This window comes from Diceros bicornis, chromosome 26 (assembly GCF_020826845.1).
Source record: "Diceros bicornis minor isolate mBicDic1 chromosome 26, mDicBic1.mat.cur, whole genome shotgun sequence".
NCBI classification, from domain to species: Eukaryota; Metazoa; Chordata; class Mammalia; order Perissodactyla; family Rhinocerotidae; genus Diceros; species Diceros bicornis.
Window position 1 is genome coordinate 22,331,126 of NC_080765.1, and position 121,896 is coordinate 22,453,021.

General features: G+C 42.6%; 1 protein-coding gene across 9 annotated transcripts; it reads left to right on the forward strand.

Annotated features, from left to right (window-relative positions):
* Nucleotides 1–8,736: 8,736 nt before the first annotated feature.
* XPO6 (exportin 6) lies at nucleotides 8,737–121,446 on the forward strand. Of its 9 annotated transcripts, none has more exons than XM_058569786.1 (27): nucleotides 8,737–9,298; nucleotides 41,124–41,214; nucleotides 44,358–44,470; nucleotides 45,390–45,587; nucleotides 51,504–51,663; nucleotides 53,856–53,933; nucleotides 62,578–63,031; nucleotides 63,336–63,405; nucleotides 64,985–65,009; nucleotides 66,615–66,648; nucleotides 66,798–66,924; nucleotides 71,982–72,091; nucleotides 82,079–82,187; nucleotides 83,632–83,724; nucleotides 85,161–85,230; nucleotides 91,977–92,136; nucleotides 95,312–95,404; nucleotides 98,746–98,890; nucleotides 100,516–100,662; nucleotides 101,581–101,770; nucleotides 111,646–111,801; nucleotides 112,905–113,019; nucleotides 113,194–113,365; nucleotides 114,759–114,920; nucleotides 117,621–117,719; nucleotides 117,870–118,100; nucleotides 120,725–121,446. In XM_058569786.1, exons 1-27 carry the CDS (start codon nucleotides 9,296–9,298, stop codon nucleotides 120,824–120,826), a joined length of 3,507 nt encoding a protein of 1,168 aa, XP_058425769.1. In that variant the 5' UTR covers nucleotides 8,737–9,295; the 3' UTR covers nucleotides 120,827–121,446. The 9 variants fall into 9 exon arrangements, with proteins under 9 accessions (XP_058425769.1, XP_058425770.1, XP_058425775.1 ...); XM_058569787.1 differs by having other exon boundaries at nucleotides 83,635–83,724; XM_058569793.1 differs by lacking the exon at nucleotides 8,737–9,298 and adding an exon at nucleotides 43,458–43,553 and having other exon boundaries at nucleotides 41,162–41,214.
* Nucleotides 121,447–121,896: the final 450 nt, after the last annotated feature.

A 121,896-nucleotide genomic window follows, 5' to 3' on the forward strand; every position in this document is an offset into this window, starting at 1 on the left:
AGGTAATGATGACCGTGATGCTTGGGAAGCCTGGAGCCACAGGATTTCCCAGAGGTCAGGCCACGGGCACGCTTTGTCTGGAGTGCAGAAGCAGCTTTCCAGACCCTTCTCCTGGTTCTCCTTGTCCCTGTGGTGGCTGAGACCTTGGGCTTGCCATCTGATTCTGCATCTTGCCATCACCCTACTGGGACATGATGTTGGCTTCAGCTGTCCTATAGTCTAAACTTGGCCAGTTCTGGACACTTCTTTTACTAATTCATTCATTCATTCATTCATTCATTCATTCATTTAGTTACTTTATTGAGGTCATATTGGCTTTCAACATTGTGTAAATTTCAGGTGTACATTATTATATGTCGGTTTCTGTACAGATTGCATCATGTTCACCACCAATAGTCTAGCTTTTATCTGTCACCATACACATTCTGGGCACCTCTTTTGTTCCATGCATCAGGTCCTGGCAACTGGCCTGGCTTCTTTCTGAGAACTAAGTCACCTTAGTCTGTGCCTGGTTTGGGTTTGGCTTTTCCTCTCTCAAACAACAGCTTGGGTTCATACCTCACACCGTACAACAAAATAAACTCTAAGTAGATCAAAGATTTACCTGTTATTGTTTTTTTTAGAGCTATAAAAGTACTTGAAGAAAGCATGGGCAAATTCCTTTGAACATTGGCATAGGCGCATCCTTCTTAAGTATGACTCAAAATCCAGAAACCATAAAAGAATGATTAATTCAACTGTAAAAAATAAATTAAAAACTTCTTCATGGGAAAGTAAAACCATAAGCAAAGTCAAAAGACAAATGACAATCTGGAAAAAATATTTGCTAGACAACACACAAATAGTTAATCTCTCTATTACATAAAGAACTCCTAGAAATAGACAAGAGAGCCCAACAACTCAATAGCAAGGAGGAGAAAAGTATATAAACAGATATGTCACAAAAAAATTCTTATGTCATCTCTCAGATTGGTAAAAATCCAGAAGTTTGACAATATCTCCTGTTGGCCAGTCTGTGTGGAAATTGATCCTCTCTCTCTGTGTAGCTGGTAGGATGCACAGCTCCTATGGAGGGCGATTTGGCACAATCCATCAAAAACACAAAGGCATTATCCTTTAACCCAGAAAGTCTACTTTTGTGAATTTATCCTATAGACACTCCTGCACACTTATGTACGTATATGCATGTGATTATTTTTTACAGCATTGGTTTTGTTAGTAAAAGAATGGAAAACATATTAGCTTGGGTTGCACGCTGACCCCAGACACTGAGGAGTGGGGTCAGCCCACCCAAACGTTAAGCACTGAGTGTGGAGGAGAGATGACCCTTCATAGCAAAATTGGGGTTATCAGAAGAAGGGATAGGAAAAAAGAAATAGGTGTCCCCTACATCATCTATATTCTTCCTGTGTAACAAGATGGAGGCAACTTCATTCATCAGAATGCTCCAGAGCAAACAGGTGATGCGGCACTCGGGGTGAGATTTCAAGGTATGTTCAGGTAACCAGCGACAGTGGCTAAATTACCTTCTAAGGATGGCAGGTTCTGTCAACGTGAGGGCCCTTTGCTTTGCTGAGCACTCGTGATGAGTGTGGATATGCAAATATGGGGTAGCATCTAGGCCGACGTCGTGGTGCCTCTCTGCATAACAGCGTAAAGAGAGACTTGAATTTGGAATGAAATTTCGGAGGGAGAAGAGATGAACTAGACAGCCAGGCACTATGAGAGATGAGGGGCTAAGGAAAGAATGATCCAGTAGCAGTCCAGCTGATGAAGGATTGTGGAAAAAAGCAGAAAGTATGAATGAAGGGTTTAGGTTGTTTGCTATGGGATGTGTGACGTAAGTCTCCTCTTCTGTGTTCCTATGAAATCCCTAAGTAAAGATGAGTCCCTATTGTTTGGTGCAGCGTTTCTCCATTGAAGGTGGTACAGCCCCAGCAGCATGGGAAACATGTAGACTGGTTTCACTTGTCACAGTGACTACTGGGGGTGGGGGCATGGTCATTACCAGGATCACTCCAGTGGGGGAGATGTCTCTCCCACAAAGCCAGTAGCACCCCCGTTGGCAACACTGCTTTGGTGTGGGTGGATTGTTTTGAGAAAATTAAAGACGTTCTGAGTTTTGCATCCAGGTTGATATTGGGCAAAAAACAGAGCACACAGGAACCAGAGGACAAAGGAACAGCTGACACCTGGGTCCCGCCTGTATTTAAGATTCTGATTATATTGCAGCTACACCACTTAATGAGCCTTTTGTTATCTTCCTTCATTACAGCCCTAGGCTTATTTCCTCATTTGTCATCTGCTTCATAATAAGTGGTCCTTTTAATTTCCTGCATTTTACACTTCTTTATTAATTCTAATCTGCACATAAAACAGAGGTATTTCGCACTCGATTTGTATTCGTTTGTCCAAGGACCAGGATCATCTTCTCTTTTGTCAGCACTACATTTTTGGATCTATTTGTGATCTTTTATTATTCTCCTCCTTTTTGTTTGCCATTAAAAAAGTAATTATTGTTCAATAACACACTGGATTGCCTAAATTTAGATGTTGTTTGGGAAATAATTCAGATAAAAATAACTATTACACACACTGTTCAGAATTGAGGTTTTGCAATTTCGCAGTGAAGTTTCACAGCTAACTTCCCTAGCTAACAGTGAAGGTTGGGGGTTGGGCTTGAGCTGGAGGGTCTCTAATCTGAAGGTTGCCTGGGGCTAACTGAGGCCGGGAGACCGGGGTGTGTCTTGGGGTTGGATGGGGAGTGCTCTCACATAATGCGAGCCTCAGGCATTTCCTGTCTTTTAAGGACACAGTCAACAGATGACAGGCCAGGTCTCAATGTCAGGTGGTTGCCCAGTGGTTGATTGGGATTATGCACAACTGGTTTTTCATAGTCCTACAAGAAGGGAGCTGTGATGGCTCCTTATTAGTTTCCTTAAGGGACAGACCCTCACTATAATGTTCTGGTATGTATTGTTGCATGACCAACCACCCCAAAACGCAATGACTTAAAACAACAACTTATTATTCTCTCTCACACTTCTGCAGATTGACTGCGCCTAGCTGGGTGGTTCTCATTTGGGGTCTCTCATGGGGTTGCAGTCTTGCAGTCAGAGGGGTGTTGGGGCTGGAGTCTTCACAAGTCATCACTGGGCTCAACCGTCCAAGATGGTTGGAGCTCTTCACTCACATGGCTGGGGCCTCAGCTGCGCTGGCTGTGACGGAAGCTGGCCAGGCAACACTCTGCTCCTTCACATGGTCTTTCCATGTGGCTAGCTAGAACATCCTCACAGCATAGCATTCTCAGGTAATTGGAGTTCTTAACACGGTGGCTGGCTTGTCCCACAGAGTATATTTCAAAAAACCCAGGCTAAAACTGTGAAGATTTTTAAGATCTAACTTTGGAAGTCATGCTCCATTCCATTCTATTTCATTGGTGAGAAGTGAATTCGCAGGGCCAGCAAGATTCAAGGGCAGGGAACCCCACAAGGCTGTGAATACTAACAGACATGATTCAGTGGGGGCCATCTTTGTATACTCGCTACCACATATGGTCACGTATACGGGTCAGGATAGGCCAGGTTATGCTGCAGTAACAGACCACCCACAAATCCCAGTGCCTCAAAACACGCAAGTTTGTTTATTGCTCATTCTGCTGGTCTGGTGTGGGTCAGGGAGGGGTTCCGTCCCACACAGTCACGCCATCTCATGATGCCACCATCTCAACATGATGCCTCGGGGTTCACTATGGCAGGAGAGAAGAGAATTGGAGAGACTTGTACAGGCAAGGAAATGCTCTGGCCCAGAAGCAACATGGGTCAGTTCTACCCAGCCGGCATCATCCTGCCCAGCTGCAAGGAGTGGGGAAGTGCAATCCTCCCTTGAACTTGGAACAGAGCAGAGGCAGATATGGCTGAGCATTAGAGGTCACTTCCCCCTTGTGCTGTACTCATGGATAATTTCTGTTGGCTGTTTCCAGTAGATGTCACAACTAGGTAAGTCTTCGGGCAAAATTTCTCCATAATCATATTAATGGATGTTTGTAAACAGCCATTTATTCCATAGGAGGAGGTCACTCATAAGAGACATTTGAGTTGGGTCTTTGGGATGAGTACGAATTTGAAAAGAAGGGAAAGGGATGAGGAAAAGGACATTCCAAATGGTGGAACCACATAAGCATAGGCTCAAAGACATGAAAGAGCCTGCTGTTTTCCAGAAGCCATGAGGAGTCTAGCTTGGTGGGCCTGTAGGGGGAGAGGAGATGGGCTGGAACTATGATGAAAATAGTAAATAATAATTAATAACTTACATCTATTGGAAATCTTTTTAACGTGCCAGACAGTTCTAAACACTTCACGTGCTTTCCCACAGTAATGGTGCTTTGCTGGACGTCTTCCATTTGCACCCCTGAAGTCACGGTCCCCTTCTCTAGCCAGCTCTGGCCCAGGAGCTCGGCCTCCATGAACTACATCACCGTGCTCCCTTGCTCTCTGGCTTCCAGTTGGATTTGTCCAATGGGGAGCCCCGGTAGTAGAGAGAGGGAGGGAGGAGAGTAGGGTCAGGGTATTTATTCCACTGGCTTCCTCCTTCAGGATGACCTGGGCTGGCTCCTCCCCTCAGCTACTCTTACTCGATTCTCCTTTGCCTGATTCTTTTTTTTTTGTGAGGAAGATCAGCCCTGTGCTAACACCTGATGCCAATCCTCCTCTTTTTGCTGAGGAAGACCGGCCCTGGGCTAACATCCGTGCCTGTCTTCCTCTGCTTTATATGTGACGCCACCACAGCCTGGCTTGACAAGTGGTGTGTTGGTGCGCGCCCAGGATCCGAACCTGTGAACCCTGGGCCGCCGAAGCGGAGCACGCGCACTTAGCCGCTGCACCACCGGGCCGGCCTCACCCTTGTCTGATTCTGATAACTGTTCCTCCTCTTGCCCCCTTAGGCCTAGGAATACTAACAGTCCTTTTACTAGAGCTGGGGTACTGTCTTATCCTTTGTAGGATTGCTTTACACTCTGCCTTTTAAAAATATCCTCCTTGTCAATTCTTCAAACTCTAATTAGAGTTTCCTGATAGAACTTGACTGATACAGGTACGTACCTGACCAGGTAGTTACTAGTATTGTTCCCATTTAATGGATGAGGAAACCAAGGTACAGAGAGTTTAAGTGACTTGCTCAAGGCCACACAGCTATGTAAGAGGCAGAGTAAAGACTCAACCCAGAGAGTCTGGTTACAGAATTTCAAACACCTTCAAAGGCCTTGAATGCCAGATTAAACAGAGTAAGCTCCCATCACCTATAGAGGGTGCCAGATGCTCACCCTTTCTTCCTTCTTTCATTAAATTCATATTGAGTGATACTGTTACTCCTATGCCTGTTGAGAAACCAACATGTTTACTCATCTGCAAAATGGGAGAATTCTCCAGGCTCTGATAGCCTTGCAGAGCTGTGGTGGGGCTCCAAGAGACCCTGGCCATTGAAAGAGCTATACTTGAGCTTGGAGTGGAGCATGTGACCGAGGTCCAGCCAATCAGAGCATCACATACCCCCTGGTCATGGTGATTGTTTCACGAGCGATCCAATGGAAGCCAAAGGGATTATTTTCCCCAGAATATGTGTAGGGAGGCATTCTGTCTTCTCTACCAGGCTTCAACCTGGGAGAAGCTAAAGCCTGGATATGCCAGGGGCAACTGTGTGGATAAAAGATCCCCAATCAAGGAAGCAGAACTAAGAAATGGAGAGAAACTGAGTTCTGTGATATCATTTCAGACCCTGAATCCAGCCATATCTGAAATCCACGAAACCCTTTGGATGATTCTCTTACATGACAATATAGTTTCTTTTTTCATTGTGATAGCTAGAGTCCTAACTCTAGAGTCCCAACCTCATCACTTGCAATGGAAAGTCTTGACACAGTGGAGCGAGAAGGGGAGTGGGGACTCTGCAATGGTCAGGTGAACTTCTATTCATCTATCAAGACTCAACTGAGGGGCCAGCCTAGTGGTGTAGTGGTTAAGTTTGGTGCACTCCACTTTGGTGGCCTGGGGTGTGTGGGTTTGGATCCTGGGTGTGGACCTACACCACTCATCAAGACATGCTGTGGTGGCGACCCACATACAAAATAGAGGAAGATTGCCACAGATGTTAGATCAGGGCCAGTCTTCCTCACCAAAAAAAAAAAAAAAAAGAAAGATTTAACTGAAGTGTTACCATCTTTGTTCAGCCTTCCAACTACCCCCCTCCATAGCTAGTTGCTCCCTCTCCACTTCCTTCCGTGCTGAGGTTTGCACACACCTCTATTACAGCATCTCTCACACTGTGCTATAATTGTTTGGGTGACTGTTTCTGCCATGAGGCAGTGAACAATTTTCCTGAATCTTATTCATTTTGGAATTCTTAATTTTTAGCAAAAGGCTGGCACAAAGTTGATACTAACTCACTGAATGTTTGCTGAACGAATAACTGAATGAACAAGACCAAGGCAGTATCAAGGAATGGGCAAGAGAAGATGGATGGGGGCCATTCCTGCAGTGCCAACAAAAAGTAATAGCAGCCTTAAATCTTTTTTTGGAATAGACAGGCTTGAGATTAATATTAATAACAAAATGTTATTTAGTTGGACAAAAATCCCTGGGGTAAAATTAATAATAGCTGTGCTTTATTGCAGGCCTTATGTGCCAGGTGTTTTGTGTACATTAAATTTAATCTTCACTTCAGCCTGGCAATGGAGGTATGGTGAATATGCGGTGACTCCATCACATCTACTTTATTCTAGGAATTGAAATCAGCTCCAGGGTAGGATTCTCTAAACCAGTCATAGCAATTCCATCCTCCTCCACAATGGCAAGGTTAGGGATGGGCAGGCCTAGGCCAATGAGGACCAGTAGGATAAAGCTTACTGCCCTGAGATAGCATGTGAGAAAAGATGCTCTCTCGCTGGATGTGAACAGGGAAGTTTGTGCTCTGGCTGTTCCTGGCAGCCATCTTGAGGACACGGAGGAGAGCAGGGCCAAGAAAATCCTAGAGGAATAGATCCAGGGCTCCCATCACTCCCAGCCTGAAGCTGACCTAACTCTGGATGTCCAGTTATGGGAGTTAACGTGAGCCAAAGGCACACCTTTAATTGAGTGTGAGCTGAGTTTCTGCTATTTCATCCAGTTACACAGTGAGGAAGCCAAGACTTCAACAGTCACTCGCTCAATGCACCTCAGCCAGTGGAAGAGCCAGGATCCCACTCCAAATCTGTCTCATCCCAGAGCCTTTGCTCATCCCACGGAACGGAGTCAAGAAGGGACAGGGCACTTGGTCTCAGTCCTGCTTCATCAGTTCAGCTTCTGAGATGCCTTCTCTTGTACATGCAGCTTCTACTGCCTAGACTATTCTATGCCTCCTCTCTTTGCCTAGCCAACAACAACATGTCTTTCAGGCCACAGTTTAAATAAATGTCACTTCCTGACCTCTTCCCCATTCCAATCCCCAAGATTAATTTAGATCCCTTGGTTACTAACTCTCATGGGGGGTCTGTATTTTTCTTTCATGCTCTTATTACCATTATAACTGATTACTTATGGTACATACTTTAAAATTAATTTGTCTATTTCATAAGGGCACAAGTGTGTCTGGGAACAGTGGTTGTCACTGAGGGGGCAACAATAAATATTTAATGGAAGAATAAACCAAAGCTGTTGCTTCCTGTGGTCCTGAGTTAGATCAGCGGTTCTCCAAGTGTGGTCCCTGGACCTGCAGTATTAGCATCACATGAAACTTGTTAGAAACGTAAATTATTAGACCCCACCCCAGATTTACTGAATTAGGAACTGTGGCAGCAGTTCGCGCAATCCGTGTTTTCACAAGCCCTCCAGGTGGTCCTGGTTCACGCTGGAGTTTGGAAGCCTATTAACTAGGTTATACAGATTTGCTCTAGTCTATGCAGTGCACCCTAGAAGCATCTCTGCTGCTTGGGACTGTTTCCCGCTTCTATTTCTTAAAATCAGCACTTTCAGAAGGAAAGCGGGTTGAAGGATAGGAACAAGAACCCACCACATTCTCTGCCCTCTCAGAACCTCTGCAGTTGCTCTGGCTTCAGCTTTGATCATGCTTCCCACTACTGACTTGACCCTAAAAGTCTCAGCTTCCATTTCCATCCCTCCCTTCCATTTTCTATCTCAGCTCCCTGCTGTTTGTTGCGTTCGTAACACTCACAGCACTCCTCATTTCCTACAATTAATTTATTCATTTGCCCTTTCCGGTTGCTTACCTGCCTCCTCGAGGGCAGGGACTACAACAGTCTGCTTGACTGCACTAGTCCTAGCGGGCACAGCAGGGCTAAAATGCGCGCGGACCGAATGAATGGAAGCTCCACGAGGGCAGAGGCTGCGTGCCGCTGACTGCTAGCCCGGGGCTCGGCATGTAGACGGCGCTCCTTCAAGATCTGCGGAATGAATGAGCGAAGCAAGCGAAAGAGAAACCGCACCTTTACCAAGATGGCGGGCTGGGCGCCCTTTACCAACATGGCCGCCAGCCCGCGTGGACGGGCGGCGGGCGCGGGGCGGGGCCGGAGGGGGCGGGGCCAGCGGCAGCCGTCAGGTACGGCCCCGCCCCGCGCCCCCCTCCCCCGCCCGCTCGATTCCGGATTGGTCCGGTTCCAGCGCCGCAGCCCGGCGGCCGCGCCGTGGGGCCGCGCCGGGCGCTCGCCACTTCCGGCGCGTTGGGGCTGTTGGTCCGGGGCGGCCGCGCGGCGCGAGCGAGCGGGCGGCTTCGGGGCGGGCTCGCGCAGGGATGCTCTGGGGGGCGGCGGCGGCCGTGCGGCCTGAGGCGGCGAGGACAGCGCGGGTCCCCGGGCCTCTCCCCTGAGCCGGCCGCCCGGGCCGCGCCGCCGAGGCCCCGTCAGCCTCCGCCCCTTCAGCCTCGGGGCCGGGCCCGCCGTCGCTTCTGAGCGCGGAGGCCGGGGAGCCCCTGCCTGGGCCCGGAGCCTCCCCTCGGGGGTCGGGCCCGGGCGGGGGACCCCGAGCCGCTGCCCTCCTCGCCGGCCTCCGAGCCCCATTTCCTGCTTCTGCAGTTTCCTTGGGGAGGGGCGGGTGGGTCTGGATGAATTGTTCCGGGGGTCCCCGATGAAGCGGGCCGGGGGGCCGCGCTCCTTTTAGAGGGTCCCCGCGGGCCCGGGTGGGGAAGCGGTCGTCTTTGCATGGGCGGGGGACTTCCCGAGCCTGCCGGGACCATGACCTGAACTGTGCGAGCGGGACGCGTCCGAAGGCCGAGAGCCAGCTCACCTGAGCCGCCCCCGCCCCCTGCCAGCATGGTAAGTGGGGTCCAAGCCCCTTCTCTCCCGGGGCCGCCTGAGGGGTGGGAGCGGGCCGGGACTGCTGAGCCATCGCTTCTCCCCGGGGCGGGGAGAGGCGCGTGCCGAGGCGGCAGTGACACATGCGTGCAGGGTTTGCAGCCCCGGCGCTGAGCTCCCATCCCCCCAGGGATGTCTCAGGGCTGGGAGGGACCTGGAAGCGCAGCGGGCACAGCCCTGCATCTGGTGTTGGCCTCTCTTGCACCGTAGCTCAACGTGACAGCAGCGATCATGTAGTTATTGAGGGCTTACTATGTGCCCGGCTCTGTGCTCAGTGATCGACAGGTATTGTTTAATTAGCACTCCAGCCCTCTGTTCTGAAGTGGGGAGGCTGAGGCACAAAGCGACTAAGTACTCAGCTCATGGTCACCCTTAAGTGACAGTGGCAAGGTTTGAACCTAGGCAGGCTGACTTCAGAGCTCCTATTAGATATAACACGCAGAGCGGGACGGGGTCTTGCTGTAGATTTAGATCTGGAGAAACAGAGAGGGTTTGTGATTTGCAGAGCTCACTTACCTAGGTAGTAGCAAAGTCAGTATCAGTTGTATTTGGATATCCAGTCTGCTTATCTCTCTGTTACATGCTCTGGGCTTTTCCCTGGTAGTGCCTGGAAAACTATTCATCCTTCCAGATCTAAGTCAGAAGCAACCTCTTCTGAAGATGCTTTCCATATTTTCCAGACCCGTAGGCTCTCAGTACTTCTTTAGATTTGTGTACTCATATCTATTTGTTAAAAGTTTGTCTTTTTGTTATTGTAATTGTTTCTGAGGCTTATCTGTCTACTGCAGTAGACTCAGTTCCCTCAAAGATGAAATTGTCTGAACCTTTATCTGTCCCAGCTCTTGGCACCTAGGAAGCCCACAGGGAGTGGTTGATTGCCCAGCCTGTGTCTGAGCACCTCCAGTGACAGAAGTGTTCCTAAGGCTGCCCATTTTACCCCTGCCAAGTTAGGGCTTTAGTGGAGAAAGGGATGCAATGACATTTTCTGTGATACAGATGTTCAGGCCAGTGGGATTTTCAAAACATTCAAGGGGCCTTTGGGTGGTGTGTTAGGTTCTGGGCATAGAAAGAAGACCTATGGCATAGCCTTGTTCTTCACGGGGCTTACAACCAGTCGGATAAAACACACCATTAATACCGAGCAGCACTGTATAGTGGGTAATATATGTAGGATAGTGGCAGACCAGTGAAGCTCTCTGAGTCCCAATTTCCTCATCTATAAAATGGAGAGATAGGAATTCTCTAATGAATAATCCAGAGGTATGAGATATAACATTTAGTGAGTGATGAAAATAGTACTCCTTCCTTCATTTATTCTTTCAATGAATTTTTTTTTGTTTTTATTTTTAAGTCATGGTAAAATATACCTAAATTTTACCATTTTAACCGTTTTTAAGTGTACAGTTCAGTAGCATTAAGTACATTCACACTATTTTGCATCCATCCCCAGAACTTTTTTCATCTTGCAAAACTGAAGCTGTATCCATTAAACAATAACACCATGCCCTCCTCCCTCTATACCCTGGCGACCACTATTCTGCTTTTTCTCTCTATGAATTTGACTCCTCTGGGTACCTCATATAAGTGGGATCATACAATATTTGTCTTTTTGTGACTGGCTTATTTCACTAGCATAACGACCTTGAGGTTTATCCATGTTGTAGCATGGGTCAGAATTTTCTTCTTTTTTAGGACTAAATAATATTCCATTGTGTGTCTATACCACATTTTGTTTATTCATTCATTTGTTGATGGACACCTGGGTTACTTTTACCTATTGGCTATTGTGAGTAATGTTGCCGTGAACATGGGTGTACAAATCTTTCAGTGAATTTTAAGTAGCCACCGTATGCCAGGCTCTAGGGAATGTCAGTTGAACAAGACAGACATGTACCTCAGGGAGCTTACAGCATTGCTTCAGAATCCCTGGACAGAATTTTGTGAGTTATCGACTCAGCTAGCCAAGCACCCTTGTATTCAGGTTTCATTTTAATTGGCAATCAGGAGAGCATTATGAAAATGACTACCTTTGAGCAATTAATTATAAAGTAGTTGACTTCATGATCACCATCTACATTTTTTTCTGAGAGAAGTTTCAAGTCAAGGTTTTTGTAACCTAGACCTCACTTGTTTAAGCACACAGAGGGTGGCCACAGCAGATGTGAGGTGAATAGGACCGTCTAGTCATATCCTTTTTGCATCACTGACACCGGGAGCTCACCTCTTGGAGATGTTCTAGGGTCAGGGGTGTGGGTGGGGCAGGCGTTATCCCCAAAATGCAAGGAAGCTGTTGCCTGGTTTGTGCCTTACAGGAGGAGGGTCTTTTCCTGGGATCACAGCTCTTTTTATTCCAGGAACTTTTTTCCTCTCCATTTCTTACTGATACAACATTTTTACTTTAAAGAGTATTAGTTGGCATATAATTTTGGGCCTTTTTCATATCTTCTTTTTAACACTTCAACTTTCATACGATGAAAATGGTGTAATATGATAAAACTACCATTTATTAGGTATCTGCTATAAGCTAGCTTATATTCATTTATTCATTTTTCTTTTAGTTGTTCAGTATTGGTTAAGCACACCAACCCTGCTAGGTTACATCATTGCCATTACTACAGAGGGGGAGGTGGACGGACCTGCGGTGGGGTACCTGTTGAACAAGCGGTGGAGCCAGCATCTGGACCCCAGGTGCTCTTCTCCAGAGCCTGTGCTCTGCAGTACAGGTGCCGCCTCACGTGGAAGATGACCGGGAATGTCATCCAACTATATTTTGTTTGGTTCTGAGATTGACAGTGATGGGCACTGGGAGGTATGGGAATTTCCTTTAAACTGTCTCCCTAGGAGGAGGGATCTTGACCTGCGAATTTAGAACTAGTTTAAAAAGATTTGTAGTGGCAGTGCAGAATTACTAGAACAGCTATACTGAAACTACATTTGATTAAATCATCATTTTGGGTTGAATTCCCATGAGTTCTTAAGTGATGTAACATCTTAGAGGTTCCTACTACTTCTTTGAAAAGTTGTTACTTAATATTGAACTAGCTGTTGCTTATTATGGAAATTTTGTGCAAAATTGAGTCCTTGCTTAAATTAATGTCTTTTTAGTTGCTTAGAAAATTGCTTTGGTTACAGACTTCTCGTTTTTGAATGTCACCTTCCCTGAGTGGTCCCTGTAATAGAGGCAAAGCAGACCTTAAATTTGGCCATGCAGAGAGTGTGTCATCCACTTGTTCATCAACAGTGTTGTATCGTGCAGTGGGGAGTAGGAAGGAGCCATGCTGGTGTAGGGAGGTGGCGGGGAAAGGTTCAACAGTACTCAGAGGTTCTGCATGTCAGTCACGTAATTAGAAGTAGTCTGGGAGACAGGTTAAATATCAAGAAATGACTGAAAAACAGCTTTTGAAAAAATTGGTACATGGCATGGTTCAAATGATGAAATTACCTGGTAAACAAAAAGAAAAAACTCTGTTAGCGTGGTATAGAGAAGTAATTCTCAGTGCCTCACTGACTTCTTGCATCAAGTTGAAAATCCTAGGTACTGTGCTTACAATATAATAATACAATAGTTAATATTTGTAGGGCTTAGCATATGCCAGGCACTTTACGTATATTAACTCATGTACTCTTCGAAACAATGCCAGGAGGTAGAGGCTATTTTTATTTCCCATTTTATAGATGAGAACTTTCAAGGCCAAGAATGGTTAGGAAACTTCTAAAGGTCACACTGCAACCAAGTGGTGGAACTAGGATTTAAACCCAGGCAGTCTGGCTCAAGAATCAGGGCTCTTAACTGTTACACTTGCACCCCAAGAAGGGTAATATTGCCCCTACCCTCTAAGAGTCAGTTTAGTGAGGAAGAAGGGACATATATTCTGATAATTACAAGAGACTGATAAGGGCGATAAGAGAAGAATGCCTTGGTACAAAGGTAGCATATCTGAGGAGAATAACTGAGGAGAGAGGCCAGGGAAGGTTTCCCAGGAGGAATATTTGAGTCTTGAAGAATTAGGAAGAGTTTGACAGTTGGACAAGGAAAAAAAAGGGCCTTCCAAGTAAAAGTTGTTTGCAGATAGTTATGAAGATCAGATATGTATCAGTAAAGATAATAGAAAATAATTGGTGTCAAGGGAGAGTGAAGGAAGGAATCAACATTTGTTGAGTGTGTAGGCCTTTTTAGGGCTTTGTGTGCATACATACATGCAGGACACAGTGGTATTTTTTCTCATGGTAGATACCTTTACTCCTACTTGACTGGCCAGCCACTGCCCCATTTCTTTGTTCCCCTTTGTAAAACTCCAGGAAAGAGTGGACTCTTAATTCCACACCTTCCATTCTCTTCTTAAGCTCACTTGTCAAGGTCCCTCCCCCCACCATCGTTAAATGGAACGGCTAGTTTTCAGTCCTCACTTTACTCATCTATCAGTAGCTTTGGATAAGTTGAACACTCCCTCTTTTGCTAAATTTTTCTTCACTTGGCCTCCAGGACACTTAAGACGTGCTTTTGGTTTTCCCCCTTTCTCACTGGTCGTTTCTTCCTCATCTCACTGCTCTTTGAACAGCTCACTAGGAGCTCACTAGGCCACAGACCTAGTGACCTCCCAGTTCAGACCTCTCTCCTCAGCTGCAGTTCTCGTATATCTAACTGCCTGCTTGATGTGCAGGCTTATTTGTCAGGCATGTCAAGTGTAATGTCTAAAACTCAACTTCTGATCTTCTGCTCTAAGTCTCTGTCTCATTTTGAGGGCAGCTCCGTCCTTCCAGTTGCTTGTGTCAAAAACTTGGAAGTCATCTTTGACCTTTTTTTCTCTCATACCCCGCATTTGGTCCTTGTTAGAAAAGCTGATTGTTTTCTACCTTTGAAATGTAGCCGGGATTTTATCACTTCTTATTCCCTCTGCTGCTCCGCTCTAGTTTAGGCCTCATCATCTCTTGCCTGGATTATTGCAGTGGCCTCCTAACTGTTCTAGCTTCTGACCATGCCCCTTTATAGACTCTTCAACACAGTAACCTCAATGATCCTTTGAAAAGTCTAAGGCAGGTCATGTCTTTGCTCTGTTCCCATGGCTCCTCATCTCACTTAGACTGAAGCTAATAGCGGCCCACACGCTCCTCCGTGACCTACTGTGCCCTCCATATTCTGGGCCGTGGTTACACGGTGAACCCATCTCCTGTTACCCTCCCCTTGGCTCACTCCATTCAGCTGCCCTGGCCTCCTTGCTGATCTTCAAACACTCCAGGTGTGTGCCTCCCCCAGGGCTTTTGCCTGGCTATTGCCTGTGCTTCGACTGCACTGTCCCCTAGATACCTGCATGACTAAGGACCTTCTTCAAGCCTTCTCAAGAGTCATCTTCTCAATGAGGCCTATCCTTTACCATCCTGTTTGAAATTGTAATCCTGCTCCAGAACTCCCAGTCCTTCATATCCTGCTTTTGTAGCATTTACAATTTTTTTTATATACTTAACATTATTTATGAGGTCTATTTTTTGTTACCTCCTTCTGCTAAAATATTAACTCGATGAAGCTAGGGATTTTTTTGCTTTGTTCACTGATGTATCCCGATAGTCTAGGGCAATTCCTGGCATAGTTGACAGTTTAATTGTGGTAGGAATGCTGTAGAGGTCTTGGGTATTCAAAGGGGGCTTTGATGAGAGGGAGTAAGCTAGGTTCCCTACTGTGAATTGAACTCGCAGAGGATATTTCAGAAGAGAAGGGTGTAACTAAATGTGTGATGGTAAGAAAAGCATCAAATAGACTGGTCTGGCCATGGTGGAGGCTTTTGTGAAGTAGTAGTTGGAGAGAAAGCTATAAAGGTAGTTTTTGGCAAGATTACAGAGGGCCTCCAGTACTCCTCTAGGGAGTTTGGCTTTGTTTTTTTGGCTGTTTTTTCCCTTAAAGGAACGTTAATCCACTTGCCATGTGTAGGTTAGATTGGTGTGGGAAACCAGACGTGACACCATGCCTTTATGGATGTGACAAAGACCTGTTCTTGGATGTGGAATTAGGAGTGGAGAGGAAGACTTGAGCTAGAGAGTTGTCACTTAAAACTCTGACTGATTCCAGATGCAAGGGAGGGAGAAAAGGGACAAGCTCGAGCTGATTTTGGAAGCCTAGAGGCAATCTCACCAGGTGGTTGGGAATAGTGGGGAATTTTAATGGTGATTTGGATTTGGTGGGAATGGAAGAGATAACAGAGATAAAGAAACTGACGGGAAGATGACAGGGGACCTCTAGGTGCTGATGAAATAAGGCATGTGGCTCTGTCTGTAGATAGGTGGGCAGTGGCTGCTGTGTTGAGGTGAAGATAATTGGCATTGGGCAGGACAAGGATCTGGACGATTTTAGGTAGTTGGATTGTTGACATACATGTCTAAGTCAAGGAAGATGTGACAGCAAGGCTGGAGTGAAGAGGGAGGGAATTCCTGACCCTGTAGCTGCTATCCTCTGCCTCTGTTTTTTTCAAACCTGCCCCCCCTGTCGTGGTTCATTCTCCAACCCATCGCAGACTGCCTTTTTGTCTTCACCACCTTTCAAGATCACATAAGCTTTCTGTGCTGAATCTAATATAAATAGCCTCTTTTCAGTCTTTATACCAACTAACTTTTCCTTCTATTGTTTGGCAACCACTGATCTCCTTTTCTTTTCCTGAAACAGTTTTTTTCTTGGCTCCCTTGGCTTCTATGATATCACTTTCTTGGTTCAGTCTCCCTGATCTTCTTTCTTGTGGCTTCAGCTATGACCTGTGTACCATTGAGAACTCAGCCTTCCTCTCTACCTTGGATACCCACCTGAGTGTCCTATAGACATCAAATTAAATGTGTCTAAACCAAATCCATCATCTTCCCCTCAGGTTAGTGCCTCTTCCCCTGTGCCCTAGTTCTGTTAATGACCTTATTCACTGGACACTCAAATGATAAACATGAGTCATCTTTCACTTCCTCTTTGCCTTCAGTCCCCCGCTTGTAGACCTGTTGATGCTGCTGCTAACTTGCTTGTGTCCTGACCCTGGCCTTTCCCTTCATTCCCTCCACGTACACCAGGCTGTTGTTGGTCAGGCTGTCGTCGTCTCTTGCTTTCAGTGTCAGTGTCTTGACAGCTTCCAGGTTCTTCCTCCACTAGTTCATCTTATGTATTCTGCCAGAGCTACCTCGTGGAACTCAGATGTGATCATGTCACTTGACCCCAAATCATTCAGAGCAGAGAGTCCCATTGTTATCAGAGACTAAGTTTTTGTGACGGCAGAGTAGTGGAAAGCACATAGGCCCTGGATTTTCACAATTTCTCTTACTTTTAGTCCTCTCAGTAAGGATGAAGATGATTTATTAAATTCTTAAAGTGATTTATTTGGAATATCTTTTAAAGACTTCTCAAATTATACCTTGTTCTTTAGCCCCAACAAACCACTTGTCATGCCCAGAACACTGAGTACGCTTTCATACTTCTCTGCCTTTGCTCAGTGCTGTCCCTCTACTGGAATGTCCTCTCTTCATTTTTGCAGGTGAGATGTTACCTACCATTTCAAGGTCACTGTAAACATAACCTCTTTGCGGCTTTCCAGCCACTAGTTTAACATTTATCATCTTTGATTATAGTTAGGGGTTTTTTTTGCTTTTTAAATTTTGATTTATTTGTTTTTATTATATGAGAATTACAAGTCTACATTCTTGTAGTAAGTGTCAAACAATTCAGAAGTTTAAAGAGCAAAATGTGAACCACTTCCATCCTTTCCTTCGCTCTGCTCCCTCCCTCTCACTTCCCCCTCTAAGTCTGGGGGCGGGGAGGATTAATTCTTTCTCATTATGAGTCCATATCAGGATGAGTCTTACTCTTCTTTGCATTTCCATTGTCCAGTAAGCATTCAACAGATATTTAGGTAATTGAAAGAGTCAGGTGTGGAAATAAATCCAAGGTCAAGGTGGGCCCTTGAGCTTAGTAAATGATAGTAGCAGTATTTGGAGAGTGTGGTAAGGTAAGATTGAAGTAGAGTATGAATATAGTAAACACCCTGTTTTTCCAAACCCACGCAGCCAGCAAGCTCAGGTAACCGTATGTTTCCCCTGGGAAGTAGCTGGGCGGGTGGTGATGGGGAGCAGGTGAGCAAGGGGAGTTGTTAGAACAAATGCTGTGTAGATGGGGTGCTTCCTGGTAGGCTCCACAAGCTAATTGCTGCTGGGAGAGCTGCTGGGGAACACTTGGGAGTAGGGGTGGGGTGAGGTGAGGGAGTTGTGGATACTGACTGGGGAAACCCGCAAGGCAGAGAAGTGAGGGAGGTGAAAGAGGCTGATGGGAAGGGAAGGAAGCTGGGGTTTAGGGGGAGAAGAAAGGTCTGTGCGTGTTTCATAATCATATTCAGTGCTAGCCATTGTTTTGGGGCCCTCGTGTGTACTGCATACAGTGCCTCATTTAATCTCTTACAGCCACTCTGCAAAGTAGGTATTATTATCTGTTCCTGTTTTACAGTTGAGAAAGAGGAGGACACTGAGGCTCAGGAAGGGTAATGTAAGGAGCTTGTCCAAAACTACATAACAAGTTGACAGAGATGGGATTCAGACCCAAGGTTCTCACTCAACAGCCCATGTTTTTTCTAAATCACTAGAAAGTCAGTGTACATTTACATGGGCATATTTACTTGAAATACAGCCCAACTGGGTATATTGTCCCAGGAAAAATGGTACATCTAGTCATCTAACCTTAAAACTTGCAAAATTTACCTCGTAATAAAAAGGGCAAGATGGTAAAAGTTTGCTGATAAAAGAGAAAATAGACATCTCTGCATATCCTCTAATGTGGAAGGCTAGAAAAAGTATGACTGTTGAGGGCACAGTGGTAGCTGGACCACATTATAGAACCCCAGTGGAAAGGAAGATCGCTTCATTTCTTGATGCCTTTCAGTTCAGTGAAGTCCATTAGGCCTAGGATATGCAGTAGTTCATTTACATTAGAGCAGTCTGCTGCTCTTTTATATGAAAGTTCTAATGAAAAAGATCTCTGGTCTCGGACTCCCTGAAAAGGTAAAGGTATTTTATGAGCTAAATGCAGCTAGGAAAAAAAATAAGAAACAACAACATTTGTTTCTAAATTGGCTAATAATCAGACCAGGGAAAGTTTTTTTTTTTTTTAGGAGTAACAACTGGATAATTTTTATGAAAATGACATGTGCTCATTAAAAATCAAGCAGTATCAGGGGCCAGCCTGGTGGCGTGGTTAAGTTTGTGTGCTCTGCTTCAGCAGCCCGGGGTTTGCAGGTTCGAATCCCGGGCGCGGACAGACACACTGCTCATCAAGCCATGCTTTGGCGGCGTACCACATACAAAGTAGAGGAAGATGGGCACAGATGTTAGCTCAGAGCCAATCTCCCTCAGCAAAAAGAAGATGATTGGCAATGGATGTTAGCTCAGGGCCAATCTTCCTCACACACACAAAAAATGAAGCAGTATCAAAAGGTAGAAAGAACATGGCAAAAAAAATAAGTCACCTTTAATTCTGCTACCCTAAACTATGATTAACATTATATAAACATTTCATATATCTTTGTATCTATCTCTCTGTCTATCTGGATAAGGGGGATGGATACCTAAAATAAGTACTTTTATTAAAAATGATTATGCTGATTTTTTGGATCATGCTAGTTTTAAAATAAAAGAAAAATCAATTTACTATACTTGCAGTTTTTTTAAAAAAACTGTACTTTTTGAAATAACTATATACTAACAGAAAGTTGCAAAACAAGTACAAAGAGGCCCATGTATCCTTCACCCAGATTCTCCCAGTGGTGACATGTAGCCGTGTGCAATATCAAAACCAGAAATTGACATTGGTACATGTCAATTATTGACTAGACTACAGACCTTATTCAACTTTCACCATTTTTTTTTTTTTTTTTTTTGTGAGGGAGATTAGCCTTGAGCTAACATCCGTTGCCAATCCTCCTTTTTGCTGAGGAGGATTGGCCCTGGGCTAACATCTGTGCCCATCTTCCTCTACTTTATATGGGATGCCGCCACAGCATGGCTTGACAAGCGGTGAGTCAGTGGGTGCCCGGGATCGGAACCTGTGAACCCTGGGCCACTGCAGCAGAAGCACGTGTGCTTAACTGCTGCACCACCGGGCTGGCCCCAAGTTTTTACCATTTTTTGACCTGCGTTCATTTGTGTGTGTATAGTTCTATGCAATTTATTCTGTGTATTGATTCATGTAATGACCACCACAATCAAGGTATAGAGCTGTCCCATCACTGCGAAAAGACTCCCTCATGCCTCATGCTTTTTGTATTTGTAGCCCCCTCCCTGTCTCCTAGCAACCAGTAATCCATTCTCCATCTCTATAGTTTGGTCAGTTTTTTTACCTTTTTTTTTCTTTTTTGGTGAGGAGGCCCTGAGCTAACATCTATTGCCAATCTTCCTCTTTTTGCTTGAGGCAGGTGGGTCACTGAGCTTATATTTGTGCCAGTCTTCTTCTACTTTGTATATAGGATGCTGCCACAGCATGGCTTGGTGAGCGGTGTGTAGGTCTGTGACCAGGATCTGAACCCGTGAACCTGGGGCTGCCGAAGCTGAGTGCGCAAACTTAAGTGCTACACCACTGGGCCGGCCCCTAGTTTTGTCACTTTGAGATTGGTATGTGAATGTAATTTGCAATGTGTAAGCTTTTGAGATTGACTTTTTTCGGTGAGCATATTGCCTTTGAGGTCTGTCCATCTTGCTTGAATTTAATAGCAGAAAAAGAAACTGGAAAGGGAATTGTGAAATTTCAGATAAATCTTTGCTTCAATAATTATTAGCTCTTGATAAGTCCCTGTAGGTTAAGGAAAAAGATTATGAAAAACGTTAAGAAGTTGGCATCATTTTTTAATAAATATATTCCGTGTTTTGGTTCTAGGCAGAATCAGTGAACTTCATAATAGGAAAAATAAGAAAATTTGCACTCCTTCCACTTACCCCTTCTCACTCTTGATTGTTATTTTACTTTGTCAGTGTCTTTAGAGCATTTATAAGCTGTTATATAACCATAATTCCCTCATTATTTAGTCTTAGTTTTATATTTTAAAGGATTCAGTGTTTCTCACTGGTTCTTTTAACTATGGTCTTTCCATATCTGAATTCTTTGATTCATCTCCCTTTTAGCTTGGTTTTATTGTCATTTTTAAAAATCATGCCTTATTTGTTGAGTTAAGAATGTCTAGGGCTGGCCGGGTGGTATAGAGGTTAAATTCATGTGCTCTGCTGCAGTGGCCTGGGGTTCATCGAGAGGAAGATGGGCATGGATGTTAGCCCAGGGCCAATCTTCTTCAGCAAAAAGAGGAAGATTGGCACAGATGTTAGCTTAGGGCTAATCTTCCTCACACACACACAAAAAATCTACTTGCTTTTATATGTGAAGGACATCTTGGCTAGGTATAAGATTCTTGGGTTGCGCTCTTTCCATCAGATCTTATAGATGCTGTTCCACCATCTGGGATTGAGTATTTTCTTGACCTTTTAATCCATTTAACATTGATTAGCTGATAGTTTTCTTTCAAAGGAGTCCATGGTTGCTATATTTCCTGAATTATTTCGCATTTGAAAATGTCTGTCTACTGTCCTTGTCCATAAATGGTAACCTGGTGGAATATAATACTCATGGATTATACATTCTTTTCCTGGGAATTCTGTAGCTATTTCTCCATTGTTTTCTGCTATTGAATGATGTTGTGTGGAAAAGCCAGGTTAGCCTAATTCATATAATGCTCTCCCTTTACCTCAGATGAGGATAACTTGCCTTTTTGCGTAGTTGCTGGAAGAAATCTATGTTGCTGACGTTCAGTAACTCAGTTAGGATATCTTTTAGTGGGGATCGTTCTTCTATCATTTTGCCCCGGAACATGGTATGCCTGCCTGAATGTGCTTACCTAGTTCCCTGATGTTGGTTATTTTCCAGTGTGTGCAACTAATACCATCAGTACTGCAGTAAACACATTGAATCTGTCTTTGCCCACTTTGTGAGATTGTAGGATAAATTTTTAGAAGTGGAATTGTGGGGCAAAGAACACATTTAAAAATTCTGGTAGATAGTGGTATTCCTACAAAAAGATTGTACCAGTTTATACTCTTACTAATGGGATAGTTCTGTTTCCCCACCTTCTGGCTAACACCATGTAAACTTTTTAATGTGAAGGGTGAAAATGGCACCTCAGGAATTACCCGTGTAGTCCTCTAGTTATGAGTGAAGTGGAACATGTTTTGATATTTTATTGCCGTATGTATTTTTTCCTATGTCAGCTGACCATTCCTGATCTTTGTATTTTGTTTTGTTTTTGAGGAAGATTGGCCCTGAGCTGACATCTGTTGCCAATCTTCCTCCTTTTTTCCTTTTTTCTCCCCAAAGCCCCAGTAGATAGTTGTATGCCATAGTTGTACATCCTTCTAGTTGCTCTATGTGGGATGCCGCGTCACCATGGCCTGATGAGCAGTAGTACATAGGTCCGCGCCTAGGATCCGAACTGGTGAATCCTGGGCTGCCGAAGCCGAGCGCCTGAACTTAACCTCTACGCCACCAGGCTGGCCCCAGATCTTTGTACAATTTTTGTTGAGTCAGCCGGCAATTAAAAAAAAAAAAAGTAATTTGGCTGAATAATTTTAGAAGGTTGATAAAATTAGTCAGGTTTGGAATACCTTGCACATTTGGTTGATGAATCTCATGCCACTGATTTAGTCAGAATAAGAACACTAACGTTTCATGTGTACTAATATTGTGGACTTGAATGAAATGATTGTCTTAGTGATGGGACTATATAATCTGATAGTTTTCTAAACCATTGTACATTTACCTTTCATCTGTGATCCATGTAGTTAAGATGTATATTCCTCCCCACTTGGCTTCATGTTCATTTGTCATAATGTAAAAACAGGTTTAAGTGTAGGAAAGCAATTCCATTGCCAGAAAGTTTTGGAGCTCACCTTGGTGAAGTGATGTTTCTGGTAATCATTTGTTGCTGGTTCTGTTAATTGGGTTTATGAACAGACTATGAATTAAGAATGTTCAAGATATACGAAGTAGCTTCATAGGAGAGTTTACCAGTCATGCTTAGGGTTTCTCTAGTTTTCTACTGAAATTCTCCTAATGGCAGAGAGTCTACACCTAGTTAAAGGAAGTCACCTCTCCTGGGGCTGTAGGTCATAGCAGCTCTCTGTACACCTGAAATTTCTTGAAAATCTTAGGTTTGTGTCTTTAACATTTATTGTTTGAAAATCAGTCTGTATTCTTTCTTCCTCCCTTTCCTCCTCTCCTGTCTTCCTTCCCTCTCCAATCTTCACAAGCAAATTAAAGATCCAGGCACATACCTTATCTTGAAGGAGCACCATGTGGCCTTCATCTCATTTTGCTGTGGGGGAGACTGGTCCATGTCTCCAAAGCTCTGAGGACAGACATACTTTACTGAGAAGTGCTGAAAAATCACATCCTGCTGTATGTGTAGAGGAGACTTCTTACAAAGAGAAAAAACTTGAAGGGTTTTGAAAAGACCTCAAAGAAATATATGAAAACATTTTGAGAAAAAGACTCCCCCTTTATACCTTAGTAGTGAACAGATTGAAAATGAAAGACAGCTTTGAGTTGAGGGGTTTTTTTGGTGAGGAAGATTGGTGCTGAGCTAACGTCTATGCCAGTCTTCCTCCACTTTGTATATGGGATGCCGCCACAACATGGCTTGTAGGTCGGCACCTGGGATCTGAACCTGCGAACCCCAGGCCGCTGAGTTGGAGCGCACGAGCTTAACGACTGCGCCACCGCGCCAGCCCCATTGAGTTGACAGTTTTTATTGGCATACTCGGTAGAGTCTTGATGTTTAACACTTGTGTTTTTGAACCTTCCAAGCCTTTGATAAATCATGGGCTATTTTAAAAAGGTATGACTTGCAGTGCCTTCAGGTGTCAGGAGCAAGTCACTCCGCCGGCTAGTGAGTGGGCCCAGCTGACCTCCTAGCTCAGCGCACCCTGGGGTTCTTTACTCTTCAGGTTTATGACTTGGGTGTTATAAAAGTCTTCATTACTTTATGGAACATAATCTCCCAAAGAAATTCAACTAAGAGAACTGGTGATACAAGTGAAAGGATAATGAGGAAGTTAAAATTCCTAGTTAGCAAATAGAAGTTATAGATAAAGAGTAGAATGTTAAAATTTGGTGCCTTGGATCCACCATACTCGAGGTGTAGAAAGAAAGCAATTCCTAATACTGGGCGAGTGGTGGCCATTGCAAACACTGCTGATCATTTAGGGAAAGTTGAGAAGACACTTGTGGTGTGAGTCTGTGCACTGGGATGTGTATAATTTCTAATTCTTTACTGAAATGGAAAGTCAGGAGCTGGAGGAAGCATTGTTGGTCAAATTGGGGGCTTGCTTTCAACTGAGTTGTAAAATAATTGGAAATCCGTCTGGTCTACAGCTATTGAATGTAAGCAAGGAAAAGGGTGAACAGAAGTTCCAGAAGTTTATAAGCCTGAATGGGCAGATGTGCATGTCAGCAAGTGATTGCAGTGCTGGGGGATATAGAACCTTGTACGAGGTACAACTGTACTTGAAAAAACAGCGCGGCCAAATTGGGGATGGGAGGGTTTTATCAGAGAAGGCTTCCCAAAGGAGGTGACAGCTGCGCTGGGTTTCAGAGCAGAGGTAGGTAGTAAGTCACTAGGCAAAGAATTTGAGGCATGAGTCATGGTGGGGAAGCAGGAGCTACAGATGTACGTGGAAGAATGAGAAAGCTCAGTGTGTTTAGGTCAGATCGTGAAGATGAAAGCTTTGAAATGTTGAAGAACGAGGCTTTTATCAGGCAGCACAGGTGGTTTCTGTGCAGGCAGCTACTCCAGGAAAGACTTATTTAATTCATGAGGAAAGGAACCATGTACTTTATTATTGCCTAGGAAATTATTCATCTACCTTCTGCATTCTATTTTTAGAGAAAGATAAGTGATCTATCAAGGATTTATTTGTTTAATTTAAACGTCTTATTTTGAGATAATTTTAGACTTGCAGAGGAGTTGCAGAGATAGTACAGAGAGTTCCTGTGTACTCTTCTCCCATAGGGATTTCTTCAACAAACAACCCCCCCCCCCGCCCCTCCAAACTACAGTAGCCAAGCCTTCCAAGCTTTGTAGCCAGTAATTTAGCTCAATTTCTGCACCTTCTTTGTTCTAGTACTGTTTGGCAATTACAGTAGATACTGATGCTGTCATAAAGTCTTCTCTGCCACCTCTTGATTTTGCTTAGTTATTATTTTCCTGATTGTAAAAAGTATTTTGAACTCCGTAGAATATTGGTAAGTATAAAAAAGACAAGAAATTACCACCATCTGATTCAGCCTGTAATAACATTTTGATTTGTTTCCTTCTAGTCTTTATTTACTTTTGAAATACGAAAGAGATCACACTATAAATGCACTTTCTTCTGCCTTTTCCACTCAACGTTATGTAAATGGTTTTCCAAATCATTAAATACTTCATAAATATTTACAATGGCTGTATAATACTGCATTGCATGGATTCTTGGGTAGTAGGATTGTTCCATTTTTTGGCCATTGTAAATAATATGTGATTAATATTTTTGCAAAAAGCTTTTTCTCTATTTTGGAAAATTGCCTTAGGCTAGATTCCCAGAAGGGCCCAAGGGTATGAAGATTTTTTTTCTTTTTTTTTATAAACCTTTTATTTTAGAATAGTTTCAGATTCAGTATGAACATTTTTAAGGAGCATCATCAGCTATTTTCCAGAAAAGTTTTACCAGTTTATTCTTCCAACTGTAGATAAATATAGTCATCAGGATTGTAAGAAAATTGTAGCAAATTTAACAGGTTAAAAAATGGCTTTTCATTGTTACTCAATATCTTTTTTTTTTGGTAGGAAAAGTTATCACCAAGTTAGATTTTATTTTTGTCTGTTTATAGGAGACAGATCCCTTATGCTTACTTTACTTACCTAAGCATCCTTTATACTTTAATTTATTAAAAATGGTGCTTTAACATATTTTTTTTCACGGTCTTAACTTGGTTACTTTTTTTTTTTTTTTTTAATTTTTTATTTATGTATTTTTTCCCCCAAAGCCCCAGTAGATAGTTGGATGTCATAGCTGCACATCCCTCTAGTTGCTGTATGTGGGACGCGGCCTCAGCATGGCCGGAGAAGTGGTGCGTCGGTGTGCGCCCGGGATCCGAACCCGGGCCGCCAGCAGCGGAGCGCGCGCACCCAACCGCCCAGCCACGGGGCCGGCCCTACTTGGTTACTTTTTTTTATTGCAGTAAAACACACATAATATAAAATTTACCATTTTAAGGCATACACTTAAGTCACATTAAAGTACATTCACCGTGTTGTGCAGCTATCACCACTCTCTAGTTCCAGAGCTTTTCATTACCCCAAAGGAAACCCTGTACCCATTGGCAGTCACTACCCATTTCCTTCTCCCCTTAGCTCCTGGGAACCACAAATTGCTTTTCGTCTCTATGGATATACTTATTCTGGGTATTTCATATAAATGGAATCATACAATATATGGCCTCTCATATTTTAAAGCAGAAAAAAAAGATGGGTTAGATTAAGTAAAGTTTGAATTGAATCTGCATACTATAGTTTGAAAATTGACTATGGCAGCAGTCTTGAATTCAGCATATTTAGTTGGTCAAGACTCGCCATTCCTGGTTTACAGTTGTTGTCAGTGGACAGAGGGCTACAGGCCTTGGGGTAGGAGGGAAGCTAAAGTAGAGACAAAGATAGGAAAAGTATGGTTCTTGCAGAGTGAAAGCAAATTAAATGACAGCACAGTCCATGGTTGGGAATATACAGGAAATTTCTGGAGGTTAACCTTTACAGCAGTGTGATTTGGAGAACTTTTAGGTAAGGTGCTTCCCTCTGTGTCATCAAAAAATAGCAACAACAACAACAAGATAGCCAGCTTAAAAACTAATGAATAAGTTTGTGACCGTATCTAATACATAAGACCTCAGGAAATGTGTGAATTTTTGGTTAAGAGTGGTGTTGAGGACGACAAGGATAAGCAGAGAGGGTTCAGGGGCAGCTGTTTCTCAGGGTTTGACATCTTCACTGAGTCCTGGCTGGTGGGAAAGTGTTGTGTTTCTAGGTGAGTGGTTTTCATTTTTCAGGTAGAATTCCAAATGGGAATTCTCATTATTATAATGGGAATTAATAATTCCCATTATTCCAAAATGAAGTGAGGCCTTCAGAGTTTGATCAGGCACCCACAGAGATGGAATGCTTGTTGTAGATAGAGGATTTTATTTATTGAATCAAATATAGCTTCCATGGTAAATTCATAAGTGGACAACTCAATGTCTTGTTTTGATTGATCTGTTAATTGTTTCCCCAGAGCCTGATCCTCTTGCGGTGCGGTGGAGTGGGGTGGATGTGAATCCACGAAGCCAAAATCAGAGCTTGGATCAGGGATACTTCAGTCCCCAAGTAGGCGGTGGTCTAACTCATTTATTTCAACACTGTTTATGATTAAGCAGTTAAGGACAGGAGATTTTTGCAGCAAGTATTTAGAAGGTGTACACTTCAGTGTTGAGTGATTTTACTTTCCTAGGTGTCTAAAGAACACTGTAAGCCCATGATTAAGAGCATGGCTTTGGGGCTTGGATTTGAATCCTGGCTCTGCCACTTACCCGAGTGTTGTGATCTGGGACAAGTTACTTAATCTCTCTGGGCCTCAATTTCCTCATCTATGCAATGGGATTGTTACGATGATTAAAGAAGTTATGATGTCAAGTCCTTAGGACAGTGCCTGGTATGTACTAAGTAAATGTTAGCTTTTTAAGTTATCACCATTGACTAACTAGTTTACAGCCTCTAATATAAGACACAGAGTTAAAATAATTTCTACAACAAACATTTATTAAGTGCCTACTGTGTGCTAGACCCTGGGAGCGTAGAGATGAATAGGAAGTAGTCTCTGCCTCTGTACTCCCAGGCTACTGGAGAGGCCTGTGCATTAGTAGGTAATTTCTTTTTTTGCTAGTTGTTCTCTCTGTTTTGTTTTGTTTTTTTAAACAAATGAACATTGTACAAAATTTAAATGATAACAAGAGAGTGTACAGAGAAAAGAAGCCTCTTTCCTTTCTCCTGTCCCCAGAACCCCATTCCCTTCTCTAGAGGCAACCACCATTACCAGTTAAAAAAAAAAGTGTGTATATGCATGTATGTGTATACATATTTTTTCATATTCCCCACTCTGCCTCCACTCATGGGTAGCATACACACTGTTACACTGTTTTGTGCCTTTTAAAAAAATTTAATGTATATTGGACATAGTTCCATATACACATATGTATAGAGCTTTCTCACTGTTTTTTACAGTTGCATAATATTCTATGGTATGGGTGTACTTTATTTAACCAATCTTGTTTCGATGGAAATTTAGGTTCCCAATCTTTTGTTTTACAAAGAGTGATGACATGAAGATCCTTTTACGCATAAACTTTTGGAGGAAGAAATCTCTAAAAGTATACTTGCTGGGTGAAGTTCTATGCATTTAAAATTTTATAAATATTGCTAAATCGTCTTCCATTGAGGTGGTACTAGTTTATGTACTTGGCAGCGTTGAATGAGAGCGAAAGAGATAATTTCAGTTCACTGTATTCAGTGTAACGTTAGGAAGCCCTGAAAGAATGACCGGCCTTGCTAAGGGGAACTACAGTAGGCTTCGCAGAGGTGGTGACATTTTCCAGGAGACTTAATGGATAGGTTGGAGTTTTCTAGGTAGAGAAGAGCATTCTAGGTAGAGGAGAATGGCATAAGTGAAGACATGAAACTGTATATAACAGAGGGAAAGTGAGAAGTTGGGTCTGGCTGAGGCGCAGGATGGGTGAGGAGTCTGGATAAGGGGGTGTGAGGTGAAGCTTAAGTGAAGCTCAAGGGGCAGGTTAGGGCCAGGTGATGGCAGTGATTTGATCACCCCCACTGGTCAGGTGGCAAAGACACTGGATGATGGCGAGGGGTTTGCAGTCGAAAGATACTTGAGAGAGAATTTACAAACCAGTTTTTTAGCAATCATTTATTACTTGAAGGAAACTTTCTAGACTTGATAAAACCTGAATCATAAAGCTGGAAGTGCTTTAATGCAGAAGTGTTTTTAGCGTGTGGGATTTTCTGTGCCCTGTAGGCCCATAGGGTTTCTTGCAGGTGTCTCAAGTGCTGGATTTGGGAGTATATAGGGGTTTGAGTTCCCCTCCCCTACTCCCATTAATGAAGCAGAGTCTCTGACTGACTGAGTCTATTTTTTATATTGAGATTCTATGCAATATTTCTTTCTTAAAAAAAACAAAAGAAACTCCCACAACTTTTGCTGCGAGAATCATGGATCTAATCCCAAACCCACGTGGTCTCAAACACAAATAGAAGCCTGGAGGATGTGTGGTGCATCTTTTATTCTTTGTTTGCAGCAGTGGTAAGTGATCTGTATAAAAATGAAAGTGAAGACAGTTGGCATTCTTGGGATTTTTTTGAGCGTTTAGTTGTCTTGTTATCTGGGATTTTTGTTTATTCGGTTTCTTCCTTGTTTTAAAGCTTATTGACTCACCAGTGAAATATACAGTGAAATAATGTTGCTCATTTCTGGTTAAGGATGCCAAGGGATTTAGATACATTATGTCATTTACTTCTCACAGCTATCTGGCGAGGAGTATTGTGGTAAGTCCATTTTGCAAGTGAAGAACCTGAGGCTCAGAGAGCTTAAGTCATTTGCTCAAGGTCATGCATAAAGTAAGTGGTAAAGTTAGAAATCAGGATGCAGATCTGGGGCTGACTACAGAGCCCACACCCTTCACAGTTACACTGAACAAACGATTCATTTTATGGCATGCCCAGGGTAGGGAGTACCTGGCCACCTGTACAGTGGAAGGGCACAGGTGGAATGGTGTGGAATTTCTAGTCCTTGGCTTTGCACTGTTGCCCATACTGAAGGAGCAGAGCAGCTGGGGTAGGACTGAATCAAAAGCAGCACTTTATCTTTACTTCCCTGCCACTCCTTTTCCCCATGTTCTAGCAGGTCGGTTGAGAACTGTGGGAAGGGTGATACATGCTCCCCTCTCAAGCTAATCGTGCTTGTTGTGTGTGGATTGGAGGCTGATGGAAAACTGCATGTAGAGTCATCCCTTCATTATCCAGGGATGTGAGCAAGGCCAAGGTTCCTGGCAGGGTTGGGTAGTTGGACAGGAGCTAAGTACCCATTTCCTTTCTCCTGTGTACCCCCCATCTGCCAAAAAAAAAAAAAACAACCTGTTGCCATTCTGCCTCTCTAACCCAGTGAATCTCCAGTGGGATGGAGGAAGGAATCATGTATTATTCCACTATTACAGTATAGTTTTCTATATTGTAAAAGTTATAGCTTTTTAAAATCATAGTTTTGATTACCAAACATACTACTGAAAGTAAAACTTAACAAAACTGCATCGACTAGTAGTGCTGTGCAGACCCTGGAACACAGGAGAGTCCCTGGCTGGGGAGAGATGCTCTCACGAGAGCATGCGCTGTCTATTCCCTGTGTGGCTAGTAGTCGTCTATGATGATGGGAGGAGCAGTCAGAACCTCCCAGCCAGGAAGAGTCACTTCCTACTGAACACAGATCTCTGCTTGTGCAGCACCATCACACTTCCTGCATAATGTGGCCCTGTCAGAGGTCCCCCAGCAGCTGATTTCATGGGCGTCGTTGTGTATGTTGTGTGGGATTCGTAAGCACCCTTTGGCAATTGGTAACGATACTTGGAGAGCCTTCTAGTAATGTGACTGATCATGGATTAAGAATTAAAGTATTACATGGCACTGGGTGTCTTGAGAGGGACAAGCTAGTGATAACTTAGGGGACTTTGCCTTTATAAAAGCAAATCCAAACATGGAGTTTGGGCAAGAGAAACTTATAGTGAGGGAGGGGTGACTATATTAGCAAATATTTGCATAGTGCTTTATAATCAACGCGCAGTATACACACCTGATTGCATTTAATACTAAGGATGCTCCAAGAGCTTGCAGGATTTGCCCGGAGTTACACAGGCTGTGCTCTGGAGCTGGGACTGGCTCTAACCTGGTATTTTCTCTGCCTGCCATGCTGTGGCCGAGTACTTCTCAGTGTTAGCACAGGTTCCCATGAAGCCCGTTTGTTCTCTCATTGCTCGTGTAGAGGGCACCCTTTCTGTGTTCCCTTATTCCTACCTTGGTGCATGTTCAGGAGGTTGTCATCTGTACCCCAGGTGGGGGCTGTATTGGAGCACATTCTTCTGGGCTCTGTATCTGTCCTCTCATTTGTTCCTTCCCACAGGAGTGATTTATCTCCTGGTTTATTTATGATGGTTCACTGGGGAGAGCCTAACACCATTGGCCCACATCTGCCAGGTGCGAGGTCACTGCATCAGAACACTGCCTGTCTTGGTGCTTTACTCTCTCACCTGCTTACCCTCAAGAGAAGCTTGTCTTCCTCTGTGTCCTGCCTTCCTGTTGTAGCTGGGCCTGAGTGGGCAAGGTCAATTCAGGATGGGAAGGAGGCGGCATTGCAGCTTTGCCAGTCGTGAAAAGGACATTGGCCTTTGATCTGCACTTGGTTTCTTGAGACTATATAGCAACTCTCTAGAACCTGGAGGAGAGAAAGGAACTGGTTATACTCCCAAATCCCAACAGTTTGTAGTATAGTCTGGAGATTTTTGCCAAAATTTCAAACAAATGTTATTTTAACTGTTATTTGAAATGCCAATTCTGTCTGGGAATAATTCAGGATGAAGGTGGTATGGGTTTTACAAGAGACTTGCTCTTAAACAGTGCAAGTGGTAACAGCAGCTGAAATGAAATTATTTACATATGAGCTGTCGTGTTAATTGTGATTTCAGATTTGCAGCGTGCTTTTATCAGACTCATTCATTACCTGATTTCCTGCGATGCAGGGTATGCCAGCTCATTCATCATCCTTACAGTGCTCGAAGCAGAACTCCTCAGTACTTCTTTAAGGGGTAGAGGAGCTGTCAGTGGGAAAGGGCTCTGGTGGCACTCCTCCATGACTAGACTTGACCAATAACTGGTTGACTTTGGGCAAAATTCTCTCTCTGAGCTTTATTTTCCTCATCTGTAAAATGAGGTTGGACTTGCTGTTCTCTGGGGTTTGTTTATTTTTCTCTTAAGATTCCATGATCCTTTTTTAGGATTTCTTGGTAGCATGACTTGAGTTAATGTGCTCAGTAAGTATCTTTTGAGTTTCATTGACTAGGCATGCAGGCGCAAACATTCATCCTCCTGGGATATGTACCTGGGAGAGAGAAGCAGATGGGATTGTGAAGAGGGAGCCTATTCTTGGCTATATATTACTCATTTATTTTAGGCAGTTTCTTGCAGAATAACTATTTTTATCATTTGCTTTTTTGGCTGTCTAATTAAAGCCTTCTGACTGGAATATAAATAAGTATATAAAATATCTGTATTTTAGTTTCTTGGGGGGTATGGTGGTTGCCCAACCAGCAGATACACAGGTTTAATGTTTAGGTTATGTAATATCTTTTTTCAGAAACAATGTGTAATGGTGAACCTCGCATCTGAGAGAATAAGGTGCTCTCCTCCTTCCTGTTGTACCGTTTTCTCACTTTCGCTTCCTTCTGTGCCCGGCTAGCTTGGAGCAGTGAGCAGCAACGTGGAGGGGACCAACCCAACAGATGAGATTTTAAAAAAACTTTTTATTTGGAAATAATTTCAAACTGACAGATTGCAAGGAATGAGTAGTACAAAGAACACTCTTATAGACTTTACCCGAACTCACCTGTTGTTAATATTTGCCCTGCTTGCTTTATTATTTGCATTTTCTCTGTCTCTGTATATATATGCGTATATATATATACACACAGTATTTTTTTTCTGAACTGTTTGAGAGTAAGTTGCCTACATCATGGCCCATTACCCCTATAGTGTATTTCCTAATAGGGGTATTCTCTTACATAACCGCAGTGTGGTTAGCAACTTCAGTTAATTTAACATTGATTCAGTACTTTTATCTGATCTACCATCTATATTCCATTTTTGTCAGTTGGCCCAATTATGCCCTTTATAGCACTTTTTCCCTCCAGTTGAGGATCTGGTCTAGAATCAGGTGTAGCATTTACTTGTCATGACTCTTTCGTCTTCTTTAGATTTGTTGTAAATTTTTGAAACCAGTACACCTGTTCACTGGTGGCTAATTGTTGCCTCTTGTTTTTATGTATCGTCTAGTAGTGCAGGGATAGGTTTTCCCAGCATAAAACATACTGTCCTCTGTGTACAAGATGTTTCCTCTAATTGGGCCCCATGGGGACAGAATATGCCACCTTGACCTTATCACTACCACAGTGGGACTAGTTGGGCTTTCTGGCCCCGACGCCTGGCAGTCATCCTGCTCCTAACTCAAGGTCCTCAGCAGTTCACAGATCCCTTTTGTTCATGAGAGAGACAGAGAATCTGGGCACTTGGTGCAAACCCAAGAAACACTGGGGAGACTGTCTTGCCATTGGTCAAGTTTATGGTAGTTTTAGACTATAGCAGAAAAGTACCTTTTAATGACTAGAATTATGTTCAGATGCAGCCACAGCATATGTTTTAATCAAATACTAAGTATCTGCGTGATCATAGTGTACAAAGGTAAGACAACAAGGAGCCCTTCTGAGGCAAATGCAGACTTCAGTAGTTAGTTCCAGACAGGTATTCATAGATTTGTGGGAAGTGCATCTACCTGGCCTTGCTTTCCCAGAACACGGTGTGGCTCTTTTGTTTCTTTCCTTCAGTAGGAGACATTTTTTTTTCCTGCAACTTTTGTATATAATTTTCTGAGTTAATTACTTGAATGTATATCTCTACCACTAGAGTCTCCTTCCTTTAGCCTGGCCTCTACCTCTCTTTCACAAACAGGTGAAGGGAAACCACCTCGATGTGGGTGAGGATGGGACTGAGAGCCAGGAGACCTGGCTTGCCACTCACTAGCTGTGCCTTTGAGCAGGGCATTCAGCACCCCAGGGGTTCAGCACCTTCACCTCTGAGTGCTAGACTTCAGAGGTTCAACTGGTTTCCCCAGTTTGCTTTTAGAGAAATAAAGTGAGATTTCTGTTTCATCATGATGTGTTTAGTTTGTTTTGCTGAGCAAGACTTGCCTTGAGCTAACATCTGTTGCCAGTCTTCCTCTATTTTGTATGTGAGTCGCTGTCGCAGTGTGGCCACTGATAGATGAGTGGTATAGGTCTGTGCCTGGGAACCGAACCTGGGCCGCCGAAGCGGAGCACGTCTGACTTAACCACTAGGCCACTGGGACTGGCCCTAGTTTGTTTTCTGAAAAGAACAGCATCAGCAGGTTGAGGCACAAAAGAATAGTGACAGGAAAGGTGGGAAGATGACTTGTTCTGAATACCGTTTTCCTGCCTTTGTTTCTCTGGTGTACTTTCTTGCTTTCTAGTGTTTTGAGCTGTCTTCAGGAGTGGTTAGAGAGATGTCACATTGATTCTCATCAGGCCTTATGTTAAGCTTAGTGTTTTGTCTCATACTTATATGCAGGCCTAAAGGTCAAAGAGGTTTTTTTCCTTGTGTGTTTTCTTTGCAGTGATGAAGAGTGTAGGGAAGAATGAGAGTGTTCTTTTGAGAGTTGAGACATCCATGATAATCCTGTTAGCTTCTGGAGAAAGTTTATATGAGATTGAATTTCTTTGCTAATGGCATCTGTTGTAACACACCAGGTATGTTTTGTGTACTTTCTAAGCTTGGTCAGCAGCTAGTCTAGAATCTCTTTTCTCAGAAACTTTCTTTATATACAAGCAAATAGACTAATAAAATTATTCTAGATATGCCACAGGAAAATTTGAGTGGGACTCTGGGATGCTAGCCCTCGTTTTTTTAGGTTTGGTCTCGAGGAGGCCATGAACCTGAATATAGGAAGCCCATATGATTCACCTCCTTGTAGGATATACAAAATGTGGCTCCTGGAAAAGGTGGCAAAAAGCTCCTTTAAAAAAGAGTCATTTTTTCCCCGATACCAATTTTGTAAAAGGTTATGCTTTCGAGGAGGGTGTTTTAGAGGCAGGGAAAACATTACAGATTTAATCAGGGTTTGAGAAAACTGTCATCTAGGTTCCTTGTCTTAAGGGACAAAGCACCATATTATCCACCTTCAGTCTCAGTGTTTTTTAAGATAAATTAAGAGCAGTCTCCTGTTTTTCAAAACATATTCCTTGAGTGCTTATGAGCGAAGGTCATTATGAACAGCCCTTAAGGGGGGAATTTAAACAGAGTCATAGGTATCTTGAATTTGGAGGAATTACCAGCTTTCCTGAGAAGTTGAAAGTGATATTAACAGTGTACTTGTTCCTTTTACTCTCCTGAATTTGGTCTATTTGAGCACCAGTCCATGCTGGATGTGATAGAAAATACGAACGTACTAGGCAGAGTCTCTTTCCAGACGGTTTATGTTCTGGTTAGGGAGAGAGGCCTAGTATCTATGACATGTGAACAGTTACAGATATGACTTTCAGGCCTTACTTTATTCCTGGCATTGTATTTACTATGTGCTTTACCTAGATTATTTGTTTTACTCTTCAGAACAACCCCATGTGTTAGATTCTCTTATCATCCCCAGTTGTGAAGAGGAAGAAGAGTGACAGATTAAATAACTAGGCCAGGGTTCAGGTGCATTCTGATTTGAACCCAAGGAACCCAACACCAGAGCCTGTGCTCTTTAATTGTGTCATTCTGAAATGACCAGAGAACAGTGCCATGGGCGGAACTCTGTGGTACTGATTACAGACAAAGATAAAAGACGAAAACAAGGAATCCGTACTATAAACTTTGTAAGAAATTTCATGAAGGTTGAACTATGAATTGCAGACCGAGGAGCAAATGCAGGATGGGAACACACATCTGCTTATGAGGCCACGAGTGTTCAGACTGAAGTGATGGCTTCCTGTGGTGGGTAATGGTGAATCAGGCATGCTTTCCTTCTTTCCTCCTAGGAAACTTCTCTGCGTTCTTCAAAACCCAAAATACCTTATCACCTCTGTGGAGCTTTCCCTGTCTCCTTCAGCCAGAGTTCTCTTTGGGCTCCTGTAGCCGTTTATACATATGTCACTGCTATAGGATGTAAACTGTCATGTTCTACTTTTTTATCCATAGGTTCTACGCTCTCCCGCAGGCCACCTCCAATTCTTTGAAGTCAAGGACAGTCTTACTCATCTTTGTAGCTCAGGGGCTTAATGCAGTATAAGTTACTTAGTGAGTATTGAGCTTATTCGTTGGTTGAATGAATAGTTGGGTTTCTCAGTCAGTCCAGATTTAAAGGCTCTTTTAAGCTAGATTTAGAATAATTGGGGCAGAAAGTCTATATTTAGGAGAATTTATGTGGTAGTGAAGTACAAGTTGGATTGGAATTGGGAAAACTGACATCAAGGCAGCCAGGTAAAAGAAATTATGGTAATCAAGGCAGGAGGTGATTAGGCCCTGGTAGAAGTGGTAGTGAGGGAAAAGGTACAAATCTAAGAACTCGTGTAAAGCAGGAATCAGCAGACCTGATGACTTCATTGTGGGCATAGAGGATACGGGGAAGAGTCAAAGAAGATTTCAAATTATGTGACCCTTCCCCTTTCAAGTTTTTCTCATAATTTATTAGGTGATTATGAGTGTTGGTTGACTTAGTAGTTCCTTAATAAAGGAGTCAGTAATATAGGTCTCTGGACTGCTGAACCATGAGCAGTGTAATCAAAGGAGCAGATCAAGTCAAGGCAGGCACAGTTGAAAGCTCCTCTGCTTTGTGGATTTTAACTCTTTCTGGAACAGAACGCTTTGGCTTATTTTAGATACATACATAGCTCTCGAAGAGTATATATTCTGAGCCCAGTTTGATTCTTCATCTTGCCTAAGGATTTTAATTTGCTAATGAGGTAAGCCGAGTCACTCTTGGGGAAGCATATGGGATTGCTTACTTTCTGCAACAATACTTTCTGTTGCCGCCTGGCAGCTCTGAAGACAAACGGTTGATGGTTCCCTGGAATCAAGGAGTCTCACGCTCAGACTTCACCTGCAGGCCAGTCACGAGTCCCCAGATTGCTCTTAATAGTTGTGCTGAGAAAGGAAAAACATAATTTCTAAATTCAAAGTCTGAAAATACCAACCTGAATGTTAAAAATAAGTATAACTGGGGCCGGCCTGGTGGCATAGTGGTTGAGTTCGCGTGCTCTGCTTTGGCGGCCCAGGTTTCGTGGGTTCAGATCCCAGGCATGGACCTACACGTCGTTCGTCAAGCCATGCTGTCGTGGTGTCCTGTGTCCAAAATAGAGGAAGATTGGCCACAGATGTTAGCTCAAGGCCAATCTTCCTCACCCCCCCCGCCCCCCAAAAATATATATATATAACATTGTTTTAAAAATTGAATATGTATACTTACAGAAAAGTGCACAAGTCATAATGTAAAGTGACCATCCTTGTGTAACTAACACCCAGATCAAGAAAATAGAGGGGCTGGCTCAGTGCCATAGTGGTTAAGTTCACACATTCCGCTTTGGTGGCCTGGGGTCTCCCGTTTGGATCCTGGGTACGGACCTACTCACGGCTCTTCAAGCCATGCTGAGGCGGCGTCCCATATAGAAGAGCTACAACTCTACAACTATGATACACTACTATGTACTGGGGCTTTGGGGAGAAAAAGGAAAAAAAAGAGGAAGATTGGCAATAGATGTTATCGCAGGGCCAATCTTCCTCAAAAAAAAAAAAAAAGAGAGAGAAATTGAAAATAGAATATTACCAGCATCCCAGAATCCCTCTTCCCCAAAGGTAGCCGCTATTCTGATGATAACACCACAGATTTGTTTTGCTTGTTTTTAAAGATTAACCTAAAATGAATAACGAAGGATGTGTTTTGGCTTCTTTCACTCAACATTGTGTTTGAAATTCATCCATGTTGCGTGTAGCAATATTCATTTGTTCTTGTTGTCTTAGAATATTGTTGTGATGAATAAACCACAGTTTATTTTTCCATTCCACTGGTAATGGACATTTGGGTTCTTTTGAAGTTTTTGGATGTTATGAATAATAGTGCTGTGAATATTTTTTTTGATATACATGCACAAACTTCTGTTGGATATATTATCGAGGAATAGAATTGCAGGGACATAAAGTGCATATGTTCAGCTGCCAAGTGGTTTTCCAAAGTGGTTATATCAGTATATACTCCCATCAGCAGCAGTATATGCATGTTCTGGTTGCTCAGTATCCTGCCAACACTTGTTACTGTCTTTTCAATTTTAGCCATTCTGGTGGATTTGTAGCACCATCTTGTTGTTTTTAATTTGCTTTTCCCTGATTACTAATGAGGTTGAGCACTTATTTTACATATAGGCTTTTTGAATAACCTCTTTTATGACTAGCTGTTTGCCTGTCAAAGAACTGAGTTGTCTTTTCCTTATTGATTTATAGAAGTTATTTTATACTCTAATATGAGTTCTCTGTTAGTTATCTATATTGGAAATATCTTCTCCCATTTTGTGGCTTTCTTTTACACTCTCTTCATTGTGCCATTTGATGTACATTTCGATTTATCAATTTTTCCTTTATGTTTAGTCCTTTTATGTGTCCTGTTCAAGAAATTTTTCCCTAGCCTAAGGTCATGAAGGTGTTCTATATTATTTCATAGAAGCTTTATTGTTTTACCTCTCACATTTTATGTATGTCTGCAGTCCAGCTGGAACTTTTTTTGTGTAAATGTTTCTCACTTGGTTTTAAGCTAATCTTATCTTTTGTACTTCAAGATCTGGTCTTAAATCCCAATCAAGCACAAGATGGGAAGCAGTTGGATGTATCTGAATCCTGAGTGTTCTTCATAAATTAGTCAGTGCGGTGCTTGAATAGCCTCTGGGAACTGAAGCCTTCTCTCCCTACCGCACCATGGTTTTTGTTTAATGTTCTTTGTCCCTTTATTACTTGAAAGTGTAGTCTGCGCAGCATATTACCACATCCTTACTTGCCATTAATTCCTTAACCCACTGCAGTCTGGATTCTGGCTTTACCTCCTGCTTGAAATAGCTGGCAAAGGTCCTAGTGGCCTTCTTGCCGAGTGGGAGTTCTCCAGCATCTGTCAACCATTTGCAGGTCTTGAACGTATCCTTTATGTCTTTCCATCTCTGTTCTGATTGTATGACCTTGGCAGAGTCTCAGCCTTCTTTCTCACTCCTATAAACTTAAATAGTTTCATTCTAAAATCCAGTTGGAAAAGCCTCTCTAGATATGTTTGGGACGAAGCCCTTAGGTCTGAGGGCATGAATCTCCAGTTTCTAATTAGGCCTGTCCACTTGTATTGTTTCGCTTGGTCTGTTTTCATTTGGTATCTAAGACCAATTAAAAATGATAGCAGCCATAACTACGAATTAGATAATTCCTTAGAGTTTATGTAGCAGCTTTACATGGATCACTTCATTTAATCCTTATAACACCCTCTGAGATAAATATTAGTATTGCAGTTATAGAAGTGATTGAAAATGCGAACAGCACATTATTTGTTATTGTTGAGAGACACCTGGTGATGCCACCGGATTAGGTTTTGGAGTTTCCTCTTTCATGTAACCATCACTTGGTGAGATCATCCATCCTGTGATTTTTGTGGATACTTGTGTCTTTCCACTTTCTGTGGAAATGTTAGCTTCTTGGGTTGGAGCAGGGCGGGTGGGGTGGATGAGACTAGGAATGGAGATTGAGTTGGATTCTTTGGGGAGATTGTCAGGAACTTACCCCAGCAGCCTTTAATACATGGCTGATAATTGTCAAGTTCACAAACTTTTGCCTCAAGAACCAATAGGAAATAAACCTTAGTGGTTGATTGCCTGAATGTGATGAGCTCAGGTTTTTTCCAGGGTCTGCTCTAAAGTGATTACTACAAGAAAAAACTGGGGAGCAGGTATGACTTGAAGATGTGTCCTTTGTTTTCAGGAACTCATTTTGGCTCCAGAAGAACTATTGATTTATCTTAACTAAATAGCTGACTTTAGTTCAACAAATATCTGTTAATTTGTGTTTATTTTTACTTGTGGCCGGTAAGTTGCTTTAATGTGTGAGATTTCCCTTTGATTCTTTTAAAGCTTCCCACAAATCTTTTTTTTTGAATAGCAAATCCTTTTTTCAAATGAAATGGTACACCAAGTCGATTTATGAAACAGACCAAAGCATTCTTTTATTTATGTAAATTCATTTTAGAAATTTTAATTTACAGCATTTGCTTAGAAATTCTGTCATTGAGAATAATGAGGCTGTTTTGATGAACACAAAAACTTGAAACAGGTTAAAGATGCAGTCTTCTTTTAGTCCCTTATTCCAGTTATTTCTGCATTTGAAAAAATTGTTCCGTTTTTAATAAAACAGCTTAATTTGCAATTCAAGGATATTTTTCAGTTGAACTGATAATATTGGTTTGAAAAAGGAGTAGAGGGCTAATCTTTATCATAAATATAAAATTCAGACAAGAAAGTCCCTCAAACTCACAAGTGCTAAAACTCTTGTACAATAATTCATCACACAATGTGTGAGAGTTCAGTTGTCATTGCACAGCCATCATACCATGACTGCAGCGTGGGAGGGACAGCTGTGCCTGGCACTGCTTGAATGTGGCCCTCGTGTGCTCGCACGTGCTATTCGATGTAGATGGGCTGGTGCAAGCCTGATTCAGCCTCTAATTAGTACTAGCCCTAAGAAATGCTGGTTTATCCACAGAGGTGGCCCAAGTTCCTCAGTCTCCTCAAAAGTTAATTACCAAGTGCAGCCTCTGGTAATATTACAGTGTGATACATAACACATTTGAGTGTGGACTTGTTTTAAAATGCAGTTTTTATAGTCAGCTCTCACTCTGGGGGCATTAGAGAGGATCTGGAAAATGGAGGAGTGGGGAAGGTGGTTGGGAAGAAAGAAATTAAGAGATAATTAAGAAATAACAACTGCTCTTGATTATCTTTAGGTAGATTAATGCCAGTGAGGGTTCAGAAATGGTCTGGGAATGCTCACCTTTTGCAGACAGGTTGTGTGAAGGAGTGTTTACTCAAACTCATTGCTACAGCTGACGTCCCTTACTTCAGTGAGAGAAGAGGAAGTGGGTTTGGGGCTCCAAATGGAAGAGGGAGAGGAGGAGCATTGGGGGCCTTGGACCCCTCTCCTCTTGTTCTCCCTGAGCATTTCTGCTGAGAGTCTTCCTCTCTGGGTCTGTGGTAGGAGGTGCTGTCTAATTTTGAGTCCCTGATTAGCTTGGCTCTTAGCTGTACCTTAATCTTGGTTGGCTGCTCATGCGAGATTGAGAGAATGTCTCCTGAAGCGCCTTCAGAATACCCCAAGAATCCATACAGCAAGTTTGACTATAATTGCTTTGACTACAATTGCTCTGAATCAAAATATGGCTAATTATTCAGACATGGGGCAAATGTATTGTTGACACACAGTGTTTAGGGAGCCCTAACTTTCTTTCTCCCTGATTCTCTTCACTCTGCCTGTTCTTTCGGTGCCAGGGGCTGTTAATTTGCTCTCAATATGTTTCCAGAATTAAATTTTGAATTATTTGCTCCTTTTTCCTTAGCATAAGTAATTGAAAATCCATTGCACAGTAGCATGAATTTATACAGTACACTGAAACTTTGAGTTTTGAGCAAGCTGGGAAATTCTCTTCAGTTTTCCTGAAGAATGTTGAACCAAGATGCTTTGAAGAAGTAAATTACTATTGCTGTTGAATGTGACCTGGAAGGAACTGAGGAACAGTAGAACTGGAGATACAGGGTATTGAATTTTTTTTCAAATTCTTTTGTTAGGCATCTGAAGAAGCCTCCCTGAGGGCATTGGAAAGTCTGATGACAGAGTTCTTCCACGACTGTACAACCAATGAAAGAAAACGTGAGATAGGTAAGTGAAGTGTTAAGTTGTAAAGAGTCATCCATCATCTATAACAAAAGGCCCCAGTGGAGAGGAAGGAGTTGGTAGCCTTGGCTGGTCAAGCCTGCACGTTTGCCCTGGTTCTGCTGGTTGGTGCTGGTGAGGTCTGCAAATCTAGCTGCAAGGGCTGTAGTCCATGGAGCCCACTGTAATCCTTTGGTAATTTTCTTTCCTTTGGTAAGTGTGGAAAACTCCTCCCTCTGCTTTGTTCTTAATTTTAGCAGTGTTGAACTTTGTGAGACGTCTGTGACTATTAATTTAAAAAAGTTTTGATGAATCAAGGCTTCAAACAACAGAGAGATATAAGTATAATCACTTCAGGTCTTCTGGGAACCTCAGCACCTTCTAGAACCTCTTTTTGAATTTTATATTCATTGATATGGACAATATTCATTAAAGCGTACTGTAAACTAGGAAATGTATTCCGGGGTCAGATCTCTGTCTCGGGGATATGCTGCACTGTGGTCCTAGAGTGATCTTTTTTTCCTCTCACTCCTCATTTGTCCCCTGGACTTGAAAATGAAAAATGTTTTTCTCTATCCAAACCTAAAGGCTTTTTCCTTGGATGTCTGTACTGATCTTACATTCGTTGCTTTCACCTCCTTGGAGGTCTTTTTCGGTGTCTCCAGGACTCTGGAGCCCCGTTTCTCTGCCATACTTGGCTCCTCTAAGTGTTGCCCAGTTAAGTTGTATGACCTTTGGTCCAAAACTTGATTGGGGTTCGGATTTCCAGGTGGCTGGTAGACCTTTGGCTACAGCCCATTTTCCCGTGCATCCTCTGAACATCACATCATCTTCTGGCAGATGCTAACTTCTTATTGCTTTTAATTTTAAACTTGGTGGTCTCTTTTGGGCCTGCCCCGGACATGCCTTTTTTTCCTGAGGGAGTGTGCTGTAGAGGACCAGAGCATTTATAAACAAGGAATTGCTGACAGAAGCTGAGCTCAGTAGATGATCAGGCAGCTGGCTTAGAGGATCCGCTCTGCTTGCTTCCCTAGGTTCTCTCTTATTACTCAGTTGGGCTGACCCTCTTCCTGCCCCCAGAGTGATCCCCCTGTCACTTTTATGCTACCAAAGTACCTTATACTTATAGTGAAAGTATCACTGGTGATTCTTAGCAAAGGAGGTGAAAGACCTTTCCTTTATATCAATTTACTATATTCCAACACTAGATTCTCTAAGTCCTGTTTGTAGCTTATAATTGAGATGCTTTTGGTTTTTCTCTCAATTTTGTGTTTGCAAAGGAAATATTGCTCACCTTCAGCATTCATAAATTAAAAGTGGAACCTTCTGAGCATGTTCGTATTCTAATCTGACTTTGGAATAGCTTTAAATAACCAGATGGTACAAATGTCTAATTTAAATGCAGGCGAAGGGGAATCCGGGGGTTTGGTTCTATACAGTGGGTACGTCTTAGTTCAGTTCTCTTTGTACCTAGACTTAATAGGTTTATTCCAGTATGTGGGCTGCAGCCACTTCTTGCTTCTTTTTTGGTGTCTTAGGGTAAACTAAAGGCTTTCCTAGCTGGGTGACAAGAGAGCAGGGAGACCTTTTATTATAGTGGCTCCACCCACCCTCCACCAAAGGTATATTATTAGTGCTCTAGAGCTGAAGCTGTTAGGGAACCTCAGGAGACAGTTGGTCGTTTTAACGGTGGAGGTAGCTGAAGCATCAGAGAGGAGAAATGGTTCACTTGGGATCAGACTCAGTGAGTTAGTGGCAAACTCTAAAACAGACCCCAAAGTTTGTCATTTCCAGCCAGAGCTCATTCTCTCCTGTTTGACTTCACCTCTGGGATTCATAGATACTTTTACTTAATTATAAGAATAGGACACGTGCTTCATTTTATGGAATTTTTAATGAAACTGCCTTGGTGCGTTTAGCCTAAGTTGTAGGGTGCTAGCAGAGTAGTGACTTTAGGATTAGAATGGCCTGCTGTGCTTCCTGCTTTTCCAAGGGCTTCCTAGAATCTCTCAGGGTTGTTGCCTTTGTATTTTTACCCTTTTTGTGTTATATTTCATAACCAGTGCAGCAGGTCAGGGTGACCGAGGGACAGCATGTCCAGAACCATGGTGACAGACTCTGAGAGCTTGCTTTCTATGGTTCTGGCTGATGCTACCAGCCGCCTAAGGAGGAGGAAAAGCATTTCTAACTGATTTGATGTGGACAGGGTTGCTCTTGGCAACTCCCGTGATTGCTATTCTTATTTACAGACTTTTTTGGATGGTATTTTAAAATAAAACCAACCCAAATGAAGAGAATTAGCCATCTTGAATTCTCTTGCGTTTTTCCTATCCTCTATTTGTAAGGTTAGTCCTAATCTTTTCTTTGCCTACTTCTCTAGCCATCATTTTGTGTGTGTGTTAACAATGTGAATGAGTGGTGAGAAGATCTGTATAGCTGGTACCCCAGAGGAAACAAATTAACAATTAGCCATCATTTATAAGGTGAGATGATACTCTTATAACTGTCTCTCCACACATTAGGTTAAGTAAGGTTAAGTAAGAACTTCACCTTCTCTACCTAAAAGAGTGTCCATACAAGCTTACTGGTTTTTAGATGGCTGAATACACTGCCAGTGTTCATGGTCACCTCAGAGTCAGAAAAATGTTGTATGCTCTGTCCTTTCTATCTTTTTTTTTTTTTTTTTTTGTGAGGACGATCCAGCCTTGAGCTAACATCCATGCCAATCCTTCTCTTTTTGCTGAGGAAGACTGGCCCTGAGCTAACATCTATTGCCAATCTTCCCCCTTTTTTTTTTGCCCCCAAAGCCCCAGTAGATAGTTGTATGTCATAGTTGTCATAGTTGCACATCCTTCTAGTTGCTGTATGTGGGATGCTGCCTCAGCGTGGCTTGACAAGCGGTACGTCGGTGCGCGCCCGGGATCCGAACCCAGGCCGCCGGTAGCGGAGCCCATGCATTCAACTGCTAAGCCACAGGGCTGGCTCCTGTCCTTTCTATCTTGAAGAATCAGCTGGATTTTATGGTTGGTTTTGACATCATTTACATTATATAGAGAGAGGCGTGTTTAAAAAAATAATAAGACAGCTCTGCCTTGTATTAATTTCATGTATTTTCATATTCTTCTTTTGTTGCTATTTAACTTTTCCAGAGGAGCTTCTTAATAACTTTGCCCAGCAAATAGGAGCCTGGAGATTTTGCCTGTATTTTCTCTCCAGCACTAGGAATGACTATGTAATGATGTACAGTTTAACGGTTTTTGAGGTAAGTTGTCAGATAATTTTATACTGTTTTGAAAAGTATTTTGTAGTCACATTGCCGTGTCATTGGCACTAGACTTTAGCTTTGATATACGGATGGCTGGGAAGCGGTGGTTACTCAGCTCAGGGACTTCTGCCCACATACTGCCTTTTATCAAAATATCTGATGTTCTGGGGCACCTTTCCGTCTTTGACACCAGAAAGGTAAGATGGGGTTAGGTAGATAGGTCGTTTGTGGTAACATGTGAACTTTTCCTTCCATGTTATCATTTAAGAGAGAAAGGATTAAAGAAAAATAGTTTGGGAGGAGGGATGATACTCAAATACCATCATCTCAGCCACAAAAATTTTCATTTATGTCAACTCTCTTCCAATCTTTGTCTTCCTATGCACATCTTTTTTTTTTTTAACCTAATTATAATCATGTTGCTTATGCCCTTTTGTATTCTGCTTTTCCCCCATTTACCTTTCTGTTATATTCCTGTGAGTGGTTTTACCACTGTTCACCAAGCCATTCTACTATTTATTTGTTTGTTTGTTTATTTATTTATTTATTTATTTTTCCCCCAAAGCCCCAGTGGATAGTTGTATGTCATAGCTGCACATCCTTCTAGTTGCTGTATGTGGGACGCGGCCTCAGCATGGCCGGAGAAGCGGTGTGTCGGTGCGCGCCTGGGATCCGAACCCGGGCCGCCAGCAGCGGAGCACACACACTTAACCGCTAAGCCACGGGGCCGGCCCAGAATGAGATTTTTGTATCAAAGGATTTGAATATTTTTATTGCTCTTATTGCCAAATTGCCCTAAACCTTTGTTTAAAAGCAGGGTTTCTTGTTTATTGAGGTGATATAGCCAACCACTGGATGAAAACCAGTGATTTTTGTGTATGGATTGTTAACTTAAAGATGTATATTTGTTTTTTAGAATCTGATCAATAAAATGTGGCTTGGGGTCCCATCTCAGGATAAGATGGAAATCCGTAGCTGCCTGCCCAAACTCCTTTTGGCTCACCACAAAACCTTACCGTACTTTATCCGGAACAAGCTCTGCAAAGTTATTGTTGATATTGGCCGTCAAGATTGGCCCATGTTCTACCATGACTTTTTTACTAACATTTTACAGGTAAGGATATACCTAAGGAAACTTTATCTTGTAAATTGTTTGTTTGTAGAAGTGATTATTTTCTCGTCTTGAAAAGGAGTTTTAAGATTAGCATTTTGGCACTGTAGTAGTGAGGTCGCTGTAGGATAGATGATCTCATTCACTTAACTTTGTGTTCTTGATCCATGTTGTGCCTTTGTGCAGTGGAGAAGCAGGGGAAACCCAATCGCTGTTTGACCTCTAGTGAAATCTTGTTCAGCAAATATTTGAAAGCCAGTCAGGTACTGCGCTAGGTGTTGGGGTACAAGGATGAGGCCTTCAATAGTTATAATTTAGTGGGGAGGTAGCTATGCAAACAATAATTATCCAACAATGTGGTAATTACTGTAGTGGAAGTGTATGCAGAGTGCAGTGGTGGCATAGCAATTAGACTCAAGGAGCTGAGGTATTTTCACCTGGTTGATGGATGAGACGTGAGGTGGTGGAGTGATAGAGTAAGAGGCTAGATTGATGGGCAGGGGCCAGACCAGGAAGGGCCTTGCTCTTGCAGAGGGGCTTCAGTGTTTAATTCATAGTCCTTCCTTGGGAGCTAATGAAAAGTTTGGAGAAGAGAGAAAAGATGGCCACAATTTTATGTTGGAATGACAACTCTAGCAACAGTGGAGTCTGGATTGCATAGGGGCAAGGCTAGGGTACAGGAGGCCAGTAAGGTTGCTGTTGGAGAAGTCTGAGCGAGATGAGGAGGACCTGAGCCAAGTAGAGGCCTGTGGTGGGTGGAGACGAGGCACTTACAAGGCGGAGTCCAGAGGCTGTGGTCAGTGACTGGGTGGAAGGGGTGAGGGAAAGGAATCAGAATGCCTTCTAGGTTTCTGACTCAAATAGCAGATTTTCCAGGCCAGGGAAAAAGGAAGAGGGAATTAATTTGGGTAGAAGATGGTGAATTCAGTTTGGCAGAAAATGCATTTAAGATTTATGTGTTCCTTCTGTGTCTATCTAGTGAGACATTAGGAAATGTGGATCTTGGATTCAGGATTTGGAAGTCGTCAGGGAATAGGTGGGACCTAAAAGCAAAGAGGGAGATGCTGTTGTTCATTTGAATCCTATGATAAAGTTGGAAACATTTTCATATTATTGAGATAGTCTTGGGTATGCAGGAGATAAGTATTATGCATGGTTTAGAGAACTAAAATTCTTTGAAAACTGCTTATAGTCTCAGTGACTGTAGGTTCAGGATTTTCCAGAACAATACCATTTTCTAACGTTCTGCCTGTTGTCCCTACAAACCATTTGAATGATGTGGCAATTAAAAATTCAGCATCCATATTGCTTCTCTCAGATCGCCTCTCAAAGTTGCACCAAAATTCTTCATTCAATTTTCTTTTGTATAGTGATTCATTTATATGGAGATTTATTGGATTGATATTATAAAGGAGCTGCATGCATTTATTCAGTAAACTGTTGAATACCAGCCGTGTGCTAAGTGAACATGTGGTGAGGCAATAGTAATGAACAAACACAACGTCCCTACCTTCATGGAGCTTATGATCTCAACGGGAGGCATCGGTCAACAATAAGCGAATAAATACTTTCAGGTCGTTATAAGTATTATGAAGAAAACTAAATCAGGGTAAGGAGGAGGAGACTATATCAAGGGGTATTATAGATGGGATGATCATGGAAGGGTTTTTTGAGGAGCAGACATTTGAGCTGAAACCTGAGCGGACGTGATGGAATGAATCACGTGGGTATCTGTGGGAACAGTGTTTTAGGCAGAGGAAATAGCAAGCGCAAAGAACCTGAGGAATGACAAGGAGGCCAGTGAGCCTGGAGTGGTAGGATGTGAGGCGAGAGGTTTTCCTGGCTCTCTTTGATATGCTTGCCTTCACTCCAAGTTGAGGACAGTCGTGGTTCCTTGGTGTGGCTCTCTAAGAGGGAGCCAGGAAGCCCGTTGGAGATGGAAAAGACCAGGAAGGTTGGGGGTCTAAGTGAATTCATTCTTGGGTTGGTTAGTGGCATGACCTGTGGGAAGGAGCAGTGAATGTGAGCCAGAGAGCCACAGTCCTGCCGGTAGCAGGTGAGGAGGAGCCGTGCTTTCACACAGCTGGGATCAGTTCCTGTGATGAAGACAACATTTCCTGTCTACCCTTGAAGTACAATTAATGATAACAAATGAGAATATGGAAGAGCGTTTTTAAGAGACGTGCTCATGGAGATTTAAAAAGCGTACTTGTTTTCCTCTGTTCTCCACCACTTCCCTCTTTCCCTCCCTTTAAAAATCACTCCTTTGTCCACATGCAGTCTTCGTGGCTTTGAAACACCCCATAGTAGAAAGACCGCTGGACTAGGAGGCAGCGGGTTTGGGGTTTGCGTCCATTTTTTTTTTTTTTTGTGAGGAAGATCGGCCCTGAGCTAACGTCTGCCAATCCTCCTCTTTTTTTATTTTTTTTGCTGAGGAAAACTGGCCCTGGGCTAACATCCGTGCCCATCTTCCTACACTTTATATGGGACGCCACCACAACATGGCTTGACAAGTGGTGCATCAGTGGGCGCCTGGGATCCGAACTGGCGAACTCCGGGCCGCCGCAGCGGAGCGCGTGCACTTAACTGCTTGCGCCACCAGGCTGGCCCCTCTGCGTCCATTTTTGTCACAAATCATCTTTGATTTTAGCAACTCCTGTCCCTTATCTGAGCCTCCATTTCCTTCTTTGTAAAATGAGAGGATTGGACTAAGAGATCTTTAAGATCCTTTCCAATTGTATTATTCTCTGCTTCTTATTTATCCGTGAGAACCAGTCAGTGGCATGAAAGCCATGTCAAGAATGGTTGGTGCTCAACTCCTGACATTTCTCATAATGATAAAGTAATCCTTTTTCTTCAGGTGTTGGTAAACAAGACCAGACCGGTTCTGGAATCAACTTCACCATCATATGATCCTTTGATTAAACTATCTAAAGGTTTTTTTTGGCTCAGTTCCATCATGGTCTGCTTGCAGTCTGAGGTGCATAGTTTTTTTTTTTTTTTTTTTTTAACTCTGTGACAGTTGGCTGAGGCATTTATGCAATTTATGCCATAATTGTGGCAACCACCATACCAGGCGGAGAGGAGTTGATTCAGGGTAGTTATGTATGTTGGTTATACCCTTTCTGGGCCACTAGAGAAGGAAGTAGTTGAAGTCGAAACTGACCCCTCTTCTCCCTACCTCCCCCCACACATGCATTAGCACACACATCACACCTGTCGAGAGTCTCTTCTTCAGGTTCCTGATATCTGCTGAGCTCGACCTGGGGTCACATTGTTCTGGGGCCAGATAATTAAGGGACAAGCAGCATAGGAAAGAATTGCTGTTTCTTCTCTGATTGGGTGGTGTAATAAAAATTGTTAAGCCTTTTTAGAAGTTGACACTAGGAACCTGAACTTGATCTTCAACCTAAAGGTGCTTATTCTGTTAAAATAAATTGCAGAGATTGCCTAAGTTATGAGCTTAAATTATATATGTGAAGATGGTAAAGGGAAACACTATTTTAATAAAAAAGCTTTCTGGATACAAAGCTAGTAAGAAAAATTACACGTTTTATCAGGCTGTTCCTTCAAGTAAAGAATAACTTTGATTTTCAGCTGGCTTCTTGCCCAACCTTCTCCCCTTCTTCCAAATGATGAGAGAAAAGAGGGCTTTAAGATACGTTGTCTATGTTGTAGGAATTTTTTATTTCCGGGGAGCACAGAAGTATTTCATATCTACAGGAAAGTGTATTGCCAAATGAAATATTTGGTAATATGAGTCATTCCTAGCTGAGAGAGTAAGAATGAGGGCTTCAGGGGAAAATAGAGACAAAAGAGGTAGACGAGAAAGACGTGAAAGGGGGGAAGTAATGGATATTTTAAAAAATACAGATTGATAACCCAAAGCTCTCCAGATGGAAAGAGATGCTTATGAAGGGTCAGTTCTACTTTATTATATAAAAGAAAAATTGTTAGAGGAAGGATTTCCTGTTTTTCACCTACTGTATGATCAGAATTTAAGTCGGTGTTAGAAATAGTCCAAACTTACAGAAAATGAAGAGAAAAATTATGGAGGATATACTTGAAGTTTTAGCACTCAAGAGAACTGATTTAATAGCATTTTTAACACGCCATTACTTGCTGCTGGTTTTCCATATGCTGCTTCTGAGGGCAGTTGAATTTATTGGAAGTTCCCATTATCAAGTACTTTTCTACTCTTTGGGGATGAGCCTTTCCTTGGTGTGCAATGAGAAAGTGCCCTGTATTTCTTGAAGTAGAGAATATATGTTCTATCTGGGTGCAGTTCCTGGTGTCATCCTCTTCCTTAAGGCTTATATTTTGTAGATTGAGTAAATAAAAAACTTATTTGTATCAGGGAATGAACTACATTTTTTTTTTTTTTTTTTTTTTTTTGGTGAGTACGATTGGCCCTGAGCTAACATCTGTTGCCAATATTCCTCTTTTTTTTGCTTAAGGAAGCTTGTTGCTGAGCTAACATCTGTGCCCGTCCTCCTCTATTTTTTTGTACTGGGGACGCCGCCACAGCATGGGTTGATGCGTGGTGTGTAGGTCTGCACCCAGGATCCAAACCTGTGAATCCTGGGACGCCAAAGCTGAGCTTGTGAACTTAACCACTACACCACTGGGCCGGCCACTGGGAATGAACTACATTTAAAGTTAATTATGATTAAAGAAAATGATCAAGTGTTCCTTAACTTGTTTGCTCTTTTATAGATGGTAGCATGTAACTCAACAGAGAATTTTAGTGGCAACTTGCTTACTTTTACCATTTCTGGAAACTAAAAAATAAATGTAATAATAATGCTTTTAATTTTGTGAAATTGATTAGAAAGTTATAGGTAGTGTTATGCTGTTGAAAGTGTACCTTTTTTCCTGTCTCTTGTTTAAGGAAACTTTCCTGTGGTATAGTGGATATTGCAGGTGATAGAAAAAGTAACTTAATTTGCCACATGTTTAATCTTGAACTTTTATGAAGCAGGCAAAGCTTAGAACTGTAAAGTTAATTTAACACCTGAATGTTGAAAAGATACCACAAATTAGTTTACACATATCTTTTTATTTTTTATTTTATTTTTTTGTGAGGAAGATCAGCCCTGAGCTAACATCTGCCAGTCCTCCTCTTTTTGCTGAGAAAGACTGGCCCTGAGCTAACATCCGTGCCGATCTTCCTCCACTTTATGTGGGACACTGCCACAGCGTGGCCTGACAAGTGGTGCGTCGGCGCACGCCCGGGATCCGAATCCGGGCCGCCAGCAGTGGAGTGCACGCACTTAACCGCTACGCCACATGGCCGGCCCCAGTTTACACATATTTTAATCACTAATATATTAACCTGGGCAAAGTAACCAAGGCTCTGTTGGTAATCTGTAATGTATAAAAATTGTCATGTTAGGTGTAAAAGAGCATTGTTTTCTTCTTGTTTTTAAGTTGATGGTATTAGGGTTTTGTCTTTTTTTTGAGGAATATTGGCCCTGTGCTAATATCTGTTGCCCATCTTCCTCCTTTTTTTTCTTTTTTCTCTCCAAAGTCCCAGGACATAGTTGTGTATCATAGTTGTAGAGTTGTATCTCTTCTGTATGGTATGCCGCCTCAGCATGGCCTGGTGAGCAGGAGTAGGTCCATGCCCAGGATCTGAACCGACGAATCCTGGCCCGCCAAAGCGGAATGTGTGGACTTAACTGCTGTGCCATCGAGCCAGTCCCTAGAGTTTTGTCTTTAAAATAAGATGAGAATATATTTTGAATGGTTAAAAAAGGTACACAGATATACCCTGTCATTTTTCTAAAGCATTGATTTATGTAGCCTGTTGATGTAAGATTAAATACACAGAGGTACTTTGTGGGTTCAATGTTACTTAGTCCTCTTTGTACCTTAATTAGCCAGACGCTCTGCTCAGAACTTACTTTTTTCTGGCAGTTGATCCAGTCCCCTGTGACAACCCCCCTCGGGCTGATCATGTTGAAGACAACTTCAGAAGAACTGGCTTGTCCCCGCGAGGACCTCAGTGTGGCTCGGAAGGAGGAGTTGCGGAAGCTGCTGCTGGACCAGGTGCAGACAGTGCTTGGGTTACTGACAGGTGAGCAGTTGGGTGGTGCTGAAAGACAGGGGCCTGCCTGCCAACGCCCAGAGCTCGGGCCCTGGCACTCAAAATTTTTGAGTAGTTGTTTTAGCTTTTAGTGAGACTGAGCATAAAAACAGAAGAATGTGTGCTGTATTCCCAGCACCTAGCCCATTGTCTAGCACGTGGTTCGACCTCAAAAAATGTTTGTAATTTATTTTCCTGGTAGTATTTCGTTAGTTGGTCCTCACCATAACTGTGATTAATGAGGTACAGACCAGGTCATAGGAATGTGATCGAAATGCTGATTATTGCACTCGAAGTAAGGTGGGTGGCAAGCACCTTATTTAAAATAATTTGAATTTAAGATCAGGAGAAGTTGGAGGAGTAGGAAGATGTGAAAATTTCAAATTCTGCCTAGGAAAGTGACACAGGTGTGGAATCAGCGCCCTGTGCGCCAGGTTTTAGTTGTATGTAGCACTTTCTTCGTCATCTTGTCTGTTTTATTAGAGCCTCATGACAAAGTGAAGAGTAAGAATAAGCAGAAAGCAAGCCGCAGACGGAGACAGGAAGGGAGGAAGCGAGTGGAGCACCATGAGTCGTGAGAGCCGTTGATTGCTGCTTCCAGGGAGCCTGCTTGTTACGGGGCGCAGGTGCAGCGTCTGGCCACGAGGCCCTTGAGGACTGGGAGCCTAGGCCTGCTGCTTGAAGGAGTGCTGTAGCGCAAAGAAGTGTTTTTATCTCCGGCTTCTCTACTTAGATTTCTTCTTGGATGTCTAGGCACTTTTTGCTTTGTGTGTTACAGAAGCGTTTGGCAGGTAGTGGGCACTTAAAATTGGTTGTAAAAGGCTTGATCACAAGTAAGCTTGTCATTTGCCTCCCATCCTTCCCCAGATCCCTAGGGGGAAACTCAAACCTCAGAGCATTTGTTCATTCAAAGCACATTTATTGACACTCCCAACTAGATGTTAAATTTCTAGAGTTAGGGGTTGTATCTGATACCTCTATGTCCTGAGTGGACATCAAAAATTTTTAAATTGGGTTATAATTCATGTATCATAAGATCCACCGTTTTAAAGTGTAATAACTCAGTGGTTTTTTTTTTTTTTTTTTTTTAAAGATTTTATTTATTTATTTTTTCCCCCCAAAGCCCCAGTAGATAGTTGTGTGTCATAGCCGCACATCCCTCCAGTTGCTACATGTGGGACGCGGCCTCAGCATGGCCAGAGAAGCAGCGCGTCGGTGCGAGCCCGGGATCCGAACCCAGGTCGCCAGCAGTGGAGCGCACTCACTTAACCACTAAGCCACGGGGCCGGCCCCTCAGTGGTTTTTAATGTATTCACAAGGTTGTACATCTATCACACTATCTAATTCCAGAACATATTCATCACCCCTGGCAACCACTAGTGTACTCTCTGTCTCTGTGGATTTTCCTATTTGGACTTTTCATAAAAATGAAATCAGATAATATGTGACCTTTTGTGTCTGCCTTCTTTTACTTAGCATGCTGTTTTCAAGGTTTATCCATGTTGTAATATTAAAGATTTTGAGAACAAAATATTTTCAGAAGCTTTTATGATCACCTTACATGCCACGTTCTGTAAGGGGATGCAAAGAGGAATAAAACACAGTCCCTGCCCTCTAGTAATGTATACTCTAGCAGGAGAGAAAGACAAACAGACAGTTAAAAAGCAGAGTGTTAAGAGTTATAGTAGAGGTATGTTTTATGTGCAGGCAGAACTGAGCAGGCAAGAAGGTGACAGCTGAGTGGAATTCTGAGGGACAGACAGGTAGCATTTAGTCTGGTGGAAAGGTCAACTTGGGATTGGAAGAGGAGAGCAGATCAGAGGTTGAGAAAGAGAAGGACACGTGTGGAAGGAACAGCAAGCAGTTCAGCATGATGAAGCCTTGTGTGTGGGGTGGGGGTGAGGCCAGATGGGGAGAACAGAGGCCAGATGCTGAGATTGTGTGGGAGGGTGCTGTTTCCTGGGTGAGGAATAGGAGGATCAGTGGCAGGTTTCTGAGAGAAGACAAATTGAGTTTGGAATATTCAAGTGGTATTGTCCAGGAAGCCGTTGGACGTACAGTTGAGAGGGATGTTCAGATACTGATGTTTGACCAAAAATATCAATAAATCATTTTTCTACATCTGATTTTCGTATGTTGGACTTTATTTCTCTCTTAAACTCAGTTTTCTCCTTTCTTGGTAGGCATCTTGGAGACTGTCTGGGACAAGCACAGTGTTACTGCTGCCACCCCACCACCATCCCCGACCTCAGGAGAAAGTGGTATGGTCTGCCCACCACACATGGTGTTCCTCATTTTGAATGCAGTTGGGGGTCTCAGCAGGGTAGCAATTGCTTTTCTATGCCCTATACTGATGCTGATTCTTCCTTAATCTATTTTCGGCCTTTCTGAGTAGCTAGCTTTCTTAGTTCCTCGTAAGTACTTGCACTTTCTAATATAATATTTTGAACAACATATTTTGTTTCTTTCTTGCCCATCAGGAAGATGGCACCTTTGATCTTCTGTCACCTACTTCCATCCCCTTCAGCTTATAACTGCTGTCCCTCCTGGTTTGTTTTTCCCTTTTTCTCAAATTTCATGGCTGTATTGCTCATGCTGAGGTTGGTATGAGCCTGTAGGCTTGATAGGTCTGCTTTGCAGTTATGCAGGGGTTGGGGTTGCAGGAGGTGGGTGGCAGCCTGAAGGAGGGGACGTGGGACTGTGGAGTGCTTTTTTCCCCACTGGGCTCAGGGAAAAGTCATGCTGCCCTGGACAGATTGGGAACCAGTGTGCAGCAATCAACGTTGACTTTACTTCAGTTCAGAATAATTTGATAAAGCATGGGCATACTTACAGTGGCCATTAAATAGTTTACTGGTGGCTAGTTATTTTCCACAGTTACATTAATATCTGTTTCAAAAGTGCAGACACCTAAAAATGGTTTCTTTCAAGGATGGATGGAAAGAGGAAATTGTGTCTGAGCAGGAACTTTTAGTTTCTGAATGCTTCTGTTTACACTAAATGATCACAAATGCTTTTCAAGTAGAGTACATCCTGTGAATTGGCACATATTTCTTCCCCTTTGTAAAGGTTGATGTGGCTAGTGAGAACTATTTCCACATCTTTCTCCTTTACCCCAAGGAAATGAGCTGTTGAAATCAGACATCTCTAAGCCCTAGCTTTTTCATGCAGCCTGTTAATATGTGGAAGTTGAAATTCTTGCAGAGTTACTGTAGAATTGAAAGTATATCATGGAGTTTTGAGGACTGCTCACAGTATACTAATTTATTCCAAATACATTTATCATACTTGGATTAAAAACTGTTAGAGAGTCACTTGTCATACTTCTTAGATTAAAACTATTACAGAGTTCTAGAATATATTAAAAGCCCACAGGAAATGGAACTTTATTTGTGCTTGGTGGCAAACCGTCATTTTGAAGGTGGATATTTGAAGTGACTTAGCAGATTTATGTTTTGTAATATTTGAATGATTAAAGAAGAAATTACAAATGATGCAGAGATTTGATTTTATGAGTGTACACCTTGGAGTCTCCTACAGTTTGGCTGATCTTAAAATTTGTCGTTTTATTTAAATAATAGTTTGCAAAGATTAGTTTTTTGAATTAGTTTTGTTTTTAGATAGTTGGATGCTAGCTTAGCATCCAGTTTAGGTTAGCAGCAGCAGTTTACTCCAGTAAAACTTGTTTTTCTGAGATCATTTTCCAGTACCAAAAGCTGTGTGTTTTAGTTGGCTTCGTTCAGGTACGTGTTCTGAGCTAACTCAATTTATGCTTTAATAGACTTATTTTCCTGGAGGCCAGGTTGGGGAATATCAGATAATACAGATCAAAAATATATGCTTGCTTCTTTTGTGTGTTGCCTAGGTTTTGTTTATGAGGTTAGGTGAAATAAAATATGAATTAACCTGACATTTCTGTATAAACAAAACCTAAAAATATGATGTGTACTTCTTGAGAATTACCTCTTAGACACTATTAAAATTTTTCGAAGTCTTGAATTTTAGTATTTGAGAAAAAGCAAAATAAATTGAGACTTTGAGGGGGCCTTGGGAGTTAAGTAAGTTTTTAAGCTGGTATACTTCCCCTTAAAAAAAAATTAGAATTGCGCATTCATTTGTTACACTTTTTTTGTCTTTATGACAGTTGCAGGTGAAGTCATCAGATCTTGCTCCATTATTTGGACAATGCCGATGATTTAATCAACATTTATTTTGATGCTTTTGCTCAACTGCCTTTGTGCACTTAAGACACCAACTTAAGCAGTAAAACTAAAAAGTTGTTTGGCTTTCTTGGCCATAAGCTTTTATGGAGTTTTATGGAGGAAATTCATTCTGACAAACCTTACGGCCTAGTGAGTAAACCACATAATTCCTGGACACAGGACGTCAGAGTCCCTGCCCAGCTCACCCTGCCCAGCCTGAGTCCCCGTGCAGCTCCCTGTCAGACTTAGCCCTGTGGGCTTTTGGCCTCTCTTTTCATACGCTTTCTTGTAACCTTGTTTTCTGTCTGATCACTTTCAAAGAGCAAAGCCCAAGGCCTAGTCCCTGCAACAACTACTCAGTCTGGATAGAGAAAAAGGTTTGAAGGGTGTGTGCGGTTTATTTCTCAGAATAGTTCCCCAAATTGTTGCCTTATCTCCTAAACTCACCTCACTAGACCAGAATCCTGTGAAGTAGATGATGGTTTTATCTCTGGTTTACAAACAAGGAAATGGGCTCATGGGGACTTGCCAGAGGTCACAGTGCCAGTTAGTGGTAGAACAGGATGTGAACCCATCATTCCAAGTCCGGGTGCACCGTCTTCGTCCTAAGTTTGCTTTCTTGGTCACTCTCACCTCACCACTTCTGCCTGCCTTCTGCTTCCCTTGGTTTAGAGTCCTGGCTCTGCCACTTATCTGTATTCCATCTCTGACTGTTGATGTCCTCGGCTGTAAGAGGAGAATAGCTGTCCTCTGAGGATTAAATGAGGGAAGATGTGGATGTGCCCTCTGCAGGCTGTGGCTGTTGCTTCCTTCTGCACTTGTGCAGCCTCAGCCCTCTTCCTGAGTTAGTTTCCTCTCATCCTCACTTCTTTTTGCTTGGACAAATGGGAACAAAAAGTTAACAAAATGGAATGATGGAAATATTGCAATTCTGAATTAGCTTTGATTGTTCTGCAATAAAAATTAAGGGACTATATTGTCCACATGGTATGCAGTTTCAAATATAGAGCTCTACGTTTACTGGTGAGGGAAAGTTTTTCAGAGTGAAAATATGTTAGAGAGCTCAAATTGATTGAGACCAATTTATACCTTCCTATTTTCCAAACTTTGCAAATTGCATATCTTTATGCACTTGCAAATCTTTTCATGCATTCTCTTATAAGCTACTCATAGAAAGGTGTGACTTGGGAGGGTCACTCACAGGTCCTCTGATCTCATTTTTTCCTCTTAAGGGCTCCTTGAATAGAGTTTCTCCCCATTTTACTGGACTGAGGCTAGAGTTAGATCAGTGCTTCTCAATTGGGGCAATTTTGCCCTGCAGGGGATATTTGGCAATGTGGAGAAACTTTTTGGTTAACATAACTGGAGGAGAAAGTACTATTGGCATCTGGCGAGTAGAGGCCAGGGATGCTGCTAAATATCCTATAATGCACAGAACAACAAAGAATTTTCCAGCCCCAAGTTTTGTCAATAGTGCTGAGGTTGTAAATGTAAAACTCAATAGAAAACATATGAAATTTCAATAATTAAAAAAAAAACGTGGAGGGAGTCTTCTCATGAAAGCCTGTTACAAGTGTTCTAGCTATGTCTGGGTTGCTTCCAAGTCAGTAGATGTACTGGAGTCATCTACACACCTCTTTGGGCATGGGTGCGTGTTGTTGCGAGAGCCTGGCCCAACTCAGGGAAGATGAAGTTGCTCACAGGTTTTATAATCAAGGTACCCTCTTACAGAAGTAGCTTGTTAAAGCTCTCTCAAGTTTGCACTGGAAATGCTGCGGCATGAAACAGAGTCTGTTCTGTAATGATTCCTTCCACTTGGATTAAAATACAATTTTTGAAAAACCTACTGAATAACCTACTAAAATACCTCAAAACATTTAAAGTTGAGTAAAAGCATTTTTATTGAGAAACAATGTTAAAAGATTCTTGTTTTGAGGGGAAAAACATCATAGATTAGGGGCCGGCCTGGTGACGTAGTGGTTAAGTTTGCACGCTCTGCTTCAGCGGCCTGGGGTTTGCAGGTGCGAATCCTGGGTGTGGACCTATGCACTGCTCATCAAGCCATGCTGAGGCAGCATCCCACATACAAAATAGAGGAAGGTGGGCATAGATGTTAGCTCAGGGGCAATATTCCACAGCAAAAAAAAAGGAAGATTGGCAACAGATGTTAGCTAAGAGCTAATCTTCCTCACCAAAAACAAACAAACAAACATAATAGATTATCCTTATCCACCTACACAGTTTTTGCCTTTGCATAGTCCTGTTCAGTCTTTGTCCTTGTGCTTGTATCTTTTTATAGTTGCGGTCATGGTGCGCACACACTATTCTACATACAACTTTACATCATACGTATTTTTCTATATTTGTACATTAGCTTTCTTGAAAACTGATCATTTTTCTTGGGTGTATAATCTTCCCAGTTGACCTGCCTTCTGGGAAGGAGCATAGGCTTTGGGGCCAGATCTGGGTTTCAGTTTCAAATCTACCTTTTACTAGCTGAGGAACATGGGGAAATGTCTAATCTATCTGCGTCTTAGTTATTCTAACAGTCTGTAAATGCAGATAATAATAATACCTACCTCAGAGCTTTGAGCATTAAATGAGAATATGTATGTAAAGTGCTTAGTGCAGCGCCAAGCAAATAATAATAGCACATCAAATGGTAGTTGTTCTTAACATCATTATTATTATTGAGATTTTGCTTTTTTCCCCCTTAGAAATCCCATTCTGGAAAAATTCTTCTAAGCTGAAGAATAGGGACAACTTTTTTTGTTATGTTTTTAAAGCCAAAATTTATTTCTATTTAAAAGTGTTCAAGAGACTTTAAAAAGGCCCAAGGGCCCAAAGATGTCCGGGTTTAATATAAGATCATACTGAGGTGGTATCTGTTCGTTCCTCCATTGCTAGAGCCTCAATTTGATCCTGGTTAATTGTACTCCCTGATAATTCTTCTAGTTGGGTAGGGATGATTTCCTCTGACTCCAGCATCTTTCATAAATGGCCCTCAGTCCATGAATAATGGAAAAGCAATACCAGAAACAATCACCATCATTGAAAGAGAGAAAGTTGTACAACTCTAGTGAAAAGCCACCACAGCAATTCCAAAAATCAAAATTATTAATCCAGTAACAACAAAATGAAATGTTTGCATTTCATCTTTGCATTTCTTTCATACTTCAACATCCTTCCTGCATTATTCTTTGAAACCATCTTCTCTGATTATCAGCTTGGGTAGCTGAGATCATGGTGAGCCTCATCTGATATCAAATGCAGCTCTTTCAGAACAGAAGCCAGCAAACACTCTTGAAGATAAGATGCAAGGGGACAACTTTTTAATCTTTTAACAATGGAAATTAAAGCCCTTATAATGAATCACAAAATCCTCATTGTAGTGGCTGAGGAGATTGAGGCTGAGAAAGGTTAACTAATTTGTTCATATTCATCCAACATTAGTATAAGGCAGCAGCTCTCAGTAGGTCTGGGGACCCCTGGGGGTCCCCCAAACCCTTTCGGGGCCCCAGAGGTCAAATATGTGTTCATAAAAATACTAAGACATTGTCATTTTTATTCTCATTCTCTCATGAGTATACTAAATAAAAAAGCTCATTCAGATTCCATATTGCAATTAACCTTTAAGAAATTACTACTCATCAAATTTTAATATGGAACTGAAGAATAGCTACAGTTATCTGAAAATGCCACTAAAATACTTCTTTCTTTTTTGATTGCATGTCTGTGTGAAGCTGAGTTTTCTTCATGTACTTCAACGAAAACGTATTGCAACAGGTTGAATGCAGAAGCAGATGAGAGAATCTAGCTATCTTTGAAGGCAGACATTAAAGAGATTTCCAAAAATGTAAAAATAGTGCTGCTCCTTTCTCTGGTTTTTAGGGGGCAAAATATAGTTTTTTCATTTAAAAAGACGTTCTTTATGCCAACATGTAATGGGTTTATTATTATTTTTAGATGAATTAAATATTTGAAAACTTCTCAGTTTTAATTTTTAATATGACAAATATCTATAGAAATAACCTGCATAAACAAAAGCTCTTTGGGCGCCCTCAATACAGGCATACCTTGTTTTATTGCGCTTCGCTTTATTGCACATCGCAGTTACTGGGTTTTTTTACACAACCCTCCACCAGCAAAAAGAGTACGACTTGCTGCAGGCTCAGGTGATGGTTAGCATTTTTTAGCAATAAAGTGTTTTTGAATTAAGGTATGTACATTGTTTTTTTAGACATAATGCTATTGCGTACTTAATAGACTACAGTATGGTGTAAACATAACTCTAATATGCACCGGGAAACCAAAAAATTCGTGTGACTCGCTTTATTTTAGTGGTCAGAGAACTTGCAGTATCTCTGAAGTATGCCTGTAATTTTTAAGAGTGTACAGGGGTTCAGAGTCCAAAACGTGTGAGAACTGCCACTGTAGGGTACAAAATAAAATGTAACATTTACCCAGTACTTCACCATACAGAAATAACATCATTCCAGACATCTCTTCATACATAGGTAAAGATAAGATAGATTTAACTTAGTAAAAAGAGAAAATGGCATCGTATTATATATTCTTATTTTTAATAAAAACAAATTTATTTTTACCTGAATTTAACGGAAGGTGTTAGATGGAAGGAATTGCTGACTTTGAGATGCTTTTTCTACAAGGAATATTAGTTTGTAAAAGATACCTCTAAGGTTAAGAAAAAAAGATTATGAAAACCAATTTCTTACTACATGTTTTAGACCATGTATTTTGAGACTTCTTGCTTGTGAAAGATGAGAAAGTTAGCTAGCACTTCCTTCTATAATTCCTACATCTGTTTAGTCTTAATTCTATATTTAATTCATTACTTGCATTAGTCCCTTTGCCACAGCTTCTCCGTTCCTTAATTCTTCAATTTTATTTATCGCTTTATTTGTATGGTTTCATTGTTTAGTATCTTCCTTAAGAAGAGTTTGTGGGCAATATATTATCTGAGTTTTTGCATGTTTTAGAAAATGTCACCTTCTTTTATGCTCAGAGGAGAGATTTGGATTAAGTCATTCTTTGCCCCAGAACTTATAGACACTCACACCACTGTTTTCTGGCTTTGAATGTGTCTGTGGAGAAGTCGGAATTCGGTGTTTTTTCCTTTGTATATGTGCTTTTTTCTGCTTACGTGCCTTCCTTATTCCTAAAGTTTTTGGTGGTGTTTACTCTTTATCATCTTTTCTTTAGGCAGAATAAGCCTTTTTTATTTTGGATACTCATACCTTTATTTCAGGAAAGTTTTCTTCTTATAGTTTTGAATATTTTTCTTTTGTCTTCATTAAAATCATTTTATAGCCCCCCCCATTTCATTTTGCATGATTTCTTTTAGTCTATTACTTCTCAAAGATTAAGCAAGCATAAGAATCACCTGGAGAGCTTGTAAAAACAGATTCTTGGTCCCCACCCCTCCAGGTTCTGCTTCAGTCCGTGGGTGGGGACTGATAATTTGTGTTTCTGACAAGCTCCCAGGTTATGCTGATGGTGCAGTCCACAGACCTCACCTTGACTAGCCCAGTAGTTAGTTTTCAAATTTTTGGTCTCTGGACCCTTTTACTCTTTTTTTTTAAATAGAGATATAATTGACTTATGACACTGTGTTAGTTTTAGGTGTACAACATAGTGATTTCATATGTGTATATATTGCGAAATGATCACCACAATAAGTTTGGTCAACATCCGTCACAGCACATAGTTAGAATTTTTTTTCTTGTGATGAGAACTTTTAAGATTTACTCTCAGCAACATTCAAATATATAATACAGTCTTGTAAACTATTGTCTCCGTGCTGTACATTACATCTGTACATCCTGCTGTACTTATCTTAAGATAACTGAAAGTTCGTACTTTTTTTTTTTTTTTTTTGGTGAGGAAGATTAGCCCTGAGCTAACATCTGTTGCCTGTCCTCCACTTTTTGCTTTATATGTGGGATGCCTGCCACAGCATGACTTGATAAGTGTTGTGTAGGTCTGTGCCCGGGATTTGAACCCATAAATCCCAGGCTGTCGGAGCAGAGCACGTGAATTTAACCACTACGCCACCAGGCTGGCCCGTGAAATTTTGTACCTTTTGACCACCTTCACCCGTTTCGCTCCCCACCTCACCTCCCCCACCACCAGGATCCCTTTATTCTTAAAAATTATTGAGATCCTCAGAGAGCTTTGTGGATAATATCTATTGATATTAAAACTGAGAAAATTTACAAATATTTATTAATTAATTTAAAAATAACAGATGAACTCATTACATATAAACAAATAATATATTTTAATGAAAAGTAACTATATTTTCCAAAGCAAACAATTTACTGAGAAGAGTAGCATTATTTTACATTTTTGCCAATCTCGTTAGTAATGTAGCTTAATGGAAAATAGCTTTTGCTTTCTCTCTGTTGCATATCATATGTAATGTAGCCTCTAGAAAGCTCTTGTGTACCCTTGTGAGATAATAAAAGTGAGAAAAGAAAATAACATCTTAGTATTCATTGAAAAACAGTTTTGAATTTTTGATCCCCGAAAGGGTCTTGAGGACCCTCGAGGGTCTCTGGTCCAAAGTTTGAGAACCGTTGCTTTATAGTAATGCTTGGAATTTTTTTTTAAAGGAGAATTACTTAAATTGGTTTGTAAGAGATTTGATAGTGTATATCTTAAAAGCCTTCTGTATTTTCAGGTGACTTACTGAGTAACCTGTTGCAGAGTCCTAGTTCAGCCAAACTGTTGAATCAGCCAATCCCCATCCTTGATGCGGAGAGTGAGTATATCTGTTCCCTGGCCTTGGAGTGCCTGGCCCATCTCTTCAGTTGGATTCCTCTGTCTGCCAGCATCACCCCGTCCCTCCTTACTACCATCTTCCACTTTGCGCGCTTTGGCTGTGACATCCGGGCCAGAAAGATGGCGTCAGTTAACGGCAGCAGCCAGAACTGTGTGTTGGGTCAGGAGCGCGGCCGGCTTGGGGTCCTGGCCATGTCCTGCATCAATGAACTCATGTCCAAGAACTGTGTGCCTATGGAATTCGAGGAGTACTTACTGCGTATGTTCCAGCAGACTTTCTACCTCCTGCAGAAAATCACCAAGGATAACAATGCCCACACGGTGAAAAGCAGGCTAGAAGAACTCGATGAGAGGTAATGAAAACAGGTGTAGAGTCAGCTGTGCCCTGAGAAAGGGCCTTGACTGTTGATCACGTTGTACTGCGTAGTGTCTGTAATCCTCTTTGGTTTCAGAATTTGGGGCTTCTGGTGAGGAATGGAAAGGTAGGTGTGTACCAGTAAGTCTAAACTTAGCTGGAAGGGCTAGGGTGGTTAAGGGAGATGAGTTGAGCTTGAAAAGTGATTGTGAATTGTGTAGGTTTGTTGTCTTTTTTTCCCCATCCGTCTCCTGTCCTCCCTTCTACCCCTTTCCCCCGTCTTGCTCACTATTTGCCTGCAGGTCTGAGGTGGTGCAGGAACTGAGACTGCTGCTCATGCGTAGCCAGGAACAGGAGAGGAGGTCCGTGGAGGTACAGGAGTTACAATCACCCTTTCTCACTTGATGTTGCTTGTCAGTTTTTACTATTTGACTTTTCCCAAGTGAATGTTGTGCAGTGTATAGGAATGTTGCTGTTATTGTGAGTTTTACACAGATGGCAAGTGTTCGTCAAAAGAAAGGAGAGATGTTAATGTGGGCACATGTTAATGTGACACACACCTGTGATTCTTTGTTGTCTTTTTTTTTTTTTTTTTTTTTTTTTTTTTTTTGTGAGGAGATCGGCCCTGTGCTAACATCCGCCAATCCTCCTCTTTTTTTTTGCTGAGGAAGACGGCCCTGGGCTAACATCCGTGCCCATCTTCCTCCACTTTATATGGGACGCCGCCACAGCATGGCTTGCCAAGCAGTGCGTCGGTGCGCGCCCAGGATCCGAACCAGCGAACCCCGGGCCGCCGCAGCGGAGCGCGCGCACTTAACCGCTTGCGCCACCGGGCCGGCCCCTCTTTGTTGTCTTTTTGAAGGGAGCCTAAAATTATGTAGCTCTTCTTTCTTAAGTACTCTAAAAGATGGCTCCCTCACAGTCTCTGAGGCTTGGTCTCATTATGTATTTCCCTTGCAGAGGATGTCATTTATCTGTCTTACAACGTTCATTAATATGATGCTACTGCTGTGTAAAAACGAGGGAAAATTGAAAACTAATATTAGGAACATCATGTTGGCTGTTCAGAAACTTCTAAGCAGATAAATTTTATTGAATTAGTACATATTTATAGATTGGCAGCAAAAGTTGTTAATATTTTAATCAGTTTTCCTTGGCTCATTTTTTGTTATTAAGCTATACAGAGTTAAGCCATTTCCTTTTCCTTAGAGTAAGTAGCAGAATGTGAAGTCACGTGACTAAAGTTAAGACAGTATTAGTGCTTTTAAAAATTTAGCAATTTATTAAGTTTTTCTAGAGTTAAAATTGGTACATAAGGGCCGGCCCTGTGGCTTAGCGGTTAAGTGCGCACACTCCGCTGCTGGCGGCCCGGGTTCGGATCCTGGGCGCGCACCGACGCCCCGCTTCTCCGGCCATGCTGAGGCTGTGTCCCACATACAGCAACTAGAAGGATGTGCAACTATGACGTGCAACTATCTGCTGGGGCTTTGGGGGAAAAAAATAAATAAATAAAATTATTTAAAAAAAAAATTGGTACATAAGATTTTTTTGGTTTGGCTCATTGTAAACAAGCTTTGTCTGAATTTCCTGTGTATAATCACAGAAGAACTCATAATCTGGTATGGTAATATGTTCTATTTTTTCGTTATTTGGTAATAGCTTTCTGTATGAATTCAAAGGCTTCAATATTCAAACACACAATTTTATATCCTTTCTAGCTTTGGTTAAGAAAGGCTGTATTTTCATATGTTAAAAAAAATCTAGCTGCTTGTACCAACTATCAAATACCAGTTGTTTTGACTTTTACTTATAGCATAATGTTTGTTATGGCTTACGTTTGGGTGGTATAGAAATGTCATCATGGATTATCTGTGTACTGATTTTGTTACGTGTAACTTTTGTGCTTTTGGTTTTATATTTTAATCCTATGCTTCCTATTGCCCTGTGAAAGCTGAGAGGTGCCTGGAAGCAGAAAGGTGACATAAACAGTGCTGTGTGCTTGCTTCCCGGCTCTTGGGTCCCTTAGCTCTAATTCTAAACAGCTAAGTCCATTCTCAGTTGTTTAGGAGCTACTTAACCAGGTCCTTTGCCTCTCTTCTCCTCTACTGCCCTTTGTCTAACTTTCTGCTGCTCATTAGCACCTGTACCAGAAGGTGGGCAAGGAAAAGAAAATGAGGTGAAATAAAATCTGTAGTTAGCTACCAAATAGCCTTGTTTGTGTTCTTTAAAAAAATTGGGTTGAAGATTAAAATAAAATTGAGATTGTGTGATATTTTACCCCTGACTTCTCTTTATTCTTTTATGGGTGGTAGGGAATTGAGTGCATCTTTCTAAAGAGCAATAAACTGTTGACAGCTTTCAGTATTTGTGTAAAAGTAAAATGTAATAAGCTGAGCGTGGAATGAGGAGTTCCTGCTCTTGAGTATTAGTGATTGAAGGCATCAGAGAGAAGTTTCTCTGTACTTTGCTCTCTCTAAAAACAGTTGATTTTAGTGCTTTACTATTTTTCAAGTATTTGACCTCATGATTCTTATCAAATAAATTAATATATATGTATTTTTAAAGCTGCAAATAAGTTTGCATATGTGTGGAGGTCAGACAGACAGGGTGGCCACTCTCAGGGTGACAGGTCCCAGGAACAATATGGGACATGTTATTTATAGGCCAATTTTGCTTTTCTGGTAGTAGTCTTCTTCTCCCCCTTTATTATTTCACGTATCTTTGCTTGAAAAATAGCTTTTTGCAGTTACGAGTTTCAGGATTGCTTCGAGCCATTTAATTTTTGGCAAAGGCCTAGTATGTCTGTCTTTTTTTTATCAGCCTCTGAAATGTGATTTATGGAAGTATGTCCATCTCATTTTCTAATCACCTTTTGGTAATTAGGGGCATAAAATGACAGTTTCTGAAATGTGAGAGTGATGATGTGCTGTGTAATTAATAACAAAAATCTCTTATCCTTGCAGCTCTGACCCACACTCTTCTGTGAAATGATTTTGTGAATACAAATGAATTGGGGATTCACTGTGATGTGAAAAGAAAGAGCACTGGATTGGGAGTGGCTGGTAGTCCCATTCTGCCATGAGCTGGCTGAGTGACCTTGGGCCAGTCACTTTATCACTCTTGGCCTCGTCTGTAGAATGAAGCATCAGACTAAATTGTTCCTAAGGCTTATCCAGCTCTAACAGCCTTCCTCCCTTATATTTGAAATCACTTTTAGCATGGATTGGGATGTGCTATGTTTAATTAGCACCAGGAGCCAGAGGGCGGGAAGAAAATGAACACTAGGTTGCAAGCCAGATTATCTTACCTGGATGCCATGCCTTTTGTATAGCCTTGTTTTGTTTTTGTGTTTTTAGTGCATTCATCTTAATATTTTGGCTTTCTAGCAAAGAAAACCAATCTTTCTAGACTTGTGACATTAAAATGACACACATAATCTGCCATCAACTTTTTAGTACCATTTCCTTTCTCTCTAATTGGGTCATAACACTAATGAATTAGAAAATATGAGAACACTAGCTTGTAAGATGCCTTGGTAGGTAGTGTCTGAGGATTAAAGTTGCTTTTCTGCTATGTTTCAGGTGGTAATGGAATGAAGGGTTGCCTGACCTGTAGGTAATTGTTGCAGGCCTTTATATTTTTAACTGAAAATATATTATAAATCTGTATAGTTCTGTACTGAAAGAAATTTGGATTGAATTTGAGTTCTCTTCTAAGGAAGTGGCTAGGTTTCTTATTGTCACCTTTTATCTTGTCTTGTTTAGCTACATCGAAAAGTTTACTGACTTTCTGCGGCTCTTTGTGAGCGTTCACCTAAGAAGAATCGAGTCCTACTCCCAGTTCCCCGTGGTGGAGTTTTTGACGCTTTTGTTCAAGTACACATTTCATCAGGTAAAGCCCCAGAACTGCCCATCCCTTTCCCCCTCAAAAGTCTACTTTGTTACTTTCAGGAGAAAGAACTTCTTTATTTTATTTCCCAAACACATATAGTGCTTTGTATGTGAAGATGAACACATTTATCCTTCATAACAACCCTATGAGGTAGATATTATTATTATCATCGTCATCTCCATTTTACAGATGAAGAAACTGAGGCACAAAGAGTAACTTGCTCAGGGTCATACAGTTAGTAAGAGGTAGGAGCCAGGATTTGAACCCATAGAGTCTGTGCTCTTAACCACTATTGTGTTGGAGAAGCAAAATATAGAAAAAGCCTGAAATTGGGACCTTTAGTTCTTTTCTGTAACTGTCACCAAAACTTCCCACAGGGAGATTATAAATAATGACGCTCTCAAGAGTTAAGTTTTGGTGGATCCAATTTTTCCCCCTATTCAAAAATATTTTTTGAGCTCCTCTTGTATTTCAGGAGCTAGGCATATAACCCTCACAAGCAAAATCCTTCCCTTCATTGAGTTTACATTTTAGTGACCCAATACCTTTTATTTGTGTGTATATTTTAACAGCTTTATGGAGGTAAAATTTACATACTATGAGATTCACCCATTGTAATTGTACAATTCAGTGGTGTTCAGTAAATTTATAGACTTGTGCAGCCATCATCCCAGTTCAGTTTTAAACTGAATTTCTCTGACACCCTATCCCTTGTGCCCATTTGTATGTGTTTTAAGATAAGCTTTTTATTGAAGTATCCTACACATACAGAAAAGTGCATAAATCATACATGTACAGCTTGATGAGTTTCCCCAAATGAACAACCATGTAACCACCACCTAAGTCAAGAAATAAAATGTTACCAATAGCCCCCAAATCTTCTCGTGTCCCTTCCCGATCACTTCCCCCCAGAAGTGACCCTAGTCCTGACTTTAACATCCCAGATTAGTTTTGCTTGTTCTAGAACTTCTCTAAATGGAAGCATAAGTGTGTATTTGTTTTGTCTGGCTTTTTTCATTCAACGTTATGTTTGTGAGATTCATCTATGTTGTATGTGGCAGTAGCTTTTTCATTTTCATTGCTTTATAATAAATCATTATCTGAAAATCCATTCCACTGCTGATTGGGGCTGCTTCCAGTTCTTGGTGATCACGAATCATGTTGCAGTGGACATTCTTGTACATGCTCTTTCTGTTGGTATATATGAGGGATGAAACTGCTGGGTCAGTGAGGGCATCTCATTTTCTAAGTTGACTTTTTTGCTTGTTTAAACCACTAATGTTATAGCTTAATGAGGCTAGAGGAGAGGCAAGGGTCTAGGCTGGGAGGGGTGTCTGTGTGGGATAGGGGATTTGGAGCAAGGGTCTGGTGTGAGAGCTAGCCTTTCTCAAAGAGGTACCTGGCACAAAGTAGGAGTAGCCAGTGGTAAGGGTGAACCTTTCCTGGGAGCGGGGGGGTTGGGGAGGGGTGCAGGTGGAGGAGGAGGACTAAAAGATTGAAGAAGTATCAAGATGTCTGATAGAGGGGCCAGTGAGTGCAGAGTAAGAAGGAAAACACGCTGAGTTCACCAGGCCTAACATGGAATAGAATAGATGATGAGATGTGGGAGAGTGAGGATGTAGGAGAGAAGCATCAGAGGTGGGAAAGTTTTGAGATGGATCTGGAGATATCTTAAGGAGGATCAGGAAAAAAAGAAGGATTTGAAAGATACCTTAGAATAAATGTAGCAGAAATGAAGGAGAGAAAAGGAGCTGGTGCTGAGGTCAGAAAGAACGGGTTTATTTGGGAAACGAAATGAAAATGTCTTGCAACTTTACTTCCTCTGTAAAATGGGATCTTTTAGTGTATGTGGTATAGAAGAAAGCTAAAAAGAGGTTTGAAAGTATGCATGTCTTATGCCTTCTTCTTTGGACTTAGACCCAAAAGTTCTGTGTTTGAGCTCTGGTTATTTCTATTAGCTCTGTGTCCTTGGACAAGTCTTTTTAATTTCCTTAGATTTGTTTCCTCACCTGAGGAGATAGACTGCACTGGGCATCTTCAGGGTCTTTCCAAGTGTTCATCTTCTGATTCTTTTACTAGCACCCTCCATGTTAGTTTTCCATTGAACTGAAAGTGGTGGTTTTATGTATTTATATATATTATGTACTGGGGAAAGAAACGATCATGAAGCAAACAACCAGCTTCTCTCTTCCTCCTTTACCTGCAGGTTGCTGTCAGCCGAGCTCCCCTGTGTTCTTTTGGCCTCCTGTGCGAGAACCTTCCTTTCTGGGTGCAGGTTCTTGGACTGTGGGAGGTGGTATCCTTGAGGTCGAGGCAGAAGCAGGTTCTGAGCTTCGGGCAAAGGGCCAGGGACCCAGAAGGTGCTCTGTGCAGTTTACTGGAGGATAGACAGCCTTTTGCTGGAGAGGCAGAGCAGAAAAAAGAAGGCAAGGCGTGCTCTAGAATCAGGAGCTGGTAATAGAGGAGTTCTTTGGGATAAATCAGATTTAAGAATAAGAAATTAAATGCCCTCGAGAGAGCTTTAAGTTCTCATATATTCATTAACAGTATGTTCTTACTTTATCATGGTTTAATTATATGTGAAGTGGGAAAATGTCTTTCCTCTTATCTAGAGAGTTACTGTGAGTGTACTCAATATTTTTGCCTTTTGTTTCTAAAATTGATAGAAATTTTAGTACTGGTCAACATATTTTGAAGGAATAGTAATAAGACAAAGATGGTGTTAGTATCTTTCTTTAACCATTTCCTCTCTTCTGTTTCTTTCTCGACATTTTTTCTTTCACCTAGGTATCCTGCTGCAGTCCCTCCAGCCACTAGTGCTCACCAGGTGTTTGCCTCCACCATTACTTCCTTGCTTCCTGAGCCCCTGAGGTGTCTGTATAAGCATATGATTTCTGTCTGCTTGCTCCTTCTTTTAGTGAATTGTCACCAGTTCCTTCTTGGTCTTGCATTTTTCATTTTGCCTCTTCTTCCTAAAACAGTGCCTGAGATAGGATAGTAAAGGGGAAAGGGCACTGGACCGGACATCTTAAGATCCCCATTCTAGTTCTGCTTCTGTTCTTTACCTTGTCACCTTGGGCAGATGACTTTACTTCTGAGCCTTGGTTTCTTTATCTGTAAAATGGGAGGAAGAAAAGAATATGTCCACTTCCAGGACTATCGTGAAGATCAAATAGACCAATGCAAATGAAAACTAACCACTGTAAACCACTTGGAGATAGGAGTGGTATCTTTAGTTTTTTAGAGAAACTTGTCAGGATTTTCATTGATTAATCAGCCCTGGAATCTGTGAAGTGAATCTGAGTACAGGTGAATTTCAAAAATGCATCTGTGAGGGTTCTGAAAAGTTAGATGACTCCAAAAGTGCAGTCAGCCTGTCATCTTGTGACCTTAACAATCTATGCCCACAGCAGTTGGCAAAGGCCAAGTTGTGGGTGCAGCACACAAGGGCTCGTGGTGGGGCCTGCAGAAATGGATGTTCATGGTGGTGTTTCAGGTCCTACAGAGGGTATATCTGCCCACCTCTTTTTCCAGCCTTGAGCCACACAGTAAATCCTTAATTCAAAGGCATGGGGAAGATGTGTGTAATTGTAAAGTACTTGGACATAGCCATAAAATCTGGATTTATGTGGTGGCTTTTCTCTAAAGTACATCCACATGCATCTGATCAGTTATGTTCTTTGGAGGGTCCTGGTGGGTATTTTCAGACCAAGGAAGGACGACTGGGTGACTTATTTAAGGGAAGCCTAGCAAGCTGAAGCCAGGGCAGGACCACATCTCCTGGCCGTGCAAGTCGAGTGCCTGTCCAACAGCTACCCGTATTATTTCCACATGGCTTGTTAGTTCTTTTTCCTGCTTACTCTTCTGGTTCATTTCATGTCATGGACATCCTGAGTTTTATGAAGTAGGGACAGGGAATGGTCATTTTGTTTGCTGAGGGTGGCCCTGGCACTGGTCCTGGTTGAACTGTAGCAGTCTAGTTCCCGGGCTACACTGTAGGTTGTGAGGTCGGAGTCTGCTCTGCTTTTTAAGTTATAGTTTTCCTGTCTCGGATGCAGCCTGGGTACAGAACTCCCACTGCATGCTCCCACCCAGTGTTCATTATTCCTTGGGCAAATTCCATATATGCCCTTGTAAACTTCTGGATTTCCTTGTGGATCAGGAATGGAAGGAAACTGATCCAAGAAGATGAAGGTATTATTCTCTCCGTATCTGATCTTGCCACCAGTTATACAGTTCAGTGAAGCAATCACAAATAAAAGCAAAGAGCTCTTGTAGGTAGCGAGAATTTGAGTGCGTATATAAGGGGTTAGGGCACCACAAGTTGAAACTGAATATGTATGAGAAGAACTAGATGTTGGAGAGTACAGTGCCTGGATTTTGCATGAAGTAGAATCTCAAGCCTCTCGAGGAAGTTAGCACATTGGTCCAGGCACTAGGACCCACAAAGACTTGCACTTCTCTCCTCGCTTTGTCCTTATCAACACCTGGTTAGAGGTGGTTATTAGCCTGTTTGACACTCCTACTTCTGCAGATGAGATAGTGCCCGAGGGTCAGACTTAACAAGCTCTGTTTCAATCTGTTATATAGAAAGTCTGCAAATGGTTCTAGCCACTGAAACTTATTTTTGGTTTTGTAATGGTATGTAGTGGCTGGGAGTGAAGGGACCTGCTCCTACCCCTGACTTTGAATAGGTCATACCTCTGGGTCTCAATTTCTTTCTAAAACAGGTTTGAATTGGGTGATCTGTAAGAGCCCTCCCCACCATAGTCTCAGATTTTAAGATAGGTGTTTACTTGCTTTATTTTGTAACTCACTTTGTCCTGCATAGTAAGTATCTCCCTGATGATGTGTTCCTTGGTACCCTTGTCTTGTTAGGTTCAACAGGGCCCAATTCTGAAGACTGACTAAAAGACACCAGTTGTGGTTACCGGGAAGTTGAGGGAATCCAGGCTTATGGTTGTACCATTTTGGTGGAAGTAAAACACTGGTGGGTGTGTTTCTGAGGAGTAGTTGCATTAAGTAATTTTACTGTCTGGATTTCTTTTGTACCATAGCCTACTCATGAAGGTTACTTCTCTTGTTTGGATATCTGGACGCTCTTTTTGGACTATCTGACAAGTAAAATCAAAAGTCGTCTGGGAGACAAGGAAGCAGTTCTAAACAGGTAAACCCCAGAAACATTGATAACGAGAAATAGACATTTTTGCCACTTTTTCTTGTGGCCTAAAAGGGCAACCATGCACCCAGAACTCTTCAGTGAAACCAAGTCACTTAAGCTGTTTAGATAGTAATGCCACTGAGCATTTTCTTGTTTTTTTCCCCTTAAATATCCTATTTCTTTCTGATTAAAAAAGTAATATGTATTGTTAATTTTTTAGGTGTGATAATGCTTTTGTGGTGGTTGTTTGTTTTAATGGCCTCCTTTTTTTCTTTGGTGAGGAAGATCGACCCTGAGCTAACATCTGCCAATCCTCCTCTTTTTTTTTTTTTTTTTTTTCTGAAAAAGACTGGCCCTGGGCTAACATCCATGCCCATCTTCCTCTACTTTATATGGGACGCTGCCACAGCATGGCTTGATAAGCGGTGCGTTGATGCGCGCCCGGGATCCGAACCGACGAACCCCCGGCCGCAGCAGCGGAGCTCGCGCACTTAACCGCTTGCGCCATCGGGTTGGACCCATTAATGGCCCTTTTTTACAGATACAAACTGAAGTATTTATTGGATGAAATGATACGACATCTGGGATTTGCTTTAAAATAATCCACTGGCAGTAGAGGGGGAGGTGGGTTGTTTTATAGAAGAAACAGGGTTTGCCGTGTGTTGATAACTGATGTTAAGCTTAGTTGATAAGAACTTGGGGTGCGTTATATTCTTACTTCTTTTGTTTGTGTTTGAAAATTTCCTAAATAAAGTAATAAATACTTGTCATGAAAAAAAGTATTTATTTTAAAAACTAGGAAGAGATATAGAAAAATATAAAGGAGATAAGTTATCCATAATCTCACAATCCAGAGATAATTACTTTTGAACTTTTTGTTGTATTTTTTTTTTTTTTCCTGTCATCACTTTTTGTGGGGAAGACCAGCCCTGAGCTAACATCTGTTGCCAATCCTCCTCTTTTTGCTGAGGAAGACCTGCCCTGGGGTAACGTCCATGCCCGTCTTCCTCTACTTTATATGGGATGCCGCCACAGCATGGCTTGAAAAGTGGTGCGTCAGTGTGTGCCCGAGATCCGACCCTGCGAACCCCAGGCCGCCGCAGCGGCGCGCGTGCACTTAACCGCTGCGCCGCTGGGCCAGTCCCTTTGTTGTATTTTTTTAAAAACAGAAATTGGGGAAATGTTTTTTCCCCATATGTTTCTCAAGCCTATTTTTCTTGCTTGCAGGCAGCAAGTATGTTTCCTGTACACCGTGGTCATTATTTCATTTCAGAAATGAGATAATGGGCTAATGTGTCTAGAACGCTTGGCACATTAGAAATGCTTGGTAATGAAATCGGTGGTTGGTGGTGGAGATAGTGAACACCCTTCCCCAGAAATGAAAGTAGTGAGGAGAATCCCCGCTTGGGAAGAAGTTGAACTGAACCTCTAAAACCCTTTCCATTGCTGAGGTTTTATGAGTTTTTAAAATTCAAAACAGAATATTTGCATTCCAAGTTTAAAAATTTGCACTTCTGTTCCCAAACATTCTTTTTGTGATTGCAAAAGAGCTTCCAAGTTGCTATGGTGTCAGGTCACGTGGTTATGAGTAGTATATTCATGTATCAGAAGGCTTATTACACAACAGTAGATCCTGTTTTTGATGAATTTGTCAACTTAAGTAACTGTTTTTGAATGAGATTCTTCAAAGAAAAGGTACTTCTGCCAAATTCTTTTTCTTATATGCCAACCACTCGGCATCCTTTGGTTCTAGGACTATGCCTGATTTTGCTATATTTAGTGGTAGCTATTCCTTCACATCTCTCGGGCTTGTGGGAAGAATAAACTGAGGAAATGATTAATATGAAAATGCCTTTTAAAGCACAGTACAAATGTGCTTTAGGTTTGGAGAATATGGTTCCACAGAGAAAATATACACTAGCAGTTTATTAGTATTAAATATACACTTGTGCAGATTATTGTACCAGTAGAAGAAGCAGTGGTGTAGAGAGTTTAAATTTCTTTTCTGCTTCGTTGTAGCAGTGTTACTTTTGGTCAAGTTACATGCTGATCACATTTCCTCTTGCAAGATGAGCATACTGATACCTCTTTTGCAGGATGGTTAGGATTCAAGGAAATCGTGTATGTGAAATACCTGGCACAGCATCTAGCATGTGTTATTAGACAATAAATGGTCACTGTGATGACAAGAACAGTGATAATAAGTAATAGAAGATGTTGCTGCCGTTTGACTGTGGTGGTGACCACGGAGTTAGGTGACAGGGCCCCTGGACAGCCTAAAGGCCTGTAGCCCACCTGCTGGCATTGGCCTGTCTGATGGGTCATCTGATATCACAGTTGACAGTGGTTCTGGCTGACCACTTTAAACACTAAGGATTTTTCTCATTGGTAATTTGGTTATCATCCTAAATGAGGTTTTCTAATTTTTCATGACTTTTTTTTTAAACATACGCATGTAACCCTCTTAGGCCTTTAAAAAACAAAAAACCCAAAACCTTCAAAGCCACAATCTGTGGTTTATGCCGTTAAGTAGTAACCGTCATCTGTGGAACTGCTTGTCGATCATACACCCTCTAGTGGTCTAGGATAGTAGATGACAAAGAAGGGTGTATGTATAAGGTAGTCCACTGGGGTGCACAAAGAAAATAGTTGAACTTTAACTTAGATATTTTTCCTGTCATCTCTTATGCTATACATTTATACAAGTGTGTGCTCAAAAGTTTTTATTTTTATTTTATTTTTTTGTGAGGAAGATCGGCCCTGAGCTAACATCTGCCAATCTTCCTCTTTTTGCTGAGGAAGACTGGCCCTGAGCTAACATCCATGCCCATCTTCCTCCACTTTATATGGGACGCCGCTACAGCGTGGCTTGACACGCAGTGCGTCGGTGCGCACTTGGCATCCGAACCGGCGAACCCCGGGCCGCTGCAGCGGAGCGTGCGCACTTAACTGCTTGCGCCACTGGGCCGGCCCCTCAAAAGTTTTGTTTTTTTTTTTTTTTTGAGGAAGATCATCTCTGAGCTAACATCCATGCCAATCCTCCTCTTTTTGCTAAGGAAGACTGGCCCTGAGCTAAATCTATTGCCAGTCCTCCTCCTTTTTTCCCCCAAAGCCCCAGTAGATAGTTGTATGTCATAGTTGCACATCCCTCTAGTTGCTGTATGTGGGACGCGGCCTCAGCATGGCCGGACAAGCGGTGCGTCGGTGCGCGCCCGGGATCCAAACCCGGGCCGCCAGTAGCGGAGCACACACACTTAACCGCTAAGCCACGGTGCCAGCCCCCTCAAAAGTTTTTAAACGAAAGTTTTGACAGTTTGGCAACTGCTGCTTTAGGTTATAACTGACCCCAATTATCAGAGATGCAGTGTTTTGCAGACACAGCTGATAAAGAGCGCTGACTACTGGTGATTACCATATTCATTTTAACTAAGAGTATTTAAATGTGATCAGATGTTTTTCAGCTGATAAAATATATCTGACAGACGTTGGGGTGCTTTTGGAATCACATTTGTTGCTTGAGCCAGAAGTTCAGAAGCAACTGCTCTTGGCAGGAAGTAGTCAAGAATGTTTTCTTGGTGTCTGAAATGGGAAATGTAGGTGTGGTTAAGTCACAGAGGCAGCACTCAGTTCCTGTCCTTGTGGTTTAAAGGTTTTGCATCACTCGTCACAGCAAAGTGGTAGGCATTGTAGGCTACGAATTTAGAAGCGCAAATATACATGGATTTATTTTTGGTCCTAGGAGCTTGAAAGTTGGAGCTCTGTATGTTCCTTGCTCAGTGAGAATGCTCAAGTTTCTTGATCAGAGCTGGTGGGGACTTCAGAGAACTTGAGTCCTAGTGTTAATGGAATAAGTGTTGTGTAACATACCCAGCTGAACAAAATTCCTAATGGGGTTCTTTGTCCAGATTTACCATTTTGAAGTGGTATGGAAAAACCTGAATTTCAGTCTCCTTCACCTCTTTTGTACTTTGGGGGTGGTTGTGCCTGCCTTACTAGTTGTTGAGAAAATTAAATGAACCAGTGTGTGTAAAAGTACCTTGGTTGACAGTAAGAGCTCAATAAATATTGGTTCTCTTCCGTTTTCCTCTCTCACTCCCTTCTCTTTGTGCTTGTCAAGGTGAAGGGAGCCACCTGTGTAGAAACTTATTTTCATAGGAAGATGAGGAAACCTGAAGTGAGTTAGGCAACCTAAAGTTATTGAGTCATGTCCTGTGAAACCCTTTGTCTCGAGAATATGGGTAAGTGCTAGCCACAGACCAGCCAGGGATTCCGGGTGACACTATATTGGACTGTAAACAAATGTGGGTGAGCGTGAGAAATATTTGCACCCTTTTTTTTCTGAGTGGGTTATTCTGCTTAATGAAGAGGAAGTGCCATTGTGACGCATGACAATTTGATACAATTAATTAAAGGTGTTAAATAGGTTTATATCAGGGCTCCAGTAGCTTTCCAGGTCCTGCTAAGAGAAATTTATGCTGTTGACTGCCCCAGAGAGCAAGTGAATGGGGTCTTAGTTATTTCATTGAGTTGAAAAAGCTATCCAGGATTATGCTTCAGTTCTTTGTCATTATCTAACTTGGAATTTTCTCTCTTTTTAAAATTTTTTTGTGAGGAAGATCAGCCCTGAGCTAACATCCTGCTAATCCTCCTCTTTTTGCTGAGGAAGACTGGCCCTGGGCTAACATCTATTGCCAATCCTCCTCCTTTTTTTCTTTTTTCCCCCAAAGCCCCAGTAGACAGTTGTATGTCACAGTTGCACATCCTTCTAGTTGCTGTATGTGGGACGCAGCCTCAGCATGGCCGGAGAAGCGGTACGTTGGTGTGCGCCCAGGATCCGAACCCGGGCCGCCAGTAGTGAAGCGCGTGCACTTAACCGCTAAGCCACGGGGCCGGCCCTGGAATTTTCTCTTTATTGCCTGTGTACTTATTCATTTTTTTGTTCATTGTTCTTTCATTCATCATATATTTATTGAGCGCCTCCTGTGGAGTTGCCTTAACATGTATAATTTTATTTAACTCTCAGAACTTTAGATCTATAGGTTTATCTCCATTGTATATATGAGCATTCAATGCTATAAATTTCCCTCTAAGCACTGCTTTAGCTTGCCCATCAAATTTTAATATGTTTTACTTTCCCTTTTCATTCCATTTAAAGTATTTCCTAATTTCTCTTGAGATTTCCTCTTTGTTGTTTAATTTCCAAATATTTGGAGATTTTCCGTATATCTTGTGAACGTTTTCTAGTTTTTTATGATTGGCAAACATAGTTTGTGTGATTTCACTTCTCGATTTGTTAAGGTTTGTTTTATGATCTAGTCTTCTTGGAGACTGTTCATTGCACACTTGAGAAGAGTGTGTATTCTGCTATTGTGTGGAGTGTTCTATAAAGGATAGTTAGGTCAGGTTGGTTGATAGTATTCTACATGTCATCTTTATCCTGCTTGTTCTGTTGATATCGAGAGAGGAGAACTCTTGATAGAACTGGATTTGTCTATGTTTCCTTTCAGTTCTATCAGCGTTTGCTTCATTTCTTTTGAGACTTGCACACAAATTTAGTTTTCTTTTTTTTCTTTTTTTGGGAGGATGATTGGCTCTGAGCTAACATCCATGCCCATCTTCCTCTATTTTGTACGTGGGATGCCGCCACAGCATGGCTTGATGAGCAGTGTGTGGGTCTGCGTGCGTCCGGAATTTGAACCTGTGAACCCCGGGCCGCCAAAGTGGAGCGCACGAACTTAACCACTACACCACCGGGTCGGCCCCTAGTTTTCCTTTTCAATGCATCTATTGAGTATTTGGCTATATCTCTTCATATAAGTTTTTTTAGTGGTTGCTCTGTGTATTACAATATTTCTACTTAACTGTTCACGTTAACATTTTACCAATTCCGGTGTAAGGTAGAAACCTTACCACCGTATAGATCTTTTTACCCTCCCTTCTTGTTTTTTTTTTTTTCCTTCTTCTTTTTTTATTTTTATTTTTTCTGAGGAAGATCAGCCCTGAGCTAACATCCATGCCATGGATGGATGTTTTTTTGCTGAGGAACACCAGCCCTGAGCTAACATCTATTGCCAATCCTCCTCCTTTTTTTCCCTTTTTCTCCTCAAGGCCCCAGTAGATAGTTGTATGTCATAGTTGCACATCCTCCTAGTTGCTGTATGTGGGACGCTGCCTCAGCATGGCTGGACAAGCAGTGTGTCGGTGCGTGCCCGGGATCTGAACCCAGGCCGCCAGTAGCAGAGCGCGTGCACTTAACTGCTAAGCCATGGATGGGGCCAGCCCCTACCCTCCCTCCTTTATATTGAGGTTGCCATATGTCTTACATCTTCGTACACTGAAATCTGTTTTTTACGTCTGTATACATCAGACAAAATTCTATTTTTGCTTTCATCCATCATTGATATTTTAGAGATCTAAAGAGGGGAGAAATAGTCTATTCTATTTACCCAGACATTTGCCAATTCTCTTGCTTTTCCTTCATTCTTAAGTTCCAGATTTCTTTCTCATTATCATTTACCTTCTGTATTAATCAGCTTGGGCTGCCATAATAAAATACCACAGGCTGGGTGGCTTAAATAGGAGAAATTTATTTTCTCACAGTTCTGGAAACAAGAGTCACAGATCAAGGTGCTGGCAGATTTGGTTTCTGGTGAGGACTCTTCCTGGAGAGTTCCTTGCAGACTTCTCTCTCTCTCTCATATCTTCCTCTTCATATACAATACAAGGGCACTAGTCCTATTGGATTAAGGCCCCACCCTTATGACCTCACTTAACCTATATTACCTTTTTATAGTCCTTATCTCCAAATATAGTCATACTGGAGGTTAGGGCTTCAACATATGAATTTTGAGTGGGCACAATTCAGTCCATAACACCTTCCATCTGAAGAATTTCATGGAAGATTGTTGTAATAGCTGCTTTAAAATTCTTTGATAATTCCAGCATCTATGTTGTCTTGAGGTTGGCATCTGTTGATTATCTTTCTCTTGATAAATGGTCAGTGTCTCCTCATTCTTTGTATGTCGACTAATATTTTGTATCCTCTTACCTGTTGTTCTACCAGCCTTATGTGTAGCTTCCATCTCCGCAGTCACCTTATGGTCCAAAATGAATCTACAGACACCACACCCACAATTTAGGCAGGAGGAATGAGAAGGGGGAGAGGTTGGACAAAAGAAGCCTTCCCAGAAGCCCCACCCAGTGACTTCTTTTACTGTCTTTGACCACCCCTATCTGCAAGGGGGGTTGGGAGATGTCTCTCAGTTGGCCTGAATGCCCAGTGTTCTCTTACTAAGGAAGAAGACAAGAATGGGTATTGGGTGGGCAACCAGAGTCTCTGCCACATCCATGCAATCCTCTAACTCTTGCCAGACACCTGGGGAGATCAATTACCGAAGTGTGCTTTAGCCTGATTCCTAGTTGTGTTTAATTTTCTAAGTGATATGGGTTTTTTTTTGCAGTCAGAGTTGCCAACTGCCAGTAGGCAGTTTAGGTCTGATTTAGGGTTATCCTTTGCATATAAAGTCTTTAAATTCCCTTTTAGCTCAGCGAGACAATTTATAGATGATAGATTTCGTCTGTCCTCTGGTCTGAAGTAGATTTTCTTTCCTAACAAAATTGTGAAAATGTTTTGGTCTCTCATAGCAATTTATAGCATGAAACGTCTTCACCTTTAGGAATTTATGTCCTGAGCAAAAGGCAAGTATAAGCTCCAGGCTTAAGTGTTTGCTCTTACCTTTCTCTGAAGTTGACTCAAGTGGGATTTTGACTTTATCGGTGATTTGCCACACAGATGTTACCTATTTTCTTAGTGATTTTCCCTGCCAGCATTCTTTTTTGGGTTGTGCTCAGTTGCCAGTCTAGTCTAGATTGTTAAGTCATTTGCAAACCCTGAGGGACTCGTTGCGGGGAGGGGTGGGCAGTGTCTCTGTCTCTAGTCAAGAAATGAGCTGTTGAGCCCACCAAACTTGGAAGTCTGACAGTTCAGGAGGCTTTTTAAGTCGACTTTAGACTAACTCTACAGAGCCTCATCACAGAGGTTGTAACTCTTAGACTAGATGGACTGTATTTAGCTTTGATTATCTTATTGTTCTAGGACTCACCTGATTTAGATTAGGTGGTTTATTAGTTAGAATCCTGTCAGGAAAACAGAACCCAAAATTAATTATGTTAACAATTCAATGTGGGAAAGTGATGAAACAGGTTTTAGAGGACTGGAAAAGCAAAGAGGGAACATTGAGATAACACAGATAACTACAGGAGGCAGCTCCACCTCTAGGGCTAGGGGTACAGAGGAAAGAGGTTGGAGTTATTAAAATCTAGAAGATGAGAGAGATGGACCCCATGCAGCAAGGGCTAGTTCTCTGAGGAGAGGGCACCACCCAGCTGCCACAGGAGGTCAGAGGAGAGGCCCCAGGGAGCTGGGACTCAGCTGCTGCCATCTCTGAGGGTGCATGGTGAGGCTGGTTCTGGAAATGTGAAAGCTGGAAACTGGAACCAATTACTGCTGCCGGGTGACCATTGTTGGGGCAACATTGCCAGGATAGCAATTCCATGGGAAGAATGGAGTCCCTTTGCTCCTCCTTCCACCTCTGGCCTTCCTCCAGTGCCACTGTTGACAGAGCCTAACAGGCAGAGGAGAAATGTACTTTGTGTAGTCTCAGGCCCAGCATCACAGGGTATGGAGAGTAGATTGGCGCTGAGAGCTGAATAACCAGCGTGGGTGGTTTGCTCTATAATGGGAGCAGTCCCTGAACTTATCTTAGAAACATTTCAGGACAGGCAAGCATTTAGGCAACATGCTTTGTTCTTGAAAACTAGTGGTTTGTTGGCCCTTGTGGTATCAACTGTTGCATACAACTTGGTGTCTTCTGAGTTAGGTTCTTACCACATGTGGGAAATATCCAAGCCTAGGGCTCCAAATGTTTCTTTGAGAAATTATTCTTAGACATAGATCAGAGGGTCAGGGTTTACCCAGGCTTTTTCCATTTCTTCTTTTAGGTTTTAAGTCTTCTTAAAATTGACTAAAGATTAGGTTTTGGGGGGGGTGGGGGGTGGGGCAGGCTCAAAGCCCATTGGTGGTTTATGTGTAGAATGAACGTAGGATGTTGAGTTAGGGAGACCTGGGTTTAAATCAGCTAGCTTTGTGACCTAGGGCAGTTTAACTTCTGTTAACTGTAGTTGCCTTGTCAGAAAAATACCAATAATACCACCTACTTCTCACAGATGTTACAAGGTTTGAATCACTGAGTTAATTGATATTTATATATAGTACCTGTAATCCCCAGGGCAACCATTGAGGAAAATAAAGTGAAAATATATAGTAAAAGAAATGACAAGAGAATTAAAATGGTACGCTAGAAAATATGTATTTAACACAAAAGGCAGTAATGGAGGAATTGAGGAACAAAAGATGTGACATATAGAAAAAAAATAGCAAAATGACAGGAGTAAGTCCTTCCTTATTAGTAATTATATTAAATGTAAAGGATTAAATTCTCCAATTAAAAAGCAGAAAAGATTAAAACAAACATGATCCCAACTGCGTGTTGCCTACAAGAGACTCACTTTAGTTTTCAAAGACACAAAAATGTTGAAACTAAAAGCATAGAAAAAGATATTCCATGCAAACAATAACCAAAAGAGAGCTGGGGTAGCTATACTAATATCAGACAAAATAGACTTGAGACAAAAAGTGTTACCAGAGACAAAGAAGGACATTATATAATGATAAAAAGGTCAATCTATCAGGAAGGTGCCTGGTACATAGCTAAATAAAGAAATACCCCTGCTATTGTTACACACACACACACACACACACACACACGCACTCCCCCCCCACTTGCCAACCCATAAACTGAGTTTAGTTTAGATGCTTCTTGTATGTAGTAATCCAACATGGATGCTATTTCCTTCATAGTGCAGGAGGCCTTTTCAAAATCCTAGGCCAAAAGCCTGCTTTCGCCTGATTGTGAATTTCTCCCTGCCACATAGGTACGAAGATGCCTTAGTACTCTTGCTCTCGGAGGTGTTGAATCGAATCCAGTTCAGATACAACCAGGCCCAGTTGGAGGAGTTGGATGATGAGACTCTGGATGACGATGTAAGCAGCACACCCTAACTGATCTTTCCTCATTGTCCTGTGTGGTATGAGTCAAGACGGAGACTTGGAACCTGTAAGCCTTCTGCTCTGGAGACTATTTTTAAGCCAGAGTAGTCTTTTGGTTGGAGTTGTACATTTGAAATTTATATCCTGCTGGTCTCTTTGGGTTCATTAACTGTAAAAAAAAAAAGTTTTACAGGCATTTTTACCTATATGGACTAGAGGTATAAGTAGAGAAACCATATGCATAGTGAAAAGTGGTTTAGTAAGAACTCTGTATGCCTCCTGTTTCCCCTGCCTTGCACCCACACCTCTGTTTCCCAGTCTGGGCAACAAATAAAAGCTAGCTGGATGCTGGTGGAAATAGTTAAAGAGATACTTAAATGATAAGGCTAGAATGAAAGGAAATTTCTTTTGAGTTTATTTTTTAAACTGATATCTCTTAAAATCAATCTTGAATTTATTAGTGCTGGTGTGCCCAATATTGATAAGGAAAATATCTTTAAGGATACAACTCCAGTGTTCCTTTTTCTTAACCACCATGCACTTTAAAATTTTCGAGTCACTGGCATGGCTCTCAAAATAACAGTGACTGTGGCATGGTCAAGGCCTTGAGGGTAGCCATGTTTGGGCTAGAAAGAGCCCGGTACTTGGAACCAGATGGCCTGGATTTGAATCTCTGCAACCTTGGGCACAAAGGAGATAGAGGTCTGGGAATTGAATTTTTCTGAGCCTTAATTTCCTCATCTCCCAAAAAGAGAATGATATGTCTGACTGACCTACGTTGACAGTTACATGAGGGTGACACATGTGGAAGGACTGGCTGTGTGCCTGGTGCATAGAAAGTGCTTCATCAACTTAAGCTTCACTTCTACCTGTATGATTGAGGCCACTGCTGCTCATATTTTAGCATGGATGAGAATTACTGGGACAGCTTGTTAAACAGATTTTGATTCAGGAGGTCTGGGGGCAGGGCACAGAATTTGCCTTTCTAACAAGCCCCAGGAGCTGCTGACACTGCCTGTCTGTAGACTGGGTTTGAGTGGCACTGATGTAGTCAGTTATAGGAACACGCTAATGGACTGTCTCGGAAGGTAATGAGTGACAGATTCCTATAGCTAGAATGAATTAAAGAGGACTCGAGCATTTCGTAAGTGGCTTTTTTATCTCTGTATTCCTATGACTGTAGGGGAAGAAGTAGGTCATTTTCAGGGATCATTTGCTGTCTGAGGAAGTAGCTTTTTATGCAATTAATTCATTGGATTTAAAAAATATATATTTTAGCTTGGCCTTTTTAAAGTACCAAATAACCTAGTTCCATCATTTGCCATTTCTTCAAAATTTTATGTCTGAGAGTGGACTTGAGGTTGAGGACAGATTGGCAGGGAAGATGACAAGACTCTGCCTGTCTTGGAGAGCTGATCCTTCTGTGTTTTCCCCACAGCAGCAGACAGAGTGGCAGCGGTACTTACGCCAGAGCTTGGAGGTAGTGGCCAGAGTGATGGAGCTCCTTCCCACACACGCCTTCTCAACACTGGTAACTCACCATTTGGAGGGGAGTGAAGAGCCTGATTATTTCCCTGCACATATAGCATGAGTAGTAAGCCTTTTTGGCTCACTAGTGTTATAAAATACATGGTTTTTTTTTTTTTTTTTGATGAGTAAGATTAACCCTGAGCTAACATCTGTTGCCAATCCTCTTTTTTTTTTTTTTTTTTTTTTTTTTTTTTTGGCTGAGGAAGATTGGCCCTGGACCAATCTGTGCCCATCTTCCTCTACTTTATATGGGACATTGCCACAGCATGGCTTGATGAGCGGTGCGTAGGTCTGTGTCCAGGATCCGAACCTGCGAACCCTGGGCCACCAGAAGTGGAGCGCACGAACTTAACCACTACGCTACCCCAAATACATATATTTGGCTGGCCCCAAAATATATGGGTTTTTTAAAACAGAGATTAATAATTACCATAACGACCCTCAAATTTAACAAATGTTAATGAAATTTCTCTGAAATATTTTAAGTCAGCTTTTGGAAGCCCTGTTTTTCTTTCCTAACCTCTTGGATATAATATGAATTTTACTAATACCTTAATGCCTTCATCAGTAGCTTGAAAGTAGGCAAGTCAAGTAGGGGATTTATTTATAAAAATTACATTGCTGAAAAGCTAGCCTTCGTAAAGCTCAGCCTTGGCAAATTGCTGGCACTCTCTATCTGTATTTACACGCTGGAACCTTTAGTCATAAGGACTGATTTCATTCACTAAGTGGTGCCTGTTATTTGAGGAGATTTCATTAAGTCCAGCTCTTCTTCAAAAGCAAGATCATTTAGTGGGGTCTGCTTTGCATTGTATAACCCAGCTGTATCTTGTGTTCTCTTAGGGAAAGTGCCATTTTATTTTGTCATTTGCATTTCTTAGGACCTGTCACATTAAAGTATTATCTTTATCTTAATGGTGAGTTAGCAGCTTTAGAAAGAAAAGATACAGCTCTGGTTATGAAGGTCCTGTCTGCAAAATGAGTAAGGGAAACTGACTTCCAAATAATTTGGCCCGTCTTTTCACTTTAATAAAGGCCTATCTATATTTCTCTCAAGGGTAAGGTTTCCCTTGGATTTGAAGGGAGATAGGCCCTGTCTCAGTTCTAGAAGGTCATTTTGGGGCTTGATAATCCTTTTTTAGGAATGTAATAGTCATACCCAGTATCCACTCCTTTGTTTAGAAAAAAAAAGTATCAAACTGATGTTGTCTTCTTTCTTATTCCAAATATTAATTGGTGCTTTCAGTTGTAGAAATTGTCGGGGGCGGGGCAGTGAAGGGAGCCACCTCTTCTTAGCTGCATGTGAAGGTGCCCAGAGAAAAGTTTTTTATCCCGCCCCTCCCTGCATGGGTGCTTGTATTGTTTTAATGTTAAAATGCTGTTAAAACTAGCATTTATGGTTTTTTTTTTTTTTAATCTTTGTTTCTTTGTTTTCAGTTTCCAGTTCTTCAGGACAATTTAGAAGTTTATCTGGGGTTACAGCAGTTTATAGTTACTTCAGGGTCAGGTAAACTGGTTTTTATTTTCTAATTTAACCAACATTCAGACAAAAATTGGACTAATATTTAATTACTGCCTTCTTTGCTGTCAGAACACCATTTCTCCACTGCTACCTCCCCGTCGCTCCATCTCTCCCTCCTTCTAAACATGGAAAGTTTAAAAAAAAAGCATGATGAAAAGTAGCGATAGGGGTGGTAAAAGATGAGGCTATGATGGTATTCTCTAAAGAGGTGTTTCAGAGAGAGAGGATAACTTGGAGCAAAAATGTAGGACTTTTTAAAAACCCTAGCAATTAGAATATTTCTTTATGTCCTTTAAACCAGCAAGTAGCTAGAAACAAATGGCCTTGGACTTTCCTGTGATGTGCTCTTCTTCTCTGGTTTTTAGACTCAGGAAGACATAGGGGCAGGCAAGCTCATGGTGGAGCACGCTGATAGCTAGTTGTTAGCCGTCCTGTTGTGACTGGCCCATGGGAGGCTCTGACTATAGCCAGTGGGAAAGGCTCTGGGCTGCCATTTATAGGTTTCACCTGCTTGGGGTTTAGAGTTAGCATTTTTTTGTTGTTTTGTTGATAATAATAATAACAATAAGCTCCATTTGTAGAATGCTCATTACATGCTAGGCACTGTATTATTTGCTTATGTTATTTAATTCTCTCAACTGTTGTGTGAGGTGTAAGTACTAATACTAGTTACCCCCGTTTTACAGAAGGGGAAATTGATGTTCAGAGATGTTAATTTACCCAAAGTCACATAGCTTATTAGTGCTAGTCCCAAGATGGTATAATGGAGAGTGATAAAAATTTGAAGTAACTCAATTCTGACATTCATTTTTCCAGCTGAAAACACCAGAAACTTAATATTGTTCTTGCAAACACACCTGTGCTGCACCCCTGTCTCCTGTGGTCATTTCGCACTGCTCTTCGTCAGTGTTTTCCTTATGGGATAGGCCTGGCCCTGGCCTGCAGCCCCTCTGTTGTGTAACTGTCGTTTTAGCCTGGCATGCAGCTGCCCAGGGTGCAGCCCATCTCCTGGACGAGCTTATTACTCATGGCAGAGCCTTCACAGAAGGTTCTTACTGGGGCCGCCCTTCTTGGTGGCCTGTGACGGCTTGTTTCCATGACTATATTAGCTTCTAAATAATCCACTGGGCCCCAGGAGGTTGATGGGACTTGACATGTCCCAAGTAAAGGCCCTGGTTTTGCAGATAGGTTAAGAACAGCTTATACAGAACTTTAAAAAGACCACTTTTCAAAGCAAACATGCTTGTAAAATATGCTGTCAGCATTAATGAAAATAATCTGTGTACAAATACTACAGTTATTTCCAGAATCTATTCTTGGAAAATATTGTGCCCTGGTGGTTTCTCCCTCAGGGCCACTATTTAAATTAGAATGTCCTCAGGATCCTAAAGACATTATTCTTGATCTTAAAAAAAAAAATCGAGCTTGTACTCCTTACCCCACAAATTGCCTCCTAAGTTTTCTTTTCAGTGTTGTAGTTGGCTTTTTTACATCATGTTGAGTCTATCTTCAGGTAAAAATCTGCAGTGATTCTTAAATCCTTTTTCTGAGACATAACTGATAAGAACTTCTCATGCAAGAAGGATAATCTGATTTATTTTTCTCTAAATGAATTAGCGTATACATGCTCTCATTGAAGCCCATTTATTGGCAATTTCATAGTGTACTTGGCTCTTCCAGATCATTTGTACATCTCATCCCTAGCGCTGCTCCTTGGTGTGTACTCCACTGGCAAAACCTCTCAGGCCAGAGAAATACTTATTTCCGGTTTTAAAAAGAGCTCTCTTAACCGTGAGGAAGCATTCCCCCATCCCTTGGTGGCTCAAAAGCCAAGTTTCCAAAGCAAAGGCTATTAAGAAATGGAAACTCTGAGTACATTTTCGTCCATGGTTCCCGTGGCCATTTACTCCCTCAAGTAACCTCCGTGCTTTATTATTCAGCCTTATTACCCTTAACAGAAACCATGCTATCTTTTCCCCTGATAGGTTGTAGCCCACTCCTTTCGTTCACATTTACCTTATGGCCAGCCTTTATTTCTTGGCTCTCCTCTGGAGCCTGTGTGGATGGGAGTCTTACTGTTTACTACTGCTAACCTTCCTGCTTCTACTTCCTCAGTAACGTCTAAGGCAAAACATGTTGTCGCCATGGCACATCAGTTGCTGGGTGCCTCCTACCCCTGGGAGGTCATCCTTTGCTCTAGCTGTCTGTCTGTCTTTCCCACCGTTTGTGGTTTGAGAAACCCTCGTACTGCATTTGTGTCCTCACATGGCCTAAGGTGTCCATTTTGTGTGTGTCTGGCTTCTGCCACTCCTCATTGAGATCTTCCCTCATTGGGGCTCTCAGTGACCCCATTCACTTTTCTAATTTTTTTTTAATTTTTTTATTTATTTTTATTTTTTTCCCCAAAGCCCCAGTAGATAGTTGTATGTCATAGCTGCACATCCTCCCAGTTGCTGCATGTGGGATGCGGCCTCAGCATGGCGGGAGAAGCGGTGCGTCAGTGCGCGCCCGGGATCCGAACCTGGGCCGCCAGCAGCGGAGCGCACGCACCCAACCACTAAGCCACGGGGCCGGCCCTCCCATTCACTTTTCTGTTTAGCCGTGCAAACTTTCCTGCCCAAGAGATTGCTTCGTTTACAGTATATAAAACTTTTGGACTTAGACATTTTTCTGCTTGGGTTCATTTATGACTTGTTTGTTCTCTCAGGGTAGAATACCTCAAATGCTAATATTCACACCTCCACCACCCCTGAAAAAAGAGAAGACTGAATTATATTTAACATTAAGATGTTTTTTTCCAGGGCAGCAATTTGCCAGCGAGCTGTTCTTTGAATGTGGCTAGAGTGCATCCAGACAACTTCGGGATGACTCGGTTTATGGGATATAAGACTTCAGTGTGGCTGTGATATTTTATTTCTCTAAAACCTATATTGTAGCAGTATTCTCATCTGAAGGTTCTACTTTGTAGATGTTCTATGCTATTGGAGGGAAATCTAAGCCTTAGCCAAATAGAAGAAAATGTGGGTGGATTTGAACAGCTTTTCACAGTGGGAACTCTGGCTTGCCCCCTCAAGTTGAGGTGGTGGTGGTGATATTGGGTTTCTAGGCTAGGGGACAGGGATGGAGACTTTGATTTGGAGTACTTACTGCCTGTGTCTGTCCACCTTGCAGACAGAGCAGGAAAGAACCAGCTGTAGTCTTGACTGACATGAACCTTAGATGGCACTTATGTATTAAGTTGAATTATATGAAATTATGTTTTTTTAGGTCAGAAATGGTCAAATATCAGCAATGTCATATGGTTCAAACTAATTTAAAATACATAGCAGTTGCAAGCTGTTTTTCATTCTAGGTACTGCTCTTTGTTAGACAAATTAGGGGAGGTTTAGAGGGAGTGATCAGGAGGGCAAGGATTCTCAGAAGGATGGTGACTTGGGAAATGGAAGGGACCCAGGTGTGTATTTAAGCCAAGAGGAGATTTGCAGGAACGTTACTTGTCTTCACATCTCCCCAAGGCTGTTGTGTGTCAGCAGGCTTAGGCTTGTTTTGTGTTCTACCTTCAAGGGATGGGACCAGGGATAATAAGGAGGAATTATAGGGAGACAGATTTTCCCTGTGTTTTTGACCAAGCTGCCCAGAGATGGAAGGCTCCCTCAAGAGGCATTGGGCTCTTGGGCATTCATTTGAGGTGTCAGGAAGAGGCTGAAGGGCAGGGAAAAGGGGCAGTTCTGGGGGAAGGGTCATGCATCAGATGCATTTGTGTGGATGCAGGGGCCAAAGAGGAAAAGGGGAAGGCCTGGTCAGGATGACTTTGAAGCTGTCTAGTGACTACCTATTAGGGACTGTACTCAAATGGAAACTTGATTTAGGGGGTGTTTTGGTTTGGTTTTTAAAAGAGAAATATAGATTGTTTCCCTTCATGCTTAAAGTGTTTAAGAACTTAATTCTTAGGTATACCTAAGGGTACCTAGTTCTAGGTATTAAGTATAGCAAATAAGTTGAAAAGTAGTGATGAAGGTTGAGCTTGGTGGGAGGTAGAGTGGAAGATGAAGATGAGTGTGCACAAGGGAGAGTGAGGGGCTGTCGATGTTGATTCAAAACCTATCCATAGTACTCTTTGAAAGAAAAGCTGGCCTCATCTCTTTTGGGGCCTATACTACCACCACATCCGGTTTCTAGGGTGTATTTTTCCTAAGAGTTTATTTCCCATAGAGCATTAAGGCTTGTTTGGTGTGTAAAGGAACAATAGGTCTTAGAAGTTTACCCTGGGAGTTGGTTACATAGCTATAACCCTGAAAATCCTTGACATCCAGATGATGTATAATTGTGGTACTTTTGTTAACTGGGGGGTGAGGAGAGAGGCATTGTTCCCTCTCACATGACCAAGCATGACCAGAAATACCTCCTGGTTCTGTCTGTTCTGTGGGCTCCTCTGGCTTGCGGTGTGGGGTGGTCATCGTCTTGCGCTCACTAGAGGAGCTGGCTTACTGTCCTTAGACGCACCCCACCCCCCGCCCTCCCCCTGCCCCCATGGCCTCTGCGGGGCTGCCTGCAGGCTGGGAATCCTGTTTTCTGCACCAAGGCACTGCTCTCCATGTGGCATGTAGGAGGGAGGAACAGGTGATTGGGGGCAGGTCAAAGCTGGCCTTTGTCACTGGGTCTTTCCTTGTAAGGTCCTTCCTTGAGCTGCTCCTTGCTTTTGTTCTTCTGCTTCTTGGGATGTGACCCAGTGTTACAACGCCCTGGCCAAAGTGGCACCTTTTCCAGGCTCCTCTCCTCCCTTGGGGGCTGTCACAGACTGTTCGCAGCCTCATCATTTGGAAGTCCGTGTAGGATTTGAGGCATTAGACTTGCTACTTCATCCACCACTTTCTTAGGTGTTCAGCCTTGCTGTTTTCCTCTCTACGGGTGTTGCTTACCCATATTCATCTTTAAATAATAAATTCCCAAGGGCATTATGAGTAAATTCCCATGAACTTTCCCAAGGGCAGTATGAAGAAATTAAGCTCTTGAAACTCCCTCTCCTGCTCTATTTAGTTTGCTGTCTGTTCTGTCGTATCAAATCATTCATACATTTGTGGTCACTCATTCTGTACCACGTGCTGTGGGATGCTGGGCTTAGCCCCTCACCATGAAGAAGTTCAGTCCGTGAGGAGACAGACTTGTAAATCATTAGAAGTCTATCTCCATATGTGCGTGAGGTGCCCTGGAGGAATGCAGGAGGGGAGGGAAGCGTGTTCCCTCTGTTGGAGGATGGGAGAGGGAAGGCCTGCCAGAAGAGATGATGCTTATGTGAGTCTGGTGATTATGTAATAGCCAGCAAGACGTGGGTGGGCATAGGATGAAATAGGCAGTCCAGGGAGAGACAACAGTTTATGCAGAGGTGCAGAGACACGAGGCTCCAGGGAGTTATCAGTGGTCCAGATGATAGTAGAGTGGAATAGTAGGAGGAAGTGAGGTCACAAGAGACCTAGAGTTGATGCTGGGGAGTTCGGGCTCTTCCTCTTTAGCTGGAGAGAGCCCTAGAAGGGTTTGGCACCTTGCTTAAGGGGAGCTTTGTGCTTAGTTCTGGGTTCTAGGAAGATTCTTGTGGAGTGCTGTGGCGGGGGGGTTGGTGATAACCAGTTTGAGGCTCTTGCCTCCTGACAGAGAATAAAAAGCTGAAGTGGTAGCGGGAGGGAGCAGGTTTGAAAATTATGTAGGGCGTGGTGGGATTGCAGGTCCCCAACTGGCAGTGATCTTACTGTATGAGTGAGGAGGACTTGATCAGACTTAGAGCGCTCTCTTCTGGCTTGGCAATTCTTACGGTCTTTTGTGGACCTTTGTGGGGAGAGGGGTCCAAAGGGCAAGGAGGTGGCTGAATTAAGGATGTTTTTATCCTTCATCTTTGCATCCTCCTTGCTCAGCTTGAAGAATTTATGTTGAAAGGTAAGAAAGTTTCAGTCCTTTGAAAATCACTAGCTGTTGGTTATTTGTAATTATTACAAACATTGAACAGTGCTTTATAGTTTACAGAGTTTTCTTATGCATTCTGACTTAGCTCTTAAAATAGTGAATTAGTAGCATTTTTTTCCATTTTAAAGATGAGGAAACTGAGACTGAGAAGGGCTCACTGGCACAGAGCCAGCAAGTGGCAGGGAATCTGTGTGTTTTGAATCCCAAGTCCTGTGCCTGGGTTCCGTACTGTGCTACCTACAAACTGTGGGGGTGGAATGCTAAATGCACCCTGTTCTTTGAACAGAAATGAATCCTACCTATCAGCCCACGGAGATTTCATTCTGCAACAGGGCCGTGTGCAGAAGGCAAGCAGGTTTGGAGTCGCGTAGACTTAGCTTAGGGGACCAGCTCTGTCCTGGAAGTAGGACTCATATTGGGAAAGTTACTGGGCCTTCCGGGGTGTCTTTCCTTATATGTAAAATTGGCAGTATCAGTACTGCACAGGGTCAAGAGCAATCAGATGAGGTGTTCGGTCTGTGTTAGCACACCCCAGGCTGTCTGTCCCTCTTCCTCTGCTCTGTCTGTCCCTCCCTCTGGCCCTGGAGTGCGTGTGAGTATGGGTTTAGGTAGAGACTGCCCAGTTTCCCGGCTCGGTACTGGGAAAGCAGCCTGCGGGTTGCTGTGTTTCAGGAATTGGTGTTGCTAAATGTAGCTTGCCTGGATAAGCTGTTATGTGTAGTGGTAACTAAAGCATGGTCTTCCTGTGAAAAACTCTCTGAGGTGTTATGTTCCAGGACACAGGTTGAACATCACAGCAGAGAACGACTGCCGGCGATTACACTGTTCCCTGAGGGACTTGAGCTCCCTGCTGCAAGCTGTGGGCCGGTTAGCTGAGTACTTTATCGGAGATGTGTTTGCCGCGCGGTTCAGCGATGCCCTCACGGTCGTGGAGAGGTAGGCCAGCACTTACGTTGTGGAGCCCTTCCTCCTCAGAGCTCTGTTGTACTTTCTTGTGTGAGGGGCAGCATATTGCCAGAGAGCTTCTGCTCTGGTGGAGAGTCGGGGTCAGTCAAGGCTCTGCCACGTGCAAGGTGAATATGGAGCAATTACTTACCCTCTCTGAACCTCAGGTCCTCAGCTGCAAATGCAGTGGACCCAGTATCTTGCGGCTTTATTGTGAGAGTTAAATGAGATGAGGCACTTGCATAGTGCCTAGCACATAGCAAACAACCAATAGATATAAGCTGTTCTTTCGCTGAAGATCTTGTATATAAACACAGGATTCGCCTCAGAAGAAACCAGGTGAGGTCAGTCTCATGTCTTTCCTCATAGGATAAAGAGATATTAAGAAAGCCCTACTTATAAAAGGACCAACACGAAGGCAGTAGGCCACTACCCACGTAGGCAGCCAGATACCAGAGGTGGGACTTTGTCCAGTCCTGTGATAGTAGGACTGGTTTTTCCAGTCCTGTTAGGCTCCTAAGGAGTTAAAGCTGGCAGCCTCCGAGCCTGACCTGAGAGGTGGTTCCCAACCTTTCCGCCGCCGCCGCCGAACTCCTCTTTTCACTTGCTCCCCTCAGCTCCCTCATAGGGTTTACAGCTGCATTTGCTGAGGACTCTTTCTTACTACCTAGTCCTCCCCTCTCCCGAACTCACACACTTAAAAAGCCATACACTTAAAATGTGCGTGACAGGAGGTTCAGGTCATTTCACAGTAACCAGCGAGTTGATTAGATCAGAACTGGGTGGATCTGGGTCCAGCCCAAAGTCAAGATGCCTGAGGCTTTCACTGGCCCAGTAGCCGCATCATTGGTAATACACTGAGCAGAAACAAGCCCTAAGCCCAGTTACCTGCGTACCAGATTTTTCTTTAACTGTTACTCTTAGCTTAAAAGCAGAGATAACTAAGAATCTTAAATGTCTTTATAAACCAGATTAATATTAACAATAAAAGCAGCATACAGTAGTAGGAAATTTTCAGAAGTGGTTTTGTACATTTTATTTCATTCTATACTTTGAGGGATAGGTATTGTCATTTTCTCTGTGGGTAAACTGTGGTCCAGAGATGGTGAGTGCCTTGCCTCAGGGCACACAGTTCATGAGGGGAGCGTATCTACTTTAACCAGTTTCCTGAGTCCACATGCTGTGCTCTTTCCAAACCACAGAGCTTCAACTTCCAGAATCCTTTCTCCTCTTCTTCCGGCACTAGGCCTGTTTCCACTGATGGTTAGCAGGGATGGAGCACGTCTTTCTGTTTGGTATCCATATTTTTTGAATTTATACTTACGCAATGTATATGTATCAGTCATCTCAACTTCATAGTGAGGTGATTGATCAGAGATCCTGAATCGTTATTTTATAGGTCTTAAATATACATCTTTCTGCACTGCTTAGGTTTGCTGGCTCAGTACTTAAAGATACTTTGCTGTTTTGTCATTTAGAATAAAGTGTGAGAGAAGGCTCCTTGTTACGGCAACGTGATCTTAATAGCCAGTGTGATCAGCAGTGTTTTCACTTATAGGTTACATAAAACAAACCTAATATTAAAACTGCTAAAAATGGAAATACTAAAAGACACATTGAGGAGTCCATTTTTAGTGTAGAACATCATTAAAGAATGCTGTAGATGTGAAAACAGAATGTAAAGTCAAATACTGTATGATTCCATGTATGTGAGGTACTTAGAATAGTCAAAATCATAGAGACAGAGAGTAGAATGGTGGTTGCCAGGGATAGGAGGGAAGCGGGTATAGACAGTTAGAATTTAGTGGATATAGAGTTGCAGTTTTACAAGATGAAAAGAGTAGTGGAGATAGATGGTGGTGACGGTTACACATTATGTATATACTTAATACCACTGAACTGTACGTTTATTGTATGAATGTAAAGAATGTAGAACACTTTAAAGAATTAAACACCAGGTGCTCATTGGTATATTGCTCACTGATAGTGACTGCTTTGATGCCTAGTTATGACCACCACACCCCCCTTCCCAGGACTCCAGATTGAGAACCCGTGGCTCTTTTACCTTCATTTTCTTGACTGACTGGAAATGCCCCTTTCTTACTGCTCTCCAACCCTGAATAGTTTGTGGTTCAAGCTTTAATAAAGTCCTGCTTTCTCCCCGCATCAGAGAGGAGCATTTTTCAGAGTATGATCCACATACATCAGAGTCCCCTGGACGCTTTTCAGAGATGCTGATTTCCAGACGCCCCTCACAACTGCAGAGTCGGTCTGTCGGGTAGGACCAGGGAGTTTGAATCTGTAACAAGTTCCCGAGTTGATTCTTACACTCAGTGAAGTTTGAGAACCTCTGCACTATGGGGTTGAGGGAGAGAAGCACATACTGTCTTCCCTGGCGTCCGTCTCAGACCTGCTTCCAGGTTTCCTTACGGAGTAGGCACGGAGAGAATTTAGTCAGGGCTCCCGTATTCTTCCTTTACTCATGAGGGATTGTCTGTCTCTAACAAAAGAGGCGTTTTTGATTTCCCAGTAGAGCTGGCTATTATTGTATTTAGTGCTCATTTGTATCCAGTGAGTCCTTGGGCAACTAGTGGGCTCAGCAGCTTGCTTCTGAAAGAATTGTGCTTGAGGTTTAAAAACACCTCAGTTTAATCTAGAAACTTTTGCTCCTCCCCTGTCCCCCTGTGTTTTATCATGAACGTTTTTGAATCTTGAGAAAAGTTGAAAAATTGCACAGAGAACATCCATGCACCCATCACCTAGATTCTACAGTGAACGTTTTGCTATATTTTCTTTATTATATATCTATCCACCTTAAACATTTACTTTTTTTCCAATTTTTTTTATTGTGGTAAAATACACATAAAATTTTCCATCTTAATCATTTTTCTTGTATATTTTATATTACATCATATATTCTCTGTGTTGAATGTTTATACTGTTTTCAAAATTTTTTGATACTGTAAGTAATGCTTTAGTTGGTATCTTTGTATATAAATCTTTATGCACAGCTCAGATTGTATCTTTGGGATAAAATTGAAAGCCTGGTCTTGATTCTTTTTTGTATGAAAAATCTGTCCTCAGGATCTTTGCTGGTACCTTGTCCATTTTGTCTGTTTTAGTCCATAAGCTGAATGTTTTTTCTTCCCTGCTTCTTTGCCAACAGGTTGGTCAAAGTCACTCTGTATGGATCTCAGATAAAACTGTACAACATTGAAACTGCCGTGCCATCAGTACTGAAACCTGATCTCATTGATGTGTAAGTATAGAGTTAGATGTTTGTGCATTCCCAGGAAAGACCTTGTCCTCCAGCCCCAAATACTTTTATAGATAAAAAGGAACAGTAGTGCCTGCCATGAAGAGGAGAACGACTCCCACCTCCAAACCTAGAAAGAGAGAAAGATTGTTTGATTGTCTGTCTGGGAGAGGGGTGTTTGGAGTAAGTGGAATTCATCAGGCAAATGAGAGCTGGGAGTGGAGGGTGTATGGAATAGGCGTTTCAGAAGGAAAGAACAGCACAAGCCAAGACACACAAGTATTGCAGAGTCATACGGGGAGGGCCGTGGTGAGCAGTTTGTGTGGTGGGAGAGGAGGCTGGGTAGGCATGTTAGGACTAAAGTGGAAACAGCTTGAATGTTGTCAGTCTTATCCTATTGACCAGTGACTGGAACTGTAGGGTGCAGAAGAACTACTTGGGGAACACGTTCTCTCAGAGATCCTCATTATAGCACAATGGCATAAGGCTCAGTATTTGCATATTCCGCAAGAACCTCGGGTGATTTTGAAGCAGGACATCCAGGGACCACTCTTTGAGCAACTTCATAAACAGTGGAAGCCATTTGGAAAGGGACTTATGGAAGAGGGAGAAGAATGGGGACTGGGGATGGGCTGTATCCCGGAGATCGTCACACTGCCCAGAGGTTCGCCAGACTAGAGCAGGGATTGGCAAACTATGGCTTGTGCCAAATCTAGCCCTCTGCCAGCTTTTGTAAATAAAGTTTTATTGGCACACAGACATGCGCCTTCATTTACATACAGTCTATGGCTGCTTTTGCACTACAGCAGCAGAGTTGAATAGTTGTGACACAGAGCATATGGCCTGCAAAGCCTAAAATATTTACACTCTGGTATTTACAGAAAAAGTCTGCTGACCTGTTCTAGAGCATTCTAGAGCTACAAATTAGATAAATGATAGAGAGTCTTATTTACTATGGTGGTTTAAAATTTTTTTTTAATATTGATTTCCTTTTTGAGTATTTAGAGAAAGCTGTGAAGCTTCTCTGGAGAAAGATGCTGAGTTGCTCATAAACACAACACCTTGCACACAGTTTCAGGAAGTTTTAGAGCCCCTTCCTTCAGCCTTAAGGAGCTCTATAAATTTGATAGATTGAAATTCTTAGACCCCAGAGGCAGACTCTGATGTCCTTCCCCCTTACTTTTGTTACTCAGAACTTAAAGGGTAACATGATCCATGGATTCTAAATATAAAATATGAAATAACTGCTTGGTCACTATGAATTTCAAACTCCCAATATCTATATTTTCTTCCTTTAAGGTACTTAGTACCTTTTCTTGCCTAACTTCTTATTTTGAAATGGTTCAAACCTATAGAAAAGGGGAAAGATAGGATGAATACCTTTATACTCTCAAGCTAGAGTCATCAATTATATTTTGCCACATTTGCTTTTCTTTCTTGTGCTTTCTTTCTATGTACACACTTGCACACACACACTTTTGGTGAACTATTTGAAAATAAATTGCAGAGAACATGTCACTTCACCTATAAATCCTTTAACATGTATCTCCTAGAGACAAGGTCATTCTCCTACATAACCATAATACTGTTATCAACACTCAAAAACTTTCATGGATACAGTAATATCATCTAATATTTTTAAGAGAGAGTGTGTGTGTGTGTATATATATATATAGTCCATATTCAAATTTCTTCAATTGTCCCAGGAATGTCCTTTATATCTTTTTTTTTTTGGATCCAAGTTCTAACTAATCATGAACCACACATTACGTTTATCTCCTATAATTTAGACCAGTTCCCCAAATTGTGTGTTTTGAGGGAGGGGTTGGGGGAGAGGGAGGATGGGAAGTGTGAGGGAGGAAGGGAGAGAGAGAAAGAGAAACTGACTTTTTGGTGATCCAGACCTTAAAATTTTTTTTCAAAGAAAATTTAAAAATCTAGATTTATCTAGTTTTTCTACTGTATCAGATTGAGGTTAAACATTTTTAGCAAGAAGAACTACATAGGTGGTTGTGTGTCCTTCCTCTTCGCATTGTATCTAGAGGCACTTGAGGTCAGTTTGCCCTATAATTGTTGATGCTAAGTTTGATTTTAAAGTGCTGTCTGCTTATATTCTAGCTCTGTGCACTGAAAGGTTCTAGAAGCACTGACACCCGGTAGCAAGGCTACCCCTAGTACTTAGGCTCTTGGTTTGTAAAATACATTCTCCGCTGAAAGGAAACAGAGCTCCTTGGAGAAATGTTCCAAGTCTGGGCAGGGTGATCCTGGAGAATCTTATTGAGTCAGTAAGGAAGGAAGTGCTCAGTGAATGTTGGGAACATATGAAAAGGACATAGGGTCTAGCTTGGGAGGGTTTTGATCATCAAGATCTTTCTTGATCTTGATCTTGATCAGGATGATAATGGATTATAACATATTGAATATAAAGAATCCATGTATCTATATGATTAAAAAAAAGATGGGGGAGGGAAAGCTCTTTTTTACAGAAGAATGCCAGCTAATGAACAGAAAAGGAAAGACAGAATTAAAAAAATCACCAGTTTGCAAGCACCAATGTAATAATGATTTAGGCAGGGATCCTCACTGGTTGACCAAACTGTTGGTATTTATTAGGGAGCAGTATATTTACATAGTAAATATGTATCTCAATGTCATCCCACAGGTTACTTCATTATTACAGAAAAGGGAGAAATTAATATTTAGGTTTGTTAGAAGGTCTGGTGTTTCTAAGCTCTGAGGCACTGCCTCACTTTAAGATTTGTTATTTGTTATCTTTGATGAATTGTGAGCTCTAATGATGTGTATTTTGTTGCTTGTATGATGCAGCACAAAATTGGCAGAAACCAAATACAGTCTTTGGCACTTCAAGAGGTGTTCTCTAGCCAGTTATAATGTGTCGTGTGATGGAAGCTTAAACTTGAGAATCTTTTATCAAAACTTATTTATAAAGCTGTAATACCTGGTAGTTCTCTACATCCTGATCTGCAGCTGTGGATATAAAATTTTTATTAGTTCCACAGTCAACACATTGTCACTTAAGGTCTTTGATTCAGTTTTTGTTATTTACCATTCTCTTAGGTGAACTCAACGTGCATCACAGAAAGATTGAATAAGATTCGATAGACATTTCTGTCTGCCTTCTGTGTTCAGGCAGTGGTGGCAATATTTAGATGAAGAGTTTTAATTTTAGGTCCTACATGAGCAAGTGAGTGATTTCCATGCCGTCACACGTATCCTAGAACAGGAAATGCAAAGGTGGAATTCTTACCTCCTGTGGAAACAAGTTGAGTGCTAGTATATTTTGACCCTAACTTTTAAAATCGCGTCTCCTCTCCTTTTCACAGGCATGCTCAGTCCCTGGCTGCTCTGCAGGCTTACTCTCACTGGTTAGCGCAGTATTGCAGCGAAGCTCATCGGCAGAACACGCAGCAGTTCGTTACGCTCATCTCCACTACCATGGATGCAGTCACACCTCTCATCAGCACCAAGGTCTTCAAACAGCGAAGCCTACACCTTTTATCCAATTCTCTGTCCTTCTGTCCATATACCCATTTATTATAAAATCAAAATATTACAAAAGCATCAGACCCATAATCCTTACCATTGTGATAGAACTATGTGTCTTTTCAAGTTCCTTTTTAGTTGTAGTCCACATAAACTCAAATATAACTTTATTTTTTTAGTTCTGTAAGTCCCACATGAATACATGCTCATTGTGAAAAAGTAAAATATCGTTCAAATTTACAGACTAAAAAGTTATGGTGCTTTTTAATCTCTTCCTCCAAGACATTTTCCTTTCCACGGTAAACACTATCAACAGTTTGTTTTATACCCTTCAGACTTTTTTCTGTTTTTACATACATAAGTAAAAGTTCGTAGATAGCTGGAGATCTTTCTTCTTTTGCTTAGCGATATGCCTTGGAGACCCTTACATGTGTAGAGCAACTTCAGTTTTTCAGATTGCCCAGTGCTGTTCTGTAGTGGGGATGCATTATAATTTCCCTGTTGTTGGAAATTAGATCCTTGTATATACATCCTTGTTGGACGGGTTCCGGGAAATGGAATTCTTGGGTTGAAGGTTATGTCCATATAAAATTTGATAGATTCTACTAAGTTGTCCTCCAAGAAGACCACCAATTTATATTACTGGAGCATATAAATACTTGTTTTTCCTTTTCTTTTTTTTTTTGGTTTTAGTCATACATAACGTTCTGTACCACTATTAACAAAACAATGTATTGTTTTCCATAAATTTTTGTTGTGTTAATAATTGTAATTTGTAAATGAGTTATGATTTCCCATGAGGGGGGTGTTTCATAATTTACCTAGCCATTGCTGAACTTTTAGGTAGCCTCTATTTGAAAAAAAGTCATTATAGATAATTCTGAAACGCATGTACTCATGAATGTAGCTTTATCTTTTTAGGTACTTTTCATAGAGTAAGTGGAATTATAGGGTTAAAGGTTAGGGATATTATAGTAGTATTTAAATAGATAATAAAGGTTAGGGAAATTATAGTAGTATTTCTTTCCTAAATAATTCTTTGTGCCCTTGAATCTTTGGTGTGCTGTTTTCACCACATTCTTACCAGCATTAGTTCCTGTCTGTAAAGAGTTTTCTCTTTTACTGATTTGAAAAGGACAGAATGGTACTTGAACCAAGTTTTTGATTGGCATGTTGAGGTGAAGGAAGTAGGAGAGCCTGGCGTGACTGATGGAGTGCATAAAGGCGGGTGTGGAGAGAGATCTTGGCTTGGTTGGAGCAAGAGGAGTGAGTGAATGATATGCCAAGGAATTTGCCATGTGATTTAAGAGCTGATAGGGAGCCGCTGTAGATTCTTGAGCTGAGAAGTGACTGAGTTCAAAGATGCTAGTGACTGAGAATGGGAGGACCTGGAGGTGGTGATCCTGGCTTGAGGGCAGAAGCTATGGACGTGGCAAAGAAGAGAATGCCTTGTTGCTGGGCACCATCATAAGAAAACTTTGAGATAGAGCCTAGGTGGTATAATTTGGCGTCCAAGAACCATATTTAGCTTGTGGCTGCCTCATCAAAGTTCTTCTGATACCAGTCTTGCAGGGAATGCAGTGAGCTGACGTGTCCTCTTCCCTCTCCAGGTCCAAGACAAGTTGCTGCTGTCTGCGTGCCACTTACTGGTCTCACTGGCCACCACTGTGCGGCCCGTCTTTCTGGTCAGCATCCCTGCAGTGCAGAAAGTGTTCAACAGAATCACCGACGCCTCTGCCCAGCGACTTGTCGATAAGGTGAGGCCCCAGGGCTCCCCTGGGTCCCCAGAGCCACGTGGCTCAGGCTCGGGGAAGCTAAGCAAGAAGAGTCTGGCCTTTCGTTTTGCACTCAGAGTTTACAGGCCGTGCCAGTGTAGACAGATTCCTTACCCCTGTGGCCCTGCCGCAGTCTCAGTGCTTTCTTGTGCCCTTCTCAACACAGTCAGTGTGCTGATTCAGACATACGAAGTTCCTCCCAGCAGGCACGGAGGTGGGCCTGCTGTGAGACTGGTAATTTGGCTGGTGGTGTGAGAGTCCTCTTTGCATTCTTTTTGGTTTAAAGCAGTCTATTTTTGTTGTTGTTATGTGTTTGTTTTCTTAGGGTTGAGACATGCCAGGCCAAGTATGTTCTCTTAAAATCCTCCAGAAGACTCAGGCAAGAAGTTTAAAAACAAATAGAATAGGGGAGGGGTTGGAGGGGAGTCAGTAGTTACTTAAGAGCACCGGGGATGTGAACGTGTTGCTTCTGACCTGGCACCAAGGGCACATTGATTGTAAGAGATTGTCTGTCTTCCCAGCCCTGTTCTGAGTAGCTCCTCAGGGTGTCAGAAGCCGTCAGCTGAGGGACCAGTTAGATTCAGTGTCTGCATTGTCTATGATTTCTCCCTCTGTGAGGATTCAAGTACCAGATTAGAGGGGAAGTGACAGCACTAGGAATGATTATTGAGGCTGGCCCTGGGGTCTGCTAGACTCAGACTTGGTGTTATTGCCTCAGTTTCTCTTTCCTTCCTGGATTGCCTTAGAGTTGGAGCAAAGCCCCAGGCCCAGGTTATAAGAAAGGATCCTGGAGGCCTGAGCTCAGCGTGTGCGGTAGGTACCAAAGGCTGTGTCGGGTAGAGCCGCTCTGCTGTCCATTGCTCTTAAACCTCTGATGGATGCCTTTGGGGTGTCTTCCAGGCTCAGGTGTTGGTGTGCCGAGCCCTCTCTAACATCCTGCTGCTTCCATGGCCAAACCTCCCAGAGAACGAGCAGCAGTGGCCTGTGCGCTCCATCAACCATGCCAGCCTCATCTCCGCACTCTCTCGGGACTATCGCAACCTGAAACCCAACGCTGTCACCCCACAGAGAAAGATGCCAGTGGATGACAGTAAGTGGCCCCTAGGCAAGGACAGCCCCGGGAACTAGGTAGGGCAGGCATTGTTCTTCTTCGTGGCAGATGAGATTGGTGTCTGAGGCTCAAGGGGTGAATTCATCTGTCCGTAGTCACACAGCTGCTAAGCGGAAGAATTAAGACTCAGGTGGTAGAATCCTGCTTATCTATGGAATTCATCAGATAGGGCCACATCTGACCTATTTCCTGAATGCAGGATGCCCTTTCTCTGATGTAAAATGTCAAAAATGAGAAGAACATCCATTGAAGTCACTATTGATGGTGCCTTCCATGGATAAAAAAATCCTACTGTGATTATTGATCCATTTCAGATACTTGAATAAGCAATCAAAGCAGTTCACCTCTACCCTGGGAAAAATGAATTTAAAAGCTATCTTTTGAAACTGTTTTTAACCTTTCTCCAAGTATAAATTCAGAGGCTTTGAAAGAGCTTGGTATATTCACAAATGGCACTTGAGGTTTGATTGTTTATATTAAAGAGGGAGAAAAAAATGAATCAAGAGAACGCAGTAGTTTAGGTAGAAGACATTAAGTTTCTCTGGAAAATCTTCCTGAAATAACAAATTTACAGAAATATTTTAAAAATGCAATCTATTTTCACAATAAGAAAATAAGGGAACATTATTGGATGATGTCATTTATAGAATGTCATTTGTGAAATGTTAGAAATAGTAATAAATACTCAACATTCTAAAAACATTACTTTTATAATCGGGAACATTAACATATGCCCATTGTATAAAAATATTAGAACAGTATAAAGAAGGAAAAAGAAACTTTTTTTTTTTTTTGTGAGGAAGATCAGCCCTGAACTAACATCCATGCTAATCCTCCTCTTTTTGCTGAGGAAGACCGGCTCTGAGCTAACATCTATTGCCAATCCTCCTTTTTTTCCCCCAAAGCCCCAGTAGATAGTTGTATGTCATAGTTGCACATCCTTCTAGTTGCTGTATGTGGGACATGGCCTCAGCATGGCTGGAGAAGCCGTGCGTCAGTGCGCGCCCGGGATCTGAACCCCGGCTGCCAGCAGTGGAGCGCGTGCACTTAACCGCTAAGCCACGGGCCGGCCCGAAAAAGAAACTCGTAAATCTCACCAGTTTTAATATTTTAGAAAGTAAGCATTTTAACTATCTTGTTATTGTCTTTTCCTGTTTTTAAATACATTTTATAGTTAGTTGTGTAAGAAGGGGTGACTTGCTGAGGGCATACTGTGTGCTAGGTTCTTGACTTGGCGATCTTATATCCAGCATCAAGTCTCTGGCTATGCAAGTATCAGCCTTCGAAGTCTGGTATATGTCTGATCCTGGTTTGAAGTGTTTTACATTCAGTAGTTCATTTAATTCTTGCATCAGCCTTATGAGTTAGGTACTGTTAATTACCCTGATTTTATCCTTGAGGAAGCTAAGGGATGGGAGGATTAAGTAACTTGCCTGGGGGTTACATATAGCTGTTGTGGAATCACGTTTTATAAAGTTTAATGGTCTTCTTTTCTCACTTTATCTTACATGTACTAATATCTATCAGCGTAGGCTACGTTATGCTGCGTGGTAACAATCCCAAAACCTTAGTGGGTTAATACAGGAAAAAAATTTATTTCTTGCTCATAATTGAGCAAGAAAATCGGTTGGAGAGGTCCTGCTTATTCTAGTCACCCAAGAGTCCCTGCTGATGAAGGCTCCATTGCAGTGTGTGCTTACACTGGGAAAGGAACATGGTGAATCGTGCAGTGGTTCTTAGAGCTCTTGCCTAGAAGTGACACTGTTCATTTCCCCTCACATTTCTTTGGCCAGAGCGTACGGTTATATGACCATGGCCTGACTTCAGAGGGGGTGGGAGGTGTGATGCCACCGTGTACTGGAAATACTCTGAATAGCATTACTGATGTCCACAATGAACATGATTAAAAACATTGTTAGCATTTACTGTGTGCTGAGAACTTTACAGACATTATTTCATTTAGGCTCCCCTATAGCCGTGTGAGATGTGTTGTCTTATCCTCATTCTACAAGTGATGAAATGAAGGCCTGGAAAGTTTTGCCTACCCCAACTTCATACTTTGAAAAAATTTCAAACCTACAAAGTAGTTGAAAGATTAAGAAAATGAACAACTGTGTACCTTTCACAAGGATTCACCAGTTGTTAGTTTTGCCACACTTGTGTTCTCCCTGACCCCACACACACTTTTTAACTAAGCCATTTAAAGTAAGTTGCAGACATTGACACTTTATCCCCGAATACGTGATCTTTGAGAACAAGATATTCTCTTGTATAACCAAGACACCATTAACACAACCAAGCTGTGTAACATTGTTACAACGATGTCATTTAATATATAGATGACATTCAAATTTTCCCCAGTTTATAGCAAAATGACCTTTTTTGCGTTTTAAAAATTGAGGATATGATCAAGGATCATGTGTTATATTTGGTTGTCACATCTCTTTAGTCTCTTTTAATATAGAAAAACATCCCTGTTTTTTGTTTTTCATGACATTGACATTTTTAAAGAATCCAGGCCCATTTTTTGGTAGAATGTCCCATAATCTTGTTCTGTCCGATTATTTCCAGCAGTTTTTGGCAGGAGTACCACCTAGGTAGTGATATGTACTTGCATTGCATCACTTCTGGCTGTCTCATTGTTGGCAATGCTCAGTGTGATCACCTGTCTCGGGCAGTGCCTGCCCATCTCTCCATTGACAAGTCCTCTTCCCCCACAGGGCCTGGCACTTCTAAGTTGCTCAGGGTCATAGAGACAGTGTTGGGGGCAGGAGTCAGACTTGGGGCCCAACTGGTCTAGATGCTGTGCTCTTCGCCACATGGCCCCTTTGTTCTTGAAAGCATTGTTTTTAATGGTTTTATAACATTCTATTCCATGGAAGTACTGTAATTTACATGCCCATTCTCCTATTATTACATATTTAACAGTGCTTTCAGTTTTTCATTTGTACATTTTTGTGAATAAATCTCAGTTCTTGTTTCAGTTTCCTCACATGTCAGATGTCAGATTTTGGTTTCTTGACTCTTGCCTTTTTCCCGTAAACTGCTTTCCCTGAACCTTGTGTATTCTTGGGGAAATGTCTGCCCCAAGTGCAGTTTCTGGCTCTGTAAAAATCCTTGTGCTTGTAGTAGTTGTGAGTGAGTGTCTCCTTCAGTAGTATGGATGTGCCTTTCGTTCACTTTCCAGTGCCCCGTGACCAGCCTTTAGTGGACCAGGCCTTTTGTGAGCCATTGTGTTCTTTCATCCTCAGTCCTGTAAGTGAGGTGGTGTTACCTGTCCACATCTTCAGATGAGGAAACCGAGAATCTAGCAGAGTCAGGAGTCAAACCTGATTCCAGCCACCTCCAAAGCATGGATTCTTTCTGCTGTACCCTTCCCTGGAAACTGCTTCAGCCCCCACAGAGGCTGGTGAGCTCGGGGGGCCAGGGCGATCCAGAGAGTGCTGCCAGGTGGAGGCCGGCTCTCAGCCCTGCTCCGGTTCTGCGTCTGGAGCTCTGCCAGGGTTGAGTCTGCCCAGCTGAGGCTGAGCTACGGGGGGCTTCTTGGGACAACTGGTGGGAAGCTCCACGTCTAAGGGGAAGAGCAGCCCCACTGGTGCTGGGGAATGATGACGTTCTGGGCCTTCCGATATGCCAGGCACTTTGCTAGGTCACTCTAAACCTTGCCTCTAATCCTCACAGCAGCCCTGCAGAGGTGGGGCTCTTGGCCGTCCTTGGTTGACTGACGAGGCTCCTGGCCTGGGTGTATAGCCATCTAGTGACATCTGTGGTTCATGTCCAGGCTCCTCTGATCTGGGGATTTGCTATGTCCTCTGAACTTCTGCCTGTTTGCTGGCCACTGCCTCTGTTTTCCCTCTGTGCTATATGGAGTCATCAAGTGAGCTCTTATATCCGGGTCTTGTTAGAAGTATATATTGTCAATAATGTACATATAATACAGTATAATAACAATAATTATATATATTGTTGGCCCACAGGCCCGCTAGGCCAAGGACTGATCAGGCAGCATACCCCTGCACACAGCAGCAGTAGCTGTGCACGGAGGTGCTCGTGTGGGTGACCAGGCTGGGTTCCTGTCTGGAGGGAAGGAGAGTGTTTAAGCTGTGTGTGTCTGTTCTTGCCTGTGGTAACTACCATGTGACACTTATTTTTCTCATCAGTCTATTCACCATCTTAGTGTTGATTACTTTCAGGATACTGTTATGAGAGGTTTGGGGATTTGATCGGAGACGTAAAAGACACTTTTTACTCCAAACAAATGGACCGAAGGTATATTTTATTATATAGAGGATAGTAAAGGTGACAGTCTGTAAACAGATCCAAATAGGTCAAATATTAAGAGGGAAAAAACATCAGCCCGACTGGAAAGGGAAAACACCCACATCGGCTGAAGAGAAATGACACAAATCAACCAGAAAGAGAAACACCAGGTTGACCAAAAAGAGAACATATTAAATTAATTATTTTATATTAAATCAATTACTTTACATCAAATCAGTTACTCACAATATCCACGCCCCACTGCCGGGAGAGCCCTGTCAATCGACACGGCTGGGCAAGGATCACACGTCCTGGGCAAGGTGTCCCTTCCACAGGTGGAACTCTCTCTGGGTCTCAGTTTTTAGCAGTTTTTATACCATCAGTAATTTTTAGAGTAAGCAATTACAGAGTTTGCAGAGCAAGCATTTGGTGTTCCCATGCACAAAATGGTTATCAGTGGCGTACGTGCACTGAGCCCCCTGGCTAACGTCCCAGCCCAGTAGTTGTGTACGTGCATTGTTCTCTTTGGTTATCGTCCCAGCCCGGCACAGATGGCCAGTCCATCCCGTGCTACGACGCTCCAAGAGCCTTGAAATGTTACAACTTGCAACTCCCTCCGTGAGAGAAGGGCCAGTTCCCACCACGCAGAAAGCAGCTTTTATATTTCTTTTTGTGCTGGTGGCTGTAGGTCAACGGAGCGGCCAAACATGGCTGTACTCATGTCAAGACATATTCGGCCGTGGCCGTCTCCATTAACCATAAGACACCATATGTATAGACAATGAACTTTGTACATGAGTACATAAGGCACATCCAAGAATCCAAAATCCAATGACTACAATAATTATAAAACTATCTCGCAATAAAGGACCCAAACCCCAAGGTAACCAATTAAATAACCCCTTAGAATATGAAATGTTATTAACTTGATTTTGCAAATTATGTACAGCATCACAGATAACATTAGTTTGATCTGATATATTGAAACAATATATACCCGGTATTTTAGTACAAGGTGTTTGATGAAGAAGAAACAAATAGTCTAAAGCAGCTCGTTGTATATAAGAGTCTCTCTACGCAGTTTTTGTAATTTTTGAGATATAGCCAAGAAGGCTCTAACAGTATTATTTATTATATGTGTCAACGAGCAGGAAAGGTGTTTAATTTGACGATGGTTGTCTACAATTAGGCCAGGATCAGGTAGTAGAAGGGCAGCTAGCGTAACACATTAGGTAAAGTAACACCTAGACCCAACAGATTAGCTTGCAGAAGTCCAGAAGGATTATTACTGTACCAGCCCCCATCACGGAGGGTAACAGAAGACAAAGCAATGGAGAAATTATAGGCTTGTACCGAGAGATTGCTTGATGTTTCTGAGACCAAATTTTTTGGCCATTTATAGTCCAGGTTATAGGTCCCACTGGTGTAGAGCAGTTGGTCCAGCAGTGCAGGGTCAAAGGTTGTCCTACGGAGACATTAGTTGGCATGTAGGTCTGCAGCAGACATGGAAGTGCAGCACAACATAGCAAACATAGCAGGAATATTTATTCACGCAAAGAAACAGAATTTTTAGGAACATGATATAATTGTTTATTTTCTGGATACATAACTATGAGTGTTGTAGGGGGCCCTTGGGCCACTACTTTTGCGGCACGGGGAGCCGCATTGGGTGGATGTGTCACCCACATTTTTGCTCCAGGTTTTCATCCATCTGTAGATCCAAATTCTTGTATTTTTTTTTTAGTTAATTTACTTGGAGGTTGTCCTTGTGACACATTTGGAGTCAGGAGGGGAAGCACCAATAATTGTCCCACTCGTTCCCCAGACTCTACAGTTAGTACTGTGTCACTACCATTATATAATATAAATTTTATTTTTTTTTGGTAATCTGGATTAATGACTCTTTCTAGTACATCAATACCTTTTGCTGTCAGTCCAGGGCGTCCTTTTAACAAACCAAAGGTATTTTTGGGAAATTGTACCTTTATTTCAGTAGGGACTATAGACTGCTTCTTAGGGGGCAATTGAATAGAATGAATAGTAGATAAATCCAATCCAGCCGCTTCGGCCGTGGCACGAAAAGGCGGTTTAGCAGACTGTAAGGTCATAAGCTCATGGGTGGCGGCTGCCACTTCTGTAATCTTTGCTGGTAACAACCTTGACAGAGGAGTCTCATTAGGGCCTAGTGGCCTGTTATTTAACATATTTAGAGCAGTACTTAGATGGTTGTGCCACCCCTTTAATGAGCCATGACCAAGTTTCCTCAATTGTTGTTTAAGCAATCCATTTATTTGTTTTATGAGGCCTGCAGCTTGGGGGTAATAAGGTATATGATAAATCCATTTTATATAATTTTTTTTGGTATAGGTTTGAATCAGCTTACCTGTAAAGTGGGAACCGTTGTCACTCTGAATTTGCCTTGGTGTTTTATAATATAACTTGATTATATCTAATAATTTTATGGCATTTTGTTGGGTGGCCGCTTTAGCTGGTATAGCCAATAAATAACCAGAATATGTATCAACAGCAGTGTAGGCATAAGTATATCCACAAGAATTTGGCAATGGTCCAATAAAATCTATTTGTCATGTATGGGCGGGAAATAATCCCTTTTGGATATGACCTTGGTAGGGGTATGGAACGCCCCGTTTATTTAACTGTTGGCATAACTGACATTGTTTTACTGCAGTGGCAATATCATCATGGGTGACAAGGATTTTCCTTTGTTTTGTCCACCTGTATGAAGTTTATTTTCCCAAGTGCCCACTCTTTTTGTGGATTTATTGTGTTAAGCCTGGGTTGTGTGTTGTATGACTTTGCACCAGCCGATTAGCATAAAAGTTATACTTTTGTTTTGTAGAAATTATAGAACTGTGAGCATCAACATGAAATACAGTAACAATTGTATTTTGGCATCATAATCATATGTCTTTTTGTAATTTTTTTTTTAAGTTAAAAAAACTTTAATTTTGGCAGAAGTTTATCAAAAATATCAAAAGATTTTAAAACACTTGGTCAAATAGGAAACAATGTCTAGTTATTTATTTAATCAAGTTGACAACAGAAACAGTTAAAGGCAAACAGAGAGTTAAAACAGTCAAAAAACAAAAACAAAAACCTTAAATGAGAGACTTCAGTCCTTTTGAACATAGGAAATTATTTTAACAAAACATAGGTGTTTTGTCTTTTACATAGACTTACTCAAAAGAACACCTTTTAATCTCTATATAAAGAGCAGACTAAAAGTTTAAGAAAATTATCTTTATAAGAGAGAAAGTCAAATTTTAATTTTTTATTAGCTTACTTTAGCCAACTTGATTATGTGTAAAACTCCTCAGGGCTTTACTTTTATAAACCTTTTGTCATTTATTTTTTATATTTAGAATTTGTCTTACGTCTTTTTTTTTTTTAGTACTTTAGGATAAATTTATTTTTTTAATAAAATATAAATATCTCTATTTTTTATACCTTTTTTATGGATAACATACTTTTTGGTTTTTTTGTATACAGACTTTTTAGAAATGTGTATTTTTTTATAGAAAATTTTTTAACATGTACATAATATGTTTATCATTAAACGTAAGCATCTTTTAGTTTTTTTTTTTTGAGATAAGAGACCATAGGCAGACAAATTTATGCTTAGTAACCAATTTTTAATGTTTTATCTTATGTGGAAATGACCCAGAGACTCAATAAATTTTTATTAACTTAATTTAGCAAAACTTTAAAGCTTTAAGTTACCAAAAAGATTTTGGAAGCTGTTTTTGAAATAACTTTGTCTTTTAGAAGTCTCTGTGTATTAATTAAAGATTGCATTTTATCGTGAGAGGTTTTGAATCCTCTCTTTTAAGGGCGACCCTTAAGGTGAACTCATCAGATTCTCCAGAATAGTCATTTCAATTTTAAATTACTTCAAAAGTTTAAATTGAAATTGCCCCATTTTGGCCACTTTTTCTCTCTGGAGTCTATGGAATATTTTGGCAATGTGGTGTTACAATAAAAAACCTATCTTCTTGGATATGGGCTCCTAGCTGAATATAGCCCATTTAGCCAAGAGGTGGCCCAGAGGGCTCTCCTTGGGGATAGATGGAACTTCCCCCCTTCAAAATTACAAACATACAGAACAGACAGTTAAATGGGATCTCAAATAGAACAGATAGATGTATCTAACAGATTTTGGGTAAAAGTCCTACAATTATTTCCACTCCAGTAGGGATAGCCCTGCCTCTTAAAGAGACAGGACTCCAGATGGAGGGGAAGGGAGTTGTTGGTGTAAGCAAAAACAAACAAATAGGCAAACAAACAAATAATTTTAGAGGCTGCTTCCCTGTCATAAGAAAAATGTGCCCAGGGTCAGCGGTGTCAGGTTAGATGGAAAGCACTGGGAGCAGTCCCTAGGGCAAATCACCTAGGCAGCTGCTGGACTGTTTCCCAGGACATCCCACCCGGCCCAGGGCCGCTGAGCCACGGACAAAGAGCCTCCCGGCTGGCTCGCCAAATTATTATTGGATACACATTTAGGCTCACTATTTGTCACTTAAGAGGGGCCAAATAAAACCAGAATGCCAGGCTCACGGCAAGGAAAGAGTTTTTATTTTGGGTGACATCAGCCGGGACTGTAAATTTGAAACTTTTTTTTCTATCTTCCATAGCCCGACGATAAGCAGTCAATAAACATTAACCTCGCCGTGTCAGAAAAGAAACATTATCTCTTTTTTCCTATTGTCTGTAAAGTTTTGGTCATATCCAATGATTTATATTTTGTAGACGAACATCCCAAGCTTTACATAGCCCTGACCTATGAGCCCACTCCCCAGCCAGAGTGCAAAAGGGAGGGTCCTCCCATCCTGGAATTTTTTTCACCTTGGCTTTAGTTACCCTTTGTTTGAACAGGAAAGCCATCTCCTTAATCGAATCCTGCTCACAGCGCCAATTGACAGGACTCTCCCGGCAGTGGGGCGTGGATATTGTGAGTTTTTGATTTGATGTAAAGTAATTAATTTGACATAAAGTAATTGATCTGATGTGTTCTCTTTTCGGTCAACCTGGTGTTTCTCTTTCCGGTTGATTTGTGTCATTTCTCTTCAGCTGATGTGGGTGTTTTCCCTTTCCAGTCGGGCTGATGTTTTTTCCCTCTTAATATTTGACCTATTTGGATCTGTTTGCAGACTATCGCCTTTACTATCCTCTATATAATAAAATATACCTTCGGTCCATTTGTTTGGAGTGGAAAGTGTCTTTTACGTCTCCGATCAAATCCCCAAACCTCTCATAACAGATACCTAAGCTGAGGGTTCATCCTTTCTTCTCTGGACTTGTTTCTGGTGGACAGAGGCAGAAAAATGAGCAGGCAGGCAGGCACCTGGAGTCCTGACAGTAAAAAGAGTAGAAAGAAGAAAGAAAAGGATGTAGAAAGAGAGATACAGAGAGAGATTGATAACTCAATCAAGAGAGACTTTGTATTCCGTTAGCAGGACTTCTGTGTGATTGTCCTCTGAACACCTTTGTGAATTTCTTCCCCTTCACTAGTGTTCTCACTTACTCTGCTTTATCCTCAGACAAGTCATAATATGCACCTTAATCTTGATTTGCAGCCAAAGTGATTATCCACCAGACACTTAGTGTCTTAGAAGATATTGTGGAGAATATCTCTGGGGAATCCACCAAGTCCCGACAGATCTGCTACCAGTCACTGCAGGAATCCGTTCAGGTCTCCTTGGCCCTCTTTCCAGCTTTTATCCATCAGTCAGGTAGGAGCTGTCCTCAGGCCTCACTGGTGGGTGGTGCTGACAAGGACCAGAGTAACTGTGTAGCTCTGTAGAGCACGCCAAGCCAGCAGTGCAGGCCTTGACACTCAAGGCAGAGAGCAGTGATGTTGATTGGGGACTCTGGGGCCAAGGCCCCACGGCACCTTCGTAGGCGCCTTGCATGTGTGTCATGTGGCACTGTGTCACTTGGGGCCTCTTGCCTAGTTTTCATTTTTAAGTCTTTGCCTTCTCCCAGTCTGGACCATGAATGGGTGGGGGTCGGAGCCTGATACAGGAGAGAGAAGAGAGCTTTTCCTGATAAGCGCTCCTTCCTTCCTTCTGTGGCAATGTGGGTTTTGCTGAGGTGGTTCCCCTCACCCCACTCTGTCACTGTCACTGATAGAGGCTCTCTGGCTTTCTAGATGTACTTGCCTGGCTCTCATGAGAGCGTTTACAGTAGTCTTGTCAGTCTTATGAGAGAAAGGTCGGGGGCCTCTCAGTCAGCAAATATTTACTGATTACCTCTGGTAAGCAGAGTGTGTGTGGTTAGAGCCAAAACACGATCATACAAGATGATTGTTTAGATCTGAAAGTGGAACCACACTAAATGTAACCAATATTTTCTGCAAATAATCCATTTAATTGACCAGGCCCATGCAACCTGAGTACACCCTCGTTATCCACTTTTAGCCACTTAACTCCTGCCCCAACTGCAGGGATTATTGGTCATAGAGAGAAATGGCTAAAGCACTCAGGTGTTGACCCAGTTGAATAGTTCCATCAATGTGAGCACAAAATGATCCATTTGTAGTGAGAACTTGAACATCGCTGGATGCTGGGCAGTGAGGGAGGCTTCGAGATGACCTTCATTTCTTATAGTGAGCCATCAGATAGAGGTTCACTGTACCAGAGCTGTTTTCTCAGCATGTCTTTAATCATTTTCCACTTTCCATCATTGGCTCTGATGGTGGTGGGGAAATTTCTTCCAGCAGGAAGCCTTAGAGAAAGATGATAGTGCAGATTGCAAAAGGAAGTCCATCAAGCCAAAGGCTTCCGTTTACCCCTGTGTGCATGCCTCTGATCGCTTGCTTTGTCCCTCTGTTTAGACGTGACTGATGAGATGCTGAGCTTCTTCCTCACTCTATTTCGAGGCCTTAGAGTACAGATGGGCGTGCCTTTCACTGAACAGATCATACAGACTTTCCTCAATATGTTTACCAGGTAACCACAGACCTGCTGTCCATGGTTTTCAGGCTCCAAGTGAGAAGTAGTGGGACCTGGCTACAAAGTATGGGACTTTTTGCTCCTTTTCTTCACTTGCCACAAGGAGTGCTTTTCATGCTGGTCCCCAGAGAAACGTTTCCTTGGCTACTGTGTACTTTCTCTTGTCTGCAGAGAACAGCTGGCTGAGAGCATCCTCCATGAAGGCAGCACTGGCTGCCGGGTGGTTGAGAAGTTTCTGAAGATCCTGCAGGTGGTGGTGCAGGAGCCTGGCCAGGTGTTCAAGCCCTTCCTCCCCAGCATCATCTCCCTCTGCATGGAGCAGGTGTATCCCATCATTGCTGAGGTATGAGGGGCTGGGGTGGTCCCGTGTTGCATTCTCTCTGCAATTGGGGAGGGAATGAAATATTGAGGAAAACACATTGCGTTGTAAAGCAAATTTGTTAGTTATTTCATTTTTCTTGTAAAATAATTTTTTCTAAGAAAGAATGCCTTTAGCTTGGTACAGTCTTTTTATATTGGTTGAGTTAATTGGAACTAGTCTGGTGTAAGCATAGCAGGTTAATTGTCACAAGATTGGTTAGTAAGTAGGATCAGTCTCTCACGGCAACTTTTATAACGTTAGGTGAATATATGGTTTTCTCCAGCAAACATTATAACAAATATACTTTCCTATTAAGAACATTCATGATCTCGAGGATACAAGGCAAAACCTTGGAACCATTCAAAACTTTGGTTGTTAAAGGAAAGCTCTTTGTCCTTAGAAAATAGACAGACACTCAGCATGACAAGATCCAAACTAAGTATAGATTTAACTAAGTTTTATGTAATAGTTACATAACTGAGAGCTAACCTTTCAACTGCCCAAACTAAGGCTTAAACAAGTCCAGTTGCTTTGCATCATTAAGCACACTTGGGCCCTGTGAGGATTCCTGCCATGGAAGGTCATGCTCTCTGGTCTCAATTTAACTTTAATTAAGGCTGAATTAAATATATCTGGGCCTTATAATGTTGAATTCTATAGAGACTTCTGGAATAATGTGACCTGTCATGCTTTACAGTGACGTGGAGATTTTTGGTTAGTTGAAAACATTGCTGAGCCTGCTTCCCTCTCCTCTCCTCCTCCCAGAATCCCGGCTGCCAGTGAAAGGAGACAGGCCCAGAGAGCATTTAGCACCGCACGCTGCCTCCCCCCGGAGGTGCTGCCTCTACCCGGAGGTCCTCTGATGTTTCTGTGGTTCCTAAGTGCTCTTTAAATTCCTTTTCTACAGAGGGCAGAACCACTTTTAAAGTTTATTCTTTGTCTTTATGCTCAGAGGTCGCCTAAAATCAACAGGTTAGCTGGCGTTTTTTTATCCTGGGAAGAGGAACAACACTAGTAAGGAGATGTGACAGATCACATCACCTGCTTTCTAAACAGGAAATCCACGTTCCTAATTGTTTTTCCATTTAGTAGCCTTTTTTCCTAGCTTAAAAAGCTGAGTGCTTCCATCAGAAAAGGGCCCGTTGGCACTGACCCCGGCATTCTGTCTCAGGTGTGGCCCTGTCTCTTCCAAAGTACTCCTGGTGTGAACTGCTGGGAGGAGGAGGGCTTGAATGGGACAAGAGAGTGGAAAGCTGACACTCTGCTTGTGTTCTCAGACATCTCTTAGGCCTCTTTGTTGCTCTGGGCCCAGGCTGGGAGTGGCTCCCTGAGCCGCAGGAAGGGAAGGTTTTAGGGTCTGTGTGTGTCCCCACAGCGCCCCTCCCCTGATGTGAAGGCTGAGTTGTTTGAGCTCCTTTTCCGGACGCTCCATCACAACTGGAGGTACTTCTTCAAGTCCACTGTCCTGGCCAGTGTCCAGAGGGGGATTGCCGAGGAGCAGATGGAGAATGAGCCTCAGTTCAGTGCCATCATGCAGGTAACGTGGAAGAGCTGGGAGGCTGCCATGTGATCCAAGAACAGACAGGCCTCATTCTGGACACCACCTGGGTCCAGTGGCTGTCTGATCCTTAGTTTGCTTCTCTGGCATATGGTCCCACTTCCTCTAATGTAGCCACTGGAACAAGTGGCATCTTGGAAGCCCTGCAGTTTTGGGTCTGAAGCTCAGCTCTACCTCTTAGTACCTATGAAGTTAATTAACTTCTTGGAGCCTCAGTCTCTTCATCTGTAAAATGGGGATAGTGCTGCCTATTTCAGGGGTTTGTTGTGAGGTTGAATGAGATAGCATACACAAAGTACCTGGCACTTGGAGATGCTGGATAAATGTCAGTTCCTTTTGCCTTATAGCAGTGTCTTCAAGTGTAAGGAGACTGCCTGCATCACAGTTGCCCGGGGCCTCCTTAACCAGAGGCTAACTGAACAGAGTCCCTGCATTTTTTTTGTGTGTGTGTGTGAGGAGATCAGCCCTGTGCTAACATCTGCCAATCCTCCTCTCTTTTTTTTGCTGAGGAAGACTGGCCCTGGGCTAACATCTGTGCCCATCTTCCTCCACTTTATATGGGACGCCGCCACAGCGTGGCCTGCCAAGCAGTGCGTCGGTGCACGCCTGGGATCAGAACCGGCAAACCCCGGGCCGCTGCAGCAGAGCGCGTGCACTTAACCGCCTGCACCACCGGGCGGGCCCCTCCCTGCATTTTTTAAAGATAATTCTTGTGCCATATTGGGAGAAACACAGCCCCGTGAGTCAGTGCTCCCTTTCAGACCAAGTGCGACTGTTGTACCCTAGAGAGCGAGCTGTCGGGTGGGGGGCTGCTGAGCGCACCTTGCTGTGGAAGCCTGGGGCAGCCTCCCCTTGCCAGCGTGGCTGGGCTGGTCAGTTGCTGCTTTCAGGTGCTCTGCTTGTTCTGCACGCGGTTGTATAACGGTTTTATTCTAAGCCAAGGTTGAAGTCGAGGGTCCTTTGTTTTTTCACTGCCAGCTTTTCCTCATAGGGAAGCCAGAGGGATTCTTCCACCCTCCCTCTCTTCACCCCCCTGCCCCCATGCACACATGTGTGTACACACATGCACGCACACGCACTCCCTGTGTGGAAACTCCTCTCTGGAGAAGCACATGCCCTGCTCCTGGTCTCTGCAGTCCCTTCCCTGCATTCCATCTCCAGTACCCCTTACGGCCTTGGGTCTGGAGTATGCAAGTGTTTGCTCCTCTCCTACCTCCCTCTTACACTCTGTCCTTTCTCTTAAGACTTCTTTGGCAGACTGATGCCTGGTCCTGCACTCAAGACTGGTGAAAGCCACTTTGGAAAAACAGCTTCACAGTTTGGCAGTTTCTTGTAAAGTTAAACATATAGTTTTACATGACCTGGCAATCCCACTTCTAAGTATTTTACCTAAGGTGAATGAAAACATGTAGTCACACAACCTATACACAGATGTTTATAGTCGCTTTTTTCATAATTGCTGAAAGCTGGAAACAATCTACATATCCATCAGCTGGTGAATGGATGAACAAACTGTGGCACATGTGTAATGACTTCTACTCAACAGTAAAAAGAAACATATTCTTACACAGACAACAACGTACATGACTTCCAAATACATTATGCTAGGTGAAAGAAGCCAGATCCACAAGGCTGCAGACTGCATGATTCCATTCCATTATATGACATTCTGGAAAAGGCAAAACTAGAGGAACAGAATGAGCAGTGGTTGCCTAGGGGTAGGGAGGGAGCACTGACTACAAAGGGAGCATGAGAGAACTTTCTGGGGAGATGAAAGTGTTCTGTGTCTCAATTCTCATGGTAGTTAGATGACTCTGTGTGTTGGTCAGAATGACACAATGGCAAACCTCCAAAGGGTGAATTTTACTCTGTTACACTTCAATAAACCTGACTTTAAAAAGTAAATAAAACCATTGGGCATCATGGAGATCCCCTCACGGCAGTGGGGATTGTAAGACCCCCTTCTTGTAGCTTAGGAGCCCAGGGACAGAATGACAGCAATCCCCAGCTTGTTCTACAGAAGTGTCCTGCACACCACTGGGTTTGCATTTCATTGGCCTCCCCCATTCCTCCCACAGTCATTTTCTATTGGAGCAGGGCTCTTTGTGGGTTTCTTTTGGGGGGGTTCCCTTTGCCCTTGAACTAGTAACTTTTACAGTCCAGCAATTGCGAAGCAGTTTAAAAATTTGCTATTGCTTAACCCCAATGCAGAGGCAGCCAGTTGTGAAGGAGCCTCTAAGGATTTGTGGTTTATAAGACCTGAGTGCCAAGGAGAGAGCGGCTTATGGAGTGCTAGTGGTTGGCTTGAGGGGAGGCGGGCAGGCTTCGGTGTCTTAAGACTGCTGAGGTATTTGACTAGAGTTGTTAGCTTCTTGCTTCAAAGGTAGATCCCATGAAGGGGTCTAGAGGTTTATTACAAAAGGTGTAAGATGAGACCAAAATAAGAAGCGAGGACCAGTAGAGAGAACTTAGGAGCTAAGACTGCATAGGAGCATTGCAAAGATCTGACGAGACAGGCCAAAAAAGTCAAGGCAGTGGATACCCATACCCTCGCCCTGCCATCGGCACGAGGAGTCACTCGCGGAGTGTCAGTTCTTTTGTCATAGGGTAGGTGCCCTAGAGGGGCTGGGTCTGGGGGTGTTTAAATGCTGCTTTTAAAATGGTGGTCTTATTTCCTAGGCTTTTGGACAGTCTTTTCTCCAGCCTGACATCCACCTATTTAAACAAAATCTCTTCTACTTGGAGACTCTCAACACCAAGCAGAAGCTATACCACAAGGTAAGTGCCCTATGTTTCAAAAAGGTTCCTTCATCAGAGGTGTCATGGGTCTGGGCTAATGACAGGAAGTAGGCTGGGAGCTGGACAGGTCCAGGGGGCCTGAGTGAGCCCTCACGGCTATCACTCACTCTGATCTCTCTCTGTCTGCAGAAGATCTTCCGGACCACCATGCTGTTTCAGTTTGTGAACGTGCTGCTCCAGGTCCTGGTTCACAAGTCCCACGACCTTCTGCAAGAGGAGATTGGGATTGCCATTTACAACATGGCCTCTGTGGACTTTGATGGCTTCTTTGCAGCCTTCCTCCCAGAGTTCCTGACCAGCTGTGATGGTGTGGATGCCAACCAGAAAAATGTGCTGGGGCGGAATTTCAAGATGGATCGGGTGAGGAGAGAGAGAGGCCAGGCTAAAGGGAGGGCATGGGTGGGCTCTCAAGCCTGGCGCCTATTCAGTGAGGAGGGGGCAGGCTGCCCCTGTGCATGGTTTGTGGCTTGGTGGCTCCCCAGGAGCTTGTGCGATTCCCAGATGACTCGGTGCTGTGGCTGGATTGAGGGGCATGTGCTTTTCCCCATCTTTGGCTTCTGTAGCACCTATGTTCTTCGTCTCAGCCATGGGGCTCCAGTTCCAGCCCCAGCAGTCCCTCTCATTTGTCTGGGCTTCTTTGTACTTGCTGCACCCCGTCGAGCACATCTCTGACTGGGGCCCAGCCGTTGTTTCTTCATGGGTCATGAGCCACTACAGCCCCAACTTGCGGACTTGCAGATAGGCCAAGAAGATTGGTGCTTGGGAGCAGCATCTCTGGGTCCCCAAGGTTAGAGATGGGACCTTGGGCTCCTCCCAGACTACATGGGCTGACCTGCCGTCGGGTCCTGGGAGGAGCCCTCCCAGTACTCATGCTCTTGTCCCCACTGCTGTCCATCTGGGGAAGGTGAGGTGGGCTCTCCCCACCTGTGCCACACCTTGGGTGGGAGCTGGGGTGGTGACAGCCCTGGATGCACTTGAAGCATTGGTGCTGGTGTGTCTGGGTGCTCGCCTGTCTTCCTTCCCGTTCCAGCTCTTTCGTCTCTACTGTTTGCCCAATAAGTCTTCCTGGAACTTCTCCTATGGAATAAGTAATTTTCGTCTTTCTCCACCTCACACTTGATAAAATGACGTCTTTTCTTTCTCCCACATCCTTTTAGTGTTCCTCCTGTGACTGCTGCACTTGAGCAGCCTGTCCCTGGTTCTCCCACAGTGCTCAGATTTGCATGTTGCCCCTGTTAGAGCAAACTCCTCTTCCTCCCTGTTGTCTGTGATATGTGTTAGGACAGTTTCTTCTGAGACTTAGCTGTTTTCCTTTGTCTTGGAACCTTTCTTTCCCTGGGATCTATCTTGTTTTCTCCTAAGCTTCTTGAAGTTCACTTTAGCCATTTGGGTCTTTTTTCTTCCTTTTCCTAAAGGCCAAATCATAATATTTAATGATCAGTTTCTAGTGATGTCATCAGTCAGCTTCTTGATTTAAAGCAGTGGTTTCCAAATCTAGTTAATGCATCAAAGCACCTGAAGTGCTTATTAAAAATAGAGAAACTTACTCTTGTGTTCTGCCCAGGAAATTTGAATTTGGCATTTGGGAGTCACTGATTTAAAAGACATCTCTTGGTTTGTTTTCTTGAGGATGAAATAAAGGACTCAGCACCTTCAGTCACTCATTCACTGTGTATTTGGAGCTGGCTGCCTCTCCGGCCTGGTGCCAGGTTGTTGGGCACCAGTCCCTCCCTGCCTTCAAGGAGTGTTGCTGGGAAGACAGGCAGCAGCGCCCTCTGTTGGACCACACTGGGCCAAGCACTTTGCATGCCCCGCTGTTTCACGCCTTCCAACAACCTTCTAAAGTGTTGGTCCTGTTAACCCCGTTTCACAGATGAACCCAGGCTCAGAAAGGTCAGCAGTTAGTTGGCAGTTACAGAACTTGGGAATGGTCGAGCCAGGGAGCAGGAACTTGGGAATGGTTGAGCCAGGGAGCAGGCTTCAGACCTGGGTCTTCTGGCTCCAGAGCCCACATACAGTGTCCACAAGCAGGGCGAGCCGAGCGCACTTTGAGAACTTGAAGCAGAGGCGCTGACCTAGCCTGCTGGGGCCAGGAAATAGGAAGTATCCGAGCGGCCTTTTTGGAAGAGGCCGGCTTTGAGCTGAAGTTTGAAGAGGAGTAGAAGTTAGGAAAGTGTTGGTGGAGTGGAGGAGAGCTGGAAGTGCCTTCAGCTGTTTTCTGAGCCTCGCCTGTCACCCGGGGTTTCAGGAGGGATCGCCTTGGTGCTACCAGCCAGGCAGGGCTCGACTGGTCAGTGACGGGCACCGTTGTTGTTACCCTGCATTTGGACCTACAATCCAGCATTCAGTAACCCGATCTAAAGATGAGGAAGCGACCTCAGGCGGTGTGGGAGTGGTATATGGTAGAGTGTGGAGTTCCAGCTGCTCCGGGTCTCCATTCGTAGCCTGTGGCCCAGCGGGCTAGGTGTCGGGGCACGTGGGCTACTGCTGGTGTGTCACTCTTGATTGGTGGGGCCTGGGTGGAGAAGGATTCTGAGCACATGGCTCTGTTGGCCGTGGTGAAGGAGAGGTGTGCACTGGCAGCCATACCAGTGTTCACGAGCGATTCCAGTCTGGACCCCCTTCCCTTCCTATTTGTGTAACCTGGGGCGAGTTTCCTAATCTCTGTGTGCTTCACTTGCTTCATCCTTAAAATGGCGGTACTAATAGAGCCTGCGTCGCAGGCCGGTGGTGAGAATGGAGTGAAGGAGTGTCTGAATTGCTCGGGACAGGGCCTGGCAGGTGGGGAGCACTAGGGAAGTCCTAGCTGTCCTTTTTCTCCCGCAGTCCCTTTGCTGACACACGCTGCAAGGAGGAGAAGTTTTGAGTTTTGTAAAATGTTCACGTAGCTCCAAGGCTCACTGTGGGGTGGAAGTGGCTGGTAGGGTGGGTGGGTGATTTGGGGTGCTGGGGGGTCAGGCTGCAGCTGTGCCTCTGCCTTCCAGGACCTGCCCTCGTTCACCCAGAATGTGCACAGGCTGGTCAACGACCTGCGTTACTACAGACTCTGCAACGACAGCCTGCCCCCCGGCACTGTGAAGCTCTAGGCACAGCCTGCTTACTGCCCGGAGGACGCAGGCTCCTGCCGCTGCCACCTGCACCACCTCCACCTCCCACCCCAGACGGCTCCCAGACGAGTCTTGGCCGCACCTCGGATTCTCACACCCTCAGCATCGTTGCTGGCCCCCTGCCCTCTCCATGCTTCTCTCCTGCCGCCCACCCAGCAGAACTGGCTTCAGGGTGTTATCTCGGCACTGGTTGGAGTGCCCAGGGCGTTTGGAGCAGGCAGAGGGTCCTGTGGCCAGGTACCAGGGAGGCACCGGGAAATCCTGTGGGGTGGACCGTGCAGATCATGCGTTTATCAGTCATGAGATAGAAATGCCAAGGACAGCTATGACAGTGCCACCTTCTCACCCTTCCACCTCCCCCCACCCCTGCCGTCCCCGGCCCAACCAGCTAAGGAGAGACATGATGTTGGAACTACGTTGGCACTTCTATCAAGCCTCTCCCTCCTGCCCCCACAATTGCCTTGAAGTCTCTGCTATTTGTCAGAGATTTGCAGACTCGTGTTTTTTTTTGGTTCTCGTTTTCTCATCATTCCATTGTGATACTAAGAAACTAAGAAGCTTCATGAAAAAATAAAATGCTTATGTTGTTGTTATATAAATGCTGGGTAGGGAGCTTCTCTCCACTCAGAACCTCAGGACCAGCATCCTGGTGAAGGGACCATCCTGGTGGGGAGCAGAGCAGTGAGGGATGAGGCCCGTGTTTGTGCCCTGGGGAGAACATCAGAGGGAGACCAACTTGTGTAGAGTCTGGCTACATCCCACCCTTTTCTAGATAACATCTTAAGCTGTGTAAAGACACAGGGTCCCTGTTTCTCACATTCAGAGTGGGTGGGAGACTTGGTCTCACTGGTAGTTAACCTGGTGTGGAGCCGCCACCACCCCTGCTCCTCCAAGTGTGGCCTCCCACTCTTCCACCTCCCAGAGAATGGATCCCTTTCCAAGATACTCAGCCGGGAATTGTCCCTCAGTGGACTGAAGTGTCACTTGAGGACAGCAGGGAGGTAGAGGTCTCTTGATAGAGTGTCTGAGAACGAGGGGAGGGGAGGGGA

Bases quoted from the DNA above. Each gene is read 5' to 3' on its own strand.
- XPO6 (XM_058569786.1), top strand. The intron at 111,802-112,904 runs GTAGGAGCTGTC...CCCTCTGTTTAG, and splicing joins AGCTTTTATCCATCAGTCAG to ACGTGACTGATGAGATGCTG. The intron at 113,366-114,758 runs GTATGAGGGGCT...GTGTCCCCACAG, and splicing joins TGTATCCCATCATTGCTGAG to CGCCCCTCCCCTGATGTGAA.